Source organism: Rissa tridactyla, chromosome 17, assembly GCF_028500815.1.
Source record: "Rissa tridactyla isolate bRisTri1 chromosome 17, bRisTri1.patW.cur.20221130, whole genome shotgun sequence".
NCBI classification, from domain to species: domain Eukaryota; kingdom Metazoa; phylum Chordata; class Aves; order Charadriiformes; family Laridae; genus Rissa; species Rissa tridactyla.
In genome coordinates, this window is record NC_071482.1 from 2920923 (window position 1) to 3063867 (window position 142945).

General features: G+C 50.0%; 1 protein-coding gene across 1 annotated transcript; it reads right to left on the reverse strand.

Annotated features, from left to right (window-relative positions):
* Positions 1–32051: 32051 nt before the first annotated feature.
* Positions 32052–101051, reverse strand: LOC128918636 (nectin-1-like). Its single transcript, XM_054223084.1, has 6 exons — positions 100900–101051; positions 53554–53904; positions 52566–52868; positions 52022–52139; positions 48342–48493; positions 32052–38547 (listed from the first exon to the last, which is right to left on the reverse strand). The coding sequence occupies exons 1-6, from the start codon at positions 100979–100981 to the stop codon at positions 38006–38008; spliced, it is 1548 nt and encodes a 515-aa protein (XP_054079059.1). The 5' UTR covers positions 100982–101051; the 3' UTR covers positions 32052–38005.
* Between the last annotated feature and the right edge of the window lie 41894 nt (positions 101052–142945).

A 142945-nucleotide genomic window follows, 5' to 3' on the forward strand; every position in this document is an offset into this window, starting at 1 on the left:
TCAGGTAATCACTCGCATTCGATATCTCTGAGTGACACTTTCCAAAGTTCTGTAAGTAGAGACAAAAGTCAATGGGTGAAAACTCTGGGATCATTGGCCATAAAACATACAACTCTTCAGATCCTTACTGAGACACACATATAACAAGTAGGATGGAAAATCAAATAGTTCTGCTTACTGCTTCAGAAAAATAGAAACCCAGGGGATAAATCCTCACATTTCAAAAGTTTTGTCTCAGTTCCCAAAATATCAATATTGCTGATGAATAGGTTTAGATTTTGCATGATTTGCCCCTTGTCTGTAAATGCTCTGCCTCTCTGGATAAAATAAAGTTGTCCAAGAAAGGACAGTTTATTTTCAATCATCCTAACTCTTCCACACCTGAGTTTTGAAAAAGCAGTGTTTGTATGCGTCATTAATCTAATCCCAGCTCATGCTCTTTTATTTAAAGGGCATGTGTGTCTGACCAGGGACTTTGGAGGCAAAACAGGATATTGTGTCTAGTGTTTACCCAGTAGATAGGAGTGCATGTGCTAAGCTTTACCTGTGTGAGCAGTTCCACTGAAAGCCTTGGGGACAGTTTTCTAAGTCAAATCAACTACAGAGATTATAAAGCACTCGCAAGATCGAGACCGTTCTCTGGTCCCACGATCTTCCCTCTGCTGGAACGTATTCTTATGGATGCTTTGCAAAATCTGATTCTTCCTCTTTAAGTGCCAAATGAAATGAAAACCCCTCGGAGTCCAAAGTGCTTTGATTTCTATTGAGATAACTTTGCAGAGGTGTGGCAAGCACTACTGAAGAAACACTGCTTGTTCGAGTGCAAAAATCGCAGAAACCCTTTTTCTCCAAGAAAACTCCATGCAAACAGCAGCAACAGGAAGACAGAGGCCCCCCTGCACTCCTGGTGTGCCTGGGGGACGCCTGTATAAGCTCCCGGGAGCGCAGAGCTTTCCCACAGCCCAGGAATCTGGCTCCCCAGAGGGTGGCAGCAGATGGGAAGCATTCCTCCCTGCTCACAGACCCATTCCTCCGGTTTGAAGCCCTGCAAGATGACCCAAGCAGGAGGGACATCTAGCGAGGACAATGCTTTTAGTCTTTAAAATCAACGCACATTCATGGGCTCTCACCAAGGGCTAATCTCTTCTCTAAGAGAGAGCAAATGCACTGGCAACCACCTTTTATGCCTGTGGTTTGAACTGGGGCTGGTTGAAGCAAGTAGCTTGCCCTTGAGTCTTTCCTTGTTCTCTTTCAAAATACCAGATACACTCAGTTTAGTGGAAAGGACAAGGATTTGACCCTTGGGAGAAAACGCCTGAAGAAACAGAACAATCTACTCTGCTCATCTGCTGCCAGTTCCAGGATACTTATTTCACCAGGACGCTTAAAAGATTTTATAGAAAACAAAGTGTTGATGATAATTTATTAATGGTTCAGACTGCTAGAAAAGGCAAGAAGCAAGTTGAAGGGCTGCACAGTGTTATGGCAATTTCAGAAACCGCCTCACTAAGAGCAATAAAGGCCACTAGAGGCCGGAAAGTTTGAGCACCGGGAAAGCAGCAGCAATGCCAAGGTCAATCTGATTTTCACTTCCCTTTTCTTGGCAAAACTGTATACCCTACCACTTAAGCTTTTAAAAGTCCGTGATCTTGACCTGGCCAGGTATCTCCAGGCCCCTTCTACTTAGAATTGCTGCGTTGGTACCTGAAATTCGGGTGGGCCATTCCCACAGCTACCTCATGAGGTTTTTGTCCACTTCTGGTTTTTAATTGCAAAATGAAAGAGTGGAGACGTGCTGTGCAGCATTAGAGCATTTATCTGGAGGAACTCAAGCCAGGGAACATGAGGAAGTTTCAGTAACTCTATCTTAACCCCTACAGTCTCTTCCTACCTGCTTTAGGCAGCCCTAACTTACAGCTCTCCCATTCCCAGGTGGGAGCTATATTTACACAGAAAGTTTATGCCTGTACAGAATTCAAGGCTCAGATTTACACTGTACCACACACAACCCTGTGGCTGGAAAACTGGGCAGGCTGTAGCAACACACATTTCAAGTCTGGAGACAGTTATCTTCATACAGATTCTATAGCGTAAACAGAGATCCATACCATAAGGGAGGCGGGGAACAAAGAACAGCTGTTTGCTATTCTTCTGATTGCACCAGCTGATAAAAAGGGATAAAGAAGGGCTAACAGCTAGGGAGAGTTAGTCAGCACGGAATGTTCAAAGGTCTTCTTGCTGTGTAATCTACTCTCAAGAAATCTCAAACACAACAGAACTCCTTTCCATACCTGCAAAGGGTAAAAAAGTATTAGCCATGCTTGCCTACTGCTTTTTAGAGGTAAGTCATTAACTGATAGCTCAATTTTCTGGATAAAGCTAACCTGAAAGGGAAGTTGGCTCAATGATTGAAATTTAGTAGCAAGCAAGAGGGCCTCTTAGCAAGGCTAGCGATTTATTATCAATTAAATTGGAGTGTAGGTGTTTATGCTTTTTGAGCATGCAACAGAAAAGCATAGGACTTCATACTAATATGTGCACTAGAAAGGTCTAATAGGAAGGAGATTCTCAGTTAACATAAGTAGACATCTTGTGTAAATTGAACTGGTTGTTAGCATCCAATACTGAAAGAAGCAGAAGGGGTCATGAGATACTATTTTATGGGCTACCTCTTGACAGTATACAGGGTCAGCAAAGTATATTTCTTTCTGTTGATCTATAACTTAATCTGGGCATGAAACAAGCATCCATGAAGTGGGGCTTGAGAAACTAAGTGCAATGTTGTCAGCACTTCCATTTGGCTAGGTGCGTATGAACAAGCTCTTTTCTTTCTGGCTAGTGTTTTGTGCTCACTCTTCACAGGTGGGAGTGGGGCCAGAGCAGGGCAGCTGGAGAATGGCAGCATCAGGCACAAAGGAAGAGACTTTCCTGTCTCCTTTCACCTTTGTGAAGCCAGGAGTCACATTGCTCTGGCTTTGTTCCCTGATCTTATTTCTAACTAGTGAAAGGGAAGAGAACAAAATCAGCCTGATGTTTTTTAACATATTAAGCAGCCAGTGCCCTTTGACTTCCTTCCCCAGTCCCACTGTGACTTTTCCCAAGTCTAATTTATCTTTAACAAAGTTTGAAATTAAATTAGGGATAATGAACTAATTAAATTGAACTGGCACACAATTCTGCCACCTTCCCCCACCTCACTTCTCCCACTTGCCTGTGTTTCCAGCATGACTCCATACAATTCTTCATTATCTGGGTTACATCCTCCCCTCTCAGTTTTATTTTCAAGAGTTTGATTAAAGGGGATGTCAGCAATCTATCCATTTCAGACAGTCTAGAAGATTACCTTTAAACAGTCTTTACTTGATTGTGTTAGAGAGTTTTCATTTCTGCCATGCCTTACTCTCAACTCTTCTCCATCCCCTATACACCTGTCTCCAGCTTCTCTTCTATTTGCAGATCATCTCTTTGGTAAAACTAGGTGTGCTGCAGACAGCTTTCCCTCTGATCTGACCATGTTCTGCACTTGTAATCATCTTGAAATAATGAGTTCTTACTGGTCTAAAAGTGAAAAACTCCTTTTCAGGGTCCTGAGGATTTCTCTGCTATATTTTCCTCTGGAAAATATGAAGACTCTCTTACATGTGAGAATTGGACTGATACCGCTATAGAGGACTGTGGTTTCTGCTATTGCTCAAAAGCCCAAGAGCCAGTTAATAACCTCTCATGCAGTTTAAACTTGTCTTTAGTCTTGCAGCATGGCTCACAAACAGAAGTAGGCTGGCTTTCTCTGCTTCGCCAAACTCAAGGAAAACACAGTGCACATACATGCATTTATCAGATGTGTTAGCCTGCTGCCTGGCTGGGAAAAGTCCCTGCTGTTCAAAACTGTTCATACTTTGGGCTGCCACTACTCTGACCCTCTCCATCAGTTGGTTTTGAATTTTGGAATGCAGTACAAGCAGATGGACGGAAAGAAGCAGTTTTGTTGAGTGACAGCAACGGAGGACTGTTGTCATCCTGGTGACCAGTCAGTGGAGAGGATGTAGGTGTTGGAAGATAGAAAATATAATGGGAACCAAAAATAAGAATATTTTGTTGTAGTGTTGGGAGCTTCACATTGTCTACTCCCTATTTCTAAACTCCCTGCTCAGCACTTTTGAGCTTCCTAGTATGGGTGCAACTTTAGGTATCTCCTGGCATGCTCCTGCTTCTCTGTTTGACACCTTATCTATGAGGGAGTTCCTGGAATAATCACTGTCCTGAGTAAAGAAGAAACATTAGTGTATCAGGGATGGGTGGGAACCAGTGGTTGTGAGCTTGCTCTTAGGAGTGGTGGATTCTTGTGAGGACAAAACTGAGGGCAGGTGGGACAGAGGGGCTCACCCCTGGGTTCAGAAAAAGAAAAGGTTGAGTGTAAGGAAGGCTGAAATTCCCAAAATACAGTGCAAGGACCTGTGATGAGGGATGCACCCACAGCCACATGCAAGTATTACTTATGCAGAAAACTTGCTTATAAAGTTGCATTCCTTCTTAGAGCATGCTTTTAACTTTTTGTCTTGCTGTCTATAGTACATACCTGTTCTGCGTTCCTATAGCATCTTAGACTATCAATAATCTTAAACATTTCTCTCCTTGCTGTCCTCATTTACAAATGGGAAACTAATAAGGAGCCACCTTAGTTCTTTGCTTTATTTCTCCTGAAAATTGGAAATGGAGCTATTGACCTGGGGGGATATTCAGGCAACCTTGGCGTTGATAGAAGGGAAATGTGGCAACTGGGAACTGAGTCAAGGCTGCTATGTTTGATGGTTCTCCAATATCCCCAGCTCAGTCTGCACCAAATCTGTAACTGGTACAGGTTTAATACTTTTACAGGGACATTCAGAAAGCAGAGCTAGGAATCTGAACCCTGGTCACTAGTTTACTGGGATCTTGGTGCAAGTTTCATGGTTTTGAGCTATTCTTGCTGTAACAGGGAAAAGAAATTCCCAAACAAAACTGAGCAGGAGTGTGGGGAGGTGCAGGGGGAGGAAATAATTTAAAAAGCATAAAAAAAACCCCAAATGCCCTGATCTGTGGTGTGCCTTAGCAGGGCGATTTTGTGGCAGTGAGATTACACCTTCAAAGCACCATATGACTGGCTTTATTTTTACTTCAGAGGAACTGGGAGAATTTCCAAACTTGGATTTGGAGGATTACTGTCCTTTGCTGACAATAAAATCCCCCACTCCAGGGAGGACAAGACAAGACCTCCCAAGATGGATTAGGGAGCACTTGCCTTGTTTGTAACAGTGGGAGTGGTCCTCCAGTCCAGCCCAAGAAACTGTTGGGAATTGGAGGTGAAGGCATAAGGGAGCGTGGCTGTTTTCAACCTCATCTTCCTCTGGGATGGCATTTTTATTCCCCCTCTGTGTGTGCAAGAGGCTGGCAGTGCTGCTGCCTTGTTGGTGACGGGCATGCAGGTGCCTGGGAGCTGATCAGCACCTTTCTCCAGTGACAAACAGACCCCACCACCAAATGGAGAAAAGAAAAACCAAACCAATCCAAAACTTACTGTCCACTCTCGCTCGTTACGTCTACGAAGACCTTGATCCTCATTCTGGGAGCAGGGGTGGGTGAGACACCGCAAAAGAGAGAGGTTACCGTTCTGGTCCGGGCCAGGTCTGCTGCAGACACTTACCTAGGACGGCTTTTGCTACAGCAAGGGAACTACAGGGCTGCTTCCAACACAGGAACACCAGGGACCACAGGGATAAAGGCAAAGAAAACTAACCCATGGCACACATTGCACCCAGGTGTTTCTGCTCCACCTTCACCCACCTGTTAGCACAGATGTTCCTAGTCTACAAGGAGGCACTAATCAACAGGACTGTCCAGTCAGACTTTAAAAATACTGGTTTTTTTCCTGCTTATCCTTCTGCACAGAGCTATTTCCCTCTTTCGCAAGGATCCAATCCCCTTGTCCTTTATCTTCTCCAAAGCACCCCTCTCCATCCTCAATCTACTTTTTCTCTGTGTGCCTCCTGTGATCTACCCTGGGTGACCTGGGAGGGATTCAGTGAGCTGCAAAGCACCTCATCTCTCCCTTCACTTTCTTGTCTCTCCACTCTCCTCTGCACCTCTTCACTGAGTATCCCTGTGGGGCTGTAGCCCCATTAAGCCCACAGCCCCTTCCTCCCATTTAAAAGGCAGCAAAATAAAGGGGAAGGAGCAAGGCAGAAGCTGCAGTCACCACAGCTTGGGGAATACATAAGAGCAAGGGAGAGCCATAGCTGAGGAGGGGGCTGCCAATGGCACTTCCTTGGCCAACAGCTCTTTGCATCACCCTGAAAATCTCCCATGGAGTGGGGAAGGGGAGTTGCCTCCCTTTCAGATAGGAACCTGGTGACTTTAATACCTGATAAAAGGGTTTGATTATAGGGCAAGAGAATGTAAAAAGAGCTGAAGACACCTTTTTCCACTGGAAACACCATTCTGTTTCAAAGGTAGTTAGAGATGGTCCAGAACAACCATTTGTAGGTTTAAATGCAAGCTGAGTCCTAATCCGTCTGCCACAGGACCTGAGCTTGAAGGAGCTTGGTGACACTTAAACTAAGTGGTCAGCTAAACATGAGAACAGGGAAACAGTCAGGTCTCTTCTCTGATTTTGAGAAGGAGAGAACCAAAGAAAATAATCTTTCTCCCTCTCAAACATCCGAACATGCTGTCTGCACCAGTCTCACGCAACACAAGCTCTTTTATTTTTGCATATGCAGTCCCTCTCTGTCTGTCTCTTATTCACTGACTCTTTCAGATGCAGGAACCTTTATGCGTGTTCCCATATTCTCTCACGTACTCTCCCACCTTGTTCTTTCACACATGCACATATGCTCCATTTTATCTATAGTTGCTTCCATGTGTACAAACTCCCTTCCTCCCGCCCCTTTCAGTCAGTCCCCTCTTCTTTCCCTCCCCATCTTGTACCAACTAGCTTGGAAAGGCCCCCTTAACATTTCCACAAGGTTTTTGGCTACAGTTTCTGCACATCCTAATGTTGCGGCTGAGCCTTACAAACCAAATCCCCCACCAAAAGCTGTACCCTTCAAACCCACCTCATTTCTGCCTGTGTCTCCAGCCACACTGACTGCAGGGGGGGCAGACCCCAGTTCCAAAACAAAGCCATTAACCTTCTCCCCCTCCCACATGCCTCGTCTCGCTGTAGAAAGCAAAGGAAAACACTGCAAAGAGCATGCACAGAAGGCAAGACAAGGCAAAGGCATTCCTGTCAGCACCCCCAGAAATAAAGGTAGCAAAGAGAGCAGCCATCGTGGGCAGCATGCAGGAGGTGGAGGGAGTGGGGAGGAGGACAGACTGGATGCATGGGGGCCACTCCACAGGAAAGGGGGGAGATGCAGGGGGGGAGCACTGACTTTGGAGGGGTGCAGTGAGGAAGGCAGAGTGCGATTGTGTACCTTGAGGCCAGAATCTGAGGGGAAAGGGCCTAGAGTGACATGCGCTAGCGTAAGTTGGGCTGGATGGTTGCATACTCGACTAGGTCTCCGCCAGCATGGATGGAGGTCCGAGGACTGGGTGACGAGGCCAGAGCGGAAGTGTCCAGCTCTGCATAGTGGACATCACAGTCCTTGTTGCCAGAGTTCTGGAGAGAAGAGAGCAGCAAGGCGGTGGGGACACAGGAGGAGAGGAATTGGGGTTGAAGTGGGGAGGCGGGGGAGTGAGAACACAGGAACCGTGCAGAAAGTGGGGAGTGAGTGAATGAGATAGGAGAGGGAGTGTGTGAAGGGCGGAGGGAGAAAGAAGAAAAGGGTGAGGGGGGAGGAAGAAAAAACAGTTAAAAAGAGGGAGGTAGGGAGGTAATGAACCATCAGTCAGGTAAAAAAACCCAAATCAAAGCAAAGATCCCCATGGCACTCCTTCCCAAATCTGCCACTGAGCTGAGCAACCCAGCCCAGGTTGGCAGCACTCCCAGCAACTGCCCCATCTGCCCCTTTTACTGGGGCTGCTCCCACCAGCATCTCGCTGCTGTGATCTTCCCATCTACCCTTCTGGGATCAGCGTTTTCCTTAGTTGGGGGTAGTTCAGTGAATTCAAACCTGATCGGATACCTGAACTGTCAGTTTTGACCCAGGAATTTGAGGTTCGTCGCAGCACACTGGAGGCAAATGCAGTGTTGGAGACATGAGTGAAAATCATGGAGAAGGCTTGAATTTTGGGTGTTGGGAAGGAGGTACTTGGAAGGAGTGGCTTCATAGCCATAGCTCCAAGGGCAGGTTTGCAGCAGGGACATTGCCATAGGGAAATGACACTGCTTAGCCAATACTGTTGTTTTGCCCTAGCATGGGGGCTGGAGAGTTCTGCGTTTTAACACGAGGCTTTACTGCACAGTATGCTATCGCAGATTAACTATGCAGCATAATTTTGTCATTGTAATAATGCCTAATAGATGCTAAAAGCATTTTTCTTTGGCATGAAAACATTTGTAGGTATTCCCTTACTAAGCGGGCTTATCAGCAAGAACTGCATGAATGTAATATTATCCAATTTGTCTGATCATTCCTACCCAGACATCTTTCATGCTTTGCAAATAATAATGGTCAGAGAACCCTGGAATGCAGGATGGCCTGGAAACTGCATTGCTCAGTGGGGAGCTCTGGTGTCAGTAGCCGAGGTGTGAGGGGGTACCCTGGCTACTTGCCCTGTGGAGTTTCTTTAATAGTCGCTTTTGGTCCTGGTTTCTGTGCCAGCATTAGCCAAGCATCTGCTAAGCCTCTCTGAGAGGAGACAGTTGTCTCTTCCAAATGAAATAGCTTTCCAATTTCTCTATCCCCTTTCCAAAATGGCTGCATCACATGGCAATTATGCAAAAGGTGTTTAATTTGAAAATTCTTCTCCTTGTTTGGAAGTGTCCTCAGCCACGTACCAGCTGTGTCAGAGCCGTTTTCAGAAGTTTATAGCTCTGAAATGAGCTGGTTTAGTGCGTGTTGCTGGAAGGGGTTATTCAGTGAGTGATTATCTCTGACTGCTGTGCTGATCTGTGTCAGGGTTTGGCTCCATGCTGGTGTCTCCCCACCACAGGGATGAGGGGAAAGGGGAACACGGCTGCAGTGGCATTTCCAGTGTCTGGTTCCCTTGTGGTGTTCAGGAAAGCTGGATGCTGGAGGACCAGGATGCTTGAGGTAGCCCTCTGGTCACCTCCCCAAGGGCAGGACAGATGGTAGCAGCAAGCTCTTGGCGTGAAAGCTGTGTATCCTATGGCCTCTCTGCTTTGTGTCTGGACCCAGACTGATGTCTATAAACATTTAAGAAAATTAGTAATGCCAAATGCAGTCTGAACCCAAAACCTATGCCCTGCAGAACTCTTTCCCCCTGAATTTTGTATCTCAGTACCTCCTCTAGTTCTAGAGAAAGGGGGACAAAGTCTTTACCTCCTCATTCCTGTCCTGTCTACTTTGCCTCACTCCTCTAAAATAGTGCTACCTTCCCACTGGAGGTGTTTTCTCCATGGAGTTCCCCTGCTTTCTGCCACTCTTGGGCTTGCTCCTGCTCCCTGCTGCTTGTTTGGAGCAAAATTTATTACAATATCAATAATGTGACTTGTATACAAGGTCGAGCACCACCACATGCAAGTGCTCTGTGTAAATCAACAGCATCAGCACCCTGGTAATTGCCCTATAAACTGAAAGGAGTTATTTTGCCATCTGCAGCAATGAAACTTTCCCCTCTACCTGTGCAAATGGGTATTGCTGACACATACACTAATCATACTTCTGCTCCTACATGCGCTCATACCTCCACCTCTCTTGCTTATATTCCCTCTCACGCAGAAACACACAGCGTCTACGTGACATGTAGGCACTGCCCTGTGCACACAGAGCACACCTCTGCTTTTACCCACACACCTTACTCTGCACGCTGACACGCATGGGTACCAGCACTCAGACATCCATAGCCTTTGTAGCTGTTATCTGAAACACACACTCACCTTTCCATCCCATTCACTCCTGCTTAGATAGCCTCACATAAACCAAAGCTTTTGCCTCACAAGAGCTCAGAGACAAATGCTGCAGGCAACCCCATCATGCCCATGCCCACTTTTGTACCCTAAATTGTCCACTGCACTGTCCTCGCGTATTTCCGTGCTGTCAGCTTCATGTTATCTTTCCCACAGTTTGCAACACATAAACATACATATTAATTTGTAGCCTGACACAGGGCCCACCCCTGCTCTCTTCGGCAGGTATCCTGTTCCTGCAGACGTGTCCCAGCCTCTCCCCTTCACCTGGTCCCCTGCCAGCACACATCCGCACACACATACCTGCACTCCCTCTTTGTGGATTCCTCCTCCACCTGCCTCTTCTATTTTCTCCTGGCACCTCTCCTATTTCCCCCTCCCTTGCTCTTTGCCATCACTAATCATTTTCTGACTCCCATTCTAGTGCTGTGAAATTGTCAACCCCAGGCAGTGGCTTTCATGCTGCCTGGTGATTAATCTAGTTTATCACAAATTACGAGGTTTTGCACAATTCATTTAAAGCTGAATGCACCTGCTCCATTTTCCTGTAGTATCCACTCCCTTCAACTCTCATCTTCTTCACTACCCTCCCAAGCCAAATCTGGTGAAGTGCAAGCAGAACAAGAATATCCTGCCTTTCTCTGGTGCCTTCCCCTCTAAAGGATCCCAGAGCCACATCTAGAGCAGAGCAGCTGCCTACTGTGTCTGACCACAGCGGGAGAGGAGCCGTATCACAGTGAGGTTGGCAGAGAGTGAAGCTGAAGGAAGTGTGCTTCCCTCTTCGTCCTCCAACTGAGCCATCTCTCAGGTGAAGGACTGTGGAGGTCTAGCTTGCCTTGGTCAGTCCCTTAGCGTGCTGCTGGAGTGTGGTTACTGGGCCTGAGCTGAGCATGCTGGTTTTGGTAACAACTGCTATCCCTGCTGCTGTTCCCTGGAGGTCTCCATGGGAGTGCTATCCCAGTCAGACACTCCTCAGCATCTCCATCTCAGGGAAGTGTTGTGTGTGACATGAACAGGAGGCCCCTGCAATGCTTTAGGGGTGAAAAAAGTAAGTGACACCTCTGTGTGGCCCTGCAGGGAGGAGGGCAAGAGCTGGCTCCTTTGCGAAGTGTGGCTGGGCAACGTGATGCACACCTGGTCCTGGCTGTGGCAGCACATACTGCCTGTGTTATCTGGGAAGAATCCAGCAAAACCAGCACTCCTTGGCAGCAAAGTGACACCTTCCTTCCACTTGCCAGTCACAAACTTGAATAGCCTGCTGCATGCCCAAAGGATACAGCGATTTAGCAAGAAATGGGAGCAAGCCTCATCTGGTTCCTGGGGCAAAGAGCCAAAGCATGATGCGTGTGCGTGATGGGAGAGCCTGATACCATTTACAGGGACTGCCAGCCAAGCTGACCAGAGGACAGGTCCAATTCCCAGCTGTGCTAGACTTGTGCCAAGAGCGGGCAGAGCTGTGGCAGCAGTGGTTGAGTCACCCAGACACCGCGTCCCTACTGCAAAGGGAGTTTCTTCATGGGCCAAATGAGGGCTCCACAGTCCATCACCTCTTGGCTAAAACCGCAGGTAAGGAGCAGCAAGTGCCAAGCGTGGGACATAGAAATGCATCTTCTCAGACCAGGATTGAGAGCAGCAAACTCGGTTCCCATGGTTACAGAGCAGCTACCCATCAGGCCTCATCTCACATCACTAACTCTGCCACTTAATTAACTGACTGCTCGTTATTTCCCAAAATGAGCTCCTCCATCCTCCTGCTGCCTGAAATTCGGCTCTCAGATGCTTTCCACAGAGCAGCCCGTCTGGCTCTAGCGTCCTGTGCTTCATTTAAAACTCAGCTACCTCTCAGCAAGGATTTATAAGTGCTGGAGACAAGCCCCAGGACTGAGGGAGGGCTCCAAAGGGAAGTTTTTCTTTAGGGACATCAGCCACGTTTAGCTAGGACGAAGTAAATAGAATCACATCAACACAGCTCAGCACAAAACTATGTCTTTTTATTTCCAATGCCCTTGGCATCTGTCTCACTGCAAACTTCTGCTAGCTAAAGGTCACTGGGCCCTGTCCTATTATCTGCACAGGAATACACATTAAAGGGTCACACCAGGATGAACTGTAGGGAGGGTTATAATTAGTTATGTTCATAAAATATTAGTCTAGTATGAGCTGATATTTATACTGCTTTCTCAAACAAATGGGTTCACATTGCTGAGATCTAGAAGCACCAGGCTTGGTGTGTAGTGCTCTGCACCACTCCTCGTGGAGGAAGAGTTTAAGAGAGACCTGCGGCATTTACATGGGGATCCTGTGTCTCCCGTGGAAGACTGGGGGGTAGCAGCCCCATGCCATGGGGTGAGGGAGGGAAAGGATATTGTCCAAAGCCTGGGAGGAGGAAGGTTTTCTGTTTTCTTGTTAAGAGAGGACTCTAATCCTATCTGTTTTCTTTTTCCTATGCCTTTACCCTTTAAATCTAACATTTCCTTCTTCAGCCTCAGTCCTTGAAAACCAGCCTTTCCCGCATGGCTGCTAACATCTCTCCCTGAGCCTTAATCTCTCTGCTGCTGCTGCCTTGCATTAGCATCTCCCTATCTGAGGCTGAACAAATCCACACAAAAAAAGGGGGTTTAAAGAACTTGTTGTCAATTGAGAGTCAAACACTGGCGTGCTCTGCCCTGCAGATAATTGCTTTGTGAAGCTCTCACTGCGGTGCACGTTGCTTTTCGAGAGCTGCTTCATCCAGCTGCAAGCTCTAACAGGGGCTCAACTGCAGGAGGTGAAGAGTGACCAGGGTGGGATAGCTGGCTTTTAGGCTTAGCTGCCATATGTAGGTAAAGATGAGACTACCACAGGTTGTGATAGTCCTCTGATGAAGATTTGGAATAATCAGGGCGTGTTACTGAGGAATGACCCATAAAGGCACAGCTCTAGGACCTATGGAAGCCAAGGGCAAAGGAGGCAAGTGCTGAATTAGGGCCAGTGCTATTTGAGAGCTGAGCTGAGATCAGAGTGTGGAGGTTGCCTTCCTCCAGGAGAGGATGCTCGTGGACTGTGAAGGCTGCTTGTTCACCCCTGTGCATGGTGGTGTCTTTGTTTTTTAGGGTGATAGATCCTGTGTGAAAAGCAGTGAGGCTGGGGGTGAGGATGAGGGCAGGCAGCACTATTAGCCTCCTGATCTCCTTACCAGTTTGTCAGTGTAGGGAGAGGGCTCAGTGGCTGCCATGTCATAGTATGGAGTCTGCAAAGGGAATTTCTGGATTTCCTCCTCATGTTTCATGTTGTCTAGGTGAACAACCTGTAGTAGAGGAGAGAGAAGAGGGATGAGGAGAGCAAGTACTATCCTTCTGTTACAGCTTAGGGCAACATTTGCTTCGGGTCACACCACCACAAGGCATCACCATGAAGGGCAGTGCATCTTATCTTCTCCCTTGCTCCTACCATGTTATTTGTCTCCTGTACTCTTTCTTTCATTCTCACACCCCTCGCTACCACTCATGACATTCAAAATGGTGGGGGATGCTCAAAAGTCCTCACACCTAAGAGCCCATTTAAACACCATTTCATCTAGCATTCAATCCCCACTAAAGGGAGTAAGCAGAATCCAAATTACAGCTTTCAATTAGTGCCAATATTTAGGAATTCTTGGCAGACAAGTCCTTACTTGCTGTCTCAAACTTAGGCCATGCACTAGTTCGTTCTTGCAAACCTGGTTTTCCAAAATTTAGGCACTGCAGACAGTGCTTGGAATCAGTTTTCCTTGCCAGAGGAAGGAACTTGCATCTGGGCTGGGCAGGCTTACCTGGATGTCTTCTGCAGTCAGGTGGCTTTTCATCTCCTGTTTCCTCTTTGGTGGAGGGTCAGGTTTGTGGGATGGAGGCAAGTCAATTCTGCAGACAAAGAAGTGGTTGCTGATTAGAGAGCAAGCAAATGGTGTCTGCTTGCTTTGTTGTGCCATAACTAGCCGGATCCTGCATGCATCAAAGATTTGATTGTGTTTGTCACCGAACTGCCAATATAATCATATAGATTATTCTTAGCACCCCCCCCATGCCCTCTTTCTCACCCCAATTAGAATCGTTAATAGAAATAAACTCTCCTCCTAGCATTCTGTTCCTAATTCCAAGAAAATCCCCATGTCAGATTGCAGATCCTGAGGGTGCAGCTGGGATACCTGTCTTGCAGCATTATTTTTGGAATGACTCCAGATCATCCCGTGGGAGGTGGCTCATTTTATGGCTGTAGGGTGCCAGAAAGCGTCTGGCAGTGGTCACTGCAAGTCAACAAGGTAATGTCACCCCTAGTTCAGGAGCCTATCTGGAACTGTAGCCCCTGCCACAGCCTTCCCAGTAGGAGTTTGAATCTTCCTCATAGACATGCTGTGCCATGCAGGGACATTTATCCCTGACCCCAGTCAGGGGATCAGCTTTTGCCCTAGAGCATAAGGATTGGCAGCCATAATAATCCTAGCCTAGAGACTGTCTCTGCACATTCTGTTCATATGCACAGATGTGTCTAATCCTTTTACAAAACTTATTAAAACTCTGATCCACTAATTAGCTGGCTCCCCCTCCCTTCTCTCTGTACAAACTTCACCAGGTCTTCTGATAGAGATGGGTGACTTTCCTTGGCAGTCCAATGGATTCCAGCGTGGGACCAGAGTGTACGGGAGAGGTGGAGGGTAAAATGGGTCCCCAGTCCTCTGCAAAGCATTGGCTTTATGGCTCTAAATAAAAGAAATGCTGTTTACTTTTAGAGGCTTTGGAGGGTACTCCAAAATAGAGGCAGCACCTCTGCAGACTAGGGTACCATTATGTTTCTATTCTCAGCTAAAGTGGCTCTTCCCTGTGCCTTCTGGAGGACCATTGTGGGAAGTGGATTGTCTGAATGCATCTCTATCACAGGGCCAGTGGTGTTGATGCAATTTTGCCTTGTGGTGCTATTTTTTTTTTGTGTGTCTGCCTTTCTGTCTCTCCTCCTGCTTTCCCGGTTCTCTTCCCTCCCTCTCCCATTATCCTCCAATGCCCTCTCTCAAATGGGATTAAATGGAGCACAAAACGTGGCCAAGATGTAACAACAATTGAGGTGGGGCGTTGTGGAACATAAAAGCAACTTCTAGCCTTTGGGCTTTCCATGCCTCCCCAATGAGGTCGGAAGGAAGGCAGGGGTGCTCTTGAGCAAAGACAGTGACGAGATAGAGCTTTTCAGGAGGAGGCCAGGGTAAATATTTCTGAAGAGAGCTCTCTTCATGCTGTATACGCTGAGCTCCACACCACCCAGTTCCCTGCCTGGGATCTGTGCTGCACAGTGTAGGGCAGAGCAAAGCAAGTACCTGTCCAAGAGGAGCCTCTGTGGCATCCCTACTCTCATATTGCCAGAGTTTATGTCTTCAGGCTGGCACCATATGTACAAAACTGGAATGCCGAGTGGATGTGAATCCTTTCTGGACTCTTTGGGATACATTCAGAGGTGTTTGGGGTCTATCAAGAGACCGCTCTCTGATGACAGAATGGGATACAGTTTAATTCAGGAGCCTGAAACCATTTCTCTGAAAAAGGAAGAATAAGATCCTCTCCTACCACTGGAGGTGAGAGTGGCACTGAGCAGCTGCACTGTGTCCAAGGATATACTACAGCAAAAGCATCATCTGGGTGAACATCGTTGTGCTTCAGTTTCCACTTAAGGCTTGTGATAAGAGTTCAAAAATAGGAGAGAGCAGGAGAGAAAGCACTAGGGGACCCCAAGGAAGGGAAGAGAGTCAGAGGAGTGAGCCAGAGGGTGGCAGGCAGGAAAAACAGTTTGCCACCAGGCTTTTCTTGTGTGCAGGTAGTGGAAGGGCCAGTGGTGCTGTCTGTCTGCTGCCCCATCCAATAGCACCTGTACCATCAGTGTGCTGTACTTTTGCGAGCATGGGGCTACTTACAGGTCATTGTCCGTTTCAGTGCGGTTCTTTTGTTGCCGCCTGTAGACAATAATTACAGTGACAGCCACACCGATGATAAGAGCTGCTGCGATGACTCCTCCCACGATCCCAATAATGCCTCCTGGGGCACCCTGAGGTAGCGGTTTATCTGCAACACACAGGGAAGCACAGGAGAGAGGGTTAGAGCATCAGAGAATGCTGTGCCAGCAGCTTCACGGGGGGAGACAGGTCATACTGAAACATAGTAGTCAGAGCTCAAAAGGAACAGAAATCTTTGGCTAAAATTGCAGCCCACTGTGTCTCCAAGAGCTAACCACTTCCTTACTCTATTCTGCAATTTCAACTTAAATCAGGCAGTTATTCCTGGATCCAATTTTGTGTCATTGTTCTGTCCTCAAAGGAAGAAGGGTTTAGGGAATAAAGGTGAATCCAAGCAGCCATCCCATGTGGTGCAGGTGGACTTATGTACCTTCTACTTGATATTATTTAACGATCCTGAAAGCCTTCTGCAGGCTTTGTCAGTGTCTTCACCAAATTCTTGGCGCTCTTGAAATGAAGGAGAGCTTTGCTATTAATGTAGACCTTAGAAGAGGAACAATGCTCAATTTATTGAGGTGAAGCAGGGGTACGTGCACCCCTAAACCTTACAAAAAGATGTCCTGAATGTAGGGTTTAGGGGCGAGGGGGAAATATATTGTATCTTGCATTACATCTCCTGTTTGCCTCATGGCTGGAGAGCTCTGTGACTTGGGCCAGCTCCTTGGTGACTAACGTGGACCTCATTCAAAGGAAACCTATCCCATGGGCCTGATGGGAAAGCGCTTTGAAATGTACGATAAAAGGATTTAATTTGCTCTACCTTCCAACCTAATTAAACTTGAAAACTAGCTAATTGGTACTTTGTACTTACAGCTCTGGCAGTGATGAAAGAAGGAGATAATTGGAATGGAGGAAGAAGGAGGAGAAAGAGAAGGAAAAGAAATTCAGGGGAGGGGAGCGAGACAGGGATGAGGGAACAAGGTGCATTGTTGAACTTGTCTGTCACACCTGATTTTTGTACTTTTCTTAATGCACTGGCTGCTCTTAGAGACTAGATTGGACTTTAGACTTAGAGACTAGACTAGACTTGACTATTTGGACCTTACTGTGCAACAGTTATGGCTTTGGGTATCATAGTGCTGGCCAGCATCTCCACTAAACTACCCATTCCCAAGACCTCAAAATTATACCCACTTTACACGTGTGCATGGCTGTAAAATGTACGCATGCATTCCCAAACCGCATACAGCAACTTATACAGGACTTTTAAGAGTGAAAATCTGCCACTTACTCCCACCTCACATCCATGGATTCAGCATTTACTTAGCTTGAAGGCTGGGCTCCCTGAAATCCCACATACCAGGTACAATTGCAAAGCTGACTGCCCTGAATCACTGCCAACAGCCTATTCCCAGATCTCACCTCACAGCCAGCCTTCTTCACCTTTCAGATTTGCTGCTGTCATCTAGGAGTGAACTGAGGTGTGTAAACATTTCCCAGGGAAATCCCCTCTCTGGTCAATACCAACAAATTGCACAGCAGAGAACTGGCATGTTTACTGTATCAGTACAAAACACTTGAACTCTCAGCACCATGCTAAGACATTGCTACCAATGAAGAATTTGCCCTGGGAATTGTCTTGACGCTGATCCCCCATCCTTTTCCTGAAGAATTCCGTGCAAACCATCTTTTCTCTTGCCTCACAAGGACACCCCAGAGCCTCCATCGGTCAACATCCCACACCCCGCCTTCCCCTGTTCCTTAATTAAGAGCTCAGAGCTGCGTGGCTTCGAGTGGCAGAATTCTGCAGTCATCAGAACGTGAGGCTCCGTTCTCCACTGTCGTTGGCAGTGGCAGTTACTTTTCTTTCTCTTCCCTTCTCCATAAGCCATGTTATCTTGTAAATAATATTTCTGCCTTGAGACAGTTCACTTACAGCCATGCTCAGGCAGACAGCTGACATGTTGCAATCCAAACCCCCAGCCAGCATTCGAGATTGTGGCAGGGACAGCGACTCTAAAGAATCTTCCAGTCACTTTGGCTGGGGCATTTCTGTGATGAATTGGCCCCTGACGACTCTCTGGATCGCAGGTAGCAAGCAGAGAACATCAGCCTCCTGCTACCGCTGTAAATCAGTAGGTGTGTATACATCTGTGTGGGAAGGGGGTGGAAAGAGAAAGAGCGAAAGGGAAATAAACAAATAAAGCAAGCTAAAGTGAATCTCCAGGATCGTGACCAGGGCTATGTAATAGTGGAAAGGGTCCAGGAAAATTTAAAGAGGGGAAAATGTAACCATCAGTTTGCAGAAGAGGAGGGGTACATATAGGGCACTGGGTAAAGATAGTAAGGGGATGAGGAGAGGGAAAGAATGGAGGAGCACAAGGAGAAATGTTTTGCGGTGTCTATCAGAGTACTTCCTTCTTGCCAAGCTCTCAAGACTATGGTATGAACATCCCAGCGTTGGTACCCATCCCAGCTGCCTAAGCCAGGGCTGTGTGGCAATGCAGTGTTTCCACAGAATGGCAAGTACCAAACAATGACAAAATCCTACGGCAAGAAGCCCCGTCCCTCCATGTGCAGGTCTCTTTCTTGAGGACGTGCTGAGCCATCCTGCAAAAGCATTGGTCACATCTTTGCAGGAGTTCAGCTAGGAAGCTGTGAAAGGCAACAGGGGTAATTGCTGACAATAAGAGGAAACACCATGAGACAAGGAAGATAAATGAGAGAGGAAGGTTCTGAGAGAGCAAGAAAGTGCAGAGGAGAGGAGAAGAAAATGGGAAGAGGTAGAGAGAGACCTTCCTTTCTGCTGACTCTTCACTCTTCTCCCCCCCCCCCTTTTTTTTTCCTCCTTTTTTAAACCTTCTTTTGTCTGAGCCCTCAGCTGTTTATTTCCTCAATCTTCCCTTCCTGGGGAAGAGCTATGGCTAGTACTGTTTGCAGGGCTCACCTGCTACCCAACCTATTTCCTTCCCTCCTCTGTGTGCATTGCCTCTTTAACAGGTAAAGTCCAAGGCACCAACAGGGCTTTTCTGGAGGGCAGGATGGCTGCAAGAGGAGGTGTTGTAAGTCAAACAGGAGGGCACCGGGAAAGCCTCAGGAGATAAGAACTGGCAGATGAGGATTCAGTTACACTGACAGGGCTTCTGGGCTGCCCTGAGAAGATGTTTGCAAGGCTTGTGAACCAGGATCAGAATAAATTGGCAGGACAGCTCAGGGGCTTCCAGACTGGAGTGGGAAAAGGCTTTGCCAATTAAGAATGCAAAACCCCTTGCTCTGTGTCACGCTTGAATAATTTAAAACTCTCAAAAAGTTTGTGTGAAGCAGTTGGCAGTGAGGCAGGTACCAGAGAACCCAAAGGGGCTGAACGAACAGCTCGGCCTTATCTGGATGTCTAAGGGCTGCTGGGAACTCTTCATTCCTGCTGGAAATGGAATTAATTCACAGTATTACAATTAAGGAGAAAAGAAGGACACCCCACCCCCAGTCTCTTTCAGAGCAGTTTTTTTCATTACATTGTTCTCCCACGGCTCTTCTAGAGATGGAAGCAGACAGAGTCAGAAAAGTGGTTATCTAGCCATAAAGCATCCTTCCCAGTCACCTACTGGCGTGTGTCTCCGGGTTTCCAAAAGTAACCGGTAAGAGATGAAGATCTTTATACCAACTATATCAATTAAAACATTTTGTGAGGTGCTGATACTAGTGCATTCAGCAGTCCCAATGCTCAGTTAAATCACATCCAGCAGTCCAATGCTGTCAGTTGTTCACATCTCCCAAACAAGCGAAGAATGTCCATCCTGGAGAGGTGCATCAGCCACAGTCACAGTGCACAACTGATGCGTATTTTTGCACCACCGGCTATGAAAAAAACCCTTGTCCAAACAGGCGCAGGGCTGATGGCTCCATCTGTAGGGACAGAGCAGTGGTCAGATGTGCTGCAGCCAGCCGTGGGAGCATTTCAAAGTGGAGAGACCAATGGACAGAGCTGTCCGCACGTGCTGTGCCCATGGGCTGAAACAGTGCAGCTGCAGAGTGCAATAGGAAATAATAATAGAGGAACAATGAAGGCTTTGGAGAATGAGCTTGCAGGAGAGCAAGAGAGATGTTCCCAAAGGGATCTTGAAGTGAGGCAAAGATGGATAAACTGGAAAGCCTCCAGAGAAGGGTATGCCAGAGGAGAGGAAATGACTCACTTGCTCTTGGTATGGGAGGAGTGATGTGAAGGACTGAGAAAGGAAAGAAGAGACAGTGTCTGTCACACTTCTGGAATTAGGGTCTCTTCCCTTAAAGCTACTTGTGTGGCTGGGACATTTGCATCATGAAGCAGCCTGGTTATTCTTGTGATCAAGACTTGAGAGCAGGATAAGTCGCATCCCCACCAAGGGTATGTGACTTCCTGGGGTTGACTTTTTATGTAAAACTGTGATCAGCCAGACAATTCTGCCCTTGCTGCAGTATATGCCCAGTGACATCCAGCCTGAGCAGGTGGGGAGCAGCAGGTCTGTGGAATGGGGTCCTGCCCAAGTTGCAGAGACAGCTGTGGGGTGGGACAGAGGTGCTGGCAGGCAGGAAGTCTTCATTTGGATGAGAGGGCTGGGTCTCATACCAGTACTGTCTTCTTTTTATCCTGACTGTCTGCCATGTATTCAGCTGCCCTGGGGAGAGCCTGAGCCCCACCTAATTGCTGATGCATCCCCCAGGTAAATCTGGAAGCCGAGTCAGTCTCTGGGCCCAGTTCACTGAAGCTCGGAGCGAAGCTAGTTCGCTCAAAGACAGTTGCACACTCTTCTTCTGTCTTTGCCTTCTAACTTGAGCTTGATCCCTCAGTGCTTTGTAGAAAACCAGCATAACAACATACAACACCTCTGATAAGCCTTTTGCTCAAAGATCTGCCTTCATCTGTAACCAGTTGGAAAGTAGGGTTCCCTTTCCATTTATCACTTCCCGACACAGAACAAATTCCTGTGTATTTCATGGCTGGCTAGCCAAGGCACTCAGCAATGTGCTACCTTGCTGACACATTGCAAATCAATGGGAAGGAATCGTGATTCTTCTCCTTTCCTTACGCTAGGAGCTTTGAAGCTGTTCTAGCTGCCAGCCTTGCTAGAGTTAATGTTAGCTTGGTGCTCAGTTGCATCCCTGCTCACAGGCACATACAGCCTGCGTGTCTAAAGCAGCCTGTCCCGGTAGAGTGCCAGCTCAAAGTAAGCCTGTCTGTGACCTGGATTGCCAACCCTGATCCAGTGGTAGGAGTTAGCACTTGCTGGACTCTTTCTGCCTACTGAACCTTTGAGCAAGACAATGAGATCAGATGATGCATACTTATAATACACCCCACCTGACACATTCCATGGAGCCTGAAACACTGCAAGTTCACAGAGCTAAATTAAACTGAATTGAAAAGCTTGGCAGAACAAATACATCTCCAGTTTGGTTTTAAAGACAGAAGCAGGATTGGCTAATTTGAGATACCCTCCAATAGCATACACGCCTCCCGGCACAAGCTGGTTCAGAGCCTCATGAGGCCTTGTGTTTGCAAAGGGTTAATGAAATGCTGTTCCCAGGAGAGCCAGAGATGTGAGCTGGCAGAGCTGATGGGCCAAAGGGTAGGATAAACACCAGGGCTTGCAAGTCACTGGGGATTTTAAAGGGATCTTAAGTCTGAGGGAGCAGAGGTGGGGTAGGTTTTTCCCGGGGGGGGTTCACTCCACTGTGTATAGTAAGTGAATCCCTTGCAGGGACAGCCAAGCATCCAGAGGATAAAAGGGATTAAGAAGGGAAAGGCACTGCTTGGAAAGCTGGACCAGTGGTGCTGGACCATTAGAGTGCGAGTCTGAAGTGCCATTCTGCCCCCTCAGCTGCAGCATTTTATTCATCTATCAGAGCTAGGTCCGAAACCTTCATGCCCCTTCCTTTTGTCCTGGCCTGGAAAGGCAAGGAGGAGGGGAACACAACATCTCGGTCTCTTCCCACCTAAACCCCACTCAGACAGACCTTGCTCCAGCTCAGATCCTTGCCTGACTGCAGGTGGAGGTGACCAGGCTTTAAGAAACACTTATGAAAGCACTTCACAGTGAGGAGAATCTGTCCCTGTGCGAGCACAAATCAATGTTCAATGGTCAATTTGTGATTTGCAGCACCGCTTAACCTCTGCAGTATCCAGAACCAACTCTGTTATCAAGTGCTGTTCATCTGGTGACATATGGTGAGAGAAAGAGGGAGAGTTAGACTTCAGCATCGGGAAAAGGAGCAATTTGGTTAGCAAAGTGATTTCTGAGAAGAAGGAGTATCTGGGCTTCATTAGGTGACAAAAGCATAGCAAGAGCAGAGCTGATCCAGCAGCCCTCCCCATCCCTGCCTCCCAGAGGGCCCTCCAGCTACAGAAAGAGCCCAGGACCTCTCTTGCTTCTGGTTTTATGTCACCTCAGGAGCTGGAGATGCAGCCAGCCAAACAAAGGTTAAACACCAAAATGAAGGCAGAGCTGCTCTTCTGCCACGCCTCTATGCCCTGATATAAGTCAGAAGGAATTTTAAAAGCCGTCACAGCCTTTCCCACCAGGGCGTTTGTTGATGTAACTCTCATTTACACGATTAGCTGCCACACATGTGAGTGCCAAGCTGTGGCTGCGAGCCTGACGCTGCCGCCGCGCAGGGCTTCAGCCTCATTCCCCTGGAAATCCTCCGCTGCCCAGGCTGGGTGCGCAGGGCCCCGGCGAGGCGGCGGGCTCGCCTCCCACTCGGGGCTGCTCCGCTTGCTGCTGCACCTCCCTGCGTCTGGTCCAAGCAAACAGGCGCTGGGAGCGTCTTGGTTGTATTTTATGTTTTGAGTGCGGCCAAAAGCCAGTGTCGCCAAGGGTGGTTAAACAAACAAATGCTCCTGACTGCTCTCTGCATTTTCCTTCCTCTCCCTCCCATCAAAGAGAAGCCCTCACGACTGCCAAGCCCCTCTATGAGTGACCTGATATATCCCCTCTCTGCTTCCTCTCTGCTGAGGACCAGATGACTGGGTATCCCCTGGGTCCTGAGTGCATTTGGAGCATGGGTATCCCACTGTCTAGGTGCTAATCATAACATCCCTTTAAGATCCCTGCCCACTTTGCTTTCCTCTGTAATTTTCACCAGCCCAGCTGGCACTTTGCAGACCACTTGCCTGTCTCTGATGAGGTTTTGGGAGAGCCTGGCAGTGTGGTGCGCAGATCCAGCTGTCCCTGGGGTGCCTGCTTTGAAGAGGATGCCCAACTGCAAGTGGACACACGGATGTGCTTGATATTAGTGGAGATTTCACGCACGTTCCAGCAAAGGCAGTTGCTCTGCCATTCACCAAGGGTGGAGGCATCTCAGCTCTCTCCAGTAATGACCAGCTTTCTCCCTTTGCTCTCCTGCATGGGAAGCAGCAGAGAGCCATCCTTGGTTAAGCAGCATCTGGTTAAGTAGTTGGTGGCTGCAAAAGCATGTCTGGAATGCAGCTTTAACCCCTGGTGACCTTCCCTTGCAATGCTTTCTAGTGGCCACTAACAAGGATAAGGTTTGGATAACAGGAACAGTGTGTTAACCCCATGGGATCCAGCGGAGATGAGGACTAAGTTCTGCAGAGTAGCTGTTGTAGTGGGACCTTCCCTGCAGATACCTTTTGCTGGGCTGGTTTTTCTTCCGCTCCTGGAGTAAAGTGTAGCAGTTGTTACACAGCACCTGGAAACGTGGTTTGACAGCTTAGGAAGGAAGCCTTTTCTCTGTGTGAGGAGACAGAGCTTAGCAAAGTCATTACTGTGCAACAGAAAGAGCCAGTTGTTGAGAGGATACAGCAGCAAGCAGTTGTTTGCAGCAGTGTCCATCCATAGAAATGGTGTCCCTCTGTATGTGCACACACACTACATCCCTGCACTTTACACTCAGCCAAGAAAAGTCTGCGTTAACTCCAGATTCTGGGATGTCCCTGTCTCTCTGTGTCACTCAGTGGCTCTAGCAAAGAGGGGCCAGACATGACCTTGTTGTCTGTAACCCATCTATCCAAATTCAGCACAAACCTCACCCTGCCCTGTCTCCACACCACTTGGCCAACTCCACAGACGCCCCTGCCTTCCCAGAGCCAGGGGCTTCACAGTTCAATGCAGCTGTATGGAGAGTGCCGCAGCCTGTTTTGGGGAGAAGATGGGCCCTGGAGAAGACCGGAAATGTTATCTGATGTTTCCTCTGCCTCCCAGCCCTTAATTTTAGTTCTGCTTCATTTCCTTGCAGCTCAGCAGAGTAATGAACAATCAAATCTCTTTGGTAATTTATTTCTTCTGCTGTACAGTTTCGAGGAGGTGATGACACTTGAAATTGCCTCTCCTGGAGGGCTGAAGGGGCCAGATTCCGAGCCCCATTACACCAGAGTGTGTCTCTCTTGATCTTAGCAGCCTGCTCTAGCTGCCCAGAGCACAGTGTGGTCCCAAATCCATGTTTAGCTAGAGATACAGCCTTGCTCCCTTGATGAGTCCATTAAGGTCATGCTATTACAGGCAGCCACCAGATGAGTTCTGTCAGATAGAAGGTACAGGGAGTGCAGCTCAGACTCTTATCATTTGTGTTAATAGAGTTAATTTGCTCAACAATCTTCGGCAGCACTCGTAGGAATGTCTCGCTCTGCTTGGCCATGTGCCCTGGGCTGTATTTGTCTCCTGTTGCCTCCGGGGTGCTTACAGCACACGGCAGCTATATCTTGGATGTGCCCAAAGGATGAGATCAGCTCTCTGTTTACATCTATGCAGAGAGACTCCTGCGACTTAGGTGCAGACACAGGGTATGTATGTCAGGGTGAGGAGGAACTGCCCTGTTTCTCTGTCGTCTGGCCAAAAGTGCATGAACGGTTATGCAAATGGAAAGGTGAACAGGGCTATGGTTCTCTTATCTCCCCTGGTAACCTGCACACTGACCTACTCAGGGGCACGCGGCCAGCAGACAGCTGCAGCAGCAAGGAGGGCTCGAGGCTGCTCTGCCTTTTCACATCTCCCCTTCCCTTCTCTCCTCTCCTACAGCTTCCCAAATACCCTGGGGACCCGCTGCAGACCAGACAAAAGAATGACTCTTCAGCCTCCTGGAACACAGAGGGAGCTGCCAGCTGTTATGGAGTGATGTGCGAGAATGAAGCTGTTGGATGCTCATGTGGCTCTGACCTGGACTCTAGTACCGCTGCCTCCTCTCCTGCTTGTCCCACGCATCTTCCTGACAGACAGCGCTGAGGGCGAGATCCGCTTCTCCCAAGCCAGGGAGTCACTGTGCCTGCACTGACTTAGTGAAAGCAGCTGCAGCACATCCCCAGCTGCCCCTATTCAGTCCTGCTCTGGGAGAGGGACAATGATGCAGAAGGCAAGACTTTATGCTCCTGACCCTTTTCCTGATTTCTCACAATGAAAGACTCCTAACACACCTTGCCTCCTAACTTCTCTAACATCTTGCAAGCTCTGCAAGACAATCTCTGCCTTAGCATGTAACCAGCAATATTTAACCATGTAACCTTACTCAGCTGGGTGTTTGTTAGCTTGCACACGGGGAGCTTCCCCCATCTCCAATATAGATCAAACGTAAAAGCTGGAAAGAGAAAGATCAGTCAGTATGAAATAGAAGCTGTGAAGGACAGGTGATTGATACAAAAGCTAGGGTTACCCTGGGGAATACAACAGGAATAAACAAAAGCTCTGCAGTGCTCTATAAGCACTTTAGCAGATGGATATGGTCAAGAGTGCAGTAATGATTCAGAAAAGGCACAAGATTTGAATAACTATTCATGATCTGTCTCTGGAGACCAACAGGCATTTGTTTCTGGCTTCTGAGATGACAAAATGATTTCCGTGTGTTTGAGGTTTACAAGACCGAGGAGCTTGCTGGACACCATCTCCTTGGATGCTCCACTTATTATAAGCAAACAGATAGGTTGAAGGACTTAGCTGAGGAGATCCTTAACTCACTGCTGTTAGTTTTTTACTATTTGTTGAAATAGTTAACAGAAAGTTATATTCTAGCAGACTGGAAGAGGACACAGAGAATGACTTGAATACTGTAGGGTGATTTGCTAGCACCAAAGAAAAAGCTAACACAGGTTCCAGTTAATGAAGAATTAAAAGGCAGGAATATAATTGATGCCAGTCTACGTGGTTCATGGGAAATGGGTCTTGTCAGTCAAACACAGTGTTATTTTTTGCCTACTAAACCAGTCATCTCATCAAAGTAAGTGTAGAGATGGAATAGAAAATAGATTAAGAATGGCTAACTAACAGGTCTCAGAAGGAGTTGTCAAGAGGGAATCACTGTCAGCGGGCACATTTCTACAGAGTCCACAAGGACGGATGGTGGGCCTGGGTGGGCCTGACGCTACTCAGTGCTTTCATAAGACATGTGGAAGCAATGACCACCTCAGCACCTTAGCAACCCCTGGATGACCCAGAGGTCAGTGGCTTTGTAAAGCAGCCCATTAAGAGACTTAGGACATTGTAATTCAGCCATTGAAATGCTCTCTATCCCTGCTGAAGCACCTGTATTTTTGAAAGGAAGAGGACCCAGAAGGCAAGAATGCAGAAGATGCCCGAGTATAGCTTTTCGGTAAGTCTATTGAAGCTGGATTTTAAAGGATGTTCCTTAACACCTCCCTGGCAAGAAAGAAATTGGTGCCAACCTGCAGCAGAGGAACAGGGGAACAAGCAAGGGCTGGGAGTTGAACAGAGTCCCAGAGGCTGCCAGAGCTGATCGGTCACGAGGTCATTCTGCAACCCACGGACAAGCCTTCCCCATCTGTACATCTCTTTCTCCCCACCCTAATCCCCTGCCGTCTGTCAGCCTTTTTGGCTCAGCACTCAGCTGAATGCTGAGAGAGAGGAGGTGACCCCCTCTCTGACACAATTAAGGTTGTGGGCATTAAGGAAAGAGCATGCTAGGGAGGGGAAAGGGGTGTCAGAGCCTGTCTGGAGGGTGCAGAGCTGCCTGTGCACATTACTCCATGCGGGGATGGGCTCCACACATCCTCCTCTTCAGCTCCCCATATTCTGTTACTCAGGTAACACTTTCAAGGCAGGTCCTCCAAGCAAATTTTTAGGTCAGTTATAATTGGGAAACCTTGCATGAAGCTATAAAACATCAGTTAATATGCTGGAACTATCTAGTTAAATGCCAATTACAAAACCCCATAAGCTCCTCAACTCAAATATATTAATAACATAATTAAACATTTATAGCTTATGCAAATTAAAAGTTAAGTTAATCGGACATCAATGAAACCCCAGGAAGTGACCATTTAAGTAACTAATTATGATTCCTTCCTATTATAAAGCCCCCGTGCCATTATTTCTGGACTGCTCTGCAGTGTTTACTGGAGCCATTCAGACTTGGCATTCCCACTCTGATATCTATTCATAATCCCAGACAGCTGCAGCATTCATCTCAGCAGCCGTGGGCCTTGCACAGCTGGCAGCAGCTGGACTGGGTGCCCCTCCTACTTGTTGCTCCTTCTCTTGCCTCTTCCTTGGCTAAGCTACTAGGAAGGACACAGCCAGAATTAAGTCTCCTCCAGCTTCTGCAGGTTCAGGGTGGGCACAGGAAGGGGTGTGCGCCAGACCCACGGAAAGGCACTTGCTGGGGATGGTGACAGCAAGTGTGTTTGTATATATCCCATAGGCATAAATGTGCTCCGATAAGCAAGATAAGGATTTAGCTCTCACAAGTCCACCCCTGAGCCTCCTCCCTGGTTTCCTGCACACCTATGCTGAAGTCATTTCACTTCTCTGCATCACCCCCCCGGTTAAGGGCACTCTTTTGCACAGTGGGGAAACGATGGACCTCGGGGAATGAGTGTTTCACGATGGGATCAGCTCCTTGGGTGAACAAAACTGTGTGCCAGCGGGAAGCTACAGTTCATTATTATTGTAAAGCGGTAATTGAAAGGGCTGGAAGCTGCAGCAGGACAATGAGATGAGGCCAGGAGATGGGAAATGAAGCATTTTTCTCCTTGAGGGATGGAGACATTTTCCCTGGCGAGCAGAGCCTGTGCAGCCAGGGCCATACAGATGGACTCCCTCCCTCCAAGCGACAGGCAATCAGTTAAACCTGACAGGTGTGAAGATGGCAATTTTCTTTTCAAAACTGTGAGATAAACAGGCTGGCAGGAGTTTGAGAGGAACAGAGCGATAAGGGAGAAATGGAAACATTCAGGTACCCTCTCTCCATGGGGGTAGCGGTGGCTCACCAGCAGATGGATGGAGGAAAGAGTTTGCTTTGCAAAGCCCCAGATATACCAGGAACTCAGGTGCTAGGCTAGAAAAAGGCTTGACAACTAGACACTAATGAGAAAGAGAAACCCCTTCCCCTCACGGCTCCTCAAAGGGTGCTCCCTTTGATCTCTTAAGATCTGATCCATATTCACCTCCTGGGATTTAGCCAGCACTGAACTGTTCCTCCTGAGATCACCAGTGAATTACAGGACAGTGTTTTCTGGAAAGGGGCAGAAAAACCATGTAGTACCTCTTTGCACGCAAACCGTTTTCTTCCCCAAATTCCACACAGTTCAGACAAAACCCTCTGCCTGTTTCCTGCGAGGGTCTGGGTTTGGTTCAGCCGTTGTGAAATGTGCAGGTGAGGGAGTGTCCCTAACTCACCTTGTGCTGGGCTTGGTTAGATGAGGCCACAGCATTCACCTCAACTGCTGAGGCTAAGGGAGGAACTCCAATGGCTGCTATCCATAAATTATTACCTTCCGATAACTGAGCCCTTGGAGGGTGATACAGCATTTGTAACCTACATTTTAATCACATACACATTTATCTTGCTGTGCCCCTGCTTTGTCAGCACAGCCATGCCTGACTTCCCGATTTCTGCTAGCTAGTATGTAAAATTCTAGGAGTGCAACACACATCCGGGGTTTATTTTTTACAGGCTGATCCTTGTTCTGCAAATACTGTATAAGAGAGAGCCTGCATCTAAAGATGTCTGGGAAGGCTGTGAAATGCCTTGTTTGGAGTGAACCAGCCCCCCTCGCCTTCTGGCAGGCACCACTGAGGGCATTTGAGGCTCAACAGCACTTCTCGGTGTCACAGGTCCCCCATCTGGAATACATTTGCATAAAGCAATTTCCTCTAACAAATATATTCATACAAATCAAGTTTGCAAATAATCTGAAACCATGAAAAAAATTAATCAAACATATTTGTTACTACAAGTAATTCACACAGCAGTGTTCTAAACTGGCAAGTTTCTCCCAGTTCAATTTTTCCAGCACTAGCTCTAGGAGACTTAGTGGTATGTGTGACCGTGAGTGCTCTGACTTGAACTTGAGCACAGATTACTTTTACCTTGCAATGAATTTTGGATTGAGAGTCACATATTTCTGCACTGATGCTCTGTGACCTGTCCCGTCTCCAGTGTGCCTTGAGCTCCCACCCCTTCATAGTCAGCCTGCCCTGCCTTATTCCTCTGTCTGTTGGAGCCCTTTGGCTCTCGTGCTTCCAGTTTTGAGTCTGCCATGAATGTGGATCCCTGGGACATCCACCTGGTTTTGAGTGTTGTGCAAGGCATTAATCCCAGCATGGGAGGGACATCTCCTTCCCAGGTGCCTGTGCCCAGGGATATCAGGCAGGTTGCCTGGTAATTCCCTGACTACACTGGAGTATATCTCACTCTTGCTCACTGCAAATCCCATCCTTAGGCTGTGTTCATTTGTGGGGGTGGAAATAAGTGTAACTCCATTACAGTCGGAAAAGTTGCATGTGCTCGCACCAACTGGGAACCTGGCTCTGTGTCTTCATCATGGACATTTCAGCCCTGAACTCCACGTACATCTCCCAGTTCCAAGGAGGTAAATCTCATGGCGTTTGCTCTGGTCTAGGCTGGCTCTCTGCTGCTGGACCATGCGCAGCAGTGGGGTACAGCCTAAGAGCAAACATGAGCCTCTTGTTCATCTCCTCCTGCCCTGGTCCAGCTCCTCCTCTGGCTCTCTGCTGGCACCTCTGCTGATCATCAGGACTCTGAAGTTGCTTTTGGGGCCAGCAGCACTCGCCTGCAGAGATGTGGCTTTGAGAAGAGATCCAAGCCACGCTGCCATTTTTCCATGGGCTACATGCATTGCTGGCATTCTCGCCCTCAACGTGTTTCTGTTTTGTTCCAGAGAAACACAATACTTGAGGGCACTGCATGGGAGTCAGCTCCCGCTGTGTTCAGCTCTCTGCAACCTGAGCTGCTGAGAAGAGGCCCCATGTGATGGGTTTTATCCATCATCGCTTAACTGTAAGACATGGCCTGGGAAATCAGCGCAGCATTTCCCAGGGGCTCATCCCAGCAGGACATGGGCAAAGATGTCTTATCCTTCTTTACATCTTAGACCCCCATCCCAGCTCCCCGGTGCTCCCTTTCTTTCTCCCCTTTCTCTCCCCACCCCCAAACTCGGCTGATGTGACTGAGCCAGCTGCTGGGGATCCAGTTCTGTAGGATGCTGCCCCTCCACATCGCTGTCACGGTCTCTTGTAGGGCTACTGGCCTGAACGGCTGAAGCTGAAGCAAAGCTACGCTTCCAACATCTGTCATTATTAAGAGGAGCTGGCAGAAAGGGGAAAATGAGAAGAGTGAAATATATGGACATATAGATACAGCCTGGATAGTGGTCACAGCTCCCTTTGCCATGTTGAAGTCTTGATAACAAAACCGTTACCAGCTTTTCCTCCCTTTACATCTGAGAAAAGCCCCCCTCCAGGCTCTTTAACCCCTTCCAAAGTGAGATGCCCTGCACGCTCCTTTTCTTGCAGAATGACTGAGAACTGGCTCCATTAGTGGCTTGTGGTTTGGAGGGAGCCTGTCTGCCAAGCAGCACACAATGCATTGATCATCAAGCCTGGTATCAAAGAGCCTCCCACTGCTCTGGTGCATGCTCCACGCCTGCTTTGCTGCTGACAGGGAATTAACAGTCTGCACCAAACCTCTCCTTTCCAGCCTAATCCTGAACACTTCCCCCTCCATCCAGCTCATGTCCTCACACTGGAGAACAGTTGAAGTTCAGATTTAGGTCAGGACCCCTCTCGCTCTCACTCTGTGATGAGGAGTGCTGGATTTTAGTTCAGATCTCCATCAGATCACCCACATGCTGAAGTTGGGTGCAAAAATCCCTTCCCAGAGAGTATTCCGGTCTCTAGCCCAGAGTCATGGCAAAGTGCCTGTTGATATCAGTGCAAGGAAGAGCATGCACATTTTCTCTGTTCTCTTTCTTGCCCTGTCTCTCCCTCCCTTGCAAAATCAGAGTTGTCTTGATCTTTGGGAACAAGACTTTCTTTGTAGCTGGAGGAAAGGCAAACTGTTCTTCCCAATGCAGAGAACAGTAATGGAGATGCAGGGATGCAGTTTCACTGATCTTGCCTCCCAATGGACCCTTAGCATCCCTACCGCATTTAGAAGTTTTTGATGCACAATCGTCACGGCAGCCAAGCGTTGCACTATAGGAGCATCCTACTGTGTCAAATCAAAGGTTGGCCCAGCCCAGGCTGGCCCTGACAACAGCTAATTACACATGTCTAGAGAAAATATAAGAAGAGAGCAAGCGTGCATTGACTTTTCCAATAGCCTGTCCCATCTGCTATGGCTAACAGCAACTTAAGAACTTCCTGAGCTAGAGACAGTGTCATAATTTTTAATAGCTTTTGATGGATTTTTCTTCCCTAGGTTTTTCTAGCCAGTTTTTTAGCTCAGGTTAACTTCTGGCATCAGCAGCATTCTTTGACAAGGAATTTCACTGTTTACATCGATAAGGAGAAACACTCCCACCTCCTTTTGTCTATCTTGAATCCGCTGTCCAAGAATTTCACACAATACCACCTATGTCAGCGGCAAAACCAGTCATTCCCTGTCCACCTTCTCCAGGCCACTTGCTGTTTTGCAGATCTCTTAACCCTTAGCCTTCAGCCTTCATCTGCAAGCAACTCCATTACAAAATACTGCATATCATGGGAACAGACCTAGGTCATTGGAAAGCACGTGCCATTCCTGCTACTGTGACTCCCCTTACAGCTACCAGTCACAGGCTGCAGAACGACGCAGTCACAGATGCACAAAAAGAGGGAGAATGTCTCTTTTTTTAAAATTCTTTATTTATAAAAAAGTACATTTTTTTTTCCACAGCTGAGCCACTATTGGTTTTTATACAAGTAAAAGGAGGGGTGATGCAACACCCCACCCACACAAATTATAACCATGAAAATGCCCCCCTGGACCCCAAACAAACAAATTACAAAGGATGGAAAACAAAAAACCAAAAAAATCATAAAAGTCCATTACATTATTATTATTTTTATTTTTTATTTTTTACAAAAGCACTTACAACACAGATTACAAAAAAAAAAAAGTGGGGTTGGGGTTGTTTGTCTGTCTGTAGTCTTTATTCCACAATGATTATTACAGCAAGAGGAAGAAGAAAAAGAGAGATAAAATCACTGGAGTTAAGGAATCACGTTTTAAAAAAAAGAAAGGCAAAAGAAAAGAAAAACCAGATCCTCAGTGAGAGTACCTCCACCAATACCAATTTATGCTAGCGGAGGATCTGACTCCATATGCTTGGTATGTTCACCCCCAGGTAAATAACATATGGAAAATCACACCGGTCTGAAGTACAAACTCACCCCCTCTCTAAGGCTTGGGTTTGCTTCCTTTGCTGGTGGACTGAATCCTCCCCTTCACCCTGCTGCAGAAGGCAGCACCCCCTGCTCCTCACACCCTCCCCTGCCCCAAGGCTTCCCCTGCCTCCCTCAAGAAGTTGCTCAAATTGGCAGCAAATTGCATCAAGTACGAAGGGGAGGGAAAGAGGGGGGTGAAACTGCAGGCGAGAGGAGGGTAAAGTGCTATTGTAAGCCACACAGAATAAAGAAGCGGCATCAGTGCACAGGATGCTGGCAGCATCTCTGCTCCCCACCAGGGACCACTGCCCACAGCCCAGCAGAGCTAACACAGACCCGAAAACTTCAGTGCTACGGCAGGAGTGGTTGTGAGCATGGGAACCTTACAGTGAATTTTAACCTGCTGGCAAAGGGCTCCAACCTGCCCCACTGCTATTCCTCTTAGACCAAAATGGGCCTGGGACCCCCAACCCCAATTTCCATGATACGAAAGCTCTGAGCTTTGTGCAGCCTGCAGGTGTGACACATGGCAATGGGGTCTTCCCCTTGCTCATTGAGCATAACGACTGGTGCCTGAAACTCAAAAATCTGTGTGTGTGTGTGTGTGCTTGTGTGTGGGAAAGAAAAACAGCAAAGGAGAGCAGCAGGCCCCATTCTAATTGCATTCCCTTCTCTAATTGCTTGAAGATCAATCTTTTGAATCTCTCTCTCTCTCTCTAACCCTCCGTGATTTCTGCTGAACAGTTGTGTTTCTTTTTTGACTCAACATCAGGAAAATGGCTCCCTTTGTCCCTTATGTCTTTGCAATCAATTTGGTGCTACCATTTCAGTTTGTTTGATTTTTTTTTTTTACTAAGAAATCTTCAGGATTTTTAAAATTTTTTTCCCCCTGGCTGAATGAAAATGATTTAACAACAGGGGAAAAAAACTCTGGTAATTAAATAAAGGAAAATAACATCACTAGGGTGAATTGCAATGAATAACCCTAGCGATAAGCCCCAGCAGGAAAACAGCTGGGGTGTCTTTGTACATAAACTACAGGCTCGTTTTGTGTTGTGACACAGATGTGTCTGCTTCCGTACCACTCCCTGAATACACACATGGAAGGAGTTGGGGGCTTGGCCCAAATTCACCTGCATTTTCTTTGCTGTGATGGTGGTGAGACCCAGTCTGATGTACCACAGGGCTCAGATTGACCTCCTTCTCATCTATCTGTTCAGCTTTCCAATCCACCCACCTTAATCTTGAGGTACAAGTTTTGCCTCAAGTTGCCATCCAGGATCAGGGTTTGGGAAGGGAAAAGCACCACGCTGATATGTCTCTTCGCTGGCAAGAACCCAGCAAAGGGATCTGGACAATGATCCCTTCAAATAGAGGTACGGCAACCAGCCATGCCTCTGAGGCACTTTGCTGGCACCCAGTCCCCAGGCAGTGCGATGGCGCTCCCCAGGCAGAAAGCCAACTCGGGCATAACTAACACAACACACCAGTTCAGGTCCAGCGTAAAACAGGGCATTTCCTGGAGAGCAGCAGCTCCCCAGCACCTGAGGGACCAATGCCATGCCCACAGCAGGTGCTGGGAACTGAGAGAGGATGGGGATGTGCTCCCCAATGACCAGAGGGGGACCTTCATTCCCCTGCAGCACCTCCCAGGAAGCAGGATGCACATGGTCTTCAATTTGGCATCTCTACTGAGCTCACCCTCGCATTCGGGTAGTGACAGGTATCACTTTCTTCCTGATGCCGGTGGAAAACCTGACCTAATTACCTTCAAGGGTCCCCTCAGAGCAATTGAACCCACAGAAGGGAATGATGCTATTACTGGATCAGAATGGCTCTCAGATGAAACATCAATCTGATTTACCCACCACCACCACCACCACTTCTCTTTTCTTCTACCTTGCTATGGATTAATGGCTAATCACTTGGCTAATTACCACCCCAAGAGCCTCTTGGCCAATTAGCTGACCTTGCAAGGGACAGCAAGAAGTGAATCACTGCACAGAGGTGTCATTTCTCTATGGCTGTGGGGATAATTGCATCAATGGAGTAATGCTGAAGGGGCCAAGAATGACAGGAATGCACTACTGAACCTTGAACTTGCAGGGTATCTCACTGCTGTGCCAGCCAATACCGTCTAAGGATCTTCCACTCCAGACTTGCCAAGGTTCTGGAGGAAAAATAACCATTTGACCCCTCTTCTGAACCACATTGATGAGCTAAGTGGCTGAGCTCTTTCCCAGACTTGAGCTAGTGCAGTACTGGGGAGCAGAAAGTGTGATGTAGCAGAAAGGGAAGGGTATATAGGCTCTGGCTTGGAAATATCACATTGTTCTGCTGCCTCCTTTTCTTTCTGAGTCCCACTGGTTTTTTTTGAGCCCCGATTCAGCCAACTACATGGACACAGTGTGAATGGGCAATGAATAAGCCAAGGTGGCTACATCTCAAAAAATGACACCTCTAAGCACAAGGCTAATAACTACCAAAGCACATTTCTTAGGTTTCCTTGTTCATATCTCCTGCAAGCCATACCTTAACTCAGGAACACTCGCACTGTCCCATTCTTCCCCAGGCCTATCTGCCCCATCTGCAAGGCTTTGTACCTTTGGTCTTTGGGACACAACTTCACTGTGGGCTAGGGCCCCGCAGTGCTGTGGAATCAGTGCAATGTGAATTTGCCGCATCAGATCAGTGGCCCCTGCCTGTGACTGATGCAGAACATGAAAGAATCGCTGCTGGACCCTGCAGATTTTATAAAAGGTTATTTTCTTCCAAATCCATCTCCTCGCAGCATATATCTGTGCTGGGGGAAATTTGCAGAGGAGGGTCTGTGCCACCGATTTCCACTCTGCGCTTGATCGCGGACCACCCAGAGTTTGGTATTGGAGACGTTGTCACAACCCTCTTTAGAGCCTAGTTGTGAAATTCAGATCTAAAGGGTTATTCACTTGAGAGATGGACTTTGTTGAGCTTTATCTCTGAACCACAAACTATGCAGGATGTGCAGCATATCCCATGTTACATTAAAGCAAGCTGTGGCTAAGGTACAGTGCTCAGCAATGCTGCTGTGTCCTGATCCAGATTACAGGGTTCAGACTTTGGGGAATTAAAGCCCTGCCTATGCTGTTATCCCAAGGCACTGGAGGGAAGTCATTCCCTCTGCAGGTTTACAAAATCCTTAATAATCAGCACCTACTAGTAATCAGAGATATAAAGAGATGTTAGAGATTCCATTTTCTTTACTGGGGGGTTGCTTGGTAGCCGGGTGCTCCTGGTGGCAGTGGACGGACACAGGAAAGCTTAGCTGTGTTATTTTAAGGTTCAGGCCGAGAGATCCCGAGGGAATCGGTGTCTGCCCTGTTTCGAGTGGACATAAAGCAGCCTTCCTGTGGCATATGGCTGTTCTGCCAGAAGCCAGGAAGCAGGGAGGGCTGGCAGGAACAGCAGGAAGATTACAGCATAACAATCGCATTTCCCACTCTCCAACACCACTAACGCAGTAAGAGCAAGCTACAAACTGTGGATGGCTCAGGCTGAGCTTCACATTGCCTGGACCAAGCACCACACGCTAAACGAAAGCACTGGAGGCTGCCTGGATCAGAGATCTGACCTTGACTCATCTGCGTGGGTCTGACTCTCCACCTTCCCTTTTGTAGCAGGATAACTGCTGGATGCTATGGAACAAAACCCAGCGGGTAAGGCAGGAGGAGAATTAGTCCTGCTATTTTTAGATGTGCATGATAATACAGCTCAGAAAACTGGGGATTTCTTTTCAAACAAAAGATTTATTTATACATCAAATTAAAAAACAAAAACAAAACCAAAAAACAACCCACAAGAAGAAAAATAAGCCCCAACCCAGTAAATCTAATTTGGATATGGTCAGTGTCAGACAGAAGGCCCTGAAAGTCTGGAATCCCATTCATCCACAGAGCAGAGATAGCAGCAATCCAAGCCTCCCCACCACAACGCAGTGGCTCAAGGGAAGGAGGACGAGATCAATACCCCAGGCTCACTCACTCCTGCCCTGTCTACCAAACCTTTGCTTAGAAGAGGAATGTGAGATTGGAAAAGTGACAATCAATACAGACTAAGCAGTATAGCTAAGTGCTGGGGCTGTTGCTAGGATAGTCAGAAAGAAGTGCCCCCATGCTTTGACCCCCCCAAAAAAAGTGTAAACACATGACAATTACGTTTTAGTGGTATAATAAAACTTAGGGGCCTAATCTTGTACTGCAGCCCTCAAAGACACTGGATGGGAGATCTGCCCTGCCAGGCTCTGCAGACCAGAGCTGAAGGCAGTGAGTTTGTGGGAGAAGCAAAGCAGTATTGGTTGGTCCCCTTCCCCAGGCAATGGCAGCAAGGTGTGTGCACGATACAGTGCGCACAACCGTTGTGCCGGAGTTAACTGCTCTGTGGCTCGTACTAGCAACAACAACAGCTACAAGAACAAAAAGAGCCAGCATTTCTCAGCCATCACAAGGGAAAAAATGTCAGCAATAAATACTCCTTTTCTTTCTTCTAAAAGAACACTCAAACAAAGACAGAAAATGAAAAGCCAGGAAATAATAAATTGTAGGAGGAAAATGGCAGCTCTGTTTCCCTGCCCTGCTATCAGCCCATGCACCTGGGGTTTGTTCTAGGGCTTTTTGTCCCCCCTCTCTCCTCATTTTCCTTTTATTGAGTCATTAAAAACTGGGAGTGGATCTCCCTGGGCGTGCAGTGGGCAATGGGAACGCTATGCTGACCCCACTGAAAAGAAAGCGATTAGGAAAAAAAAATCAGTTCACCTGATAATGGCACCTATGTTTCCACTGCCATAAGCTTTCCTGGCCACCGTCCTAGGACAGCTCGCTTGACCCCCTCCCAAAGTTAAAAATAAAACAAAGAAGACAACATACAAACAAATTCCAGTGTTTCAGGGGTGCGGAAATGGGAGGAGGAACCTCGGGGGAGAAGGGCACTCTGAGACATGAAGACACTAAACAGAGTGTAATATACAGGCTGGGCAACAGTCGTTAAAGCAAATAGTAACACCTAAGCCACCGACCAATACAAACACCACAGAAGGGGACAAAAGTCATCCAGAGAAATTAAAAAGCAAAACCAAAACCAAGAAAATAATTACCCAACCTCCCACCTCCCGTACGCCCCAAAAATGATCTGTAAGCAAAGCTGCCCTCCCTCCCCGCTCGCCCCAGCCCGCCCTTCCTGCCAGTGCTGGAAGCGTCCAAAGTCTCTGCCGAGCGCCCAGGGCTGGCCAGGGGCGTGCGAGCGTGTGCGGGGGGGAGCGTGCGTGCAGTGTGTGTGCGAGCGGCCGCAGCACGCTCGGCTCCACTTGGCTCTGCTCGGCAGGGATGCAGGGGGAGTGGGAGGGCATCACTCGTGTGTTCATGTTTGTGTGTGTATGTGTGTGTGTAGCAATGGGGTGCCGAGCTACACGTACCACTCCTTTTTGGAAATAAAAGATCCGTCGTTCTGTGAGACCATGTTCTCCGCTATGTCGAGCTGCTCGGGGTCATACTGGAAGCCGAGTGTCCTTTCGTCGTAAGGTTCAGGATGCGCCTCCCCCTCGTCTACCGTGAAGTAAGGCCGCTTAGCATCCTCCTCGTATTTGTTGGGGCCACCCAGCTTGCGCTCGCCTCCCGCATCCTCGTCCTCATCTTCGTAGGTGCTGCCGCCCAGCGGGCCTGGCTTCTTCTCGTCGTCCGAGTCGTCGGGATACTGGAGGTTCTGGGCCATGGGGGGGTGATGCTGTGGGATGCCGGCCTTGCTGTAGCCATTGCCGTACACGTGCTTCTTTGTGCTGTAGTCACCCTTGAAGGTGTGACGCCGGCGCCGGAGTACCACAAATAGCACCACGGCCACCACCAGGACCAGCGAGACTCCTCCCACTATGCCCCCAATCACCGGTGTGGGGATGTTCGGCTGCACCATGGATTTGCGATCATCAATTGGAGACGGGGTGTAGGGAAATTCTGGGTAGGAAAAGACAGATGGAAGGGGGAACAGTGTCAAACCATGCGGAAACGCGCCCTCCCTCCATGCTTTCATTGCCATTTTTGGGGGGTGGGGGGTGGGAAGATGAGGGTAAGGAACAGGGAAGGGAAAAACTAGGGAAAGGGGAAAAGGGTGCGTCCTCACAGGGGTCAGCGCACAGGAGCTCTGCCTTAGCAAGGGGAATGCAGCGTGCTGTGCCAAGCTCGCCAAGCCTCATGCAGGAGCCCAGCAGGCTGGAAGCAATGTTTCCCTCCCCACCCCACCTGGTTTCTCCAGATGTGCTCAGACCCTACAAGCCCAGTGCCTTGAATCCAGATGCTTTCTTTTACTGGGTGGCATTTCGGGTCCAGTTTACCAGAGCAGACTGACAGCCCCAGGGTGCTTCTGCCAGAGAGCAAGACCCAAACCCCATCCAACGGTGGGCACCAAGCTGTCGTGACTGCTCCCGTAGATGCCACGCTGGACCCTCCAGCTTTGCATCCCCTCCTCGGCATCCCATCCCAACCAGTCTAGGTCAGGCCAGAAGGCAGTGGCACCTTGTGATGTCCCCTTCCACCCACCCCACAAGTGATCTGCGGCTTCACGGTGCTGCTCGGGATCACTGCTGGCTCCTGAGCCCACTTGCTGACCCGGCCGTGCTCTGCAGCACAGGGACACAGACCTCCCATTGCTTCTTTTTCTTCTGCTGTTACTGTGGCCAGCATAGTGCCACTACTCATGCTAATCTCATTCCTACAGTTACGCTGATCTATTTAAAAAAACAGATAACTCAAAAGAGAAAAAGAAAAGAGATGAGAAAGATGCTCTCTTCTCTTTCATGCAGTTCAACACCTACACTTCGGCACAGATAAAGTTTGATCCAGGACTTAAATCAACCTTCCTAACACTCCCAGGGCACAGTTACAGCTCTTGGCCAAACTCAGCTTTCACAAACTGCCTGTAGAGCATCCGTACCCATGAGGCACTAAGCACCACATGGCTGTCTCAGTCCTTCACCTGCCTCTGCATTTAGACAGCAGGCGCCTGGTTAATGCCGCCTGGCAGCCTTGCCCTCGCACACTGTGCTCAGACCCTTTGCACTGCTTTTTCCACCCCCAAGGCCTGTCTGCCAGCCTGGTCTGTAGTTGCAAGCCACGATTGCTGCTCTGAAGCCTCCTGGACCACTCTTTTTACCTTGGCAGACTGACTAGCAATCTCAGCATGCCCTCCCAGAAGAGCAGCCAGGACAGAGCAGTGGGGAAGGAGGGGCTCACAGGCAGAAAAGGGATATGAGGCAGACTCTGATTCCTGTCCCCTCCTCATGCTGCTGGCAGCCACGTTTCTGGAAGGGGGAAGGAAGGCCTGACCAAGGAGGAGCTGGGCAGGGAGCGGGCTTCCCTGCAGCACAGCTTAGCCCAGCCACTAAGGAAGAAGGGAGAAAAGAGCTTCCCCCGAGCAGAGGCAGTTCCTGAGCAGCTGCAGATTTTGGACAAGGGTACTGAATTCAAGCAATTGCTGGCCTGATCCTCATGGCATAAGCATTTCGCTTGGGCCTAAGAACCGTTTCATTCCTGTTTTTCCTGAGACATCATCCTAACAACAGAATCGTGGTTTCTGCAGTGCTGACTTGCCTTGAGCAAAGCCTCATGAGCCTGAAACCACACACAGAGCAGCACAGTGGGCAGAACGGGCTGGGAGACAGGCAGATGGAGGGGCTCCCTGCTGCAACCAGAATGAGGAGCAAGACGCTGTGCAGGCAGGGGCCAGCATCTCTTTCCAAAGACAGCCTTCAGAGCAGGAGTGAGGGCATGTATTTCAGCATAGGGAGCTGGGGTTGGGTTCTAGAAAGCCAAAACCACATGTTGCATGAACAGAAGGCTTGTCATAGCCATCTGGTTAATGCAAAACCTCTCTGCAGAGACAGCAAGAAATGTCACGTCCATCCCATGGTAGTCCTGGCTGCTGAGGGCTCAGCTTCAACCACACAAGTGCCCACACAGCTCCTGCCACCCCTGCCCATGCCACCTCAGCCCTGCTCCTCGCCATCACAGTCTCTGCAACCATGTGGTGCCCAATTCCCAAAACTGTGCACAAAGCAGGGGTCCACCTGGAGATTAAGCGGGTACAGGGAAAGACCGGCAAGCTGGCTCAGACCCCGGGGGCTCTATCTTTGATTTTCCACCATCTTTGATTTTCCAGCTCTGATCTGAAGCCTCTTCCAACCTTGCTTTTCCCCACAGCAAGGCAGATTTTGTGCGTGGGGCCATGGGTCCCAATCCCACACCCCTAGAAAACCCAGATACAGTGTGCATGTTGGGCACAGGCTCCCTAAAGCCATGCTGATCCCCTCTGCCTCCCAGCTCTGGAAAACAGACAGATCTGAGGGAGGAAGTCTGCACAATTTCAGAGGGAGTTTGGCCCACTTTTCTGCTAAAAGCTTCATTAACAGCCCAGGTTGGATGCATGAAGTGAAAGGGGGAATGTTTTTCTACCTTTCTCATAGATATTTTTTTTTTTCCTGCCCTTTGTGCTGCCCGCCCCTGAGATAGCACTTGCCCACATGCCACCCCCCTGCCACTGCCAACGCCGTGGACACGAGAACTAACACGCCGCTGTGTTGGATTTCACACGTCGTTCGGGGAAGGAACTATTTTCTGCTCAGATCCCATCCCCATCCTCCTCGCAGCGGCCCAGTTCCCATGCCAGAGAAAACAAAACCAAACTGTGGGAAGAGAGGGAGAAGAAAGATGGGAAGATCGCAAGCCAGCAGCCGAAATCATCCCCTCCCTACCCACACAGCTTCCTCCCCTCCTCGTCCGCCCACCGCACTCCCCCGGAGCCTGGAAAGGCGAGGGGCTCTGGGGACGCGGCGGGGGAAGGCGGCTGAGCCGCGGGGGGGCGGGATACGGGTACAAACCGAGGCGTGAGCGGCCCGCGGAGGAGGGGACGGGCTCCGGGAGGGCGCACGCCCGACACCGCCGCTGGATGGCGGTGCAGACCGGCGGAGCCCCTCCCCGTGGCCGCGGGGCCGCAAGTCAGCCGCCAGCCCGGGCTCGGCCGGGAAGGGAGGGGGGGGCCCCGGCCCGGACAAGGCCCTCCTTGGCAAGGCCAGGTGGTGAGCGGGGAGCTCGTCCCGCCTGCGCCCCGGCGGCCTGGCACGCCTGCAGCCCCCTGCCAGCCTGCCTGGCGTCCAACGGCCAGGTTAATGAGTGACCCGCACGGGCCCGGCTCGCCGCGGCTCCGCACGCGCCCGCTGCTGCCAGCCCCACGCGCACAGCGGGGTTTGCCCCTCTGCCCACTGAGGTTCGTGGCCGGGGTGCAAAAGAGAGCAGAACTGCAGCCGGCGGGGAGAGGGGAAAGTGTGGGAAAAGGATCCCCTTTTTGTGTTCGAGGGGCGCGTGAAATTTCTGGAAACTGGTGCGATGCCCGAGCGTGCTGGGGGCCCCGTGTGAAAAATCCATTAGGAAGAGTCTGGAGAGAATTAAAGCCACTGTGAAAAGCGGACTGGAGAAACAGGAGACGGCAGAGTGGAGGGAGGGGGAACAAGCTAGGCTTTAATGCCAGCATAAAAAGCCTCCCCCCCTCCTGCTACCCCCCAGCCCTCATAAAAAGAGGGAGTGCTGTATGAATAGGAATTAAAGCAGCAACACTATCTGCCCGCTGCCGAGCTCTGCCAGCTGTTGCATTCAGCCCAGCTTCCTGTCCCCGTGCCAGGAGCCGGACCTCTGGGGCAGCAGCTGGGTGCGCAGGGAGGCGGGGGGTCGCCCTGGGCTTCGCTCTGGCACCCGGCTGAGCCCACAGGTTCTCTTTGATCCCTCCATGCAAGACGGAGGGCTCCAAGCATCCCCCTGCTCCGGCTCCTGCCTTCTCCCTGCAGCAATAGCAGTGCTGCCACTGCAGAGACAAACCAGGCCTTCCCCACCACAAGAGTGGCTTCAAAAATACACGGTTTAAAAATCTTATCTTTCCTTTAATGGCCAGTTTCCAATAAAAATGAGATGTATGCAAATCATCCTGCCTGTCCATCAATCCCTTATCTAATGCTTTTTGAACCTGCTGGCCAATTTCAGTGGTATCTGACAGAAGAAGAATGAGTCAAAATTATCCCTATCATAAAGCTCTTGCAGAGATCTGGAGTGGGATCCCTGGCAGAGGTGGGAGCTAAACCTCATTAGACATCAGAGAACCCACAGGGACAAGAGGCTGCTCCCAAGGGCAGGAAGGGCCCAGATCAGAAAAAGCTTATTTTTAGACACCAAGTAATTCTTCTATGATATGCAGATCCACAGGAAACCAGCTTTCAAAAGCCCTTCTGCTCACCACACTGCTTAGATATTTTGAAAGACACTACTCGCTGTGGACACATTTTTTCTTGAAGTCACATTTCCATCCTTTTTCCTTCAATCATAACGGCCAAGGAAAAACCCAGCACCAGCCAAGATTCTCGCTGTAGCCATGGGCATTGAGGAGAATGTCAAACTCCATGAGAAATTACCTTTCGGACATGTGTCAGCCCACGCTGCTCCTTGCATGAAGCTCCTCAAGAGGAAGGCCCTGGATTTCCTTATGCCTTGCAAAATCAAACACCTGCTGCAATGGGAAGCAGGGCGGGGGCTTTGGCTGGTCCAGCCAGGGTGAGCAGCAGCTCTGGGGAGGAGCAGGAAACTTAATTCCAATAGGTTCATGGAGCTTCCCAGTTCCCAGATGGCCTTAGCAAATATAGTGATGATCATGTGGGTATTTTTTAGAAGACCAATTAATGATGGCAAACTTTCTGTGCCAGTACAGTCCATGCCAAATTATCCCAGGACTTTGACCCACTGTCTTAACAGACGTGTACATAAGTGAAGACAGGGAGATACCTCTGGACCTGCCTCAGCCCAGACAGGGCTGCGATCTGAGAAGCCTGAAGCACTCCTGTCCTTTTTCCTTCACAACAGCCCTTGCATTTATGCATGCCCATCTCCGTCTTCAAGGGATCCTGCCTCTCCTCTCCCCACCAGGGATCTCTGCTCTCCTCGAGCGGAGCAGGGCAGAGGTGAGAGGAGGCGGGGCGGGGTGGAAAAACCACTGGCAACTAATCCAGAAGTTTAACAGCTGCCACTGGCATTTCAGAGTGTGACGGCTTTTTAGGCCAGATGCCAAACGTGTCTTAGGTTTTAATCTCTCTGTCAGGTCACCTATCGCTTGTCAATCAAGCGCTGCTCCCGCAGGGGCCGTTGGCACAGATGCCATCAGACAGGATGCAGCAGACACTCCTACCCGCCATCCGGAAGATTAGCATCAGACAGACCCCCCAGGCTTGCTCCTCTTCAGCCCCCAGCCCTACATCCTCCCACCTCGCGCAGCCACAAGCACTTGCTGGTGCAGCGGGGCACGGCCCTGGCCGGCAGCGGAGCTTTGGGTGCACCTGCTCCAGGCTTGGGATTTACCGCTTTCTGGAAAGGGCTTTCTCTTGTGCTCTGAGCCCATAGTAAAGGCCTGCTGCCGCATGGCACAGGGCTCCAGTGAGCCCCGCGGGCTGTTTGCAGTGACCTTGCTAGGACGAGATCGCTGGTGCTGTGTAAACAACTCCCTGTCACAAGCCAAGCAAACAGGGGGGCCGTCAGCCTTTCCTCCCCCCCACAGCCTGTAGCACATCCAAGGCCAGGGCTGCAAAGCCACCTACCCATCGGCTGGCATGGCCCTGGGAACAGCACAGAGCCTCCCTGGAATGGCACACAGCCTCCCGTCCTTGCAGGCCCTCCCCGGAGCACCTGCACATCATGTCCTGTCTCCTGGAAATCTGGGGGATGCCAAGGTGGGACTACACCAAGCAAGCAACCAGGGAAGCCTGCAGTATCCTGGAGGAAAAGACCCTCTCCTGGCTTTGGGAAACAGGTGGGAGCCCTGCAGCAGAGAGGCTGGTAGCGGTCACTGCCTCAGCACAGGCTCTGCTCTCTCACTGTGATTCTCCTTTGGGTTTCATGTTTGGCTGGTGCTTGATTGCTTGATGTTTGGTGTTTTAATGACATCTTTCTCCTTGTGCTTCCTCTGGCTGAAGCCAGTACCCAAGTGCATGAATTTCCCTCCACATACACACCCAAATGTATATGTACACACATGCAGAAGAGACAGGGTACGCAGATGCACTGCTGCACACAGGCCCATGCAGCCAAGCACATGCTCATAAATACGTGCATATTCACGCATGCCAATGCAATGACGCTCTTGCATCCTGCACACACACGTGGCTGTGCAGCAGGGCATCCCCATGCAGGCACACAGGTTTGGGAGGCCCATTTGCGCGCCAGGATGCAGATCGGGGCCACGCATATGTGCGTATGTGACCAGCTCTCTGTGCAGGACCACCACACGTGTGTGCAGGCATGCAGGGACACGCGTGCAGTCTATAACCACAGCCTTTTATTATGTCACCCAACCGCCTGTAATAAATAGTTACATGTCACACTACATGGCTTGGCTGCGACTGACAAAGGTCCTGCAAGGCAGGAGAAGCTATTATAGGAACAGATTGCAGGAATAAAATATTAAATTTCCACTTATCAATCTCTTTAATGCGCTATAACTCTAATAGTAGCGTTCAGCCTTCTCTCCCTGAACAAATCGCCCCATGCGGGGGCTGAACTAGCCCCGCACGCCTCCTCTCTGGAGCCGGGTCTGGGAGGAAGGATGCTGGGTGGCAGGAGGGGGAAGGTCTGTACCCGGGGAGACAGGAGGGGGAAAAGCCGCTGCAGGGTTTTCTCTGCATCAGCCTTCCATTTTTTTTCTCCCAAGGTTGGCTGCTCACTAGATTGAGCTCCATTTATTACATGCAGCTCTTGAAAGAGGTTTCGTGGTCCACTGACAATCCCTAAATTGCCTGCAAGACCCAAACAAATGTACCTGTAATAGCTGAGCGAGGACGGCTGAGCCCCCACCAGCACTGGCCTAATCGGTCCTTAGGGAGAGCTGGATAAACATATTCAGATCCCATGAATTATTAAGAGCATTTTTTTTTATGTGGTGGAGGCCTGGCCTACCAGGTTGGCTGCTAATCCCTCCTAACGGGGCAGCTGCTGGTGTGTCCCTCCTTCCCTCTCATTTAACCTCAACCCCACAATTCGGACCTTTGGGAATAGATTGAGATTACAGGCAGCCAGGCAGACATCAACCCAAAGTCACTCCCCAGAAATCCTGCCAGTCCCCAGTTCCCTTGCCAGCACTGCGCTGATTGAGCGTGAGAACGATGCTCTACCAGTCCCCTGAAAAGCCGCCAGGAAAGAAGACCTTTACCAAAGCCCGAGGGGGGGAACCCACAGACCCGAGAGGAGCCCCGAGAGGAGCCCATGCCCGTGCAGGCCGGTTGGTGCAGCCTGCCCAGGCTGCAGTGCTATTGTGGCACCGAGACAGATAAAACGCTGGCAGGTGGCAGCAGGAAATATGAAGAGAGGGCTGGATCTGGTGGTTGGGAACATGCATCTTGACAGCACAAGAGATATGGGCTGGTGGGATAGACAGAATGACAGCAAGCAATGGATGTACAGGCTATAGAAAAATGGAAAATGAGACATGGTGAAGAGAGCCTGTTCCTAAGTCTTCTGCAATACCTATCCCACCTCCTTCTCTGTGACTGGGGATTGAGCTGGAGGCTTTTTCCTCTGATCAGTGTTTCAAATGGGACCCAAGGTGCTGGTTACTGCATGGGATGGTTTGCTATTGCCAACGGGAAGTGAGTCTGCTCAGTTTGTACCAGGCGGTTGCCTGCACCGTCCCAGAAACACGGTGCCTTTGGTGGCAAGTCCCATGAAATGGCCAGCGGCTGAATGGATTTCGGCCGTGACCTTCCCCTGGCTGCGGGTGGTTGGGCAGGGCTGGGCAGGGTGCTGTGCGGCTGTCCTGAACAAAGAGCTTTGTTATTCTGGTGCCTTTCACTGGCAAATGAAAAATCCCCCAGAGAAAAACATGTACCAGGAACAACACAGCAGGCAAGGATCCAGGACAGGAGGTGTGAATTAAAGGCCTGCTACAGTGATAATGATCATAAATAAATACTTGGTAATTAGCATCTAATTAGCACATCCCATCCATTGACCTCCAAGCATTTGGATAGAGGAAGATTAGCTTGGTTTACCCATGTTGCAGAAGAGGGGAACTGAGGTGGTGAAGGTGCCAAATACAACGTTATTTCTAATTTCAGGAGGTCAGCTGCCCTGGCATCTTCATGCTCGCTCAGCACTTACCACCATAGACAGTGGGTGGAGGGGGCTGGAGCTCGGCCCCTCTCAGAAGCCCATTCCATCGCTCTCAGGTTAGACAACTCTTCAAGGATTGGGGTGGCTCAGAGAGGTGGCCTGCTATAAGAACAGCAGGCACTCTGCTTTGCTTTGGGCTAGACAGCAGGAAGGGCTAACAATCTCGGGAACCTGTCCTGCATTTCCCATGCCTCGGGGAGCCCCCAGCACCCCTCACTGCCCATCCAGCTCAGAGGCACTTGCGCTGTCTGTGGCACTTGCAGGACACAGGCTGCTCTCCAGCTCACCTGGCTGCAGTCACAGCCCTGCTCTGCAGAAACAATGCCCCTGGTCCCCAATGTGAGCCCAGCTGGAAAAGTGGCCGTGTGCCGCGGTTTGTGCTGCCTGCCCACCTGGCAATGGTCCCAGCTGGGGCGTAGGGAGAGCACCCGAAGGAGACCAGCGCTGAGCCCCAACAGAGCAGAGCCTCACCAAGTCATCCCAGCTGCCGGGCACATCTCCCAGGCCAGCAGTACTGCTTCATCGGTTGGCCGCTCCCTCCCCTGTCCCCCCAGAACCCGGAGCTCATTGCAGTGTGGCAGTGTTCCAACGCTCTACTGCAAAAGATACTTAGAGCTCTCTCTCCTGAGCCCCACAACTGCTGGTCACTGCCTGTCATTAACCCACGGAGAAAACGAATCATTCCTTTTATCCCTTCCCTGCTCTCAAAGCACCATCAGCCACTTTTCCCCTTTGGTGATACCTTGCAGTACCACTTTGTCTCTCTGAAATCAGGCTATTGCCATATGCTATTTCTTCTGTTTAACCTATTTCTTGACAAGGCTTTCTCTCCCTGACAGTACCTAAGCATATCCATGTCTTTTTCTCACTCCCATGGCTACACTGATTTGCAAGTCATCAAATTCCTTCTGTCCCATACGACATCACATAGCATCATTTCCCATGGTCTGAATCCTGTGATGTTATTCCTTTCTGGAGCCCAGACAGAGCTACTCAAGTACTCACAGCCTCTCGGTAATCTGTGGCAGCCAGGCAAGCAAGTGCACAGACCAACATGGCATTGGAAGGAGCACAAATGACAAACTGTAAGAATTGCCTAACATCAGAAACACCAAACACCATCCTGAACAAATGACTCATCCATCTCATGCTTTACTGCCTCAGTGGCAGTCTGTATCTTCATCCTACTCCTTCTTCTGCCTTCTAACAAGTGTCTCCCTGACACGTCTTCACTTTTAACATGTCCAATGATGTCTCTGAATCCAAAGCAGACAACAAGGGGAAAACAAACTGAACGTTTCTTGGTGTAATAAAGGAAAAGACAAGAAGACAAAAGGAGAAAAAATCCAAGCCAAACGAGTGCAAACCAGTACAAAGCAATGAACTTCACTGCTCCCTTTGCATTGTGAAACTCCTCACCCCTAGAAGAAGACACTGGTGATTAAAGCATATATTAAGGAGATGTAACTGACTGGTAGCTGTCAGCTGCTCACACTCTCCTCTCCCCACCTCCTCTTCCTCCTCCTCCATCATTCACAGCACACCAAGTGTTTTCCTACCTGTGACATTGACTTCCACCAAGCCCGACCGTGTACCGATGGCGTTGGAGGCCTCACAGATGTAGGTGCCAGCCACACTGTAGGAGACAGGCCCTTTAAAGTAGATGGTGTTGTTCTGGATTTCCACGCTCCCTGGCAGAGTCCCGTTTGGCCTAGGGGAAACAAAGATCATGGCTGACCCCCAAGATGATAGTCAGTAGGGTCAAGCAGTATTGCAGAGGTGGCACTGACATGCTGGTTCTGCGCTTGCCCTTGGGCAAGTCCAGAACCCGGTGGTGCTGGCTGGAAAATACCCACTAAAGTAGTCAGCCTTGCAACCAAACCCTCAGAGAGCAGCATTACAGGAAAGAGTCAGTAGAGTGTCTCCAGGGGAAATCCATTGTACAATGAGAATCAGGGTTTTTTCCCTTCTCTGTAATTACAAGGGAGATTGGACATCTTTGGGTCACATACAATCCCTTGGATTCGGCTAATGAGATGTGGAGTACTTTTAGTCTATATTCTCCCCTATCCAGAAAACAGACTCAGAGCCTTCATTTTCCAGCATAATCCCTGAGTAGGTCCAGACTCAGGGTAAGATGGCCAGGCCACCCTTCTGTTTTGGGTGACTCATCTCTAGCAGGCTCATCTTCAGAGTGTTTCTCCACCCCTGACTTTCCATTTGATGGAAAATACAGGAATGGGACACTAACCTGACCCAGCTTTATTCCAGTTTCCTGCCCAGGTAACTCTCCCGGGCAGCCGATCAGCCAGTGTTAATTGCAACTCAAGCTCGAGGAAAGCAGTGTTGATTTAGAGCCCTGCCATCTATGACCTGCCCATGTCAGAATAGTCAGATAAGTGTGAAACTGGAGTAATGCAAAACTGAGTCTACAGATACACAGAATAAATGAACGAGGCAGATAAAAAATAAAAAAATCCTGTGTGTTAGGAAATGACACACATGGCCTGGTTATTCTTAATTACTGAAGCAAAGTGAAGTAATTACTTCTCTTAGGCAATTAAAAATTGTTCAAGTAATTCTTTCCCCTCCTCCCAACAAAAATGTGCACATATTGTCAGCAATTTGTAAGAAACAAAAGGGAATAATGGGGGCATAATTAGGTTTGTAAAAAAGTGCCTAAATGCACACGCACATATTTTGCATGTCTACATATACATATAGCACATATGTACAGCAAACACTTGAGTCTTTCCCAGCTACATCAAGACAATGATCCCAAAGCTGATGGAAGAATAGAAGAGCGTAACATCGGTCTATGGGTGAATTAGGGCCCTGCATCTACAAAGACAAGGGCACATCTAACAACTGTCCTATGGGATGCTAAAGAAGGCTATTGCTTCCTCTAACAGCTCCCCTGACTGTTGCTCATCACCATCCAAATGAGAGGAGAGGAAAGCATGGCTGGTTTCTACATTCCAGGCAGGAGCAAAACAGCACCAGCAGAAATTGCTTCCTGACCCCAGGAAGAAGTAGCACATATGGATAAACCAAAGCTGCTGGTGGCTATTTCTCTGGCTGCCCAGCCAAAGAAATGAGGAATCATTTTGATATTACCAAAGCGCCACTGTGGAAAGGAAGGGGATGCCCATGGATCTTGCTTACATTCCTTACCTCCCTACACACACACACGCGCTGCATGCCTAGGTGGTTGGCTGCAGTACAATTATTTATCAGGTTTTCATCGCATCTGCTTGGTCTGTCTCTTCCTTGCAGGGCCCTGCGCACAGGCAGCCTGGGGCCAAGAATGGGAGACCAGGAGTCTGGGCTGAAAGAGCCAGGGGCAACTCTGTGCCCCAACTTTTTCTTCCCCCTACCTTTCCACCTCTGTTTCCCCCAGTCTCACTTGCTCTTTCTCATTTTCTACTTTCCTCTTCTTCTGCCTCTATTCTCCTTACCTTCAGATGCGTTCCATCTTTCCTTTCCATCCTCTCTCAGGTCAATAATCGTATACTCAGTCCTAACTGACCCACAAAGCGTGCAAAAAGGGAGAGGCTGAGGAATCAGACTGAAGCGCTAGCGGGCTTAGAAACCTGTATTCTTTAACTTTCTGCTTTCTCTCTCTCCATTTTTCTCCCCGCAGTTCCTTCTCAAAGTAAAGTATTGATGCTCCCAGCCTCTTAGCTGTAAGTCAAGAAACTCTTGCAGGCTAAAGACAGACAAATGGACGTACAAACAGCTCTCAGAGAATCCACAGGAAAACATCTCTTTCACGTGTTTAAAAAAAATAAAATCATCAACCACACAAGCACATGGGGACCAACTCAATGCCTGGCCCAAAGATGTGCTGTTCCCAAGAATCGTTTCTGCCAGAGCTGAATTTATTACCAGCGCAGTGTGTAAACCAGATATGCAAATGACACATCACATTCAGACTCAGTCATGCAGTGCCATGCTCAGCCCTGACACCTGCATCCCCTGCCGTGTTTGAGCCTAGATGGTAACTATCCCTCTTTCCTCCCCTAGGCTAGAGAAACCTCACCTGGCTGAGAAGTTTGGCAGCTGGTTACCCCGTGCTTCAGCTCTCTCAGCCTGCCTTCAGCATCACTATCACAGCAGGAGCAGACTGCCCCAACAGAGACCAGGGGTTGCTTGTGGTGCTGGCTGTGTCTGTACACAGCGACAGAGCTCCTGCCACCGAGAGCCCGATGCCCAGGAGCTCAGCAAGCGCTCAGCCTCCAGCCCCGCACGTGAGCAATAGCAGAACAAAGGGATGAAATGACTTGCCCAAAAGCAGAGAGAAAACCTGCCTCCTGTCCCCAGCTCCATCTCACAAGGCTCTCTTCAGCTCAATTCGCCAGCCCTGCTACACACAGATAGTCTAAACTGGCATCTCTTCTGCCTTTGGTGCCACAAGGGGTGCCTTTGCCTGTAATGCTTTCCTGGCAATGTTATGAGGAATGCAGAGAGCCCCCTTGGAGTTTAAGTCGAACTGGCAGAACCAACAGAGGGAGAGAGCTGGGGATGAGAACTAGAAAAAAGGCAAGAAAAACAATCCTCTTCAGACTTTCACTGTGAACAGTTTGATCTGGGAAGCGAAATGAGACAGAATATGCCTAGCTCCTTGCAAAGCCATTTTGAGAGCCTCTTTCCTGATGACAAATGCCAGCTGAAAAGAAGAACGGATGCATTTGATCTTTCTTTTTTAAAGCTACAGGAGTACTTATAGAAATGAAAGAGAAGGAGAGAGAACCACCTCAGGTTGCACCAATTCCCATCTGACTCCCCAGACACCTCTCGCTTACTTTTCAGTCCCTTTAGTGTGTTCAGCCAAAAGCTGAAACCCTGGGGGACAAGGAATTCCTTCTGCTTAATGTCAGTCGTGTGGGGATGAGTGCTCCGAAGGGGAGCTCCTGCTTGCAGCTGGATCTGATTCCAGGGAAAGATTTTTTCACATACGGGTAAATTTTGTGCTGTTTGTGCCCCTTTAAGGAAGGGAAATCCTGGGTTCTTTTCCAACTCTCCTTCCAAAGCATTTAGTGGTGCTGGGCAAACTATCCACCTTGGCATATCTCAGCTGCTTCACATGTCACCAGGACAGAATATTATTCCCGTGCCAGGAAAATAGGAGGTTATCCTGGGTATTAAGGCTGCACTGCGCTGGTACACTGCACTGCCTGCCTCAGAGACAGAGCAGGACATATGTGCTGCTGGGAGCAGAAGCACTGTAGGCACTTACAGCTTCCATTCATAGGTGTGAGCTGGGGGGTTGGCATCAGATTTGCATATCAGCTTCACATCCTTCCGGTTGAGAAACCAGTTGCCATCAAAGCCCTCAATAGTGACTTCTGGCTCATCTGCAGGGGGACAAAAAAGACAGAAAAGCAGGATGGAAAAGGAAAGGCAAGAGTTATGGAAAAGAAGGGGGAGAAAATGAAATAGGAAGAGATGAAACAGGGGGCAGGGGTGGGAGGAGGAGAGAGATTGCAAGGCGGGAAAGGTGGTGGGACAAATTATGTGAGAGGGAGTGAAGGAAGGAGAGAGAGAAGGGGAGGAAAAAAGGGACATGCCAGAGGCAGAAAGAGAAAGAAGGTGTGAAAAAGAGAAAGCATATGATTATTCCAAGGGACCACTCTCCAGAAAAAGAGAGCAGCCCCCCACTTCAACCCCTCCACCAGACCAACACCTTCCCTTCAGAAAAATCCTCTTTTGCCAAACTTTATCACCCACCCCAGGGACTGACCATGGAGCATTGCCCTCCAGTCCTGCCCCTGCTCACTTACACTGCACATTGAGGGTCATGCTGTCGGTGAAGCGGTCCAGCTGGTAATTGACCACGCACATGAGCTGCTGCCGGTGGGCCTCCCGGCTCGGCACCAGCCGGTACCGGCTGATCACTGTGATGGTTCCATTGCTATTCCGGATCTCCTGAAACTCCGCTTCCCCTTTGAGCTTGGTGTCCCAGGTGACAGTGCTGGGGGGCTTCCCATTAGAGGAGGTGCAGGTAGCTACCAAGATCTTTTCTGTCCTGCCAGACTTAGCAATAAGTGGCCGCTTGGTGCCCTCCATCCGATTTGTGGGCTTGGCTGCAAGGAATTGCAAAAAGGAGGAGAAGGAGAAAAAAAGGGGACAAAAGGATGGTTAGAAAAGCAATGCTACCCTCTCTACTACAACCCAAGAGACATCTAGCACCACTGAGCCTATGACAGACCTCATGGTGAATCCAGAGCTGCTGCAAACCCTGGGAAAGAATGGTGGAGGTGCCTTAGATACATAGATACCGGATGGAAAGTCCATCCTTTCCTGCCATAGGTTTTCAGCCCTACATTAGAATGAGAAACCAAAATTGGAGAGCAAATGAATCATGTGGACCTTGGGTGGGGTCTATTCACTCACAACCCTAAGCTCCATGGACAAGCTCTACTTGTGCTTAGGATCACTCTGTTGTCTTTTCTCTCCATTCACTTGACAGCTCATTAAACCTCACCACTCCCTTAGGGAGCAGGTCACTCTTACTGCGCCTGCATTAAGAGGTAGGGGAACTGAGGCCTGGAAAGAGGAAGAGGTGTTCTTGAGATAGCTCCGTGAACCACCTACTCTGGGTTCCCTGCTCTTCACCTCTTTACAGTCAACTTGAAAGATCATTATAGGTAAAATTTACACCCAAGATTGACCTTTGCTCTGAGTTCCCAGGACATGAGTCTCAGGTTCCTCCAGATCTGTTTAACTGGAGGCAATGGTTCACACTACAAAGCTTGTCCGGTATCTTACCCAGCACAGTGAGGTTCAGCTGGCTTTCCCGGTTGCCAGTTGGGAAGGTAGCAAACTCACAGATGTAAACTCCCTCATCCTCCAGCTCTAGCCGAGAGAGCTGAATGGTGCCATCTTTGAAGGAAGGATTCCGGAAAGTCACACGCTCTTTGTAGGGAGAGAGGATGGAGACCCCCATGGCAGGGTTGTAGATGGCCACATTCTGCTTGGAACCGTTGGTGGCTTTCTGCCACGTGACCTGCGTGATCTTCACATTGGGGAGCGGATTGGTGAAGCTGCAGTGCAGGACCACGTCTGTCCCGATAAACCCCGAGACTGTGTCATTGACTAAGACAGTCTGAGCTTGCAGCCCTGCAATAAAATGGAAAAACATGAATATACAGGTACTTCTCAGGCAGAGAAGAAGAGCACAGAAGCAGAGAACAGTCTTGGACACTGGGACCATGAACTCCTTTATTTATTCCACTAGCTTCTTCTTGGCATGGCTGATACAAGAACAGTCTACGGTTACAGGCCCTCAGTACCTTCTGCAACTACCTGCATACACCTGCAGCTCGTACAGCTTTATCCTGGTTCATAAACACCCTCCCTCACACAATTGGTGTTCACATTTCACCACGACGAGCCCCAATGCTCTGCAGCCAACCTAGGGCTCATGATCACCAAAAGGCGCAAGACTGGATCAATAATACTTCCCTTCCTTTTGTCTTCAACTTTGGATGACACTAAATCAGTTATTGTAAATATATAGAGCATGCGTATCTGGAGGTATACGAAAGCACAGATATTTATCAGCACAGCACATCCTAACATATGCTAACACACACTCAGACATCCATTTAATCCTATTGGAAATGCATCAGTAATTAAATGAGCTGCAAAGACAGCCCCAATTTCAGAGTAGCAATAGTTTCCATATAAGAACAGATTTACGGCAGTGCTCATACACCTTGCACGATCTGCCTGCATGAACTAGATCATTTCTGTGGCCTTTTTTTAACCCTGGAAGTGGCTGCATTTAGGAACCTTCCATCTTGATTCTGCAGAGTAAAGATGAAAGGTGCTTGGGAAAAGCAGTGGCTGGTGTTCATGACTGCTATTCTGTCTCCGTTGATTCCTCCCCTGACAGCTGGAGAAAAATGTCTCCCACCAGACTGACCCTGAAATTCATCTTTGGCTGCCACTGTGTCTTCCCCTAATCTGTATGTTTAGAGATAATGCTCTGGTAATTATACAGCCAGTATTTATATGATAAATACAATACAGAAGCAAGGTGGTGAAAACAAGAAAAGCGGGTTCTGCTTACTGCTTCTGGCAGAATCTGAAATTGGATGTATTCTGGGAGACTGAGAGTAAAGGAAAGAAAGCGGTAATAAAAAAAAGAAAGATGTACAGCGACTGAGGAACATGAAAGGGTAATGAAAGAGAGAGAGGCTGGGGAAAGGAAAAAATGCATAGCAAGAGAAACAGGAGCATCTTTTAACTGAGGGGACAAAGCATTTTTGAAATGTCTCCCCTACCCTCTTCTTCCAGGGAACAAACGGGCTCCCTGTGCAAGGCCAAAATGAACTCCTCAGTCTTAGCTCCCCAGACCCCTGGCAGACGTGCCCTGTGACTTCTACACATGAACTTGAGCAAGAGTGGTTCCTTCCTCCTTCTTGCAGTTTCACACACACACACACACACACACACAAGTGCAGACATACAAAAGTCTTCTCACCCACAAATCCCACCTTTACCACCTTCTCAGCACATTCCCGTGTTGCCCCACACTCCATGCCTGCTGTACTCAGCCTAAGACTCTTCTTTCTCCCCTTCTTCCCTCCACACCAAGCCTGTGACCCTGAGGACAAGCCTCAACAATCCGGCCCAGCCATAAGACGCCATCAGCTGACCACAGTCATCAGCAATTAAGACCGAAACTCAGTCTCTAGAGCTTTGTGTGAACTTGCCCCCTTCCCTGAGTCAAACGCTGGTTTGCCCCACACCCTAGCATTGCGGCTGGGTGCTGAGGAATGTTTTTCAGCACTGTTTACGGCCACAGCAGAGCACTGGTGCCCTCATGTGCCTGCATGCATGAAGCCATCGAGTCCTTAGAGGCTGGGTGTCTCTAAGAGTCCTTAGAGAAAGATGTCCAGGCAGTAAGACACAGTGAAACACTTTTCTGACACCAGTCTGGCCTGTGCCCTGTGGGACCCCACTGCCCACAACAGCCTTCCTGATGAAATGACAGCACCCAGTGCCGAGCAGGGCTGGGTCTAGATCATGCCATGCTGGGATTTGAGGAAAGAATGGGTGGATGGGGAGGGAGGAGATGTCTCCAGCATGCTTTGCAGCATACGCTGCTCCTTCTACCCCGGAGGTGAGAGCGCCTCTTGCAGAATCACCCACACCTGGGGAGGTGAGCAACAGCTTTGCCAAGCAGTCTGGTTCTGAAGTCTTTAGAGCCTCGCAAAGCATGTGGGAGCTTGCCGGAGAGCAAAAGCAATCACGTAGCAAAGGCCCTGGGAACAACCTGCCGCCCATCTCACGGCTGCCCGGCTGTAGGTGTGCTCAGCACTCCCTCTTTCTCCCAAGGCTGGAGGAGAGCGGATTCATCAGCACCGGTCCCCACCTCTTTCATGAAGGGCCCGTGCCCCCCGGCAGAGCCTGCCCGGGGCTGGGGCGATGGCACAGCTGGCTCCGCTCCCACACAAGCTCCCTGACCCCCCACAGGCCTCAGCGGTTCCCTTTGAACCAGGCTTTCCATATCCCAATAAAAGAGGTCCCGTTTGCGACAGCAGGAAGTCGTGGCCCAGCACCTCCTCACAGTGCCAGAAAAGAGCGAGATGAGCCGAACCTCAGAAAGGAGAGGACAAAAAGCCGCGGGCTCCTCCTCTGAGTCGCCCTTGCAGGGCAGCCGGGAGGACAACCCAGTCTCTCCCTCGCAGGGCATGCAGATGAACGTGGCACGCAGAAGGTACGCCAGACTGAAGGCCACCACTGCCCAAGGATGGGCACCTAAGACATGCCCCTTAAATAAAGATATTGTCAGCCAACCTGTCAGAGAATGTGGTATATATCCAAGAGAGAGATCAATCCAATCTCTCACTTCATCATTATTATGCCCTTTCTTTACACTGTGATTTCCCTGCAAATTAATGAATGACCCCTTTAAAAATCAAGTGCTTTTTCTTGACCTTGAGTGGTCGCAACAATTCCGAGTTCTACCCTGCCACTTCTACCCTACCCCTACCACAGGATCCATGCATCAGTGCAGACTGTACTTGGATACAAATTGGAGAAAAAGCAGACTTTGGCGCTGACGAACCTGACCCTGAACCAGACCCCAGAGTGGTTCTGCAGAACCCCCCTCTGCCCAGGTGTAAAGAGTCAGACTTTTGGCTAGGGAAAAAGCCGGTGCCAGTTGAGGATTGCTTGCCAACATCAAAACGCTGCCAACACTGGGATTCAGGCCCCTACATGTAGCAGCTTTAACAAAAACACATTCCAAACTTTCTAGAGGCTTCAGGGGAAAAGGGGAAAAAAAACCAGCAGAAGAAATAACAAAACAAAACAAACAAAAAATACCCCCAGAAACCCCAAACACTGTGCGGAAATAGTGTTTCCTTTCCAGGTGACTGAGTAACTCACGGCTCTTTTGCAAGACAGGGTAAACTCTTTATTTCCACTCCTGCAAGCCTCTCATCAAGGAAATAATGCACCCATTGCTCTGCTCCGTACCACGGCAATAACACCCACACCTCAACAGCAATGATGAGGAAGGGGAACAGATGGAGTAAAGGGTTTTGCAAGTTGCTGGATCAGCCTCCCATGCTCCCTGTCCTAAATCAGAAGCCAGAGGGCAAGCTAGCTGCTGTCATGCTCTGGGGAGTGTTTGTTTGCAAGGTGACTGAGCTGGGATGGTGGGTCTTCCCTCACCCCGTTACACACTCAATAATTCATCAGGGCAAATGCATAGATAATTGATGGCGATGAACGTGCAAGGCTGGGAGAGGAGGAGAAAATAAAATCACTAATCAGCCTCTGGAGAGGCTTGAACATATTAAGCAGGATGTGTGTGTGTGCATGTGCAGTGCTGGGGTTCGCCTTGCTTTTTCTTTGCTGAATGATGTGTGTGGTCGGTACAGCAGAGAAAAAGCTTGGGATACATCCTGCTGTTTGCAGTTCCAATGCCAGATCTCCCAATGCCCACCAATCCGCTCTGACACCGCCCAGGGGGCAGCCAGCACACCGAGGAAAGATTAGCTGTATAGGTTGAAGCTTGCCGAGTTGCGTTTTACTCATTAGTTTTTTGGTGTTATTTTTTGTTGAGGACCAAAAGTAGTAAAAAAGGCCCATCTGAGTGCCAAAGACATGTTGGTGCCAAGACCTCATTAGTGGAGACCTCTGAGATCCTAATCCTCCACCTTGGCCTCTGAAGTGGTTTGTGTTGATGCCTTTCCCCACGATCCCAAACCCAGATATTTATTAGGTCATGCAAGGCCTTGGGGGCACTGTGCAGAACTCGTGGTGCCCTGCGGCACAGGCAGTGGGCTGGGAAGGAAGGTCTGGACTCCCTGGTGTGAGGGGCGCTTAACCAAGTGGCAGCTGGTGGCTCTCGAACCTGAAAACCTTCTCTCCTAAAAAGCCGGGAGGTGCTGTTACATTGAGGCTCCCACACTTGCAAATCTGGTTCTTGCTCCCCCATATAGAAAGCTCTGGAAATGATCTCCAGGCACTAGTGAGCTCTGTCACAACAGCAAGCCTCCAATCAATGCCTCTTTGTTAAGAACCATGTGAACTCCACACCGCTTTGCACAACCTTGCCTCTCCTTTCACTCCCTCCTGTTCCCTGATACTCATCTCACCCCAAGGGCATTGAAAGAGCCCTTGGCAGAAGCCTGATGAGCCACCCTTTGGTGTGGCAATATCGTGGCCGATGCAAATGTTAGAGGAATCAGTCCTACTAGTCTTTGCATCACTTAGAACTGAACTGAAGGGTCACAGTAGCCAGACCTTACAAAAGAACAGAACAATTCATCACGATTCAACCTACAAAAGACCCTACACAAAGCACCTGATTTTGAGACAGCCCCTTGCACTGCTCCTTGACTAAGGGCAATGATGTCCTGTACATGGTCCCGTATGCCTCAGAGACACCTCAAACAGATCTCCAAGAACTTTCCATGAGGGGAAAACCAGGATGGAACAGGAGCTCAAAACTTTTCAGCTGGTAGCACTTATGAATTTTTCTCCTGGTTTGTCTGAATTCATCTTTCAAGTCTTCCCTATTTTTAAGTGGAAATCAAGGTCTGAAATGCAACCGTTGTGGGGCAGAACACAACCAGCCTCCAACAGCCCAAAGGAACGCAACAGGTGTGTTAGGAAGGGTGGGAAATGGGAAGGAAGATCATAAATCCCAGCAGGGGAATTTCAGGTGGCAAGAAGCAAAGGTTTGAGCTGGCGCTTGGCCAAGATGTTGGGGTTAGTATCTTTCCTCTTGCCAGAGAGACTTTTTGTATTGATTGCCAGGCATTCAAATCAGTACTCTGCTGCTCTCCCAAAAGAGCACTGTGCCTGCCTAACCCCGCTTAGTGAATGGTTTGCAGCCGACTGCGATGAAGGAGTGGTCTCCAGTGACTCACCAACACCCAACACGCACTTCCTGCAGCAGCAGACTTTCACTGGAGGTCCCTCTGTCATGCACTGATTCAGTTTTGTCCCACTTAAGTGTGGAGCTTGAACACGAAAGGGATTACAAGACAAAGACTGAGTTTCCAACACAAGGGGAGGGGGCCTTAGAAAGAAGATGAGAGAGTAAGAGATGTGGCAGGATTATAGCTCCAGATGACACGGCTGCACATGGAAGTGAAAGGCCTGAGATAACATGGTGATCAGGTGGGGGCACACCAAGAGAAACTGCAGGCCCCAAGCATCCCTTCCCCCACCTGAGAGCGGGGAGCTTTATGGGAGCTGACGGGAAATGGCAACGTGTACAATGGCCTATCTGGCTCTCATCCAAATCCCTCTCAAAAAAGAAAGAACGGGCTTGGCTTTGGCTTGCAAGTGGGAAACACCGGGCCTTTTACTCTAGGTTACTGGTTCATATCCAGAACCAGCACATAGTAGCAACAGCGGAGATGTTATTATCTGAGGACCAGTCAATGGCTAGGACTGAGTGAGGTCTCTAGCCAGCTCTTCATTGGCTGTCTGCTGGGACAGGACAGTGGAGATGCCTTTGGGATAAAGCAGGGTTGCCTTCTGCTGCCTATGCTGTGTTTCCTCTTTGGATAAATAGTGGACAAAGCAGCCTCAGGATCCACTTGAATGAAAGATCTTTCCCAAAGGGATCCATTGGTGCTCTGCTTGTTCTCTGTTAAGGTTTGGGAAGTCTTTTCATTGAGCTACCACTAGGACTGACACAAAGGCCCTAAACAAGACCAAGCCATGTTTTTCCTAGGTGTTCTTCACAGAAATAGATGAAAGAAAAGCAGACGCCAGGGTGTGACTGGCCACACATCAAACGGACAGCAAAATGCAGAGATGAACACCAGACTAGACCATTAGTTCTTGCTGTCCGTGCTTCAACCTTGCAAACAGCCTCAGTTGCGGCCAACCTTCTAGTTCTCTAGGAAAAAGGCTGCAAACCAGAGAACTCAGAAGGGAACAACCATGCCTGCCTTTGCTCACAGCTTTCACTCTCGCTGTACCTTTCCTGGCTTTCACACAGCTGCTTTGCTTCACCCCCCAAGTCAAGGGGAGGGGAACATGCCCCATGGCAAAAGCAGGAAGGCTGGCAGAGCAGGGCTCCTGCTGAAAGAGCTGACGCAGCACTGGGATCCTTCCTGCAATAAAGCAGTGAAACCCCATGCTCAGCAACAAAGCACAAAGGCACCTCAGTGACGGCGGAGGAGCCAGCTCCTGCTGCCCGCCCCGCCCCGCCAGCATGTCGGCTAATCCTTCGGCAAGGGACGCTAGTTCCCACACACCTGAGCAGTGAACCAGACTGCCCCTTGCCTTTCCCTGACGTGCACCAGCACTCAGCACTTGGCCCACTTTCCCACCCACGCAGCCTGTCCCTCCAGGTCTTTTGGACTGGACTTTGCACCAGCTCCTTCCTCAGCTCTTTTCCCACTGTGCACTCTTACTCACACCTGTCCAGCACCGGGGTTCAGAAGACTCTCATCTCCTTTCCCCCGTGGCCTTGTGCAACTTATTACAGATAAGTCACATCTTGCTTCTGCCCCCGCGACCTGTCTCCATAAGCCAGGATTGCCTCTCAAGCTGTCTACAACACTTGTTTCTTTGACTTGCCCTCCCTCCGCTTTAGCTTTACAAATTTTCCCACCCTTCTTGTGTCTCTCCAACATCACCACATCCCAGGCCAGTCACTTGCCTCTTCTCATCCCTACCCACGAGTTCCTCTGGAGGGATACCAGTGAATATGTCCAGGATCATAATTCTGCACTAGGAAAAGCAGGCAGCTGGCCAGGCAAAGACAAGGGTGGACAAAGAACAAAAAATCAAACACCCTTCTCTCAAGAGTCATCCTGTCACCCGCCAGCAAGGAAAATGCCAGAGTCTTCTTGCTTACCAAACCTGACCTGCAAACATGAGGGAAGAGTGAGAAAGGGAACCACTTTCAGAGTCAAGGCTTATTTGGTGGTTGGGTGGGGAAGCGAGGGCAGAAAGAAAAGAGCAGTACAGCTGGAAAATCAAGTGTGGAGGAGGGGAAAGAAGCTGAAGCATTGAGCAGGGGGAAGCTAATTAAGCTGAGACTGTCCTGAGACCTTATCTTGATGGGCTGAGTCCCCAAATGTACATGAGTATTTTTTCTGCCCTGCCTCTCTCTTGGACTTCCGCGTTGCCTTGGACATTGTTCAAGGAGCCCTGGTCCAGGGCTAAACGTTCTCACTATTGGAGCTCTCCAGGTGCTAAGGAGGAGGCGTTTAATGAAGAGCTGTGAAGAGGGGATCAAGATAGTAACCCATGAGAGTCTCATTTCCGAAATGAAGGAACTTGAGACTGAAGAGATTCAAAAAAAACCAAAATAAACTCGACGGCACAGAAAGAGAAAACATCAGATCCTTCCTTCCCTCCCCGGGCTCAGAGCGGGAGCAGGAAACTGGGGAGCTCTCAGGGCTTGGCCGGGTGATGACTCACTCGCCTCCACAATGGGAATGCGACAAAGCCGAAACTCTGCTGACTCAGGCATGACTTCAGCGCCAGGGTTAATAGTTGGCAGACCTAATTTGACTGCCCCCACCAGCCTCGCCACCCCCCCCCCGCCCCCGATTCTCTCTGGCCCCACTCAAATCAAGCCTCTTTTGTCAGAGGGGTAGATGCCAGGTCACAGGATATTACCAAAGGAGACAAAATCTCTGGTCTTCTGTCCAAGTCATGGTGAAAAATGCACCCCTGCCAGACCATGCCAGTACTGGCCAAGCCTGCAGTTTTTGTGAAGATCAGAACTCCTACTTTGCTATAGTTTAAATGCATGCTAACCAGTCACAGCTTTCTGTCTGTGGTCTTACTTTCCTCTTGTCTTTCCTCCCATTATCCTTTTGGTATATAAAGCATTGCTGATGTTTTACCATCTCCTTAAGTTAAGAGAAATGTTTTCTACTGTTGCCAAGTGGGAATGCTATGCTCTGTTCTACTGTAATTTGTTCGAAACAACAAAATTTTTTGTGATGGATGTTCTGGAGGCACATGACCCATCAGAGCTGACAACTAGGAAAAATCTTTGCAAACAACATGAATGCAAACATGGCACCCAACAGATGCAATGGACAGACACCTTTCACCAGCCGACTGCCTGTGATTTCTCTCCTAATTTGTTTTATCCTACCCTAGAGATATTTCTGCAGGAAAGCGGAAGAGACTCAGACCTCCCAACTTTGTCTGGGTTGTTTAAGGATTCCTGCCCATGAAGAATAGGCCATAAAGAACAGTGTGTACGTATAAACCAAAACTCTGTGCCCTGCCTGATTTCCAGCCTGCTGCTGCTCAGCTTTCTTATCATCAAGTCCCTGTGCAGGGAACTAATTTTAAAAATTTCACCTCTTCCCGGATTTACGATCTCCACAGTGCAGAGTGACAGACACCACGCTTCAGTCCTACCTGGGTCCCATCTGTAGGAATAAGTCTGCATATTTATGGAAAGCTTTGCATCTTCAAAAGGCTTTTCAAACACTAACTAATTAATCCTCCAACACCCTGAGAGGCAGGAAAGCATTATTACCGCCCCCACCCCTCTGCTTTCAGGGATGGGGAAATCAGAGGTGCTGAATGACAAAGAGATGTGCCCAAGGCCACCCAGGCAATCATTGGCACTCTCACTTGAATGGGTTGGTTTAGATGTGGGTATCTGCACATTATAGTGACAATTCTCACCTAAGGAAGCAGGTATGGAGGCATCTGTGGTAAGGCCTCACAGCCCCTCCCACCACTCATGCAAATAGAAAAGGTCACCCTCATTTTTATGGCTGAGGAAACAGGGAGATGAAGTGGAAAACCTTGTCTATTGACAGAGCCTGGAAGCAAACCTAAACATTAGCCACGTCAACAGCTAGACTAAAGGTTCCCAAAATGCCGCTCCTGTTTTTCTGAACAATGAGCAAACTGGCTGCAACCAAATCTATCTAATCTTTTGTGTTAAGAACATGCCAGCAATTGTGAGAAACATTGAGGCCGATGGTGAGTGTCCCGTTCAACTTGTGAGCAAAGCCAGCTCCACAATTCCAGCCCCCACTGCCCTGAGGAGCTGACATGCATTCCAGGTTTGCCTCATCTCTCTCCCTTGCCAGATCAGTGGCTGCTGTGATCCTCCTAGCACGGGTTTAGATCTGGCATGACCCGCTACAGCTCAGTGGGAATGCCACCTCAGCAGGGAGAGCAATCTGAACAGGGCAGTTCTGGGGGCACGGGAGTCCCTTTGACTCCAGACCTCACAGCAGCCGGTGGGGTTGAGCGGAAGGCAGCTGGCAGAGAGAATGACTCCATGCTGGATGGAGATGCAGCTCTCCTATCTATTAAGGTCACAGCCTCCATCCAGGCTGTCTCCGGAATGATTGCTGAGCTTCAGGACGGCTGCACAGGTGGGGGCTTAGAGGAGCCTGTTGAGCTTGTAAGAGTCAGGACTGTAAACAAGTGACAAGACCACCCATTAAAGGCAGCCTGTGCTGGCCCCATCATGAGCATCAGAGGCAGGGAGGAAGGCAATGAGTGAGGGCCAGAGCCCAGCGGGGAGGCCTCCCACAGGGGGTCACGCTCCCTGCCCTGTCTGGCGGTGCCTCTGCTTTTCTGGGGATGGTAAGGGAGACCAGCATGGTTACACCCACTCCCAGAAAGGCGAGGGCGGTCAGTGGGGGGTCCCTGCACTGTAAAGACAGATAGTGGTTAGCCCACAGCAGGGGGCAAGTCAGGAGGAGCGGGAGTTCAAAGGGACTTCTGCAGAGAGGAATTTACAAAATAGGGACTGCATCGCATTTCCCTTTGGACACCCCTCAATGGGAGCAAGGCTTGCTCTTTTTGGTGGGGCAAACAGGGGTAACTGGGGACTTAGAGTTATGAGTTGCATATATACAGTGACTGTAGTGCAATGGGGGAGGCAAGCAAGCTTCCAGGAAGAGAAACTAAGGGTTTCTCCATGCCTTATTACCCTGTCCTCAAACAAGGTGGCTTTGTGCTTCCAGGTAGCCCCGGGGAGGAGCTGGGTTGTGACATAACACTCAGGGGAATTCGATGACAAATGTCACTCAGGAGGTGGAAAGACACACTGTGCTGAGTGACTCATTGGGCTTCTTATGCCCAGGTGCAAAGATGTCCCTTCATACACATCCTGGGGGGCATTTCAGCTATGCATCACCCAGAGTCTAATGGATGCATCAGCAAGCATCTACACTGGGTTGCTGCTGTTTGGACTGGTTTGGGGGGCCTCTCAGCATGTTTCACTGTTTTCCCCCTCCTGAGCAGGAAGGCCGGGATATCAACAACTGTGACAGGAGCTGTGGGTAGCTACAAGGCCTGAATCCCTATGGCAGGCTTGAATCACATATTTGCTCTAAACCTAACTGTTCCCAAAGTCTAGATTCATAAGAGACAAGCCAGAATCAAAAAGCACTCAGTTTCCCATAAAGATCTATTAACAGTCGACAGGATAGAGTAAGCCCAGAGTCAACATCCCATTTCCAGCCTCATGCTGGAGAAACCAGGCCGAGACTGAGGGTTAAATAGCTCAGTTGGCCTTAATTGGCATATTTCATTGACTTCCATAGTTATTTCATTGACTTTTGTTGAAACTGCATCAGCACTAGGCTCCCTGTTTTCTTCTTATGGGGGAATAAGCCGTGTTCAAAAGGCTGGCCACATGCACGGGAACAGGAGGCCGCTCAGCAGGGCAGACGTATTTTCCTCTGTGCCACTGGGGAAAGCTCCAGTGAGTCATCCTGGTCTTCAAAGAGCAGGAGGTCAACTGCTCTCTCGGGACTTCTGTGTGCTTCATCCTGGCTGAAACCAGGGACTGACGAAGTTGCCACAAAAATGGAAAGCATGTGAAAAAAAAAACTAGAGCTACTGGAAAATTTTCCAACACAGCATGTTTTTCTGATGGAAAGTGCCATTTAGTCCAAGCCAAAACTATCCACTGGAACGTGCTGATTTTGACAAAATTCAATTAAAATAATAAAAAGCCCTTTGATAAGGTTGAAATGGTCTGTGCTAGCCTTGGAACAGAATGGTTCCTTTTTAGTGGTTTTAGTTTTTCCCATTTTAACAAAAGGGTTTTCTCATTTTAAGCCTTATTAAATTTATTGTAGAACAACAATGGACTCCTTTTGGACTCTCATTTCTTTTAAATGGTATATGGTAAAACACTGACCAGAACGAAATGCTTTGGTTGTGATGCAATGGGACATTTTGGATTAAGCCAGACCAAAGTTTTCTTTTGAAATTTCATTTCCATGGAAATTTTCAAATGCCAGTTTGTTTCAAAGCAGAAGGAAAACTCATTCTGAAACGCCCAACATCCTCACTTGCCATCCCATTCTGCGTTTTAGTCATCTCCACAGCTGACCTTTCCAACAGCTCTCACACCCAAAGAGAAAGCACCTCCCGCCTGCCTGCAAATCTCCCCACCTTCATTTTCCACAGCCCACTCTGAGCCCCAGTCCATCTGGATTCATTCTGCAAGAGTCTCATCCCACCCCGTGCCCAGGCTAGGAGTTCTCTGGGGCCTCGGGCCAAGCCGCACAGCTGTGTGATGCAGCCCGGGATGGGACTGCTCCAGCGCCTGTCCCTCTGGACTCCGTGTCTCTTCCTTCTTCCTGACAGACGGATTTGCTCCCACCCTCCACCTGCCTGGCGTGCCCACCTCCTCCTCCGTCTGCTGTTTGTGTCTTCCCATTTGCTAACAACTACATGGGAGGCTATTTAAGAGAGCTCATGTTCTTTTCAGATTGGGGGGAAAAAAAGGAGGAGAGAGAACACAAACCAGACTATTACATGTTTTAGCAGACAGGGCAATATGGACACAGTTCCTGCAGAACATTGTACATTTTTAAAGACAAACTTTACCCAAAAAATGTCAGCCAGCTCCCCTGGTGGGAGGAAAAATGAAGAAAATAAAGGGTCCTTCAGGTGTCCAGCAGAACTTTTATATTTTCCCCTTGGAAAGCTGAAAACAACTGGGCAAGATCTCTCAGCACCTGGCTGCATAGTCAGGAGCCAGGTCCCAGAACAGCCAAGGACCATCGCACAAGTGATGGAGCGAGGGAAGGAGGGGCTGTGCAGAATGAATCCCTAGGAGACAGGAACACCTCCCCTGGGGTCCCGATGCTCCACAGAAGGACGGGAACAACCTGGCCAGGGCTCCCCTTGGTGCTTCACCACCTCTGGGCATGGCAGCTGGACCTGAATTGCTCACAAGTTGCACAGCAGCTCCAGTGTCACTTGTTTGCCACCCCTGCTCTAGAGCAGCCACTCCTTGAGCTAACAGCTGTTAAGAAACATCTTTACTTGTTGCTTAGGTACCAAGGTGACAGATAGAACACAGCTGGATGCTTGACTACCTAAGAAGATGGATGGAAGGATATAAATAGCTAACAGCAAGAGAAAAGAGGACAAAAAGTCCCATCTCCAATTTTGTAAAAAATGACCAGAATAGTAGTGGAGAAAGACTTCCAGAAATAACCACATGAGTATTAAATGAATGAAAAAAAAAAAAAAGAAACCAGGGAAAAGAGATTAGAGAGAGCTGCTTAATTTGTTTAAACAGTAATTCTCCCATCATGGAAAAAGAGTTAATGTCACCCGGATGCCAGAAACCATTATTGGCGGTGAGGTACCCAGATACTTCAGTATGGGGAGTCATGGAGTAGGCAGTAGAAAAAGAAAGATAAGTATGTAGATAAATGTCATTAACTCCTATTAGTGTGGGGGTTAGAGAGTTCAAAGGGTCAATCTTCAGTTAAGGGTAGAGGTCTCAGGAGCCATGTCTGGCAACAGAGGCTTGTCTGTAGAAACTCTGAGAGGAGGCAAAGGTGGGCAGAAAGAAACACCAGTTTTAAGGCATGTTGTCACCTTGGATGAACATAGAGCAGAGCAGGACATGTCTTCCTGGCACAGCACAGTGCCATGCAGAAATAGATTAACTTGCTCACTAAAAGTAAGCTCAGGCACTGGAAAACGGTATAGCCACTCTGGTAAAGAACTCTACTTGTGCTAAGCAGCCTGGCTGATCTAAGACTCAGACTGGTGCCTTGCCAGTATACCCACAAGCTGGATGAAACGGAAGAATCATTCATTAAATCAAAAGCTAAGTTTCTTCCTAGTTCTGAAAAGGCATCAGACTTGAGAATTTCCTGTTTCTGATGCTGTCACAGCAACAAATCTACAGCAGACATAGGGAATAGGTCTTTGGACTTGGACTCTCAACAGCTCAATAGTGTGTTGAGTAGATCAATCCACGCTGGAATCACTCATGCAAGAATGCAAAGGTGATGGGTTCTGCATCTGAAGTCACCCCGTGCCTAGACCCAGCAAAACACACAGGCAGTAAGATGGAGGAAACAGAGCACCAGAAGATAAGAATGATGTGCCTCAAAGGGAAATGAAGAGACTTAATTTAGGGGAGAGACACACCTTCCTCAGGGGAGATCCCATCAGGAAGAAATAACACCCCTGAAATGGAAAATAACTGCCTCTTTGCAGGGCTGAAGGCAACCTGAAAGGACACCCCAATCTCATCCCCAAGGCTATTTTTAACCCTGTGGGCTATACAAGCTCAACCAGCACTAAGAAAAGGACTGGGATTTTTTTCTGTGGATCTCCTCAAGCAAAGGACTCAGACAGGGAGGCAACAGGAAGCCCAAGAGGAAGAGGAAGTTTACAGTTGTCCTCAGAAAAGTGAATGTGGCCTTTTGTCTCAGAGCATCCATATCCCTTAGGAAAGCGTAACAGCTTATATGCAAGTCTGCACAGGACCCTTTGGGAGTCTGAACCTCAGGCCTGACAACTCACTGGCATAGTGTGAATCTAAAGTAATTGCATTGTTTGCTCTGGGAACACTCCAGATACACTTGGCATAACTGAGAAATAGACTCCAAATTCTTCCATTGTAGGATCTACAAACCCTCTGCTCTTTCACATCCCTACAATCTGTTTTTTTTCCCTTCTCTTTGTTTCCGTTGCCTTGATCCCAGAAAAAGGTATTTGAGTTTCTGCCTTCACTCTCTCACTGTGTAATGAAATCCTTGCATCCTCCAACATGCATTGCAGTTAAGGGGTTCTCTGGAGCAGACAATGAGGTAAGGGTCCCTTGGGCACAAAGACAAGCTATCTGCAGGCAGCTGTTTGGGCTGCAGGGTTAAGCCATTTTAATTACCTGGAAGCAGAGCACCAGCCAAAGAATGGTCAATGCGTAAAGCAAGCCCTGCTGTCCCAGGGGGGCTGGGATGTCTCAGGAAGGCAGCCTGCTGATCTTCTGCTAGATTAAATTCTTCTGTGAGAGCTGGCCTACAGTTTTATGGCAATAGGGATAACTTCTTTCCTGCACCCCAGAGTCTGTTGTTTGGTTTGGGGCAATGCCTGTGATCCCAGAGCAGTGTAACTGCAAACCTCCCATCTGGATTACAACACGCCCTGCAAAATCCCAGAAACCGTGACTTCAGCAGGGTTTGAAGTTGTTGCTTTTCCATTCCTATCGTTGCAGAGAGGCAGATCCCACTTTGTCAGAGCCCTAGAGCTTCAGGAGATCGGTGTGTCTTCCAGGATGTGTCATGCCCAGAAACAGCCACTGCTGGGCCAGAGGCAGTGGACTGAGGGTTTAGCACAGTAATCCCACAAAACTGATGCGCAGCTTGGGGTTTTTTTTCTTTCCAAAGTAAGGACAAATTTATCAGAAAAAAAGAAAAAAAAAGAGCCACATCCTGAACTTTACAACCTGTTTTCTATTTGTTGTTTTCTTTAAGTTCACAGGATTCTGATCACCTCTATGCCTTCTGGCTGCCTCTGCAGTCTCAGTTCAGGTTGGCACCTGCTGTGGAAGTTTTTCCAGAACAGCTGTTCTCATACACACTGTCCTCAAGTAAACTGGTGCCAGGCCAAACACCCTCACCACGGCTCAGCCTAGGACTAAATGGGAACGTGGGACTGAGCTGTGCAAGGGGACTCGCTCTGTCATGATCCCGTCTCACCCACTCAGCAGGCTGCTTGCACCTCTGGGCTCCATCTGCCCATCTGAGTCCATCTGTCCCCATCCTACCTAGCTCCACCCAAGTCCCAATAGTTCCCCATGGCTTCTGGTCCCCTCATGTCCCTGCCAGCTTCCTCACGTGCCCGCAGCATACCCATGTGAAAGAAAGTGGTGTTTGGGTGTGTTTATATGTAGGCAGAGGGAAGGAACAGATCTTTCCCAAGAGACTAAGATGGGAGCCAATGCAGGGATGGCCATTTGCCTGCTAGCTGGGTCGCCCTGGCCCTGTGTGAAGTCACCTGAGGCTATGCCAGTGTTCCCCATCGGGAGCTCAAATAGCCCATACGTGGCATATTGCATGGCAAGCTGTGCTGTGCCTCTACTGAAACTCCTGCACGTGCCAAACTCCCCTCTCTGCTCTTCCCCTGCCTCCTTCCCAAGCACACTGAAGGGCAGTTCAAGCCCTGCAGGTCCAGGGAATTCAGTGATGTTCTCCAGGGTAAACCTGTCCCCTCCCAGCTGGCAATGGCTGTGCTGCACAGACCCCACGTGGAGCTGCTCTGCTGAGGGGAGCGTGCCTTCTTGGCTCCCTGCCTCCTTCCCTTCTCTCCCAGTTTGCAGGTACTAGGAAAGTCACAGCTTGGTCCCATGGGACTCGGGCGCTCCGGTATGCTCCTGCTTCCCTTGCCCTGCCATGTGGGAAGCCGCACCCTGACCCCTTCGAGCTCTGACTTGCTTTTCCAAATTTGACTGGTTATGGGTAGGACATGCTGGGGCCTGCTGCCTCCTCCCTGTCCCTTTGAACACAGACACGTAGGCAGCGAAGCACACTGAATGCAGCTGCACACCGCAGGATCCAGCCCTCAGACTTTCGTGTGGCAAATCCACAAATCCATGAGTCACCTGGATTCAGCAGAGACTGAGCCTGCAAATGTTCCTGTTCTCTTCCCTTTCACGGTGGGACAGACGTGCTTCCGAGACACCATGTCTCCCTCCTCCCGCCCCAATAACTGGCATAAGCTCCTGAGGGGGGACAAATTTCTGCCTGCTGGGCTGTGCTGGGCTTTGGGAGCAGGATCTCAGACCCAGACCTCGGGATGGGTGAAAGGGAAGCATGGTGTCTTGGTAACCTTGTAACCTGGCGTCCCTGCTGTGAGAAAGGGGAAGGAGAGAAAGGACAGGGATGTCTGGTGCCACAGCAGATAACTAGAGCAGGCGGCTCCCTGCAGAGCACGCCGCAAGTCACGGAGGCCTGATGTGCTTCAGGCTCGACTCTGCAGCAGAGGAGCCTGCCTCAGCTGGAGGATTCTCCATGCTCCGCACCAACCCCCTCCCTTTTCCCCTTTCTCAGAGGCCCCCTCTCCTTCTCATCTCCATTATCATCCCATTCCGGCGCTCTCCTCCTCCCACCAGCTCTGCCAGTGCCTCTCCAAGGATAAGGAGAGGAGGGTGAACTGGGTGTGGGAAGGTTCCTGCCCAGCACTGGAGGTGCCGTCTGACAAGCAGGGTACGGAACAGGGTGTGCTGCAGAAAGGACATTTCAGGGAAGAGGAAATACACGCTGTATTACACACACGCATGCTGCCTCTCGGGCCTTGGCACAAATGCTGCTCAAATCCTGCAGCCCAGCTAGAAATGCCCACAAAGGCCATTTTCTCTGCCAAAGAGACAATAGAGATCTAACATAAACAACCCAGTACGGTTAGCACACGGGTAACTAGCCTGCCCCCACCGCTGCTTCTCTTCCCCCTCACTGGAGCTGAGGCTAGCACGACACAATGTGTAATTAGGTTAATGAGCTAAGCATGGATTTTAATTGGGATTCCCTGATTTACTGGTCTATCTTCTCCTTTTGTTTTACTGTCGGCAAAGGTTCCTAAAAGCTGCCCTTGCTAAAGGCTCTGATATCAGAAAGGTCTTACGGATCTTTAATTGTATTTAATCATCAAGGTAATTAATGATCCTTGAGCAAAATGGAGATTGCATCTAGAGTAGTTCCAGTCTTGCCCTTCAGCATCTGTTGTGTCTGGGCAGAGGCATTCTGCAGACATGCAGGAAGGGGGCTGAAACAGAGAAAGACAAAAGGATAGTGGAGAGAGAAGAGGGAAGGAAAGAGAAAGGGTTGGGGAAAAAAAATTAAAATGAAGAAGCAGAATAGAAGAAAGGGAAGTGGAGAAAAGGAAACAATGCTACTCCTTCTCGTCATATGTGAGCACTGCCCTGTCTCATGGCTGATTCATGCGATGGAGGGAAACCAGGTGCCTCAGCCACATGTTCAAGGCTCCCTATGGTGCTCCTCTGCCTTTCTTGCAAGCTATCCATCAAATGTCCAGCTATCTGTGAAACAGCTCGAAGTTGCACAGAGCTCTCCGCGAGTACAGCAACAAGGGGCAGGGTGGCTTCCCCCACTGGAGCCTAGACCCCAAAGGCAGAGATCCAGCTCTGTGTCGGCCCTGGGAACTCAGAGGACCTTCCTGGATGCACATGGCCCTGCCTGAGCTACCAGAGTGGTATGCCACTGCGGTGGCATTCCCCAAGGGGACAGGAGATTACAAGCCATTTAATTCCAGAGCCTGGAATTAGCTCATGGGGGATGGCCGGTCTTCCCTACGCCTCCAAACTGCCCAGCCTCGACAGGCGCTCAGTGCTCAGACTCCGGGAAGTTTACTTCCATAAGACAGAATCACCTGCTTCTGCTGTTCCCCTTTTTCCTTCTTTGCTTCCCTCTGGCACCATTTCACACCCCTGTTTGCAGGAAGACATTTCCAAAGTTCAAACACCCTGAGAAGGAACTGGGGAGAGGGGGAGCAATGGGCAGCAAGTTGCAACACGTCCCCTCTCTCCCAGGCCACAACCGTGCAACTCCCATCCCAGCTGAGGCCTGCAGCCAACCCCTCCGTTTCTCCCAGAGCACAAACAAAGCCTGCCCAACCAGAAACTGGGCTGCCTGCTCCAACTTGCCCCAGAAATGCAGCTTTAGTTAGAAACGTCAGCGGGAAAGCAGAAGGGCCATGGAATCAGTCCCCGTCGCTTGGGACCTATGCAACAAGGCATAAAGGCAGGGATGTGCAAAGCAGGGAGAGGTGTGCATGTCAGAAGGGGGGAAGTCTGTGCTGGTTTGTTGAGGAACGTACTCTGGCTCACAACCCTAATGACAAGGGATGGATGAGTGCGGAAAAACCACTGCCCACCCCTTCTCCAGCCTCAGCAAGGGTGGGCAAGGTAAATGCATCTGCTCTGGTGCGAGAATTGAGGACAGATACAAATACTGCATGTGACCCAGGGGGAAAGATCAGTAGAGCCTGGGGGTGGGATGATATTTTGGACTACATGAGTCCTCCGTAAAGGAAAAATCCAGCTGTCACAGCAGAAGCCACCAAAAAGGTTTCCCCTCTCATTCCTATTCTGTTGGGCTCTCCATGGTTGAGCACAAGTGAAAGGTCCTGGCGTGGTGTTAGAATGAGCCTGCTTTTATACTGTCATTGTAAATTAGCCCTAGCGTGGCTTCAGATGGGACCCAGATAAGCTCTGTGAATTGTGACTTGCAGAGAGAAGCTGTTGGGTTGGGCTTGCATTTCAAACTGAACATAAACTGGGTTCACAGGCTTCCTCAAGCTTGGGGCAGCCTGAAGTCAAGGTTAAGAGCTGGGGGCAGAGCTCCCCTCCAGATATTGAAAGCCCAGTTTTTCCTGGAAACCTGGGGCTCCATTACCATGAGAAAGGGACTGCACAGAGCCAGTCCTGACTGGGAATCTGCCCCTTCCCACTCTGGAACAAGCCTCCTCACCAGGCAGGTTTCAGCTTGCTTGGGCCGTCAGCTTGGCGGCTCTCATTTCTAGTGGTTTTTTCTCCTTTATTGCCTACCTATCTGCCCCAGGGCTTGAGAAAAGGCTGCCTCCTTCTTTGTAGCATTAGCAAACATGCCAATTTTCCCCACTTAGAATATTTCATGCACAGGCCCTTTTCTCCCACGCTCGCTCCCTATCCGCCTTCTCCATCCCACGTTCGGCTATGGCTACCACAGCAGCTTGTCAGGCGTGCGCCTTCAGGTGTCGGCAGGCGCGGGTGGGCAGGTAGTGTGCCTGTTCCCTCTGCTTTACCCCTCCAACCATAGCACAACGGAGCAAATAGGAACACTAGATGTGAGATACGGGGAGAGGCAGAGTGCCAGGAGCTGCATAGGAAGGGGTGTCACCCAGAAACACGGGACAAGGAACAAGCTGGCACAAATGCACAAAGAACAGGATGGAGGAAGTTACAGGCTGGCTTGTGTCTGTCCACAGCGATGGGCCTTGAAAAGCATGGCACTGCGGTGGGGAGAAAGGAGAGGGCTGGACGACGGTGAAAGCGATGTGGCTACACCGGCAGCTCAACACTGGGGTCGGTCGTGCTCACACAAAACTCCCCTCCCTACAGACAGAGCAGGGTCTCGGTTTCCCTACCAAGGCTGATCTCTACAGACCCCGATCCTGGGAACAGTTAAGCTGATTGCAGCAGCAAGGAAGATCTGGATCAATCCTCTCCTCCCTCCCAAGACATAAGATCAGGCTGCCTAATTGTGTCATTTATCCCCCTGTAAACAAAGCAGCCAAAAGAGAAACCCAGCCCATAAATGTGAAACCTTCCTAGAGACACAGCTCAGCACAGAGCAGCCGGGCAGAGCAGGAGGAGAGCAGGGCCGGTGCCTCCTGGCCTGACCTCATTCTCTCAGGAGCTGCCTTGGGCTGGAGCGCAGCGGGAGGCACAGCACCTTCCTCTGCACCAACTGCCCCGCTGGCAGAGCCCCCGCCGTGCCTGCTGTGCCCGTCCTGCCCCACAGGACCCATGCTCTGGTGCAGACCACATGTAGAGAGGACCATCTCCACAGCAGGCACCCCTCAACCGAGCAAGGGGGTGATTTGGCAGATGCGGGGGGACCTGGCCAATGCTGTTACGATCACAGGCGTGTTACAGTGACAGGTAAGCTTCCCCTTTCGCTCTGGGCAGACACAAATAGCACATTGTCCCCGCTGGCACTGTCATCCCTGCACCCCCACAAACCACGAGCTGCCCTCCCCATGGGTGCTCCTCCGGCAGGTCCTGCTCCCGCAGCCTGCTCTGCCCTCCAGCTTCCCAGCCTGGAGAAGGGAAGAGTGAAGCTGGAAGTGACTTCTCCCATAACAACTGTGCCTCGGCCTCTTTCTAGGGTGCCCTCCCATGAGTGCCCTCCTTCTCCTCCTGTCCCTCAAAGGCAGGCCACCCGCAGGGCCCTTCGCCACAGCTCAGGAGGAGAACACAGCATTTCAGCCATTGTGCTTCAAGGCAGGAGCTGATCATGGCTTCCCACGCCTGGGAAACCGCCCCTTCAAGGCATACTACTTACTGTCCATTCTTTTCTATTGCTAATACCAAACACTTTCTCTTGGTTGAAAGGCAGGACCTAGGTGCAAAGCCAGCACCTGCAGAAGCGGGGATCAAATCCTGCTGCCTGCTGGCAACTAGTTATTTTATATCCTGCGAAGGAGAAACTTCAAAAAGCTCCTACAGCTCACACCATCCTCTTGGGATGCTGACTGCTGTGCAGGGTGACTTGGTGAGGAACCCCCACTGACAACCATAACTGTGATCACACACGGGCATTTAAAATTGTCCCGTCGTCACCAGACCACTGCCTCCTGCCAACAGATGTCTGCAATGAAGGAGATGCTGGGTAATGTCAGCATCCACAGGGCCGGCAGATCCTGACACAAAAGCAGGAGATGCCGGGCTCCTCTGTTTGCCATCTTCAAGCTGTGCTGCAGCTTAGCTCTGATGGACCAAGAAGCGGAGCTCCAGCTCCCCTCCAGCTGTTTCTGGGAGCCAGGGCTGGCCTTCCAGCAGCAGGGTCCCGAGCTTCAGCGTGCGCTCAGCCAGGGCTGTACTGCACCAAGGAAAGCCCGGGGCTCTCTCTGGAGCCGCTCAGCATAGCTGTGGTGCCAGGCCCTGCTGGCAGCATCCCTGCCTTCTCCCGGGGGATGGTGTGTGGGGGAGGCAAGCTGTGCTGGAACTGCTTGCCTTGGGGTCCCTGCCAGCACGGTGATTTCCCACTCGCGTGTCAAGGGCAGCCAGCAAAGAGCTGGCTGCGAAGCTCCCCCTCTGTCTCTCAGCTCTGCTTTCCCAGGAGGATGGGGAAGCAGAGAGGCAGGCTCAGAAACATCCACAAATGCACCTGACTTACACTTTCTATCTCCTTCTTTTCCTTTTCTCCCACCCGCCACACTGTCTTTTGCTCTGCCCTTCTGGCACCTCTGCATACAACAGCACTGTCCTTCTCCCTGAAAAAGAGCAACCTGACATATTTAGAGCAGCAAACCTCAGCAACGGCATACAGGGAGCCAGGCACACGGGAAGGGGAGAGCTGAGGAGGCTCACTTGACCCCATCTCACTGCAGAAACTTTTCCCTGCCGACCCCGCCTTGAAACATCTGCACTTAATAAACGTGAATGCAAAGACATCCAGCAACTGGAAGCACCATGACAGTAGTTTCTAGCCTCAACTCAGCAAAAAGCCCACGTTGTCCTTGTTTGCTACTGCCTGACGAGGAAGGATCAGGCACAAGGGTCCCTCCAGTACATAGACAGCTTGTTTGAAAACTGACCTTGATCCACTGCCTTTGTTTTTTACAAAGACATAGAAATAGAGCAAAAGATCTTGGAGGATGCAGAGAAGTCACTGACTGAATACACAGCCTACGAAACCTCACCACGGCATGAAACCTTTGAACCGCTGTTTAAATAGACGTTAAATCGAGTCCCAGGCCTTGATATGCTGAAGGTGATGAAGAATAAAATGAACCAAGAATTTTTCAGTGCACACAAAGAGGACAAATGGCTTTTTCATTGATAATGCCAGGGGCTGAAGCCAGGGGATTCATCAGCATGTTTCGGCATCCTGGGGACTGCAGGATTCTGCCCATACTAGTGTTAAATAACATGTTAACAGGAGCAGAAGTGCAAGGCCTCGCGGCAGCGGAAAGTACCACATAAGCTGTTGCCAGAGGCGCTCAGGACACTTCACCTTTCAGAGTCAACTCATCGTTTAGATGAATGGAGAGTAACTCCTGCAGTGCAGACACCAGTTTGCGGACAGGTTACTTGGCTTGGATTGTCCTCTGCAACACTACTGCTTCTGTCCCAGAGGAAGCACTGTACTGGGCATTACCTGCAGTGGGCACAAGCAGCTGAAAGGGAGGCACTGGCTTAGCTTCTGTCCAGTCATTCCTGCTCTGTCTTATCCTCAGCTTTCTGCGCACACCCGGCCGGAGTGCCAGGATGCTGCCATGCCGGGATGCCGCCATGCCCTGCCTGCCCAGGATGTGTGTTTTGCTTTTCTTTCCCCTCAGGAGGCTCTTCTTAGCCTTGCTGTCACAGTAATGTGACTTTTGGGACCAAGCCACTGGTGTGTGGGAACCAAGCAAGGAGATGAATCTTAGAGAGACAGTAATTAGTTCTATCATATTAATAAATTAATAAATCTCTCATTTATTCTCCAGATTTAATTTCCCATCCATGTGTTTTCTTTTCCTGCCACACAAACACACTATTAAAAAATGTTGGAAGGCACAAGGAGTTATTGAGAGAAGCAGGGAAGGGGAAAAGGAGGCTCCAACAAAGGGGCCATCTTCCGCTCTGTAAAGCTGTTTAGCACCCCCAGAAATTGCCAAGCTACGAAATGGCTCCTAAAGTTGCAGTGGCAGAAAGGTGAGAGGAGCAGAAACTCCGCCTGCACAACAAGCAACCCCCCTCATGGAAAAACACAGCTCGTGCCGCACTGTGCAGACATCTTCATTTTAGCTGTCTGTCTGCACTAACTGCGGAGTCAATGAAGAGAAATTTCTACCGCATAATTTACCTAGTATGCATAAGAAATCTACCTTGGGCTGGATGAATCTTAGTCTGAAAGTGCCTATTTATTTCCTTGGACACGAAGGAGTCTGGATGATTAGCTCCATATTCCCACTGGATGTTCAAAGCAGGGTCTTGCAGGAACCTATCCCCAGTGAAATCAAGCCTTTCTCATTGACCTGGACGAGAGAGAGGGCTCGGCTCATTCAGCGACTTACCCAACAACTGCTCAAAACAATTGTTCAGGAGATCTTGCTCTACGTTTTCTAAAGGGGCTGCCTAGTTGGAGACCCCATTTCATGAGGGTCTGTTCTTTTCAGAAGTGACTTACGAAGCGCTGGCCTCCTTAAACTGGACAGCCCAAATCACACACCACGGGAACATCAGCTGAACCTACCTCCTCTTCCAGAGCCTCCTTGGCAGTACTAGTTCTTGCCCAAATTTCTCAGCAAAGCACTTGTCTTTTTTCTTCTCCCTTTGCAAACTACCCCTCTGTGAAAACTGACGCTGCCTGTGGATCACATTTCTGACTCATCACTTAAAGATGATGCATTTTGGCCCAATGCTCAATCCAGCCTTTGTAAAAGGATGCTTGGCCTCTTGTCTCTCCCAACCCAGGTCCTGCCCTCCTGGAACAGCCAGTCCATGAGAAAGGCAGTGGTAACCCAGATGTGTTTGTTGCAGGGGAGGAGGCACTGACAGTCTGATGCGGCAAGGACTTGTCAATGTTTCCCATCTCAGCAAAGACAGGAGCTCAAGGGGAGCATCCGTTTAGCAGTAATAGGAAGGGGAGGAAACTTAAGATCCTACTATGGGCCATCAGGTCTTTTCCATTAGGAAGGCACACACCGCGTCCTACATCCCCTGAATGACCCTGTACTTCCCTACCTCGCTTGCAATTTCTTGCTGGCAAAAACACAGACAGAAAGATGCAAGGTTTCTTGCCAAAAAATACGTGGTCAGACCAGGAATAAGAGCAGGGACATTACAGGAGTCCTACCTGTAATCAAACTCCCTTGCTCAGAGCATTCCTTTCCTGGGCACCCGAGACACCAGGATGTCCTCCTGCGCGGATGCTAAGCCAAAGTTTTATTTCCTCGTCACTTTGGGGAAGGAGAAAGCAAAAAACCCCAAGGATGGCCGCAACCGGTGGCCATATTCTGGCCACATAAGGCACAAAAGCAACAACAAAAGACGGCGGCCCTTCCCTGCCCCCTCCCCGCTCCCTGCAGATGTCTGCCGTCTAATCCGCCCGGTAGCCAGGCTGCAAAGCCGCCCTCCCCGCCCCGCTCCGCGGTGTCAGCCCGCGGGAGGCCAGGGCGATGCTCCCGCACCAAGGGCGCCGGGGAGCGATGGGAGCGGGGCGGAGGGGCGGCCCCCGGCCCGCCTGAGCACCGGCCCCGGGCGGGCAGGGGGAGGCAGCGCCGGGCGGTCCTACCGCTGCTGCCGCCGCCAGCCGGAACAAAGCCACGGGGCCAGGAATTCCCAGCAGCCAACAGCATTTCTATGCTAACGAGGGCTCCGAATTAGATCCTGCCGCCTGTGGCAAATTGGAGTGAAAATCCAGGCTTGAAAGGATGCAACTTTTATGTCCGATGAGCGTCGCTGGACTCCAACACCAATCCTTCTCCCTCGGTTTATTTTTAATTGACTCCTACTAAGCTAGAGTACGCGTTCATCCGTTCCAAATGGAACAGCTGTTGAAACTGAAAATCAGCATCATAAAGTGCGGACGTATATATTTTGTGGTGTTCGCTTCTTAGCACTCCATTTCCAAACCTCAGCAGCCTGCCCAGAACAAAGGATGCTTTGGCAGAGCATTAACCCCATCCTGCCACCCTTGCATCCCCTTGCGCTTGTGCAGAAAGGGCTGTGGGCTGGATCCTGCACTGAGCATCACCTGCATGCTGACGAATGCGGCAGTGCAAGGTGACAGAATGGAAAAGATCTGATCCACATGACCTTCATAACCTGTAAGAGATCTTACCGGCTCCTCCTTTTACATCTCTCTAGAACCTGAGACTCAGGATCCAGCCATGGAAATATTAATAGGAAAGACCATAAAATCTGTCCTAAACTGTGCAGAATTCCCATGCTTTGTCCAGTTAAAAGGACATGACACCAACTTGCTGGGTCTATAAAGAGTGCTAAGTTTTCTCTTGGCTTCAAATGGACCATTGCATTTTATATGGCCTGAATAACAGGTTAAAGAGATTACAGGCCAATATATGGCACCGGGTGTCTGGCATGATCTGCTTGTCCCAGTCCACTTCTTTTCCAAAGACAGTAGGAAGCAGGTACTTAACACCCTTTGCCAACTGGGAAAACCCAACCTTACGCACCTCTGAACAACTGCCCTGTCCCTGGTAATTGCCCTGCTCCCCATTTTGCCAGCCATTCCCCAGGCACCTCACAAAGGCAGCTACATGTCCGTCAGCCCTGTGCCACAGCCCCAGCAGGGAGTGCTTTGATCAACAGCGTCAGAACCAAGGTCTCTCTATCCTTTGCATAACTGTCCACCGACAGGCCAGCACACAAAACACTGCACCCTCAGAAACAAGACCTGACAAGGCACTGGCCCCTGGAGGTGGACTGCTGGACTCCATGACCTAATACAATCGCTGTTTTTTAGCAGGCATGATGTTCTGATCATCAGGCAGCAGAGCTGACATGCTGGTGCTTGGTCCTTCTCACAAATAAACCACGCCCTCCTACACAATGAAAACACCAGCTGGCTAAGTCTTGGCCATCCCACTGCTTAGTCTCAAAGGATAATAATCCAGAGACCTGGCACTGCACAACACACTGGAGAACCCCATGGATTGCCAAATTCCTACAGCAATCCAAAGTGAACATGGAAATGTTGCAAATGGGAGCAACTGTGATCCAACCCAGGAGCTGCGCTCTGCAAGGTGACAGGATCAATTCAGAAGGGACTGAGTTAACACAGCGCTGTGGGGTCTGGCTGGCTCCGATTACAGGCAGGGTTCACTCGTATCTCCCTGGAAAGAGACCGTGGACGAGAGACTGTGGACGAGAGACCGAGAGACCCGTGGACTTTGATGTGAAGAGCGGGAACAGCAAATTTCAAAGGCTGGTGAGCCAGTGCCTTTCCCAAACAAAAGGACAAAAGGTGCAATAAAAACTCCACAGGGAGCACGAGAGGGAGGATGCTGCAGACCAGCCAGTGAGCATTATCCTGCCTCTGGTTCTCCAGTAGCTTCAGGGCTTGGGACAAGGAGCATTCCTGGATGCACCTTTCTAAATGTTACAGCTGCCACCTTCCAGTTAGCAATCGCCCCCTCAGAAGCCCATGCGCCTCTTCTGTTCTCTGACCTTGGCCTGAAGGAGTCAGAAGAAAAGTGGGGCAATGATCCAGATAGCCTGGCCATGGAGTCCAACTGTGGATACCTGCTGGAAATGTTTCCGTAGGCGGCAAGAACTGCTAACGGGGGAATCAAAGCTCAACCTTTCTCCCTTAGGAGTTTGCAGCAGGGTTTCTACACTAACAGTCGTAAAGGCCCTGGATCTCTAATACCAATAAAGCCAGAGGGAAGACTTCCTAAGAAATCTAAATCCTGCTGCAGGAAGGATATCCCTCTCACCTCCCACATGTATCCTGGGGAGCAGAATCCAACCGTGTGAACAGACCTGGAGGAAAACCCCAACAGGACAACAAGGGGGAGTGGATGCAGATAACACTTTGCTAGCATGTATCAGCACGACTTTTTCCATAAATAATATTTCATACCGGGGACATGCTGGGTGCCAGTCATTTGAGATGCTTTGGCATTTATTAGGGTGGTTTGCTGGGAGCTGAGGTGTTTAGAAAACCTGTCACTGACCAGTGTGCTATAATCTCAAAATAACTGATTAATTAAAAGCTGACCCTGAGCTTTTTTGAAAGTCTGGCCCTATCTGCCTAGCTCTAAAAACAGAAAAAGCAATTTTTATGTTTCGGCAAACAAACCAATCCAGCTTCAGACCTCTGATTAAATATTAACTACTTTGCACAGACCACAAGCAAGATCCACAGCTATTTATTGCTCCAAAGGCAGCTGCTGCAAGAAACAAAACAAAACAAACAAAACCAGCCAGGAATGAACGGTGTCATCCACATCAACAAGTTTCCCATGTGTGCTTGAGTCAGCTTGAAGCCAGGAGGCATTTAAGAGCACGTTTCGCTGGGCTCAGCGCTCAGGGACCCGGCGCTGTGGGTGCATTGCTCTCCCAGGCCCACATGCCTCCCAGCACCTACCGCTCCTCCCTGCACCGCATGAGTGAAGCCCCGGCAGGCCCCATCCATAGGCTAATGACGTCAATGATCTGCACTTTGCATCTCACTACAAAACCGCTGCGATGCCTGCAGAGCTGATATCACTTTGGGAGGGTAAAAAAACCCCCTTTCGTCCCCTCTTCAAAGCCCAGTTTGGGACCAGCAGAGGCACGGCAATGACATTTAGAGACATGGAGGATGTGTGCAAGGGGCACAGAGCCCGTGGTGGGACTGCTGCTCTGAGCTGGTGACAGCCAGCACCGTCAGCCTGCAGCCGCAGAGGTCAATGAGGCTGCCATTGCTGCCCTGTGTGGTGTCAGCCAGCGCACAAGTGTAGCACACCGTTGGGGACCAAGGGCACAACAACGTCCCCATGCCAAAACTGCCCATTTCTCGCAGCCGTATTAAACACCTGATCCCACCGTGACAGAGATTTGTCTGTCTTAAAAAAATGATCGCCCATTTCGCTCATTTCTCTGGACGGTACAGCCTTCACCTCTCCTCGTCCTCCTCCTCCTCCCCCTCCCCCCAGGCAGAAGGGCCGTCGTGTGGGCACAAGGGCTGTTTCCAAACTGTCCAGCATCACCCACCAGCAGTGTGATGGCAGGTCTGCTCACCGCAGCTGCCTCTCCTTAGGGCTCCTCGCATGCCTGGAGTTAAGCAGGTGCGGAAGGAGCGGAGCTGCCCTCCTTGCTGTGCTTGGGCAGGTTATTCGCAGCCCTCCATGGCTTGAGGCCTCGCTGAAGCCAGGCGGAGGTGGGACAGCCTGCAGCGCTGGCTGGGCTTTGTCCCATTAAGTGGCTAGGTAGTGTTAACACCGTTTGCATGCCCCATGCAGGTCTTTGAAGGCTTCTCCCCAGGCTTCCTAGTAACATTTGATGCCCTGGAGCAACAGGACAAAAGGTGATTGTTCCCCATCTTATTTCTAATTATTATTGGAAATAAAAAAGCAGCTGTGCTCCTATTTGGGCCCCAAGCCAGCCCTGGTATCCCCCTCCCTCCGCCTGATTTCACAGACATATGCTCAGGTTTCTCTCGCACAGAGATCAAATAACCCATCACTCAGGGTAAGATATTATCCCCTATTACCAATTCAATGCAAACAGCTCTCTTCTTCCCCAGATTAAAATCCAATTAAAGAACTTTGCTTTTCAAGGGGAGAGGAAACTGAGAGGAGTTTTTTGTGGGGTTTCTGTTGGTCTCTGGCAAGGAGGCAATATCCCCCATAAGTGTTATTAATGAGTTCTTTTCAAATCACATTGATTTTGCTCAGAACCCTTTGGGACTCGTGTCTCCAGAGAAAAAGAAAAATACAGAGAGGACAACAACAAAATCCCAACAACCCACATCCTTAAAAGGAAAAAGAAAGAAATTTTACTTGCCGGCGGATAAATGGTGTTTGCTTAAGTCAGCAATTGGTGTTTTGGGTTTCAAACCTTTCTCAGGGCACGGGAGCCTTACTCTCAAGGTGAAGAGCAAGCTCATAAATCTGGGAGAAGCTTCAAGACCAAAATATGCTGATTCCCCACTGCAGGGAGGGCAGAGCCAACAGGAAAAGGGCATTTGCTCTGCAAACAAGAAGCAGGATGAGCGCTTGTAAATCGCTCGTCACAAGGGAACAGGTGACATTCAGTCCTGCTGCACTCAGATCTGGGATACAAGGGGAAGAGAGAGGTGACTTTAAGCCAGCTCTGCACTCACAAGGGCCACGCGAGCCCCTGGTTTCTCCTCTCAGCTCCCAGAATAGGTCAGTGAAGCTTCAGGTCTGATGCTTTCTGTTTCCCACAGCTCTCACTGGAAAACCAAGGCTTATCTTCAAGGCAGCAGGCTCAGCCCTGGCCCCAAACGCCTCCTATTTGCCTTACTGCCCTGGGAGCAGACATGTCCAGAGACCTGTCCGGTGCAGGGGTAAAGCCAGAGATCGGAACATCTCACAGCTAGGACTGCAGCCAGCACAGCGGGACTCCAGCACAACGGTATACAGTGATAACTCACTTCATCGATTGCCGTTTCCCTAGATTCGGTAGAAACAAACAAAAAGCCTCATCATCGAAAACCCCAGACTGCCTTTCCAGCAAGGATTGCACCCAAAAGGAGCTCTGTGTTTAGGCTTCCCCCCAGCAGTTTTGCTCGCCGCCTGCTGACCCCCCGCCTCTCCCAGGGCCCCCGCTGCTCCTAGCCCATCGCCATCAGTTTGCAACCAGCCTGCAGGAGCTGCCCCGGCTCGGCCTCACAGCTCCCGTCTGCCACGGCCCTGCCGAGCCCTGCCACCGAGAGTGGCCTTCTAGTGTGTCTGCCGCAAGGCGAGGGGTATTGAGTTCTTGACAGAGGGTGTTTAGCACACCCGTCCGCTTCAGTAGGTAAGTAGATGACCTCCTGAGGTCCTTCGCAACCTGAATTATCTTCTGTTTCTATCAGGATGCTAAAATAGCGCAAAAACATGCCTGTCTTTCTGTCAACCTGTCACTTTGCGTTCATTTCATTTTCATCTGTCACACATTAGCCCAGATCTTACTGTCTACAAGCAGACAGTTATTTACTGTTTCCTCTTTTGTTTTCTTTTTTAAAGCCATTTCCACCTGAAATACACCAGCACACAGGCATACATACACAAATAGCAGGGCACCATTTTCACCAGGCTTGCTCTCTATTCCAGGCTTATCCAGTGAGAAAGACTGGGAGTAACTTGGTCTGACAGGGGACTCGGCATGAAAACCGACAGCCAAACTGCCCCAGCCTCCTCCTGCCGGCACAGCTGGGCAGGGCGAGGGGATCTGAGCTCCCTCGCACCGCCTGGGCTCAGCCGCTGCAGAGGCGGAGCGGGAGGCCAGGCCGCGCATACGCTGCCAGCAGCAGATCTCAGCCTGTTTGCCAGTCCACACTTGCCCACCGGCCGACATGTTCCCATGCAACCACAAGTTTTGCATCGGGGCTGAGCGTGAGCACAAACCAAGCCACCCACCAGCAGACGTCCTGAGCGTCCTTGTGCTCACCACCGCACGGGTGACTTCGGCCTGAGCTACTGCAGGACTGAGAGCCGCCAGCCCAGACAGAAAGTGGGGAAGTGGTGGGACCTGGACACAGACACAGTTTGTGGGGGGACTACAACAGCATCTCCCCTGGGCCACTAAGTGTGCTGCAGCAGCACGGAGAACCAGAGAATCATCTAGGTTGGAAGGTGCTAGTGATGGGCACTGGACGGGAACAGCACCAGAGCTGGGGGAGAGGCAGCATGGAAGGCACCGCGGCCCCTCCTTGCATCACCCCATGGGCTCACCGCCCGCCGCCATGCCGGGGGAGGCAGGACACCTCCCAGCACACACCTGCACAGCTGCAACCCGTCCGGCTGCTGCTGCAGACATGCATGGGAGACCCAAACTGGAGGGAAAGGGAGAGACGGGAAGGGAAAGGGGGGTGAGCAGGAGGAGCCTGGGGACAGGACGGCCGTGCGCAGGGAGGAAGGAAGGGACACAGCCTCCGCCAGCAGGATCCCTCCCTCTTCCCTTCATTTCCGCCCAGGGAAAAAAAAAAAAAGGAAGATTTACTCTCTGCCTGCATTTTTTTCCCAGCGTCCCTGGCCGCTGCTGGTGAAACCCCATCTCAAGCCGCCCCGTCACCATGGCAACGGGCCAGGAGGAACAGATGGCCCCAGCCAGCCAAATCCCGATGGGAGGGCAGCGGGATGCGGGGCAGGGCCATGTGCCTGGGGGGACAGAGCAGTCACACCCCTCGCCCTTGTCCTCTGGCCATGGCGAGACATTTGTGGGCTTGGTGGCACCTCAGGGTGGCCTCGCAGGAGGGAGGGACATGGATGCTCCCCTCCTGAGGGCACAAACCCTCTGAGACCCACCATCCCGTGACCTGGTCTTCTCCATCTGCCAGAAAAGCCACATTTTCTCAGACATCTGGAGCATCTGCCTGCCCACCTTCAGCAAATCTCACCCCCTAAGATGGGGATCATACAGCAGGTGGGCACGGGGGCCAGACCTTTTCATCTGTGAAGTGAGTGGGCACAGGGCTCAGCTGTCACAGCCTTGCTGGGTCTCCCAGACAGATTCATCTGAGCAGACTGGGGATGAGGACCAGGGTGGGTGAAGATAAAACTCAGCCACTAATCTCCCTGTGGATTAGCTGTCAAGCCTGCCCACGTGGGGCCACGGTGTGGGGCTTTGGAGCAGACAAACAACATCTAAGCCCTTCTGGAGATACCCACGACTCCTCTGGAGTATTTGAGAGAAGCAGCCAGGCATGCCCCAGGCACCCAGAGAGAAGAGGCTGTTTCTCAGGGGCACAGACCTCTTCTCTCCTCGTCGGATTTGCAGAGCGAGCTGCAAGCCCCATACAGCTTGGTATGGTCAGCCCCATAACTGGTTGCATTTCTGCGGAAAGCAGCAAGTGTGAAACTACACTTCAAAGTCTCCAAAGCTGCCTGGGCCTGCAAAGGGGAAAGACTCTCTATGGGGAAACATAGGCTAAAGACGCCAAAGAACATTGTTGCCAGAAAGAAAACACAAAAGAAGTGGCTTTTCCTTTAGGAACCTGAGCTCCTAGCGCAGGCTGTCTCAATTGCTCAGGCCCATTTTCTCCTGAAAAACCCAAAGCAACACTCGCTCTCCAGAGCCAGTTTTGGAGCTGTTACCACCATTATCACAAGTTCCTTAGCTCCAGACAAGTTCAGTCTCTGTGGATCATGGCTGAGTTTTGCAGCCCTGTCCCCAGATCCACGGGGGCCAGCCAGCAGCTTCTCTTGCCCACGGAGTCCCGGGGAGCTTTCGTTCCCCCAGGGAAGCAGTGTTTTTCAGGGCTCAAGGGCCAGAAGAGGCTGGGGACGCAAAGCAGGTGGTCCCAGGGTGAGACGAGCGTGTCGGCAGGCTGCGTGGAGCACTGCAGGGAGGGGGGAGCTAAACCCGCTCCTGCCTAATTACAATCGCTTCTCCCTGCGCCAACCATTCCTGTGCCAAGCTGCTCCCTTTCCCGTGGCCCTGGCACGCTCACAGAGGTACTGGCCTCGGGGGCCCAGCCCGGCCCAACCGGCTCCCAGCCCACACCCGTGAGAAGAGCCAGGGCCCGTCCTGCCTCTCAGGTGTGGCCCTTCGCCTCCGGGCTCCCGCCCGGCGAGAGCACTGCTGCCAGCTTGGATGCAGCCACTTTCGCCAGTGAGAGAAGGGGAGCAGGAGCTGCCGGGCAGCAACACCCTGCCAGGGAGGTCTGTGCCAGGGCAGCATCTCATGGGAGGATGCAAAGCCTGCTGGTGCGGACGGGGGTGTCCACAGCACCCCTCTTCTGTGCTTCCTCTCCTTCACAGGGGGTTCCCAGGTGTTTTTTCTGCTGGCGTCTGGGTGCAGCCCTTTCTTCCCCAGCCTGACAAGCCCTGGAAACCCACATCTTTTCTCTGCAGAACAGGTTGGGTGCAGGAGCAGCTGTGCCCGCTTCCCACGCGCCAGCACAGCCCAGCCTGGCCCACACCCTCCCCCTGCCCCAATAGCCCATCTTTTTTTTTTCCCCTCTGCTCTCTTTCCCGGATCAAAGCTGCCTCCCCTCCCTGTATTACAAACATTATTCAGCTGCTAGATAAGAAGCTCTCCAGCAGCTCTTTATTATTCCCACTGGAGGCAGAGAGAAGGCAGAGAGAAAGGACTCAGCGTGGCCAGGACAGAGACTAATGTTCCACGAAACACCTTTGGAAGAGAGGCATGTCTTTTTCCCAGAAAGTCTCATGGGAAGCTTCGGTAATAATTAACAATTATCGAACTTTAAACCCTCCATCTCTCTCTCTGTCCTGAGCAGGATTTTGTAATAACTCATGCAGTCTGAAACACTGCCAGCCTGGTTTGCTGGGGCACACTGGGGCAGGAGGGTGCAGACAGACTCCGCGGCGGGCAAGAGGCAGGTGCTGAGCCTGCTGCGTCCTTGCTTTCACACTGAGCTGCAGTGTCCCAGCTCCAAGCTTCCCGGGAGCTTGGATATGGACCTCCTTTCCCTCCTTGCAGCTCCTTTGGTCACAAAAAGAAATGGCCTGTTGTGGTACACATCTTCCTAGGAAGGTTTCCCCCAGGCTTGGAATACCATAGACTCCTGCATATGGCTAAAATTGTAATCTACCCAGGAGATAGACTAGAAAGCTTTTATAGCATAAAGACACTTGTTTAAATCCATCTGCTGTCTCAGGCAACTATAATCAGTACCATGTGATGGCTCACATGTAAAACAAGCTGGATGGCTCAGAGGTCCTGGGTTTGCATTGCTACCTGCCCCCTCTCTTATGGAAGAACCACAGAGTTTTTGAAGCGCTTGTTCATGCAACAGGCAGGGGATTTCTGTTATCTGCATCCTTCAGTGGGGCAACTCAGCTGTTACGAAACCTGCTCACAGACACCTAGGAAATTAGTGGCAAAAGCAAAACATATTGCAGATACCTGAAGACTCGCATTACTGTCCCCAGCGTGAAGCCACCCTTCTCGCCTCAGCATTCACAGCAGATCCACCCAGGACAGGGCGCAAGATGAACCCCTGTCACCTGTGCTGCCCGGCACGTTGTCCAGCAAAGACCCAGGGTGTGGGCGGGAGCTGGGAGCTGCGCTGGGCTGGCAGGGCAAGCAGGGCTACGGGGGGCTGTCCAACCCACACCTCTCATCTACCTGCAACCCCCCAGACAGGGACTGGAAACCAGAAGTGACCCAAATGCAAAACTAATGGAGCGAGAAATCAAGAGACCTTTGAATTAAACCAGGCAGGGAACCAATGGACCATGTCGCCCACTTCCGTGATTTCAACCCACACATCACACACTCAGAGCAGTAAGAAACTGGGTCCGGTGTTTGCACTGACATAATATTTGTACATCAATCTATGCAGAACAATTTCTAGTCTTCCAAAATCGCTGGGCAAGGAGCTGTCGGCTCCTGGATGCTATGAAAAATGACAAAATAAAGGGGAGTCACCTTTCCTTGTGCTTTGCAAATGGTCTCCTGCTTGTATAGAGTAAATGTCGGTGAGATCAGTTGAGCAAGGCACCCTGCAGACACAGGGCAATATGAGCAGAGAACTGAGGGACTGCTACCGGCAGCTTTTGACAAGGAAAGGCACACAGAGGTGAAGTGAGCTAGCCAAGGATATTCCAGGGAGCTTGTGGCAAAGCCAAGAAATAATGCCAGCCCTTCTGAGCTCAGCCTGCCTTTGCCATCACCTCCAGGCCATTCTTTCCCTTTAAGTAAAAGCTGATTCACGCCAGGTAGAAGTCAGTGTGAGGCAGCAGATATTCCCACTTCCAGTGCGGTACTGTAAGGTAGTCCACAGGCACGGCAGCAATTAAACGTCAAGAATACAAAAAAATATATATACCTAAAAAGAATGATTTTAGCCTTTTATTTCCAAAGTGAGTTTAGAGCCAGTGAAAGGTCTTAGATCAATACCAGTAAAACTGCAAATTGGAGTCCTCCCCTTAGCCACAGAAAGGGTACAGCTGAGGCAGCATCTGCACGAACAGCCTGCCCACAGTGTCTGCCAGTGTGCCTCAGCTCTGACCTTGAGGAGTTGCCTTGAAGTGCAAGAGGGAAACTCCCCCTTCCTCCTTCCTCCCCCCTTCCCATGCAGCCCTGGGCTTTTGTTCCCCAGCAGGGAGATCACTGCTGGTTTATTTCACTTGGGTACATTCTGTCTAGGGAAGAAACTGAGTCTTGACAAACTCATTCCGCATGCACACCAAGAAGACCTGCTTCATCATGTGGACAGAAAAAAATCCTAAGGGGTTCAAGGGGATTTTGCAGCACAGATTTTGAGGCAAATCCAGCCCTAGAGAGAGCTTAGCTACCAGGCTGGCTTTGGCATTTCAGATGGTGAGATGCAGTTGCCTGTTCACGTGCTCCATTATAAACAGGCCTTTCTTCTCCTCTCCTGCCCCACAGCTGTACATGTGCTAGGCCCCATGCCCCAGGGACCTTTGAAAACTGCATTATAGGTTCTCCCCATACAAAGTTTGGATCAATACAGCTGTCAGGCTTTGGCCACATTACCCCTGCTAATTGGAATTACAATAGTCAGGCTGCAGCTTTCACTCCATCTCTCTGTTGCTTGTCATAACGTAATCAAAATCTCTCTTGCTCTCTCTTTATCATGGAGCGTGATGGGAGCAGAGGCGCTGGCAACCATGCGGCCTCCAGAGACTCCAGATTCCTCTGGATTCCTGTGGATCAGGCTGGGGCTGGGAAGCTTTGGCACAGGGGTGGGAAAGGAGCTCCTCACTGCCAAAACTCTCCGGCCCGCCTTGGCCAGGCAGGTTAATGGGAGAGCCAGCCTCAGCCCCCCAGCTGGCCAGGGACCTGGTGTCGTGGTCTGGGCACAGCAGGGAGACAGAGGTGGGGACCGAGGGGTGCTGGCGGAACATGTGTTTCGGGAAGGAGGTGCAGAGTCTGGCTAAGACCAGAGGCAGCCACAGCTTGACTGTGGAGCCAGACACTGGCCGGCAGCAGAGCCCAAACCCTCACCTGGCTATGCCGAGGAAGGAGCCTCCCTCCTCAGCCAAGCGGTGCCTGCGCTGACCGAGCATGGGGGCACGGGGAGGGTGCCTCCTCCTCGCTGCCTCCTGCCAGCCCCCGTTCCTGCCTCCCCAGCAGTGCCCAGCCACGGCAGGGGGGTCCCACCAGCTGCCAGAGGCAGAAGTGATGATGGGACAAGCAAAGCAGGAGCTTGGTGTGGACATGGCATGGGGCACTGACCAGGACTCGGGTGGCTGGATGGGAATGAACCAAAGCTTTGTGCTGGGATAGGAAGCTGCCTGCTTCCTGCTCAGCCCTAGCAGAAGCGAAGCTGAGATAGCATCTGAAGGCTTCAGCTAGGTCAGGATCCCTTCCACACTGGGTGCTGTGCAAAAGTCCCTGCCCCAGCAAGCTCCCCGTGACGCTGACTCACCAGCCCCTGCCTGCAGTGCACTCGCTGCTCCTCGCCTGTGTGCACCAGCCCTGCCTGCAAGAGGCCACGCATGTCTCGCTCACGCTGGCTCCAAAGGCTCGGCCAATTTACAGAGCCGGGGTGATACATCGCGGGCAATAGATACAGCAGCTGTGATTTGTTGATCATTATCAAACAGCAGTAATGCGGGGCTGAATTACCCAGACGGGGGAAGGATGGGCAGCCCGGACCTACTCAGCTCCCCAGAGACTGGCCATAAACAAAACTTAAATAATTAGAGTGCTTGGGCGGAGATGCAGCCTCTAAGTATTCTTAGGCTCACGGAAATAAAGGAAATAAATTCTTGGAAGGTGCCAGGCTGGATGGGGCAGAGGGAGGCTCATTTTCCACATCACTTGAGAGCAGCCGTCATAAATCTCACTGAAAGATGCACCTCCCCAGGCTAGAGATATTTTTAAACTCCGTGAGAGAGGGGAGAGAAAAAACACATTTTTAGTATTTACACCACAGGCGAAAAGGGTATTTAAAAATCAGGGTACATTTTTGAAAGTCTGTTCCTGCTATGCCAAGAAAGAAAGAAAGAATTTTCTTTCTATAGTGCGATAGCTGGAAATATTAGCTCCAGAGAATTCATTCCTACCAACATCCTTCTGTTGTAAGCTGAGAACTCAAAATCCCAGGACTGGGGGCTGGTGGGAGTCAGGGGATAAAGGTTCTTTCACTGGCAAATTGGTAGCTCAGTTCCCAACTGAATCAGTAGCAAATGCAAATCAGCTCCTCTGAATCCTGAGCGGTGACTTCTGCGCTGTCCCTGCTTACTTGGTGTCTGGGATAATGTCCCACAGGAGATGAGATGACATGGCTTTACACAGCGGCACCCTCGCGGGAACAGCAGCCTGGTTTGTTGGGCCAGAAGCCCGAGCTTGTAACCAGACGCAGCAGGGAAGGGACACCAGGGCACAGGGACCTGCTCGCAGATGTCAACTGAAGGACGTGGCCCCGGAGTTAGAGCCAGGGCAGAGCCCCACATGGTGCTTTGCCTGCTGGAGCAGCGTGTCCCAGCCATTCTGCGTGGCAAGGCCATCTGAGCTTTGGGGCAGGGAAATCCATGCATCGGCTTCTGCAGGGATCGCCAGGCTTGTTTTCCTTTCTGGTCTTTTATTGTCTTCCAGTTGGTTAGTGCTTCCTTCCCTGCGCAGGGTGGGGAGTTGGGTGGGCTCCTTTTTTGGCAGTCATCTAGGAAATCTTGTCAACAGCTGACTGATCACAGGTCGACTGATCACAGGTTGAATGACGCTGCATGGCAACAATACGTGTAATAACGTGAAAAGTTCTCAGCCTTGCTCTCAGGGCAGGTCCTAGAGGACCCAAAGATAAACTGCCAGAGCACTGCCTTCCTCCGCAACCACTGCAGCTTTCCTCCTGACAAACTCAGTCCTGCTCCTAATTCCCTCAGGGGTCCTCAGGCATGGAGAACATTCCCCCTTTTACAAGCTGCGCTCCGCGGAAGCCTCTCTCCCTCCCACCCCTCCCACCCTTTACCAGGACTGCCGTCATCCTCCCAAAAGGAATCTATTCAGCTTGTATCAAAGGGATACATGAGCACACCCATTAGGCATCAGAGCATCGCAAATCCCCAAACAAGCCGCCTCTAAAGATCACAGCACACTGTAATCACTCCTTCTGCAAGGAGATCCCAATAAGCCCTCTCCAACTTTCCCTGGGTTCTTGCTGAACCCAAGCACATGAGATAGGTTTGGCAAACTCAGCCCCATCACTAGTAAAAGTCTCTTCATAAAACTTGCACACACAGAGCTGCTGGCCTCTCCCTCCATTTGAGAGCACAGCAGATGTTCAGAGGCCGCCCCGGCGCTCCTGCCCTGCAGTAAGGAGGGCATTGCTGCTGCTGCTGCCCTCAAGGTCTGGGTCTCGCATCTCCACCTGCAGCTGGAGGACACCACCTGGGCTGGGCAGCAAGAGGGGCTGCCGCAGATGTCACAAGCAATAGCAGCGGGTCCCCTCCCCTCCCCTCCCTGCTTCCCCGCAGGACAGCACAAACCAGTGCAAGCGCGGGGAGAGGGGAGCGCTGGCAGCAGGTGGACATGCCCGCACAGGGGCAAACACTGGGACAGAAGTGGCACTGGGTAGATGCGTGTCCATTCACGTGTTGGTGCACATGAATGTCTTTCATAACCATGGCCTCGAAGAGAAAAGCAAGAAGCCTTTTCTAAAGCCTTTCGTAAGACATGATGTACTTTACCAATATGACACAACAAGCACAGCACTTGGCTTTGAAGTCAGGACGATAGATGTCCTGTAGATTTGGATCCTGGGCTGGTCTGAGACTGCCCTTTCTTCAGCACCTACCAGCTAGGTCTCAGCCCCTTAGTACACAAAAATGACATCCTTCCTGAGTAAAATATACAGAGCTCTAGTGTGTCCAGCTGTGGGGTGCAATGCACAGACTAGCAGCACAGCACCCAGCACCTCTGCCAAGAGGGGTCCTCCTGTATCCCATGGAAACTGTGGCAGCTGATATAAATTACAGCACGGCGAGGATGCTGCTATGCAACACATCCCTGATCCTTAATGACCATAAATGGGCGCAGCCTTGGCTCTCCCCGCACCCAGAAGATATCCCTTCCCGCAGCCCGGTCCCTCGCCACCAGGACGGTGCAGCAGATGAGGGGAAGAGTGTGAACAGGCCCAGTAACGAACAGCTGGTGCAGTTGTCTTGGCTGTACACCACCAAATCACTAGCCGCTGCCTTCTCTTCCAGCCCTTAAAACAACATCGCTTCTCAAATGACACAGGCCTTGGCTAAGTGAGCAAGGTGACATCGGCAAGAGCAGCAAGGAAACGCTGCGTGCTGAAACCTCTTTGGAACAGGGTTGATCTTTTTCTTGTGCGTACTTACAGCCCCTGAACCAACTTCGATTATCCGTCCTTAACATTTCCTCTAGTTTTGGCACCCCCAGGCTAGGAAAGCCATCGGCACAACTACTGCAATGGGAATGTGACTCTGGCCTTGCCTACAAGGTGTCTCAGTGCTGATTATCTAGCCCAGGAAAAGTCAAAGAGCAAAGCCCATTAGATGCCGCTCCCTAAGAAAAAAGTAGCCCTAGCTTGGTGCAGCTTAATTCTCCAGTGAAACCAGTGTACTCCTGACTGCTGGCTTCGTACGGATGTTTCGTGTGCTGGCAGCAACGCGCACCCTTCTCCTGCCCACCCCAGCATTCACTGTGCTGGGCATATAGCACTCATCAGTCTCTGGAGCAGTGGCCATAGCTCCGGCAGTTAGGAAAGCTGGGGCTGTAGCACACTGAGACACAGGGACAGTCTCTTTATTTCTAGTCCCAGCCCATTGGGAGGGCAAGGAGGTTTTTCCAGGCAAGGGGAACCTCCGTCACAGCCACGGGTTTGGGTGAGGGGTGAGTTATGATTCCATAGTGTGCCGATAACTCATCTGGCCCCGAACTCTGAGCTTGGCTAGCTCACTTGTTTGGGCTGTTCAAGGATGGGGCAGGGTTCATTCCTCCCTTGCTGCTCTCCCCTGCCCTGAGTGCCACAGTGCCTTGCACAGGCCAGCACAGCCAGCGTGCATCAAGCTGCTCTACACAGAAACCTGGTGAAGACAGTGTCGGAAACCCTGGCCGTTCTCCTGAACTACCCAGCTCTCTGTATGTGCCTCCAAGTAAACCCTGTTCATCATATTAAACTCTCCCCTAGGTCTATGATTTCTGCTCATCATGGATGGTTAGTAACCCCTGGCTTTGCTAGGACACTCAGCACAACAGCCTCTAATTATAGGCGTCTGCTTGAGCTCTTTTGAGTCCCACCAGCCTCTGCTACCCATTAGCATTAGACCCTGAGCCCATAGCCAGAACTCTGCCCTCGGGCTGTCTTTCCTAGGGACAGTGAAAATGGTCAGTGAAAAGCTTCCCAAGCAGTCTCCCTCTCAGTCCAGAGGGTATCTTGCCAGGGGACAAGAAATGAAACCTTATTTTGCCAAGAGTGGGATCCTCAGTGCAAAAAGTAGATACCTATAAGGCCAGCTGAAATCCATTCCCCCCTAGATCTGCACGATGTGGCTACAGACCCTGCAGCTCTGCGGCAGCCAGTTCTGATACCATGTCTTTAGCCTCACACAGAGAACAAGGCTGGTTTTGCTCTCAGGTGGCCGCACGGCACTCCACTCCAGCCCCCTCGTCTCCCCCACAGACGGGGCTTTGTGCTGGGAACCGCTCTCGCCTGTCAACAGAGCAGAAACGCTGGATGTTAGCCACTGGCTGTGAGCTGCATGGACCCTCTGTCACTCCTGGCCATGCCTCCGGATGCCTCACTCTAGCATGGGGGGGAGGAATGGATCTTCCATGGGAAAGGGAAAATAGACTCAAGATCAGTCTCATTACGGGGTTTTCCCAGGTAGAGAGAACTGCTGAGAAGAGAGATGGAGGCAGAGTCCTCTTGACTAAACAGGCTTGGGAGCACCCGCTGTCTCATAGCCAGGTGGTCCATCTGGTACCTGCTGCTGCTTCAAGGCAGCGATGTGACGTGCAGGTCCTTCTGTAGCATCCCTGCATGGTCGGGAGCAGATGGAGGCACTTTGCTATTTCCTGCCTTTAGAAAGGCAAATAGGCTGGGATGGGGAACAGAAAACCCCATCCCCATGTTTTCTCTCTTTCAGGGAGGAGAGCCACAGGGATCCTGCCTCTCCTTAAGCTCTTCCCCCCTGCCCACCTGTATGTCAAATGAAGAGGGAAAGCAGTGCTGTACGCCAGTCTGCAACTGGACTGGCTCAGAGCCAGGGAGGGCAGGCTGGAGCAGAGGAAGGGAGAGAGGCAGAGTTGGGTGGATAGTGCTTAGAAAGGCTTTCCTCCTGCATCACACTAAATGATGTCAAAGGAGGATTAAAAAACTCCTGCAGGGACGGCTTTATTTTGGGTGAATGGAGAAGAGATGGTTCATCAAGTTGGGTCAGTTCCTCCTATCTATCCGCAGCACCCCACAGAGATGCTGAAGGGACAAGAGACCGCTGGCCAGATTCCCCCTGGCCCCGGCCACCGCAGACCTGTGCTGTGCAGGGCAAAAGCACCCTCCCTACCCTGGGACGCCCTGTCCTCCTGGCTGGGGGACAGTCTGGGACTGAAGCTCTCTCTCCCCATCTCATGCCCAGTAGCTGCTGCTCATCTGCCTTGGGATTGCTGCAGAGCCGAGAGCTGCCGCAGCTTTTATGATGCCAGCCTGCGTGAACGGCTGCATCAGCCCCAGAGACAGGGAGAAATAGCGAACGGACAGCAAGGTGTTAAAACTCCCCACTCTTCCTTGAGTGCCCACGGAGGCAGGGCCACGCAGAAATGACAGCAAGGGGCATATAAAATAACACAATGCTAGGAAAGGTATCCCATGCGCCTGCAAATTTCACTTCCCATTTCTACGTGTGACAGAGACAAGATTGTAAATGCAGGACTTTAAACCTAGCATGCTGGCATGGTGGACAGACAGAGGGGTATGTGTCTGGCTGCCATGGGCTCTCCCTCGCAGACTGAGAGGAAACTGCCCTTCCTCCCGTGGATAATACTTCTGCATTTGAGCAGCTTGGGCAGGAGTTTCTCTTCTGCTATGGAGCCGAAGGATTCCCCTTGAAAACCCAGCCGGGAGGGTATGTGCATGTGTGCTGGGAAGGTACGTGCATCAATCTAGCCTGGAATAAACCTTCACCAGGAGAAGTGAAAAAAACTGTAAGGCCAGGAGAATATATGTGGCTCAACAGCAGCCAGGAGGAAAGCAAGAGGATGTATCATGAGAGGTTTCATTTCTTAGTTAAACAAATTTTCACCTGAAACAATCATGTGGGTTAGGGAGCCCTCACTGCAGAGCTCTGAATTCTCTGTGCTGGGATGGCTGTGCTCCGGTAATTAACACAATAGGTGTCTCAAATGCAAACTGGGTCCCAGCTCCAGTGGCTGGCGGCACCAACTCACCCTGCATCAGAGCTGCCCTGATTTAATCTGACGTATTTGAAAAAGCAAGAAGATCTCTAGGGGTTGCTCGGATTGGAGTACCTTTGTCCCTCTCTCATTTGTTTCTGCTTTTTGCACCAATATGCCTTGCTGGTCTGTGAAAAGGACGGAGGAAGAGCCATCATGGCCTCCAGCAATGATGTTGCAAGACGCAAACCTTTTCTCAAAGGCCCCGAGGATTGCAGCCATCCACCTGAGGACTTACCAACTCATCCCTGCAGCATTCACAGCAGCCTGACTTCTGCTCTTCTGAAAAATCCTTTTCCCCTGGCGCTGCCCCACCGTCTCCCCCACACGCCTGTCTGCTGGCAGTGCTGCCTAACTCCCCCGGACACTGGCGGTGGGAGAGAGCCTTCCCCTGGCTACTGGTGGCCACTCGCTGCTCTCCCCTGCCTTATGACAGGCTGTCGCTGCTGTCCCCAGCCTTAGCGGCACTAGCAGAGGGCAAGGGGTGCCAGTGGAAACACAGGCCTGGGAAGCAGGTCACGACAACCGGCTCTTCTGGTTCCCTTCGTGATTCAGCTGAGGTGTGAGCGGTGCCCAAAGGATCCTGCTGGTGCCTCCCTGTAAACTTGGCTTTGTGGCTGGTACAGTTGCAGCCCAGAGGAGGGGCGACGCGAGGAGAGATGTGCCAGGCTCCGCCAGCATCGGCATCTCGTCAGCCACCAGTTAATTGTGAGCACTGGCCTTGCGCTAGATGTGTTGCTGGCTGTGGTAATGCCCCTGCTTCTGTACGTCTCTCTGCAGATGGATCCATGTGCACTGGGCTGGGAGCTCTCGCTTGATTAACGCTGCCGGTTCAGAGAGCAAACAGCATTAACCACGGTCGTCCCCTGGCTCTGGCCATGGGGCAGACACCCCCCTGCTTGTGGGCTGAGCTGGCTCTCGGTACAGCCTGTCGCCTCACCCACACTGACACATACATGAGCTCATCAATTCATGCCAGGTTAGAACTCGATGGGTTGGTTCCACCACAACAAGCGAGGTTTAATGGAAAAATATCAGCAAACGACACACTTTTGCTTCCTGAAATAGCCTGGTGGTGTTTCTGAGTTTTGGGAGAAAAAGGTGGGAGAAAGAAAAAATAATAACTAAGAACTCAAACCAAAGGCTGAACACAGCTCTGGCAACTTTTTGCCTTTCGGAAGCCGCTTTGGGATATTAAAGCAACTCTGCAGAGTACAAGATGGACCAGATCCTGCAGTGACACACTGACTATTCCCAGCGCTCCAGAGAGCTCTCGTACCTCCCCCAAAAGCAACCCTCCCTCCAGCTGCAGCCAAGTTTGACCTAAGGCCTCCAGGTCACTACAGCTCAGCCAATGCTGCTTTCAAGCGCCGTGATGGAAAAACCCTGTGTCTAAGCTTCAAACACCTCTCCAGCTCTCCCCTGCTGAGGATCTCAAAGCACTTTGCAATGAAAGACTCACAGGCCCCTCTCAGAGCCCATGAGGTAGCCCAGTGATAGCAGACAGGAATCTGTCCCCAGACAGAGGAGAGCATTTGGAAACAGAGGCCCAGATCTGCAGATGCAGGACCAAGCACAAGATGAATGCCTCTGCTCTGCGTGGTTGCATCTCAAGCTGTACCGAGTTTCATGGCGGGGATAAACAGACAGATTGTTAAGACTTGTAAAGCATAAATTTAACCGCAAGTGTTCCTAACCTCTGAAGATCAGCCGCCTAGGATCTCTCCTTGCCAGTACCCCACAGCTTTTCAATAAGCCCCGTTCATACCAGTATCCTGAATCCCTAACGCCGCAGCCTGAGTTGATTCCTGGTTAATAGTTCCGAACGGACAGGCAGGCAGATTTGCACGGAAGGCTGCAGGAACCCTGAATTGAATCTGTTCTGGATGATTGAGCCGATCACATTAAAGACAATTTGTAAAGCAGATTTTTATAAGGGACCCCTTACAGCTTTTACAGCAGGGAACTTTTATTTCCTTATCAGAAAAAAAGCTAACATCGTCAGAAGGGGGAGGTAGTATACGTGGATGGGAACAAAAATGAAATGGCATTGATCAGATGAGCATGAAAGGTTTTCTAGAAAGCGTAGTGTCTCCTGCCTTCTTCCCATCATTCTTGGGTGCTAGGTGCCAAACCACATTTTCCAACGAAGCCCACAGTTACTAATTCACTTACAATAGAGGATCCTAAGTTCCACTCTCCCATTCTCCTTGATAAGCAAGCCTGTTTGCATTCAAAGCTTACATATGGCTTGTCATACCCTCAGCTGAATTTGGCGAATGCATCCTGAACCTCAGGAACTACCTGCCTCAGTACAGCATTCAGACCTGTGGTTTAGTAAGGACTGTCAGTCTGCTGTGGCTCTGTGCAGCACCGAGCACAGTATTGTGCTGGTCCTTCCCTGCTCTGGGATGCGTCCACAGCACAAATAAGTGCACAAATGAACGAAACAAACAAACAAATAAATACGTAATACAGGATCAGTCATTCCCGCAAATGTGGTGCATCCACCACCAAACTGGTCCAGCCGAGAGTCTCGCCCACACGTAGGCTTCAGGGTATTCGCTGATCACGGACAGGGGTCGGGAAGGATTATCTTCTCAGAGCACTGCAGAGCTGGCTGTACCCTTTCCTTGGCAAGGCACCACTAGATGCACCACTGGCTTATCCTGGCAGAGCTGTCAGCGGGACAGTGCAAGACAAACTATTGGACTACTGCAGAGTGGCAGGAGACAAGATTGCTTGACTGCTGGCAGCAAAGCCTCAAGAACAGCCAAAAATAGAATAAGTGGGGAAAAAAAGTCTCTCTTGGCAGGACAAGGTGAGATGCCAGGCTGCCCCGGGGTCACTGTCTGTGTGTCTCCTTGGGGAAAGCAATTCCTAGAGGGACTGGGGGAGCATAAACCCCTTTTTGTTTACCCAGCATGGTCACCGCAGCATTACTCCACCTCCAGTGCCTTTCGCAGGGGTTGTGGGGAGGGTTTCCTGCATGGGGCTGCCAGGTGGAGGGGTAAGAAGGAGGGAAGACCAGGTGAAGAATGGCATGGAAAGTTCTGAAACTCCTTGTGAGGAGCCAGAGCTCTGCCAGGCACCTGCCTGGAAGCACAGAGGAGCACAGGGAGCCCCAGGCTGTCCCTTCCATCACCTCTTTTTGCAATGCACAGCAGATCCCTTTGTCCTGGGCATACAGAGTATACACAGACCTGGTTCCTCATCCCTCTGTTAACCTTTTCCCTCTCACAGTCTCCCTGGTTTCTTGACCACCACCCCCTCCCATTTAACCTTTGTCCTCTCTCATTTGAGCTGGACCATCCAGTCACTGTGCTCTGTCGATCTCCCATGCCCTGGATGTTACCATCTCTGTCTTTGTTAGCACTGGGGAGCCCTGGGCCCTGGCATTTGCTCGGATGGCCGGTCTTTTGGCCCAGAACCTTGCTAAGTGTGGCCACATCTGAGTCACAGCCCAGCCAGCCTGGCTGCTCTTCTAGGACGCTGCCCCAGCCCAGTGAGAGGAGAAACGGGGGCAATTCCACCCTGCCTTAACTGCAACTTCTCCTCTCCAGCTGCAGACCCCCCTCCTGCAGGCACAGGCTGCCTCTTCTGCCCCTGCAGAAGGCTGGACGCTGGCCCAGGGGTGGCACATGCACCCGCTGCCAGACACTCCAGACCCAGCCACCAGGAGCCTAGCCTCAAAAAGGCAAAAATCGGTTCTATTTGCATTTCCCAGTTCATTCACAAGCGCTGTAAACCCAGACTGCTGGTCCCCCTTCCATGTCTCTGACAGCCGACTCCGGAGAGCCCTCGAGGATGGCATTAACCCATTCTGCATTGGAGCAGAATAAAAGAGTCTCCCGCAGGGCACTTCACAAAGTGGGTCACTCTCCGGCTTCTAAGAGCTGTGCTAGAGCCCAGGGCAGGACCAAGCCCTGGGGTGGGGACACACGGGCTGTTCTGCGACCGCCAGGATAGGTTGGATGAGCTGGGAGAAGTCAATCCAAATCTTTGCCCATCTCCTCCTTTCCAGGGATGGATCAGAACCAAAGGGATGGCTCAGATGCCATCAGACACCCAAGTGCAAAAGCAGTGAAAGGAAGGTCTGAAACCTGGGAGCGGTCCAGCCCCTCCGCAAAAGAGCCCGCGGGAAGTGTGTGTGTGTGTTGAGGGGAGTGGGGATTTCGGGGATGCTGGACGGCTGAAACCTTCCACCTCTCCTTCCGAAACATCTGTGCTCGTTACCCAGCCTTGTAGCTCCCTTTCCCGGGAAGCCTGGCTGCTATGCCTCGCTAGACGTTGCTCGATCCAAAAAGCAAACAAACCGCCTCAGCTCCCAGGACTCCGGAGCCCACTGCCTGCAGCTGCTTCCAAAACAAACGATCGTGTTGTTCCTCTCCCAGCCAGAGATGAAATCGGTCCCGACTCTCTCCCACCCTCAGGCAGATGCTTCCACACCTGCTCCAGACCCGGGCGCGCACCCCAAAACGCCGATCCCGTCCTTCCCCGCCGCTCCGCAGCACTTCCCGCACCCCCTTTCCCCCATCGGCACCCCGCAGCCCTCCCCCGGGGCTGCCCCGACCCCCGCCGCGCCCCGGCAGAGCCCACCGCCTCCTTGGGGGGACCGGCCGGCAGCGGCTCACCTGGTAGGAGCGCGGCCGCCAGGATGCAAACTCCGATAGTCCACCAAGATGCAGGGCAACTTGTCTGCAGCTGTGAAGCCATGAGAGTTCCTTAGAAGAAATGGGCAGGGGTCGGTCTGGCAGCGTCGCTCGGCCCCCCTCCCCACCCTCCCCGCCCCCGCTGATGTTCAGGTCTGCTTAAAAAAAAAAAAAAAAAAAAAATTTAAAAAAATGTAAAGAAAAAACTGTAGGTGCAGGAGGACAAAGAGGCGGTGCGCCCAGCAGGCGAGTCGGCGGGAGGACGGGCGGCCGGAGGAGAGCTTCGCCCATCCGCAGGGGCCCTGAGGCTCGGCGGGGCGCGGGGCCCCTCTCCGCGGGCGCGGAGCGGTCCGGCCGGCTGCGGGAGCGAGCACGTCCGCAGAGCCGGGCGAGTGGGAAGGGGAGGGGAAAAATATAATTTAAAAAAAAAAAAAAAAGAAAGAAAGAAAAAGAAAAGGCGGGGGGGGGAGGAAAAACAAATAAAGCGAAGCGAGGGAGAGCCCTCCGCGGGCTGCTGCCGCCGCTCGCAGCGCGGCGGTCCCGTGGCTCCGGCGGCGGGGCTCGGCAGCCCCCGCCCGCTGCCTGCCCTCCGCTTCCCGGGGCGCCGGCAGCCCGGCGGGGCTCAGGCGGCGGCGGCGGCGAGGGGCCGGCTGCGGCGCTCCATGGCCGGGCGGGGGGCGCGGGGCCGGGCCGGCCGCGGGGCGGGGGGCGCGGGGTGCCCGGGCGGGGAGGCAGGGCCGGCGGCTCGCAGGGACGGGCACAGGCGCGCACACACCGCACACACACACACACGCACACACACGGTCCCGGGCGGGGCGGCGGCGGCGGCGCTCGCCCTCTCCTGCGTGATGTCAGTGCACGGCGGAAGGAGGGCGCAGCGTTAACTCTTTGGTGCCCCGCAGCCCGCCACGCCGCCGCCGCCCCGACACCGCGGGGATCGGCGCTGCCCGCCGCCGGGCCGGCGGGGCGCCCCAGCCTCGCCTCCCCTCCGGCGGGCTGCGGGCGGCAGCTGGCTTTTGTTCGGCGGACTTGCCGCGGCTCATCTGGGAGCCCGGGGCGCCTGGCTGTAGGTCTCCTAAGGTGCCCTTCGGCTGCACCCAGGTTCGGTGGACTTGAGGCTTGTTTTCTCAGTTCCCCTGCGGACGGTGGACGGCCCGGGCCATGGCTGCAGCCCACCTATCTTTATATGATACAACATGTAAAAACACCTTACATAAACCGCCTGTGAAATAGACATAGCTGTCATATGGAATCTAGATTTACGCTCATGAATGCTTTTGCACGTTGATCCTGAGTAATATACAGCGTTTTCATGGGGCCTGATGAAAGAAGGAGCTTGTTCTGGACACATTCTGTGTGCCCTGATAAGCGAGGGGATTCAGAATCAGCACAAGGGCTGATGCACTGGAGGAGGGAGGCACTGGTTTGCTGCGCTTTGTAACAGCCCTTATTATGTGGACACAGACACAGCCTTTGTGGATCTTTTGCTAAGGAGGTATTTAGCCTGCTAATGCCAGCTCCTGAGCTGCCCTGGCCTCAACAAGGATGCCGAACCCCAAACAAAGATGTGAACAACAATGACAACAACCAACAACAAAGTCATGTTGATTTCAAGCTCCATTAGAACAACACAGGAACAAATCAATGCCTGGCAAGCAGAAAAGGACAGAATCAGTGGGGAAGGATACCACACATCGTGGAGAAAGGAAGGGGGGGGCAGCCAGCAGCTATAAAAAGATACCTCTAAGGACCCCTTCAGCAGTCTCCTCCTTCTTTTAATTCCTTTAGAAGTTAATTCCTGTTCGAGGGAAGGATGGGCAGCTCTGTAACAAAGCGGATTAGCCAGATACAAGGTTTGTTCCAAAATAACAAAAGTTATTACGTAGTAATGAGGTTTAGTTAATAGATTCATAGACTTTAAGACCACTGGGATTCTGATGGACAGCCTGCTTGTGGAGTGGAGGCTGCTGAACTTGCCCCCATGGTTTCTGTCTGTAAAGCTGCAGGCCGGAGTTTAGGAGCGCAACCCCCTGTCCTTGTGTACAGGCAAGCTATGGAGAGCCCCCGGCATCCTGGCACCAGTTCTCTCAGTGCTTGGTTTTCCTGTCCTTGGAGTGTTTATCTGGCTAGTTTCACCTTTAATCCATAAAATCTCATTATTTCTTTTCCCGTCTCCATTAAAGAGGTAACTACAATGAGACATTACTCCCCTGGGCAGGTCTCTCGAAGTTGCGATAGTCTCCCACATTACACAATGTTCCAACTTACATTTTTCCCAGTGTGATACTCTCCCGTCTCCCTTTTAATGTATTGCCACTGGCACCTGAGCTAGCCTCTGCTGAGGTACGTGGGGCAAGCCAAACCTCAGCACTAGCGTTTTAAGCTTTCTGCAAACCCAAGCAAGGACATCTTGCGTCAGTTACCCTTGTTTCACACGTTCAGAGTTTCCTTCACAGGCCCGGCAACTCGAGGTTTTCCTGTGTGAAAGGAAAGGGAATAGCCAAAGCTGTGATTATGCAGTACAGCAGGCGGGTCTGTTCTCACCCTTGGCAGCCCTTTGGTGCGCTGCTTGGCCGCGGGTAGCAGTGACGGTTTGGCAAACACTGAAATTGCCCAAGCCATTCACTGAGAGGGCTAGGAAGGGGAACGCTGTTCCTGGGGGCTTGCAGGTGGCACAGAACAGACGTGGCAAATACATGAAGTTCCTCCCCCCAGTTTGTTGCAAACTCAAATCTGAAATCAATCACAGAAAGGAAAACTTGAGATTGATCATAACTTGATCTAAGCAGAGTGACATTTCAGTGCTACATCTGGGGCATGATTAAGATTTCCTTTCAAGAATATGGGGAGATTTGATAGAGCCTTAGGCATTGGCATCCCAAATCACAGCCCTCAAACATTTGAGACAAAAATGTAAATCCATTAGCAGCAGCAGCAGTAGGCCATTAGCCCTGGTGCATCAGGCCTAACTTATTGAGCCAGAATGTATTATTTTCATGATCCTGCACAAAGCAAAACCCATCACATTTGGCACAGTTCTGGCTGTTAACTTCTAAGATTTATTACACAGTGCCATGGGGCCCCTGCTCTGCAGCTTTTTGTGAGTCCAAAATTTCCGTGAAGCCCAAGGGGACTTCTGCATGAGCAGGAAAGGCAGGAGTAGAATACTTTGGTTTGGCAGTTTTTGTTATTTCTAGGGGAGGAAGATCATAATATGTAACATATTTAATTGCGTTATACTTATTTTTTTGATTTGAGGAGGTCTCTGTGTGCATGTCCTCTGAGGGGCTGATAGGGCTGCTTTCTGCATTGCTCTACCAGCTGGTTTAGCCGATTGTTTCCTTGTTTCTAACCCTCGCAGCAGTAGGTTTCTCAAGCGCATCCCAGCCAGAGATGTGGGAGCAGGAGCCCAAACTATATACCACAGTGCCTGCAATAATAGGGCAGGGGTTTCAAAGGTTGCCCGTCCTTTCCACCCCTAGTACACGAACACATGGACCACGCCGAGGCTCAGAAATCCCTTTCATAAATCTATAAACATATTCCACTGGAATCAAAGACAGATAAAAACAAGCCACATGGTGTTTCAGGTAGTCCGAAGGACTGGGCTGTGAGGCATCCCCCCTTCCCCAAGGAAAATCATTCCTAACACTGTACAGAAGTGGTATTTATCCCTTCCCGATTTTGAGGGATGGTAGAAGTCTCATTTTAGATAGCAACTAGACATCAGAGCAGAGATCCAAAAGTTATACAAGCCCCTTCCTCTGCACCCCTGTGAAATCTGTTTTAGGCACAGATACTAGAAATGGTGTAGTAACTTGGCTGACACTTACATAAGTTGTCATGCTAATATAGTTCTTGAAAATTGCAATTAAAGCATGAAACAACATTTGGCTGAAAAAAAATAAAGGCTTGCTTGTAGTTGAGCACTGTTTTGTCTGCCCAGCATTTTGGCTGTTCAGCCAGCAGAAGAGTTTTCTGCTGATGCTGACATGTGAGGTAACGTCTCTGCAGCAACCTGCTGTAATAGGATGTTTCATGTGCGCCTCCCCAAATCCTTCCCACCAGCTAACGTGGTTGAGCATGGTCCTTTGGCAATGTGCAGGACATGGGATGGGTTTGGTAAGGGTTCTGCAATGGTATAACTCCTTTGGACGGGGTCTTCCCTGGCAAGCTGATGCACGTCCTTCCCCGGGGCTGGAGGGTTGCTGGGCTGGAGTCGGGGCAAAATGGTTCCACCAAATCTTTGTAAAGGCAGCTCCTATCTGCTTGGGGATGAGCACAGCACATGCTCAGGAACAATGGGGCTGGGCTGATGGATAGCCCTCTGGGGACCACTGCATTTCCATCCTTGGGGCTGCTGCCTGCCACGGAGGAGAATTGTCACCCAGGAATTCCCCCACACTGGTGAACTCCAGTTCCTCCAGGGATGTCTGGGGCTGTGCCTCTGCTCCCCTTCCCGAGCTGTGGCCGCTTTCCAGTAGCTCCCTGCACACACACGGTCTGGCAAGGCCCTGCGACTGGCAAGGCTCAGTGGGAATGGACAGCTTATATTATTTTTTACAATTATAATTATCAGAGGGGACTGGAAGAAGGGAAGAGGAGGGGGGAGGAATTGCTCTTTACAACATTCCTCAGTGGGTTTTTTCAGCTGCTTTTGTTTGATGAAGAGCCCACAGCAGAGGCCTGTCATTCTGAGCTGGGAGCGCATTTGACACTCCTGTCTCCGCCGTGTACCTGGTGTGTATTTGCTGCAGTGCTGATTACATTAACTCCTGTGTTTATAAACATTTTGAATCAGTGGAGAAGGCTGTGCTGAACAGAATTTTAAAGCCGGCATCGGTTTTATTTTTGCCTTTTCATCTGTAAACACACATAATGTGTCTGCAGTGCAGTCAACAATGAGGGATCAGAGGTGCAAAGGGCTTCCTGAGCTGATTCTCTGCTTGGCTTCACTTCTGAGCTCTCCTACATGCTTACATGAACACACATAGGTACACACACATACACACTGTACAGACAGCAGACACTGCTTCAGATCTGAAAGCACCATCCTTTTAAAAGGCAATTTGGTGCGGATAGTCACTCCTGTCCTGCTGTTCTCTGGATAGGGCCAGCAGTTGGAGAAGAAATTAAATCTGAACTGGTGAGAAAACTGCCTCCCAGTTAATGGAAGCTGAAGCAAGCTGTAAGCAGTCTGCAAGCAGCAGTGGGTTTTTTCTGTCCCCCTCTGTTGAAGGGTTTGTAATAGCCTTGCCGGAATGCTATCTGAGCGCCTTAACCCTCTCAATCCCCACAGCACCCCCTTGTGAGGCAGAAATTAAACCATAATCCTCATTATGCATGGAGAAAAGAAGCCAGGGAGATTAGGAATCACGGCCTTGCAGAATGCAGTATGAATTCTGCTACAGGCTTTCAGTAGAAAGTGGCTGGAAGTGCAAGGCTGGTGTGCTTGGGAGGACCCACATTTTGTAAATGCCCAATGCTGGTCTGAGTGCCTTTCAATCCAGCCAGCCACAAATCGGGGGTGAATTTGGGCTGGAGCGCACTTGCATGGGTGAGACTGCTGCAAGCAGCGTTCATGTCTAGCTCAAACCACTGCACCACGTGGCTCTTTGGTCCGCTCTTTTCTTCTTGGCTTTCTGTGCCAACTCACAGCTTCCACTCCAGCCATCGACAGTGATGCTGGGAGATGTTTTTAATGTTGGGTCCTCTCTGAGCTAGGCAGAAGAAGGAATGGAGGCTCCATCTGTTGATAGGTTAGGAAAAGGGCCCTGAACTTTTTGAGTGCTCTTAGGTGTCTCCTGGGTTGAAGTTGCGGGAAGAGGGGTCAGCTCTCCCTGTGCAGGCGGTGCCGGAGCAGAAGCAGGGGGTGCGGCTGATCGCACCCCTCCCGCGACAGGCACCACCGGGGCAGGAGGCGCATTTCTGGTGGAGCAGCCGGGCCGAACACCTTGCAAGGGCACAGGCAGGCGAAACGGGCTGGTGGCCCGGTGCAGTTCCCCAGGGGAGCCCGAGAGCCGGCCCCGCGCACCGCGGCACCGAGCGCAACTGCCGAGCACCATCTAGTGTCAGCGGGGCCGGCTCCGCCGCCTCTGCCCCACCGCGCGGGCAGCGGGGGCCCGGCCCCGCCGCGGGGAAGGCTGCGAGCCCCCACGGAGCCCGCCCCGCTCCCCAGCCCAGGAGGGGTCTGAGGGCTGTGCCGGCCTCTTCCACCTCTGCGAAGAACAATGGCTTCGGCAAAGATGCTTAAACGCCGGGTAGCAGGAGCTCTCGTCTTCCCTGGCGGAGCTGACATCGGAGAAGGAATTAAAAGGTCTGTCTTACGCGCAGAGAAGCATGCGGGCTTGCGCTTGGGGTTGTGCGTGTGCGCGCACACGCACAGAGGGCCAGCGCTGGGCAGCAGATTAAACATAGCATTCACAGAGAAGCAACGGCATCGAGAAGGAAAACACAGAGGAGGAATATAAAATGAAATCAGCAGAAATATTTCAGAGGGCATGTGTTCCTGGCATGGCTAATGAAGTCCAGCAAGGGGAATTCACTCTCTTCGCTTCAAGACTTGTCTCTCAGCTCCAACATCCGAACCGTTACACTCTCCGGCACTGGCACAGCTCATTCAGAGCGCGCACAAGCCTCAACGGTTATTGTATTAGAAAATAGCATGCATTATTGAGCAGCACTGTAGCGCTGCCTTCCTGAGTGCCTTGGCAGTGCCCATGCATGGCAAGGAAGGCAGGACACAGAATCCCAAACCAATACCCAGAATAGCCGCCTGACTGAAGGCTTTAGAGGCTGCTGTGCAGTCAGCCATGAGGGAAAAGCCACAGAGAGATTTTTTCTGAACTGGAAATTCACTGACACGCTCTGCTTCGGATTTGAATCAGTATCAGAACTCGATGTAAATTTACAAGTGGAAATAAGCCCTTTGCTTTTAGTAGTTGGACAAATAGGCTTCTTTTCTTGCATAAGCTCTTCTGGGACCTGATCTCTGGATAACAGGGCGAGAAGTCAAGAGGTTTGCAGGCCTGTCTCATTTGCGGGCTGTCAAGTCAATAGCACAGGAGTGTAAATTTGACGCTATGGCAGTAGAGCTGCTGCCGTGAACAGGGAGCAATGCCCCTGTAGCCACCACAGTGACTCTGGACGACACTGTCACCCTGCTGGCGTCCCCGGAGTTGGACCAGATCAGCTCCCCCCTGTCAAGGTGTTCCTCTGGAGCGACTCCAATGCATTAACTTTAGCAAATCTGCAGTAAATCCAGCCCAGGCATGGGAAATTGTGGTGTAAATCTGGAGTGTGTTGAGCTGTGATGCTGCTGTGAATATGGGGCAGCCCCCTTCCTGTCCGAGCTGGTGTGGCTGGACACAGACGGCAGCCCGAGAGCCCTTCCCGGCTGGCACAGCTACGCAGGTGCGAGCTTTGTTAAAATCCGCATCCAGGTGGGGAAAGGTTTCTGCTGCACAAGCAGCTTCCCCTTTCAATCCTTGCCATTTGCTTCTGAGGCACATCCTCCAAAGACTGTCCTCTCTCTCTCCCCATCTTCCAGCCAGGCCGTTAATTTCCGTCTGTCACAAACGAGCTGTTTCTCTGCGAGCAGGGCCCTCTGCCCCCCTCCGCCAGGCAAGGCAGGCATCAGCCTTGTCAGCATCAGAATCAGCCACAGGAATCAACACATCCCGGTGATGCTGATTTATCGCCCTCTAGGTTGTCAGCATAAATACTTGATAAATACAGATATGAATAATACAGCCTGAGTTTACCTTGTCGGCATTAATGAATCTTCTGTTGGTGAGCAGGGGGAGACTATTACCAGGCTGTGCGTGCGGTGGAGGTCTCTGGTGCCTGCTCCTCCATCCCAGGGAAGGCAAGGGTTTTAATCCAAACAACACTTTTGTGAACCTAGAGTAACCCCCCTTATGGCCTGTCCTGTAAATGCCAACTGGGCCTGTCCGATGTCTATTCGGAGGAATTTTGCTGCAGTCTGAGGAGTGAGCGATGTGAATTTGGAGGGACTCCAAGGGAAATGTTTCTGTCAGCCCAGAATAACTGCAGAGGGACCAGTGAAATGATGTTACTGTTCTCTCTCAGAGGACAGACCTCTCCTCGTGGGCCAGTTCCCTCCTCCTGTCTCATTGTGGGAGCAATTGTTCTCCATCCATGAGCTTCTGCTTTCTTCTGCAGATGCTGGAGGGAGGAGGTCACCTTCCTATCTGAGCTCCTAGGAGATCATGAGACCTTTCCAAAGACACTGGATAGGGAGGCTTTGGCTTTGCCTATCTCCCTGGGAGAGCTGTTGGTCTGTCACTGAGGACAAGCATTTGTCCCCATGGCAAGTCTACCCAAACTTTAATTCAACCAGCCAAAGAGCCAGGCTCTGCCTGCTAATTACTACTTGCTGTTTGGTTGGGGGTTTTTTTGTGATGGAAAGAGATACGAGGAAAAATTTGGTAGATCTATGGTACTTTACAGCCTTCCCATGAGGAGAAAGGATTCACCCATGCCTGGGACTTGGGGGAGCCAGGTTTATTTGCTCTATGTCCTAGTGTTTGGGGATAATGTGACTCTACTTCAAAATGCTGTGAGACCCTTCCATGCTGGGCACCCGATAAGAGTTGTAGACTGACTTAACGAGTCATCTCTTTACAAGCGGGGAGAAAAATGTCACATTAAATTCTTGTTTGCATATTTTTTGAATGTGTAGCTTGAGTTCTTGACATAAATGAGCTTACAATGGAAACTGTCTGCAGGGCTGAATTTTCTGTGGCCATGTTTTTGGTGGAGATTTCGTGGTGTTTCTGGGTTCCAAACACCCTCTCATGGAATGACAGCTAAGCCAGCATCTACATGGAGTTTCATGGTAGTAAAATTCAGCATGTCTTCTAGAGATTTGTGGCAAGAATACAGAAATCTTTTAGCAGCAGAAATAGATTCCTGAGTTCAGCTGTGTTTCTGACATGTATTTTCCCATGTAATCTTCTGTCTGGTGTTCAAAGCCAGATAGGGCCTAGTTATGGTATTTTTTTGCCCTGATATAAACAATTGGGATGAGAATTCACTTCGGAGCAGAGCTACCAATGCCTGTCTATGATATCTATTCTGCTAGTGTATCTGAGCATCCGGATCTGGGTCTGAGTCTTCATTGTTTCATGCCTCAGTTTACCACCAGACAATGTATCACAGCTAACAGGAAAGCTTGGGGGCCAAAAGCCTTCAGTGGCTGGAACATGCTTAGCCAGAGCATGGATAAATTAATAGATGGTTCCCATCTGGAGCATTATGGGAAATTGGACCTCTTTAGAGGTGACGTGTTGTGAGATGGATAATAGCAGGGACAAGCTGTTAAGGGCTTTCTGTCCTTCTGTGGGCAGCAAAGGTTTCTTTTATCTTTTAAGATAACCTGAGAGGAGTAGGACTATGGGCTCACTCCATTTGTCAAGTGATTTTTTTTAATGTATTTAAATACTTTTACAGTGTCTGTTAATGAAACTTCAGTGACCCTGGGGCTCCTGAGGGAATCCATCTGCATCTAAGTGATGGAAAATGAACTCGTTAATGGCTGGGCCCTGCTCAGTCAATATAGGAAATCGATCCCTAGTGATGAAGGGCTGTATGGGAAGGGGCTTGGCTAAGTGGGTTTTATCCTCAGGATAAGTAGGGATGGGTGGGTGGGTGGGTGGGCAGTGCAGAGCAGTGACTGATGAAGAGGATCGGACGGTGGCTGGGAAAATGCCTCGGTTTTACTGCTAACAGCAGAGATTTAGAAGGGCTTGCCAAACTGAGGTACTTGTGCCTGAAGGACACGTGGAAAGCCTGTGTAAGAACTGATTGGAATCTCTCTACTTCTCTTTTCCATGCTTGTACACCACCTAGCACCATGGGGGGTCTTCCTTCCCTTCCTTCCCAGTTTCCCTCTGGGAAGGGAGAGATGTCTCTCCAAAACCACCCATCCCTGCTCCCATCAAACCTAATTTCCTCCTGTCACAAATGATTCAGCATGGGGAGGGAGACTAGAGCTCCTGGAAGCGCTCACACTATGGATCATAACAGAGGATAAAGGCTGGCACTAACAGAAAGCCATCGGAAAGTCACGCACCAGGTGGCTGGGTCCTCTGGGAAGTGCTGTGGAGCAGCTTGGAACATCTGTCCTGCATCTAACAGGAGTCATTTTGGGGAAGGGCTTGTCCTGATCTTGCCTTCACTTGGGCTAGCAAACTCCCATAAACTCTATTTCCGGTGACTTTGGGGCACTTGCCTCTCTGCCCTTTGCTAAGCCTCTTCACCTCCAGCTCATTCCTACTCTGCAAGAGGGGCACAGGTTCCCCGCCTCGTGCTGAGCAGGGGCTCGCAATTCCAAGGGTACTTGGGGTGGCAGAGTTACATCACTGGGGGGAAGATGTAAAGGGCAGAAGATCACACCTGGCTATTTGGCAATCCGCTGCAGGAAATGGGAATTCTCTCTGTGGCTGTGGAGACCCACTGCTCCTGCTTGAGGGGAAAGGTATGAAGATGGGGAGGAGGATGACAAATTAGAAGAGGGAAGAAGAGAACAGGAAGCATATTTTTCTGCATTTGGGGATGTTGTGCATGCAATCCTCCTGTACACACCATCTGTGCATGGGTAAAACTGTGTTGGGTCTTTTTAAGAGTTCTGATCCACTCTTTCATCTCTCACGCAGGGCAAAACACGTACCACAGAGCTGGGAACAGGGCCTCAGACAGAGTAAATTGGTCATGTTCTGCTGGTATCCACAGGGTGATGCTGATTTTCATTACAGAGGCGGATGGCCCAGCGAGATCAGAACAGCAGGGCTGACTATGCTTTTACTCAGGCTCCCTTTACACCCCCCTCCTCTGCTTCGAGGGGATCGCCCTGATTTAAAGCAGCTGAACCTTCAGGGAGCATATGAAACAGGCAAGTTTGGAAATGTGAGCAAAACCTTTGTGGCTCTGAAGGAGCTTTGGACGTCTGCAAAATGCTTTGAGATCTGCAGCAGCCAGTTGCCAAAGATGAGCAGTTTTATTATGATGTGATTGGTGCGGTGCCCTTCAATGACTCGCACATCCCGTGGGTCAGATCCTCAGCTGATAAAAGCTGGGAGAACTGAACTGATTTATGTCCACCGAAGATCAGCTGCAGCAAGCCCAAGTTATACCATTTGATGAAGAGTCCGCTCTCTCTCTTCTCTCTCCACTTGCCTTTAGTCACTAAAATCTCCTTCATTAACAAACTCTGCCTAATCACCGCTCCTGGGCAGCAGAGCACTTTGCCCAGTGGGGCTCTGCATGAAGCTTCTGCCCAAGGATTGTTCCAGCGAGTGTAATGCACACTTTAATGACTTTGCTTCTCCTTAGCCAGTTGTTGGAGGATATGGAGCAGTGATTCTGCAAAGCTCGCTGTGCCGGGAGTCTCTCATGGGTGGCTGGGTGTTAGCTGGGAATCTGCTCATGTCCTGAACAACGAAACATTTTCCTTCTCTAAACAGGGAACTGTCTTTTAGCTAAAGGCATTTTTGCAGAGTCAGAAAGTGAAGGCTAGAGGTACGCTGCAGGTGATACTTCAGGTTTTAGGCATGTCATGGAAAGTGTTTAGAGATCTTTAAGGATTTAATTTTTGTGCCAGGATTTGGCTGGAAATTTTTGCCAAAAAAAAAAAAAAAAAAAAAAGCTTCCAGAAAATACAGTTTCCTGATCTGGAAGTGATTAGATTTTGGCTACGCCATTAGGAACGGGAAGGATGGCTATTGAAAAGAGCAGGTCCAGACCTGGAAGCATGATTGGGATATGTGCTTAGCAGTGGCAGCGGATGCTTTCCGCCCCATGGGCTGTGCTTGCAGCCCCGCTCTGTCGGCAGCGCTGACGGAGACCAGCACCCAGCCCCACGATGCGACGTGAAGAGTATAATTTAAGCTGTTCTATTCCTGTCCTGGCATGGAGCCATTTGTTTGAGACGTAAGAGTCTCCCCCACACAACCCCTTGCAGCAGCGTTTTTTCCATGGGGAGCCAGGCGCTCCACTGAGGTGCTGGGGGAGCAGCAAAGCTGCGAGGAGCAGCCCAGCCAGCATTATCCTGTGGGCGGCTTGTTTTTCATCCTTCCCACCCTCTCAGTGATGATGAGGCTTATTTTTCTCCCCTTCCATGTGTAGAAATAGCTTGCATTTGTCATAAATCACCTCGGCTACAGATGGTGAGTCACTGGTTGATCAAAGGCAAGACCCTTTTCTAGGTCTGAGGGGAAGACCAGATACTTCAATAAATCATTAGCAGTAAAGAGTTTCCCTTGGGTTTAACGAGAAAACCTCACCACCGCCCACCTTTGTCCCCCATGCCCCCTGGCTTGTGTAGTGTAAATTGGAAATTTTAGTGACATGAATGGGGATACCTGATTTAGGATCCCTGTTACAGCTGTTCCTGGGCGTGGGGCAGTACTTTTCTGACCTAATCAACAAGTCTGGACAGCAGCAAGGGAAAAAGTGCTATAGCTGAGGGGGACAGATGTGAGTGAGCGCGTGTGCTAGGAGCAGGGAATGAGAAAGGACGCAGAGCATTGGCATGTGCCATTCACCAGCAGGCAACGAGATAAGAAATAGAGAGTCCAATGGGCCCAGCATCAGCCGGGCTTGAGCTTGATGTGAGCCAGCGTAGCAGTGACAGGAGCTGCGATGCGGGGTGAGATGAACCATGGGCCCGTGCCATAGCTGTGTCGGTACCCAAGATACCACACTGTGTACTTGGGTGGGGTGGCACTGACCAGGACCGCTTGCTCCAACGAGACGAGGAGCAGTAATACGGCCGGGAGGAGAGGAGGAGAGCCTGAACCCAAGGCACGCATCTGCCAGTGTCATGACTGCAGTGTGCTGCTCAGGAGAGCCCACTGGGTCACACGGGAGCAGAGGATGGCACAGGAGCTGTCAAGGGAAAAGGGAAAGACCCGGAATTGTTCTTGTACACTATGCGCTCCTTTCCTTCCCGCACCTTTTGCGTGTCTCAAGCCAGCCTCTCTGGGAAAAAAGGGATCAATGGCTCTTGAGTCAGAGACTCTGCTGAAAGCTGAGCAGATGAAGGGTTTGCCATCTGTGAACAAGTTGTTCTGATTGAATTAGGGAACATTTAACATTTACAGATAATTAGAAACAGCCACCCATTACAAAGGGAGCAAGCGGCAGCAGAAAGAAGGGAAGCTTTTGAAAGGCGATTGGAAGCTCCTTGACACATCAGCCAGGGGAGCTTTTCAGACACAACTTCTGAGCATTTCCAAATGCTTTGTGCTCGTTACATCCCCAGATCTTGTGAGCCAAGTACCTATCTCCATCTCTCTCTTCTGGCCTCTCCATTATTTTTTAACGGCCTTTTTCTCCCGGCCAGCGCTCAGCCGGCTGCCTTTCTGGGAGATTTTAACAGAGTGTCCCCTTTGGTCCCATACTGGGCTGTCAGCTGTGAAGCAAAAGGGAAGGAAATTTGCTTTTCTTCTCCATGATTATCACAATCTCCTTGGCCTGGAGCTGGGTGGTGCAGCCCTGGGCGGGGGCCAGCTCTGAATGCAGAAGCTCCTATGCTATCCTGACCTCTACAGGGTAGACCTGGACATAAAGCTGGCTAATATTTTTTTAAAACTAACTTTATTACATAAAAAGATAAATACCCTTGGAATAGAAAAATAAAAACTTTTGGTTATGGATTTCAAAAAGTAAATAAAATATGTAAAATGCTCTCTTTTCCACTCTAAGATAGCTTCCCTTTTACAAATTTGTCTTTTTTTTCTTGTGTTTCCTTAATATGTTTTTACATCAACAGTATTTAAAAAAGCACGTTTCTTGTACTTTTCTTTTGAGAGAAAAAGAAGATAGTGGAAATTTAAAATTTCTCAAAACACAAAAAGAGATGATTTCTTTCCCGAATTTCCTGTGAAAGATAACTGGCATTTCTCAAGCAGCTAGAGCAGTGATTGCGCTTACATCAGTGATGGTAATTGCATTGCATCTGCTGCAGACAGTTACCCAAGAGGTGAAATCATAAAGCTGCAGCTGCCCTTTTGCTGGAAGAAGCCTCAGCGATGGCTCTTGGGCAGCGGCTCTGCGGCTTGCCCTCTGCTCCCAGCACCCAGGGTGATTCCAGGAGCAGGGGCAGCTGCATCACTGCCCGTCCCGCTGGGATGGCTGCACCCTGCAGCTCCCGCTCCCAGGCTGGCACCGCCTCAGCGCTCCCCGTGGGGGAAGAGAACCCAACTGGGGAAGAAAGAGGCACGTGTCTTTGTGTGAAGGTGGCTGTCCCCTCTTTCCAGAAGGGCTGCCACCTTCCTGAGCCTGCTGTCCCCTCCAGGGGTGTCCAGGACTCAGAGCAACGGGGTTTATGGTAAATGTCAGGGGAACCACTGAGGGCTGCTGCGACTGTGGTTCATGTTCTGGAGCGTTAATGGAGTGAGGCTAGAATCATCTCTCCTGCTGATACAGAGGGATGTGGTCCCATCAGGACCAGAACAGGTCCCCAGGCCTGCACAGCCCAGGGCAAGAGGAAGGTGAGAAGTGCAGAGTTAAAAGCAGACTGGAGGGGCGAGGGAGGGATGAGCTCGGGGATGTCTTCAGGAGGTCAGCTCAGCTCTGGTGAGTTCAGGACACACTCATTTGAGAGGGGGATAACAAAATAGTGACATAGCCTTTGCAGGGCATCCTCGGCTCTTGAGCTGCATAAATGTTTTGTCTTTGTAGGATAGATTTTGGGTGACCAGTCTTGCCACAAGGAAGGGCTTATTCAGTGGTTGCACAGCAATTTTTGCTCTTGGCTGGCACAGGAACAGCATCTTTTTGTTGTCCATGCCCCCATGGTAGGGAAGGCCTTTCTAAGCAGCTCTAATGGAGGTACCTACTTAGAGGTCATGTCCTGAGGGGAAGACTTTTCAAAACTTGTCTAAAACCAGCTGCAATGAAAACTGGAGAAGAACTTATGATACACAGAGATAATATTCAGGTTCCCTACACTTTTTAGAAGGAAATAAATGGAAAATGGAGATTTTTTGTTCCACAGATACAAAACTATCAGAAATCCTGCCTGGGATAATGAAGTGAGAAACAGACACAGGTTTCTGCAGAGCTTGCACCCCAGCCTTGTCGCCCTTGTTTACCAGGGCTGTCCCCAGCAGGCAACGTGTAGGACCCTGGCAGACATCTAGTGGCATTTTACTGTAACTACAAGCACACACGCCTAAGAAAGGGCAGCCCGGGGAAGTGGTGGGGCACGGTGGTAAGAAGGTGGTTCTGCTCTCCAAATAAATAACAGGCTTTGGTCATGGGGAACCATGAACTGGCATCCGTCTTCTGGAAGAAGAAAAGGAGAGATCTGTGATCTAGCAACGTTATTTCTTGGAAAGTCAGACCCAATGCAAAGCAATCGCCGCAGACGGCTCACCCTACACAACCCCGTCCCACTGCCACTAATATCTCTGCCGCTGTTGGTGGGGAAGGAGAGGGTATGGAGGGCAGCCCCCTGCCATTAGAGTCAGTGCACGCAGGGGGGATCTGCACGTGCCCACATCTTGGCTGGGAGCATGAGAAAATGCCTTGAAGGGGGTGTCAGACACAGTTACAGTGAAACATGGTATTTATAACAAAGTGTGGGGGAAGATGTCACATCACATTACACTGATGCTCCAGCACCAGAGACACAGGGACAATGCTGCAGAGTGGGATGTGTGAGGGCCAGCAGGCAGTAAGATGAGTTTGCTCTGCAAATATTGATTCTTCTCCGGAGTCCTGGCAGCGTGGCACACCGAAGCAGGGTTTTCCTGGAGGCAGGGGGAGGGCAAGGCTCTTATGGCTGCTGGCATCAGCTGGTGGCTCTCACATTCCTGTGCCTGGCCCTGCTCTGCTTTCCGTGAGACAGTAGAGTTAGGGTGTATGGTGGTAAAATGGGGGAAATAAAACCCAGATATCTCCAATGTCCTTAAACACTGCTCTGTTTTTTCTTTTCTGGATGGACATATCCCACTTGCTTTTACATCAGCACAAGGACATTGGCCAAGGAACTTAACCTTGCTGATAGACCTTTCCGTACCAAGCTAAGATTAAATGCCGTAGTCTTTTGAATAGCCAGTTCTTTAGAAAAAGCTAAGCTGTGTCACTGCAAGTATCTGGGATTGCACAACTCCCTCCCTAAAAGATGAGTCTCTGAAAGCACCAAGCTCTTTCTAGTTGCAGCAATGAGTGGGCCAAGATGTAGAAAGCTGAGGCCAAGGAGCAGGTCTCAGAGCTGCAGTTTCCCCGTGCAGCAGGAGGAGGCCCGCACCTCCATGCCGAAATACCCTCACACTTTGTAACGAGAGCAGCGGGAGCTCCTACACGTACACAAGCATATTTCTGTGCATTCAGCTCCCGCCCCTTCCCCCTGCCCTGGCAATGGTACAGTAAAACAGGGATGCAATGTAGCACAGCAATTGCAGTCTTCACTGGCCTCTTGGGGCTAATTGCCTGGGAATAACTTTTGTCAGCTGCCATCTCTCCCTCACTGCAAACATGCGAGCATCTCTTGAGAGAGCAGCTGGCACACGGGCAGGCAGAACTGGAGCCTGCTGCTTCTCCCCCTCTCTCTGGTGAAGCTACTTGGTGCAGTTCTGGGGGCAGGTAAACCCTCTCCCCGCAGTGGTGAGCGGAGCCTGGTCCCCACATATCCAGGCTCAGGGGAGCACGCAGGTGGGTTTGCACACCCTGCAGCGGGCTGGGAGCCTTCCTTCCCTCTCTGCTCTGCCCTGTCCTCCTTTGTGGTCCAGTTCAGCTTCTGCCCACCCTGTGCTAGCCCTGCTTTTCTCCCCCCATGCAGACAGCCCTGCCGTTTCCTTTTTGGGGATTCAGCTGCTCAGTGCCTGCAGGGATTGATGTTCTTTCCTAGGGTGGTTTGAGGCCAGTCTGAGCATTGCAGCTCCGTCCAGAAGTGGAGACCTCATCACTACTGGCATGTCAGTGCCAGCTTTTATTCTCATGGGAGCGCCACGCTGACTGCTCTCACTTGAGTGCAAGCGTGGGTATGGGTGACCTTGGCCCCTTTGCCTGCCCTTATGAGGCTGCTTCCAAGTGCCTGCATGCTGGAGACGCAGTGCCTGAGTGGAAATGGCAGCAGCGGCTGCAGACAGGGAGGCAGGCTCTCCTGCAGCTGCTTCTGGGGGAGTGTTCCCTGGGAAAGGCACTGCCTCCTGCCCCCTTTGCAAAGCAGACTTGCACGTGTCTGCTATGGGAGAAAGCAACTATTAATTGTCCCAGGGAAATGAACACTCTTGACCTCAGCCCTAGACCAAGGCAGCCCTGAGCTCCCGCAGGCTCCGCTCACCAGCACTGTGTGTGGCGATAATCAGCAGGTGGATGTGAGATGCCCTCATTAGGCTACCGCTCAGGCCTGGGCTCACTGAGGCATGAAAACCTGCACAGGAGGAAAGAGCCAGGAGAAAGGAGGGGCAAGAGCACAGGCAACACACAACCCCAGCAGGGCAAAGCCCTGGAGCATCTTAACAGGTATGGTCCTTCGTTAGTGCTGCTGTCAGGGCTGTTGGTAGATCTTGGCTGCAGACCTGGAAGCATGCAGGTTGCTAAGCGAGAGCCGTTAAATAGGTTGCAGACTGTGTCTTTGTGGGGTAGGGGTGTGCTGGGTGGGTATGTTTTGTACTATATGCATCTATGTGGTCTGTATAATGCCACCACCCATGATTTTATTTCATGCAGCTGTGTTGCATACCTACTGTGGCACAGGCCAGCACAGGTACTGTGACTGATGCTCGAGTGCGACTATATGGGGAAATACATTTGCACAGAGTACGCCTTTTCTGTGCTGTGTTTGCAGGGGAATTGGAGAGGGACACAACGAGTACAGAAAACATCAGGGTCCCTGCACACCTCCTCCATGTGTGGGGGATACATGTAAGCATTCTGCCTTGGACATATTTATGCCCATGCCTGAATGCAGACGTCACGTCCACGTGGTATGATGGGCTGAGGAGGGATGGCATGTGTGTGGCTGTAAGGCATTATGTCTCTCTGCATCCTGGTCGGCAGACGTGTTTTTCTGCAGATCTCTAATATGTCACGTGTGAGTCAGTGTTTGCATGAAAACGAAGCATTTGGTTAGGATGTCCCTGACTGTGTGTGTGGGTTACCCTGCTGCGTGTGCCTAACACGTGTTTGTTTTGTAAGGCACGTTCTGCAGTGTGTGTGTTCCCGTGTGTCTGTTCGCTGCCGGCCCAGCCCTGCCCGAGGTCCCGCCGGCTGTGTGCCCACAGCAGTGGCACAATGCCATGATGCAGCCAGCCCTCTGATGTGGCTACTGTTCCTCTCACTGCACAGGCAGTTTAACGGAGGTCGTCCTTCTCCAGCTAGAGCTGGTGACTAAGGCAGCCTGGCATTTACCCAGGATTTATTTGGACACTCTAGAGCCAGATGCACACATTTTTTTTCTTTGTTTTTTTGTCTGACTTCATGCCATTTTGGTGATTGCTTATAACCCCAGTGCACAGAAGGGAGCGTTCCTCTCTGCTTTCAGGGGAAGGAGAATCGTGCAGCATCCAGCAGATGCAGAAAGACCAAAAGGGAAGCAAGCAAAACAAAAAAAAAAAAAAAAGAAAAAAAAGCCTCATGCATTATCTGTCCTGAAAATGGTATGTCCTTTGTATAATTCCCTTTGACTTTTTAGGGAAAGATTTATTCTCTCCTGACTCGTGACAGCAGTTTGCAGTGTTCCTGTAAGTTTGGACCAGCCCAAATTAACTGTGCATCCTCAGTGGCTGATTAGCTCTATTTGCTGTGTTTTTATTGACCTATGCAAGAGAAAAACTAGGTCAAGCCAGGCTGATGAGGCTAGATCTGGCTCTGTAATATAAATCAGTACAAACGAGGCCATCCATTCACGGAGCCATCAAATCACGCTCTGGGGTGGGTCGCCTCCAAAGTGTCCAGGGGACATAATTAGGAACTTTCCCAAGCTGTCAATCAGAAGTGAAGCGTGGTTTGGAGGTAGAGGGCGGGTGGATTTTTTTAGAAGCTGCTCTTTGTTTCTGTGGTGAGGGGCATTTTATCAGCAAGTGGATGAAGCGCAGGCAGCGAGATGGCTGCAAATAGAAACGGCCCCTGCCTGTCTGTGACTCCTGCACGAAGTCTCTCCACAGAGAAGGGGTGGAGGCAGCTAATAGAAGCCTGCAGGGCTGAGATGAGTTTTTTCTACAGAAGCAGGAGGGGAGGAACAGAAACTTTTACCCAGCTTCCTTGCTAGCAGACCTTACTGATGGCTTTTGCCATGCGCAGCCAAGGGCGATGCAGCCAGCCTCCAGTATGGAGAGACCGTTGAGACTGCCTGCTCCTGGCAGTCCTGAATCTCCTCTGACGTTGCCTCTCCTGGTTTGGTTGGATCAGAGTAGGAATCAGCCCGTGACGCAATCTGCTGCTGCTGAGTTAGTCACCCTGCTCTGGGGAGAAAGGAGGCGGCAAAGTCTGTGACGTGCTGATTTCAGATGCATTAAAACCCCCCTCCATCACCCTGGAAAAGCTCTTTGCAGGGAGACTTAGGTGTCTGGTGCTGGAAGTTTCCAGGACAGGAAGCGGGGAGCAGCCTCAGCTGGTCTCATCTTTGGTGTGTGATGTGCTGGGAGTGAGATGTCACCCAGCATTAGCTTCACTTTCGGTGGGGCGGAGGCAGCCAGCAGCCACGCTGTGACAGCTCAAGGGCTCACAAAGCCACCCTGCCAAGGGGGGGTGGAGGCAAGGGAGCAGAGGGGGCCAAATCCCAAATAGGTTGTGCTGGTACAGCAGGGGACTCAAAGAGGGGGTACTGGGAAGGGGGCGGAGGAGGCTGGAGCGCTGTAGGCGCAGAGGGCATGGCAGGCTCTCCCTGCTCATCATGATTACCCGCGGGGCTGTCAGCAAGCTGCTCTTGGATTGGCCTCTGCTTTGCGGAGCAGCAGCCTGTGCGGGAGGGAAGCTCAGGTCGGTGTCACGTTGGGGTGCCAAGAGCCACACATGTGATGGCAGCGGGTGGCGAGGGGGAAGCGTCCCTGAAGAAGGTCACCGGGGTGTGAAAGCCAGTTGGGATCTGCTTTTGAAGAAGCAAGGGGTTTGGTCAGAGTGAATTCAGCCGTGATAACAAATCAGGATGTTTTCAGTGCACAGGGGGAGGCAGAGCTCTCAGCATCTTCCAGAGTCTTTGGGGATCTTGTACAGACGTCAGGCCACAAATGCCTCATTCTTCACCCCCGAGGACAGCTGCAGTCCCTTCCCACTTAGTGGGATCCAAAGGGACTTTATGTGTTGCAATATGCGAGGCAGGAGTACCTTCAGTGGGAGTCTCAGGATGCTGCTGGAGGCAGAAACTCATCTGTTATGAACAGGAACAATCCACTATCTTTTGTACAGCTATGCATACAGCTCTGTACCACAGGTGTCAAATGTGCAGTAAATGCTGTTCCTCTGGGGAAACCTTGGTCAATAAAACAAGAGGAATATCAGCTTTCATGGAGAGAAATAGAGCTGATGAGACCCAGCTCTTAAAAGCCTGCTGGAGATGCAAGGTATCCTCCACTGAACCCAAAGGACCATTCAGCTGAGTCAGCTTCCAAGGAGACACTTCCCATCTCCTTCTGTGAGGTGCTGCCTTTGCTGGGCGAAGCCAGTGGCTGATGGGGATGCCGGGTGCTCTCGCAGGGTAGGAGCCGGCACAGGCATCTCTGGGTGTGCGGCTTCCAGACCTGCCTCTCCTGGCTGAGCTCAGCAGCAGCCCGGTGTGAGCGATGGCCCCGGCTGCATTTACATTCCCTTTGCATGCTGCTGTTGCCTTCCCTTCTTTATGGCTGTGATTTACTGACGTCACAGGCGCAGCATCACGGAATTGAATTTACGGGAGGCTGAATTTATGATTAGAGAAATGAACCCTTCACCACTTCATGCCGCCTCCCCCCTTCTGTACACACACACAGGCACACGCTTGCACCTTGCTCTGCTCCGCAGCTCCACAGTACAGTGACAGAGGGGGAAGAGAGGCCATGGACAACCCTAGTCTATGGAGCATATCTGCTCTCCTGGCTGCAGACAGAAATGAAGGCATCAGTGAAAGGGTTCAACAGGGGCCTGGACATCCAAAGCTCCTGGGCTCTGCCTGTGGATCTGCAAGCTGGCACTACAGCCACTCTTGTAAGCTGGGCTCCTGGGTTTTGCACGCGTGTCTGAGAGGAGCAGTGGGTTGCAGCCCATGAGGCAGGGCTCCTGACTGCTTTGTTTCACGTGAACAGTCCTCCTAACAGTGATGTGTTCCTACTTTTGGGGGATTTCCAAAGCTTTCCCAGCAGGCATTTCTCAGCCTCGCCATCTCCTGTCCCTCCCCTCCAAATTTTGCCCTCTCTCCAGCCGAACTTCTGGATAAACTGCAAGATCGGTAAGGCAAACAAAGAAGGCAGGGGATTAGAAATGAGAGAGAGTTTACAGGTCATAAGCCAAACTCATAATAGGATGCAGCTCCGTTGCAGCTTGAAGCATGGCTTAGTTTGTGTTTGGGTGTGTTGGAATGACTCCATCCTCGAGAGCTAATTTAGGACGTCCTCTGCTCTCTGCCTGCGAGCGGAGGAAACTGCTTCTGTATGGAAGGCACTTGTCTGTGACAGATCTCTTGTAAACAGCACGATAGCTTGATGTCAGACACGCTGAAGACATCTTTATCAGGTACTTTGCCAAAGCCCCCAGGGGGAAGCTGTAGGACAGACCTTGGTCAGCAGAGATTTTTCAGGCACAGACTGGCTGAGATTCAGAGCCGGGCTGCACGGAGCACTCACTAACCCAAAGGCTTGGGTGGACCGCTAGCTATTAATAAAAAAGGAGGTCTGTGTTATACCACGCCGCATCACAGACCCAGCTGTCTCTCAGCAGAGGAGCTTTGCGGAGATATTCTAGGCAAAGGCACTAAAGAAAAGATTATATCAAAAATGGAGCAGGTTAGAGGAGCAGGATGGATAGAGGATTTCCTGCTCTGGGGGAAGGTCAAATCCTTTTTTTCCAAAATGAAAATCCTGGTGGTTTTCATCAATCATTGAAACCCATTTTTGTCTGGTCTTAATCATAACGATTCATGCAGGCCTTTTTATATTTTTTTCCTACTTCTGTATATCTATTAACTACCTTTACAATGAAATGTCCCTTCATGCCAACAGTCCCCAAAATCTTGGTTTAAAAACTGGAGGAAAACATTGCTATGTTTCTTTTTCCCTGGGATTGTTTTTAAGTAAGGGGAATCACTCTTGCATTTTCATGAACAATTTTGGGTTTTGTTGTTTGTAGGAAGCTGAAAGCACAACAGTTTTAGTGGGCATCAGCGTTCTCTGGTGATGTGCTTGTTTCTTTCCAGCCTCTAAAAACTGACATGCCTGTGCCTGCTACCAGTCCATCCATTCATTCACCCATCTATCCATTCCCATCTTTCCCCGCACACTGGAGTACCCTCTGGCTACACTGAAATGTACCGAGCTGCAGAAATCCTGCTTGAGGTGGAGAAATTGCAGAAGCAGAAGGAGCCTTTACAGCAAAGAGTCTATTTATTGATATTTTATTATGCTGTTTAGCAGGACCCTGGTGCCTGTAATAAAGCATTAAGGAAGTGTAGCAGCACATTCTCATTGATCCCATGCAGGACTGTGATATTAGCATGAGGGCCAGTGACAAAGAAAAGAAATAATTTTGTTCCCCTCCCCTGCGCTGAATTGCTGATGGCAAAATGCCCTGTAAGCCTGAAGATTAGTTAGTTGTACTGTGACCCCCAGCTGAATGATCACAAACCACATGCAAGAAGGGAAAGGCAAGCTTTTTTTTTGATCTGTAGAAGTACACAGTGAGGGATCTGGAGAAATCTGTGATGACTCAGGAGAGCTGAGATCTATCAAGCCTGGTATTTCATGCCTGAAGATGGAAATCGTCTGGGCTGGTCCTGAAGAGCAGCCAGGGAAGGGGATGACCTGAAAGTGTTTCTGTGCGACAGAAGTATTTGCAGTTTTGTCTGCTCTAGGTTTTCTAGTTGCAGGACATAGCATCTAGTCTGGATTGCAGCACAGGCAAGAAACCCCTTCAGCTCTCACGTCTGTGATCTCTTGGCTGGTAGGTTTCCCTCTGCCCCTCATGGTGACTCCACAGCCACATACAGTATCATCAGAGAGGGAGAGATGCGAGCCCATCAGTAACACACCACACCGGAGGTGCTATACGCAGCCCTAACAGCAGACATCCTCTACATACAACAGTTTATACCATAAATAAAAACCAGGTGAGAACAGTTGCAAAATGGTGAAACAGTGCCCAGTGTGCCAGCGACAGAACAGATGCAAATTCTGCCTGGTCTCTAAACAAGCCAGAGACCCCAAACGCTGCCCACCGAGCAAGGGAAGACCCCTTGCATCTTTCTCTCTGGTCCTTACCAGGTGTTTAGTGGCAAGGCCATGGCCAGGCTGGGGCAGCCTCCTGCCCCTGGCCCCCCAGAGAGCCCCATGCCCTGTTGCCTGCCCTGTGCCTGGGCAGGCTGCATGCCTCAGCGCCACGCAAGCAGAGCAGCTGTACCGTCAGTGCCAGGAGCTGGGAGCCTCTCCTCGGGGGTCTTCGACACTCCCCGTGCTGCTAGGACCCCAGGGCCGGCAGGGTCGTGCTTCTGCTTTCTCCTTTATTCCTCCAGAGAGGTCTCTCGGCAGGGCGCACAAGCACTGCTCCTGGGTGAATGGCAGCTCCTGCGCCCCGTTCTCCATCTGTGCAGCCCTTGCCCCGGAGGGGGTGGCTCTGCATCAGCCTGCTCCAGATTAACATGTGCAAACATTACATTAGCCAAATGGCCTTTCCAGAGGGAGGAGGTGCCTGGATGTTTGAAGAGGGATTTAGCTCTATTATCACCTGGGCAGCTGGTGTTCTGCACCCAGGCTGGCTAAATATTTATAGTTGGGCAGAGCGGCTGGGGAATACGGCACATGGAGTGCCCTCTCCCCAGCCAGACCCAAGTGAAGAGTTTCAGCTGCACTCACACCGCTGTCTGCTGCTCCATGGGGCCGTGACCCCTGAGATCTGCTTTCTTTCTAACCCTGCTCCTCTACCAAATTCCTACCTGCGCTCTTCATCTTCTTTCTCTCCTCCCTGTCAAAATTAGGGTAATAACAATGGTAGCCCTTAGGATCACTGGAAGGGGATGAATCATTAGCTCCAGTAATGTTCCCAGGGGCCTAAACCTCTCATTTTGTGCATTGTGGGGTTCCCATCAGCATGAACGTGCTTCCTCCTATTTTAGCAATCTCCGTGCTCCCCCACTGTGACTGTGGGGACAATTAGTAGCTGTAATCTTCTGAGCGTTGTGTAAGGAGGGGAAGAATCCGGTAATACCTGGCTGGGATTTTGTGTGGATTAATTAGCTACCGTTTGCACAGCTCTTTGAAGCTTCAGACCTATTCAAGTGCTAAGTATTATTATTAAATAGTGATCCATTTGTTCTGATCATTGGCTATGGCCTCTCTGTAGCCTCTCTGGGGTCATTTTCTACAGCATCATATATTTGTCTTTGCTATTCCAAATATATATCTATTACGAGGATGCGGCAGCAAAAGAGTCCATCTGCAGTTTTGGTTTAAGTGTGATTTTGGCAATCGTACTTGTGATGGCTGGGCTATAACTGCACTTAGCAGTAACAAGTGTATTAAAACCTGTACTTTCTGGTTCTGGGTCACCTGCTCCTGGGCAGGAGTACCAGGTGAGCTAAACACAAAACTTTCATCAGTGGGCTGTGTCCTTCGCAGTGGCAATACAATGCCTAGAACCCCCTTTCTAGTTTGGCAATGGGAATTTTATCTGGCACCACAACTGGGAAAGAAATGTGTTATCTCAGAGCTTGATGAAAGCTCTAATGCATCCAACCTCACATTTGAGACGTGTCCAGCTGGTTGCCGTGTTTCTACTGAGCTGTGGTACCTCATGAAGTGATAGGGATTGGAGTCCTGCTCTGAATCCCTTTTCTGCGCCTGTAGAGATATGGCTGTTGTTGGTGCTTGGCACCAGAGGACATCTCTGGGATCAGGACCTACTCATGCTGCAAGAACGTTGCTGCTGTGCCGTCCTACTCCTCCTGGGCCGTGTTGTAAGAGATACCTCACTCCCAGCTGAGCTCCAAAGGGCAGGTTTAGTGCTGTCAGTCATTTTCCAGCTCGCATCCTTCCTGGGTCTGTTGGATTGCCTGTTTCCAGCACCATTGCCTTTACGTGGGCTGGGCTGGCCTGTCACCTTGCTGACCAGCTATGCTGGGCGCCAGGGACACCAACCAGGGGACAGGCAGCTGCACGACGCCGCCGCTAGCCCGAGCGTGACCCGTCTCTCTCGGAGCGCTGTGACAAGTGGCACATGCCAGCAGCTGGCCTCCCAGGCGTGTGACCCTTGTGTGCAGAGCAGTGCCCATGGCTCGACAGACCCCTGGGGAAAGCGGGAGCCTCCCTGCTTCTCACACAGGTCTCGCACAGTGTGACTCTGCCGGGGTGAGCCGTAGCAGGGCCAGGTCTGTGCAGCTCCCCGCCAGCCGAGCCCAGCTGTTGAAACCAGCTGGGGGTTGTGTGCATCTGTGAGTTTACTCCTGGTACTTACCAATAGGAAGAGATCGGAGCCTCTGGCACTGACATATATATGTGGGTGCATATTTCTATCTGGAATTGAGGTTTTATTCTTGTAAACATTGTATTTATTATTTAAAAAAACCCATACAGGCTGCTGAATTCATATTGCACAAAAAAGCCATAAACCTCACACTAAAGAGCCAGAAAAATGCTATGAGGACAACAAAGCAGGCATATATCACTGTATTTGGCCAATCTTAAACCCAGTCACGGCATTGCAAATAAAATACACAGTGCTCCTTTCACCACAAATGTATTCTCAATCAGGAAAAAAAAATATATAATTCGTGATCTGATACACTCTAAATCAAGATGTGCCGTGTTCAGGAAACAAAAAGATAAAAAATCTGGTCAATTTCTAAATCATTCATGTCTCCAAATGGTATTTCTTCAAGTGATGTTTAAGGGACAAGCTTTGGGAAAAACAAAGACTGTTAAGTGGGATAAGTAATTCGGAATGCCTGAAACTCCGAGACTGAACCCCAGCTTTCTTAAATTCAAGTATCACACCAATGAAGGTAGTCAATATTGCTCATTGCTTTTGAACAGTTTTAAGCTGTTCCCCCCACATAAAATTTTATCTTTATGGGATGATTTAACTCTTGCTCTGCCTGATGCAGGCTGAACATTTCAAGGGTGTGTAGAAGCCAAGAATTTCATGCCTGAGGTCCTGACTTCTGGGATATCCGTCCTTTTACACCTTATTATTCCAAGTTAGTATAATGATTGGGCTGTAGTTTACAATTTGGAGCAGAGAAGAGGTTTCCTGACAAAATTATCATTTCGCAACAAAAAGAAGGTTTATCCTAAACATCAAAACTTAATCTAACAATGATGCCTCCTTTCTCATATATGCAATCCACCTCATTTTTTTAATCTGCTGGCTTTAAACTGTTCTGCAAGACTAGGCAGTACTTGGGCTATTTATAAAGGCTCTATCAAAGTGATTAGGGAAAGCAAAGCCCACTGTCACCAGGCTTAAATTAGCTAGGCTGTGTCCACACTTCTACTGGTAAATTTGTAGGGGTCTGCAAATGGAAGATGAAAGCTATGTAGACACTAAAGTCACTACAGCAGAGGCTGCTTCTCATAGAGCTCTGGACAGCATGCAGAATAACAGAGACCTGGCTGGCTTGGGGAATTCAAGCCCTATCTTAATATATAGACAAGCATCGTGATAGAACCTGGACCTCCTTGTCAGGCCCTCCAAATGGTGCTGCAATGCAGAACTATTTTGTGCTTGAATGTATCTGATACTGTTTCAGAGCTTTTTAAGTCTAGCTTAACTTGATCTTGATCCCTTAATTGTATCATTTGGATAATTTCCAAACCAGTTCTCTAAAATATCTGACTCCTTAGTCTGAAGAGATCTGTTATCCAACTTTTGATCCATTTTCCTGATAAGGCTTATCATGGGGCTTTTAGTGTGATACTACTTTCTCTTGATGCTGAAGGGCCAGATTTACAAGCAAGAGAGTCTGTGCGCTTGGGTGATGGCCACTTCAAATTACATTCGTGTGTTGGTCCACGGTGAGCGTTGTGAACACTATACTGATATTTTTATGGCTCTGCCAGTGTGGTGGATCTGACTCAGGATGCGGCTGCTCTGTATAATATTGGGTTTCTTTGCCAAAATTGCAACCCAGCCCTCATTGTGCGGGGTGCTGTACAGGCACCCGGAGGCGCCTTGGGGAACCTCAGAGGAGGAGGGAGGCAAAAGACGTGCAGAAAGGGGTGTTATTCCCCCTGTTGTACAGCTGGGGGCTCTGAGGCACAGCAGGATGAACTTCTCTGCCCACAGTCCTGCTGTCCAGTGCTTTACTCCTTTTCCAGGCCTGGAGCCCTGCAGGGCCCCGTGGGTTTTCCTTGTCCCAGTCAGATAAGCATTTAGGTCTTCAGCAGGCGTAAACGTGCACAGCACCAACGGGCAATGCTTGCTCGCACCCACTGTCTCTGGGGTCCTTCGGCCTTTGGTGCTTAGCATGGATTAGTGTTCATCTGTTAACACGTATGGCAACTTTTCCTTCACAGGTTCATCTATGCTTCTGCTTGCAGGGTCATTCATTAAACACACAGATGGAAACAGGACTGCATCTCCTCTCCTCAGTCTTGGAGACCCTGCCTGCACGCATGTGGTTTCAATAGAAATACGGAGTGCCAGGAAGCTCTTTTCTTATTTGAGGAGAAGGTGTAAACCTTTGCAGGATAAACATACCTCCATCAGTAAGGGAGAATGACTTCACTTCTGGCTCACAATCATTGCTTATGTGAGCTTTAATCATTCTGCTCTTTGTACTAAGCGAAGCCCTTATGATCAATCAGAACTTTGAAGTTTTGTTATAAAAATGTAAATGAAATGCATTTCTAAATGAAGCTTTTCTTCTGCTTTGCGCGCCTCTCCATTCTTCCACAGGCACTCACAGAGAGCACAACGGCGCTGATAACAGCACGATCGCTTCGCTGGGCCATTTCAGCACCGAGGTGCACGTTTGCCTCCTTCCTCCCACTCTCTTCACCGCTTCCACTCTTCCACTTATAAAAAAAGAAAAGAAGAAAGGAGCAGAGCTGCCCCCTGTGCACTTCCAGACATTCTGATCCGATTGGGAGACAAAATGTTCTTCTGATTACAAGTCTAAAAATAAAGATGGGGCTTGTAAGGAAAATATTGTGCTGCTGGTTGCTTCTTTTTAAAAAGTTAAGCCTGACTCCCGAGGGAAGCTAGGTGTATGCAACCTGCTGTCTGTCCCTGTGTGTGTCTGGTACCTCCACTAATAACTTCTGCTGTCATTGGCCCCTTTCCTCTGACTCTTACAAAAAGAGAGATGTCTCTGAGGTACGAAGTTCCCATAAGTTTCAGAAAATCCTGTCTGTCCAAGCACGCTGGCTTTGTGCCAGTACCTGACACGTAGCGAAATAAATCAGTGTCTCAAACTGGTTCTTCCTAAGCCTGGCCCTGGTGATGTGCAGCTATCAGCCATCTGGCCACAGTCCTCAGAGAAGCACTTCCCAAGGGGTTTGGCCAGGATCTGATCACAGAAAGGAAGAGTACTGGTGGGTCCGTGATGGCTAGGTGGAAGGTGGAGAAGAAAACTCCAGTGCTTAATTTCAAGCTGTTTCATCAAATTCCACTTTCATTGCCACTCTTAGCAACTTCCTGGGAAGCAGAGCCAGCCAAGTCTGGCAGACGTCTGGGAAAAAGCTCTATCATGCCCTAAACACTTGTTCCTGGGCATGTGGGTGGATTTTTTGTTTCCAGTATTTTTCTGCACACAGAGTTTTGCTGGTGATTTGGTGAAACCTCTCAGTGTCTGTAAGCCCCTGCCATTCACCTCTGCGGAGCAAGGGAAAGCTCACGGGGACACCTGCAAGGCTGCGGAAAGGCCAGTCATGGGAGCAAGGGTCACATAGCTGGGATGTGCCCAGCTGGCATTGGAGCCAAGTTTCCTTTCCTTTCCTGAAGGCTTGGGAGAAGCCTACAGAAAGAAACATCATTCTAGCAGCAGGTGGATGAAGATGTCCTTACTCTCTGCAGTCCCCTGGGGACGTAGGGACCGGGGGACAGATGGGAGGAAATGGTGCTCAACAGTGGGAGGAATCCCTCCTGATAACTGCTGTTGTGAGGCGACACAAGCACACTCATGCACAAGCCTGAAGAGCTGACTCCATCTATCTTCGCCTGCAAGCCACGCCAGCCACGAGCGCTCACCTGCTCACGTACGCTCTCACACAGTGGCGATGCGAGGCAGTCCGTTCCTTTTTGTCATTCCCTTTCCAACGGCCCTCTCTCAAGCCAAGCCAGGGTCCCTTCAAAAAGCCAAGAGTGATTGCAGTCATTGCGGGAACCCAGAGGCAAGGGGAAGGGCAATGCCAATTTCTTTTCTCCAGCTTTCCCTTGCTCTAGCATTTTTCCAAGGAGCTAATGTGATTTTGAGCAGCCACTTGGCTCCGTGAATGGCTGGAGCCCAGAGCAAGATCCAGCCTTTTCGTAATGCGCACGGCGTCCCTCTCCTATCGCCGAGGGTGGCAGGCTGCCTCACCTATCTGCAAGACACTTAGGGAGACTAATTGAGCACATAAAAGTGCTGACGGGGCAAACCTCTGTCCCTTCACTTGTAATTGGTATTGACGTGGTACTCCCCGGGCCTGGGGTGCTCCAGAGCCAAACACAGGTTACAGGGTTTCAATCTGGGAAACCTGCTTAGTAAAGACTTTCTTGAATATAAGGGGCGATAGCACTTTTTATAGAAATGCATATGGATATTTGTTACATGTTCTATTTATTCTTTACTACAGTCAAACTCGGCAGCATTTTTCAGCCCAGCTCCCTCTACCTCTTTCTCTCTCTCAGTGTCTATCTGCCAGTCCTGTTCTTAATCAGTTTGAACTATTGGCTGATTTCAGCAGATCCCCGGTGAAGTTCTGATGGGTTTTGCTATCTGGGAGAATGAGACTGAAATTACTTCCCCAGCTGAAAGAAAAGCCGCCATGTGAGCACAGCAGCAGTAATAGACACCAGAGAATCCACACAGGCCAGGGGCATGCTGATTGCTCAGCCCTGAGAGAAGCGACTAGAGACTCATTTGTTACAGGACATGTGTGTGGCACTGAGCCTCAGAAAACAGACGAAGCTTTGGTAGCTGCACAGCTCACAAGAGTACTTAGTTTTTGCCAGCTGGATATCTTAAATCTGGGGTCATGTTTTTAAATCTTTAGAGGGCCCAGCACCATTTTGAAAATGGTATGTAGACCGGCTCTGAAGTCACTGGCCACTTGGAAAAAAATCTAGTTTGATCCTGTATTCCAAATCCAGCAGTGCCTGTTATTCCTGAGCAAGGAGCTTGGTCTCTTCTGAGCATTTCCCTGGGACTGGCAGGACAGAAGATATGCCAGGAGACGTGTTGCCACATCCCACATCAGTTTAGATCTGTGCTGACTTTCCAGCTGCGGTCCACGGATTCCAGACAACCCACTGTTTCTGATTGTTCGGGGGAAACAAGCTCATCAACAGAAGACTTAAATTTGCTATACAAGGATTTGGAATTCCAGGATAAAATTCTAAGGATTCAGCAAATGCGGGGGGGGGGAAGTGCTCTTCCAGGCTGATCCATTTGGTTATCTAGGTCAGACAATAAGTTTTAGAGTGGGTTGGGTTGTGATTTCATTTTGGATCCAGTGTAGATCTGTTGATTCTAATGTCCACAGATAATACACTCCAGGCTGGAGAGCCAGTCTCTAGATGCTAGTTGGTAGACTGTACAAATTGATAGCACAGCATCCTTTCCCTGAAAGAGTATTTTACTGAGTATTAGATTTATGCCATTTACTACCTTATAGATTAAACAGTCACTACGTTCTAAACTGGTGATGTACTTAGAATGGGGAATGGACTGGTTTAGTGGTTGCTGAATTTGATTGCTTAGAGGGCAGTTTACTTCTAGATTGGAGAGACTGTGTTCTAAATTATAGAGCTACTGCTTTTATAAATTAAGCAGGGTATGGATTAAGCAGGTGAGGGGGCTGTCTGTGTTGACTAGTGACTTCACATCTTTCAGGATGAGTGGCTGAGGTCAATTCAAGTTCATTACACTGCAAGGAGTTTATGATTTCTTTGTTATGGAGGTTCAATATGAATCGATTTTAAAATAAACTTTTTTCGACCAATTTAATAAATTCATTTTATTGTTCAGGCTTTGATGTTATTTTCCATGTGCTCAGCATAAAGCATTTCCCTTGCTACCCCTATCACTCTGAATGTTAGTTAGACCTTGCGGCTCTTCTTCCCTTCTCTCCAAAGCCTGATCAAAAGACGGGCACGAACAGAAGCTCATTTGAGGCTTGGGTCTAGATGCCAATTTTGCAGCTGTAGTTCAGGAATTCAGTCGGTACAACACAGTGTGAGAGACACATTTTGCTCAAGCCAATATTTTCCTAGATATTTTTGTTGGAATTAAGGAATTTCAAGTCTTTTCAATAAGTATTAATAGATGGAAAATGTCAAACGCACGATCATCTTTTGCATCGGGGTGCAATTTTGACAATAGTTGCAGTTATTCCCTAGGGATGTCTGAGAATCAGCTTGGCACAGGGCGATCTTTTCCACTCCTCCAAGCAAGGAATAAGAGCAAGCAAACCTTATCTGCTTTGCAAACCTAAATGCATTATTAAATAAGTCCTTGCATTGGGGAACCTATGGACTCCTAGTTCCAAAGCATGAGTATTTGCATAGCTTCTTCAGTGCTGCAGCTTTTCCGTCAGTAGAAACAGTGCCAGGAACAGTTTCTCCCCCCAGCCCTAAGATGCGGAATCTGTCAGAACTCCACTGTCACACGCTGTCTTGTCTCCTGTAAATGGAGTGAAACTGGACAGGGATTTCAGGAGTTCTGTAGGATAAACAGCAAACCAGCAGAAACACAGACAGCACAATTGTTTCATGGAGAATCAGCTGAAAGTGATATGAGCGGTCCTAAGCCTCACGTGGGCACGCAGCTGATTCACTTAATTGGGACAATAAAGTTTTCTCCTCAGAGTGCTCCTTGGGAAAATATTTTCTCCTGTATTCATGTATCAGTTTCTTCAGTCTATTAAAAATCACCTAAGATACTACCTGCTGTCTGAGACCTATGCATGGCATTGGAGTGAGCCGTTATGATTGTAAATAAACCATGTTCTAGGCATTCTTTACCCATCTGTTTCTGTTAGGGCCATGATGCCTCAGCCAGCACCAGCACCTGGGGGCCTTTGAGGGAAGAGTATTTATTGAGCAGCAAAGCCCCCTCCCAGGCTTTTGTATTTGCAAATGGGGTGCTGCTTCCTGTTTGTTGTTCCTCTTGAGCTGGAACTTTTAGCTGGTCTTTCGTTTTGTGGTTACACGTCGCTGTGGCTGTAGATGCAAGGTGGTTTTTCTTATCTGCTCTACTATGTCTCCCTCGGTCTAGGAGCTGCATTGATAAGGTAGGAAAACTTTCTGTTACTTCTGTTTTTCCATCTGGTAAGCCTTCCTCCAGCCTGGAGTGCCAGGGGAGGTAGTGAAAAAATGCAGCAGATCTGTCAGAGAGATAAGTGCGTTTTAAAGAGCACTGATATCTGTCAATGAGACAGCAGCTGCACAGCAATTCATTTCCATCTCTGCCTCCTCATCTGCCCCAGAAATGTCGACACAGCACTTTTCTCTCTCGGGTTGTTTCTTGAGTTTTTTTACTGCTTTCAGTGTATCTAGAGGCTGTATCGAGGAAAGGACAAAGAGAACTAGAGAAAGCCCTGCTGCCCGTGCAGCCCAGCCCCAAACCCCTCCCTGGACTCTCCTCAGTGTGCAGTGGTGGATGGAGGGAAGTTTACCAAGGCTGTGGCTCGGGAGGGCTTGTGTTCCTATAAAGAGTACTAAGGGGAACAGCTAAAAATTCATCCAAAAATGCCCATCTGTTGGCTCTGCGTTTCCAGCTTGTCCCTCTGTTCCTCCCTCTCTGCCCCTCCATAAGGTCAGTGGGGGCGCGGGGCCCTGAGGGTGCCTGGGGATAAGTGCCCTGTGGGGGTGTGGGGGGGCTACAGGCACCAGCCAGGCTGCTCGTAGGGAAGGGCTGCATGAGGTGGGGAATAAGTCAGTGGCTTTCCTTGGATGCAAAATGCAGAAGGGGAGCTCTGCTCTTTGCTGAGACCACCAGACGTACCTCTGAGCCACTCTACAGAACCCTATTGCAGTCATAATGCTTTACCCAAATCCCAGTGTCTTGCTTTTTTGCACTGGCTGGCCTCTAAGCTTGATATCCATTAGCACCTCATGCCCCCTGAGCTACCCAGCTCCCTTCATGCTTGTGTGGAGCACTGGCAGAGGAACTTAGGCAGTGGCCCTAGTGCCCTGGGAAATGCCACATCCTACTCTGAGGCCAGGATGGTTTTCCTAAAAACAGGAACTTTGTTTTCATGTCAGGCCATTTGTGATCCCATTCTGTAAAAGGGTAAAGGGTAGTAAAGGGACCCCTGGCTTTGATAGGCAAGTGTGAGCTGTCAGGCAGCCCTTTGCATCTCTAGATACTTGCCTTTGAGTGGATACAGCTTGGCCTCTGTAAGGCTTGGTGTTTCTGCCTGCTTGGTCTTCGGCTGCCACAGACTCCTCTTCACATCTGCTCCCTTGGGCTGCAGAGAAAGGCTGTGGCATTTCATAGCTCTGGGCACCCTGGGTTATGCTGATTGAAGAGAGACTGGTAAAAGTTATTTACAAACTCTTTACAAAGCAAGAGGGAGAAACTGCAGCACACATAAGTAATGCAGGCAATGGTGATGAAAAGCAGCAGGCTGAATACCTACTTTGAAGCGGCACGCCTTCCTGAGCTACCTACCCTTTTCCACTGCTGCTTGTTGCCGAGTTCATTGTTTCACGTCTTTGCTAAAGAAGATTTAAAATGCATTTTTTGCTGGCCCTGGTCAGGTGTGTGTGGGAAATAACTTCTGAATATATATCTGTCTATCAGAGATTCACTTGGTGTCTCTGCACTCATTTGAAAGGTTTTTCTTTAAGCACCTGTCCTTTAGTCTGTGTGGCTGTGTGCAGTCGTCACCCTGCTGCTGCTCTCTGCAGCGCGCACAGCATCTATCGTGTGACAGAGGAAGTTACGGGAACGCTTTGTTACCTGTTCCCCATCATTTGCAGTGCACGGGAATAGCGGTGATGCTGATGAATATGCTTAAGGGTTTAAGTGTAAGCGGTGTCAGTTTACCCAGGTGTTCTGCTGGGATGATTAAAAATATGTTTGTTGCTTTAAGTTAGGAATATGTTGCTTGTAATGACTTCTAGTGTTTCTGCTGGGGGAGGGGGGATATTAGAGGGCCGAGTGATTACCTGGTGTAAGTCGGGATAGCTTCTCTGGAATTGAATTATGCACGTTTGGGCTTCAAAGTCTATTGTTTCAGTGGTGGAACTAGGCTGATTTATGCCAGCTGAAGATCTGTTTCTAAAACTGTTTAAAGCTTAGCATTCCTCTCTCTGCATCCCTGTGAGATAAGGATTTACTGCAGCTGTTTGAAAAATGCAAATTTTTTCTGGAAATATGTTTTTTCATAAAAATGCTTCTTCGGTGAGTGAAAATATTTCATGAGCATCTTTAAGGCTTTGATGGAAGATAGACTCCCAGAAAGCAAAACATTTTGAGCTTTCCTTTTTAGAAAACTGGGTTTGCTCATGGTCTCAATTATTTACATTTTCTTTATGATAAAAACTGTGATAAATGAAAACAGGCGAGTTTCTCATGCACATAGAAAGTGGTATTTTGGGGGAGCCTCTTTTCAGTGAAAGAATTGCATTGTATTATAGTGTTCCAGCCAGCCCTGTAAAGTGACAAGCTTAAGCTTAAAATAAGAAAATCCTGGGTTTGGTTTTTATTTGTCAGGTTTCTTTTTTCTTTTTATCAGCTTCTGCAAAGCAGTCCATGCTTCCCCTTCTAGTTAAAAAGCAGAATCAATACCCATGAAGGGTCAACCAGCTTACAATTCATTACATGTATGCATTTCTAACTGACAATGCAATTTGTGTTTCTCATTTTTCATGTCAACTGTTTCTTGGAAAAACAATAAAAGAAAGAAAGAAAAGCAGGAAAAGACAAAGAGACAGGGAGATTTACCCAAGTCATCAAGTGAAATGGGAGCTGACAGGTTCTCTAATGTTACATGCCCAGAACAAAAAGGATTCCTTGCTCTGCTCCTCTGTAAATGTTTGAGAATCCTTTGTGTGTAACTCTGCTATTCACTGGGAACCTCAGCCCCAGGATTCCCCAGTAATTCCTTTAGAAATGTGCCTGAGATGCTCCTTGCCCTTGCAAGAATTATTCAGCATATCAAAGGCAAGCAGCAACGAATTGTTTGGATCTCTTCCCTTCTTAGTCACTGAATGTGCCCAGGTTTTCCCAGGGACATCAATTCTTTTTTTGCCTCAGCTTCTTTCCTTGTTGCATGGCAAGGACAGTGGCAACTCTGGGGCAATGGTCAAGATTCAAAACTTCAGGAAAAATCCCTGTTGGGGAGAAACGCCTCCGCTGATCAAAGTAGGCTAAAAATCTACCACGCTAATGAAGTTTTAATCTAATTCAAAATTTTCCCAAGATCAGATATGCTTGCCAAGTGCATTTGAAGGTCTCAACCATCTCCACTCATGCATGTATAGTTAGGAGCTGTAAATTCAGGGGCAAAACCTTGGTTTGGGCTTCACACTTCATTCAGCAGATGGAGATGCTTTTCCTGGTGATGAGATTGCAGAGACCTGGAAGCTCAAGCAACCAGGGGTGGAGAGGAACACAATGACTGACAAAGATCCTCCTTAGACTTTTCTACCCCATCCCCTTGAGACATGCGTACACTGCCAGCCTAGATAACCTCCAGCATTTTCTTGTCCCCAGGAGGTAATCCATCACTCCCAGAACAGCCTTGACTTTTTGCTAGAAAGCAAGCTGAAGCCTCTTTTCTTCCCTGTCTTTCTGTTAGTTCCCCCTCCATCTCCTGTGTGGCAATATTCCCCCCAGTCCTCACATGGTGCAGTGCATCTGGAGAATCATACTGCGTGTCAGCGCCGTCTGGGGGCTCCGAGCCTGCCTGTCATGGGGGAAAGGAGGCAAGAAATAAGTTCCAGTCCCCAGCAGTGGCTTGCTGGGGGCGTGGGGGTTGGAGGGAAGCATTGCTCCTAAGAACTGATTACTCTTCATTTCTGCCCTGAAAGTAAGAGCTCATTCAAAGAAAATCCTTCTTAACTCTTGTAACCCAAATGCAAAGTAGAATTGCTGGGCTGAGCAGGTTTTAAGGCAATGCTGAACTGGGGTATTGTCTGCTGCTTTGGAGAGGAATGGAGAATGGGAGATGTTTGGCAGTGCTAATTGATGGAGGAGGCTTTGCATCATCTGGGTGGGGGAGGGGAGACAAAAAGTGAATTAATTTGTCTGTATCTGCGTACTAAATGAATCCCCTCTTCAGGGCTTCTCATGCTGATCTGCAGGGAGTAGGGAAAATCTGCACCATCAGTCTTTCTACTTTTCTGTCATCTTTAACTTCTGGATTGCTGCTTTTGGCCTCTTTCGGATTATAGAGAGAGGACACCAGGTGGGATGTACAGGTTTTCCCAGGGACACTGAGAAACTCCTCTGGAGTCTGGTGACTCTTGCTTGTGTGCTTGAGGACTGATTGACTGCTAGCAATGAGGACAGGAAGGAACAGGCTCCATCCTGAACAGGAGCTACTAGAAGTTTTTTCTCTGTAACACAAGGCACAGCCCTGCCGTAGGATCCTATACTGAATTTCATGTAATATGTTCCTTGGAACATGGATAAACCCCTCAATTTCGCTTTCGGGGCTCATTCTTTGCAATGCATTCAACTCTTGGCACTTCTGCATATGCAAGAGAAGTATAGCCATAGAAAGATGGGGCTGGTAGGACTCAGAGGTCATCTAAACCATCCCCTTCTCCTGACTATATCACACCAACCCTCACAGATGTCTTTAAAATCCTCCTCTGACAAGGATTCAATGCACTGACTAGTTTGTTCCATGCTTATTTATTCTCAGCATTAAAAAGTTTATCCTAACAAGAAAACTAAATGTACCTTTTTCTATTTCCTCTCCTGTAGATTCACCCTGTTTTCCCCTGTCCTGTCTCTGGTGGCCTGAAGGGTAATTGCTCACCTCTCTTTTCAGAACAACCTTTTACATATCAGAAGTCTGTTATATCCCCACTTCAGAAAACTCTTATCTGGGCTGAGCAAGCCTATTTCATTTGACCTTTCTGAGGCTTGTATTTTCGAAGCCTCCCATCAGTCTCCTGGGTGAGCTTGATGTGTGAGTTGATATGGAGCCTGATGTGAGCTTTTGCCTACTAGAATTTGACTAAGCAATTTATATCCCCTGGGGCAGGATGGTAAAAATTGCAAGTATTTACAGCCCTGTGCTAGAAGTCATGATAGCCCGTTCCTCTGTCACTGAGCCACAAAACCCAACTGCTCTGCAGAGCGGCTTGCTTCAGCAGAGGAACAGACTAGCCAGTGCAGGCAGCCTTTTCCCCATCTGGCTTTTGACACAAAATGTGTTTCCCGGTTGGACTCAAGCTGTAGGGGTGGGATCTGTTCAGGCAGCCTGGCCAGTTCATGGCCCTCTGTTGAAGCTGGCACCTGCAGGACCAATGCAATTTAGTCTCTTTGCCAGTCAAAGCTTGATTGAAGGCCATGGAAATCGGTTAGTATACCTTGTCCCAAGAAGCACTGGGTCAGGTCTCCCTTTCCTCAAGTCTTTCTCCAGTAAGATATAATCCCCATCACTGCTGACAGCTACAGCTTTCCATATTAGCTGAAAAAAAATATGCAGAAACAAACCACTCGTGCATCTCTTTCTCTTAGACTAGCATGACTTTCCTGTCATGTTTTCCATGTTTTCTCCTAGTACTTGATGTTTGCAAGCCTCTCTGCTTTAAGCCATGTCGGCTACAGACCCAGAACACGCAATAGCTACAATTTTCTTTCACTCTCTCCTCTCTCTCCCTCTCCTCAGCTTGAGTGTTTAATTTGCTCCAGACTCTGCTTGAGCAATTTTTGGAGAGTACAGTTTATATTTGTGTATGCAAATAAGCTGAGCAAATATGCTAAGGAGCTCCAAAGATAGATCAGTACACTTAAAGCACATGCCAGCCCACAGTAAAATCATCCCAGGTCATTCTGGTCTCAATTAACCCTTCTGCCTTCTTCAGTTTAGAGTCTGTTTGGCAAGGAGAGTACTGGGAGATACTCTCCCACCTCCCGTATTGCTGTAAACAGATGATCGCTGCTGGCGTCAGCAGTGCTGTTCTGCACCATGACCCAGGCAGTAGGGCACAGCGCTTTGCCCACGGTTGCGTGTAGTTATGCATTCAAATATTAGTTGTCTTTCACATTCTTTTTATTGTTGAACAAGCAGTTCCAGGAGCTGCGAAAGTACTACAGCCAGCTTTCCTTCAGACTTGTGATTTACATTGAGGTCTCTGGTGTCTGATAAAATGTGCACTTCTGAAGCTTTGTGCATGGTTGGAGAGTTCATAAAAACACTCTTCCCTGGTAGAGTGTAGAGCATCTGCCTGATCTCTGGCAGCTAAGAACATAGTTGCCTTTTCTTTAGGGACAGGGAATGTGTTTGGCCTTGCTCCTCTAATTTCTGCTGGTGTTTATAAAGCTTCCAAAAAATTAACTTCCCTTAAACTGGTAGATCTGTCAAATTGGTTGAAATTGGTTCAAGCATCTCCTGAAGAACACTAGCTTTCCTAATCTGGTTTTCCTCCCTATAGAAGGGGAAATGAGAGATCACTGGCATTCGCTGGGCTTGCCTGTGCTGAGAGGTTGACTGGAATAGCTATTGCAGAATAAGCTGTTCAACCGGAAGCCTTCCAGAATAGTTGCCGGCATGGACACGCTCTTCTGGAAATAAGTGACTTTACTGTAGTATAATTACTTCACTTTTGAAGGATGCTAATTACTTTGGAGTGTTTTTTATTCTGGAATAAAAACCTGCTGTCATAATGTCCTTTGGGAGGCATGATGGAATAGTTTCTCCAGCAGTCACTACTCCAGGCATTTTCCTCTTGTAGATGAGGGAAATGGTCTGAAAAGACAGCTGACTATTCTGGTGCTGAACCTGCGCAAGATTTGAGGAAAAAGGATCTAAGCAGTTTTCTGTGATGCTTATAATGCAGGGTTTATTTAACCTTAGTACATGTGGAAGACGATACCGCTTTTCATTACCATTTTTTTAGCTTAAAGAAATGAGGTTTACATAATCAGTGTCTGTATACATGCTTCCCATAACTTCTGCAGCATTAGCTCATTTCAGCCACATTTAGCAGAGGACAGGAGGTTTCGAATGTTATTCTACAAGTTCTGGGGCTCAGCAAGAGAGATCCTGTGGCATCCGCACTGCAGGAGATGCTGCAGTGTACAGCTGTCCTGATAAAACGTCCAAGAACCCGCATACCCAAATGGGCAAACCTTTTTCCCATGAGAAGGAAAGCTCTGCACTGGAGGCTAACACCTTCCCAAATGGCAAAGCCCATCAACACCAGATCCACAGACCTGATTTCTTGTGTTCATAAAGACTTTTATTCTTGGTGTTAGGTGGTTTCAATGTTCAGCTGCTCCCTAAGGTTCACAAACTGTTCCCTGTAATACTGAATTGTAGCCTGATCTGGGGAGGAAGAGGTGTTGCCCGTTTTCTAGTCTCTATTCATTCTAATTTGCTGTCCCAGCCTGACTCAAAACCCAGGCTCACTCGAGAGAGCCAGACCGTTTTCCTTGCAGTTCTCCCACTTTGGATTGTTTTCTTGTATATCTGCAAAAGGGGAACTCCACAGCAAACCTCCCTAAATGGAGTCAGATGGCATCTCAGGGTGGGGTAGTGGCTTTGCAAATGTATTGCTGTGCTTGCAGCCAAAAGCAATCTCACTAGAAGGCCTTGCCTTGCTAGACAGTGCAATCTAAATCCTTCCCCCTCAGGTCTGCACAGCTGCAGTGTAAAATGAAAGGTGGGGGAAGTCCTTGTTTGCAGGGCCCTGCTTCCTGTTGCCAAAACAAACATTTTGGTTGAGATTAATTATGCCTACACCACTGCACCGAGAAAGGCAGCACTTATGACTAACTAAATCTGATCTGTTCATCTGTGTCTTAGTGAAGAGAAAGAGGAACAGATGAGGTGGGTTCTCTGCCTGATATTAGGAGACCACTTTGGGATATAGATGGGACACATTCTTCTTTAGAAGTATCTGCTTCTCTTGCTTAACTGTCTGAGGAGTCAGTCTGGAGAACATGCTCAAATGATGACCTCGTGGTCAGTGTCTACATTCAGGCAAATAGATCCCTCTTTCTCTCTGCTGCCTGTTCAACCACACTAGGTCCCCATGGGGCGAGGTGATTTCAACAAGGAGTAACAACCATCAAAACGCAATTTATCTGGGGTAGATGGAGCTGGTAATCAATTGAAAAAAAGTGAAATGCTCCAGGGAAACCCAGGGCTGGGAGGAGAGGTTAGTAGAACATTAAAAAAAAAATAAAAAAATAAAAAATTGGGAAAGACAGCTCAAAATTACCTCTCTAGGTAGATGCCTGTAACTGCATCTGCTGAGGGGGAGTATGGTCTCCAGACGGAGCCCTCAAATGGGACAGGCTGGAGGCTGATACGTTGCTGGATTTTGAACACTCTGGGGCTTCCTAGTGAGTTATCTCTGAGCAGAATATAGATCCTTATGCAGGGACTCTGCAGAATAATGTAATGGGGTGAGAGAGCACTTGATTACCTGGTTCATGGGAAAATAGACCATGCCAGGAGGGTGCCCCAGCCATCTGCCAAGTGATACAGCAGGCAGGATATCATCTGGTAAGCTGCTAGGGCATGGGGGCGAGTTCTCTGCATTGTGTGGTCCCAGAGTGGAGTGGTTTTGGGAAAAGGACCTGCTTTTTCTGTCCCATCGTGCTCCTTTGGATCCTCTGAGCCAGTGATGAAAAATCACCAGAGCTCAGGCAGTGCTGGGAGAGGTTGTGGGTGGCAGGCAGCAACGAAGGCAGGCAAGAGGTCTGCCGTTGTTACCAGGTTCCTGTCCTGGTGAGGGGAGAGCAACCCCTCTGCTCTTGAGTTGTGCTACAGCAGAGCCAAACTCGGTGCAGAGGACCTGACTGCCCAAGGTCCCAGCTAAGTAGCCCTGACTCCAGCAAGGGCAGGTGACCCTGCCAGGCGGGCTATGGGAAAGGGCTGCTTCAGGTTCTCAAAGCGGAGCAGCGTGCGACTCTGCAGAGCCCGCTGCCTTGTCCCCGCTGCGTGGCCTGGTTTCTGCTGGTGAATGGTGACAGGCAAGCGCGTGCTGGAAGGGCTGGCACCTTCCGTGGGCTCTGGGATGTGTTCCCAGATCTGGGCACAGTAGGGATTTTTTGCATGTGTCAACATTAGAAAGCAAAAGCCAGACACAGGGAAATATTGAAGAACCTCTTGCCCAGCCCAGCTCTTTTGTTTTTATTTGTCAACACATACTTTTGTTTCCTGACACAAAGTGGAAACATTTGGTCAGTGTTTTGGCTAGTGTTCTTACTCACACCACTTGCCATGGTCTTCCTGGCTTTTCTCATCTTTTGTGTCTGCAGGCATTGACACCTAATGAAGTTGTAAAATGTTTGTTGCAGCCCTTACTCTGAGTGGGGGGTAACAGGGCTCTACTTACAGGAGCTGTTTTGCTAGCTCAAGCAGCAAAGGTTGCCCTTTGGTAGAGCAAATGTTATAGAAACCTTCTGCAGAGAGTTGTTAAACTTCCGATCATTTAGCTGAGTAAATGAGATGATAGCGCACAGAGTTGAACAGAAGTAAAAAGAATTTGGCTAAGCTTATGCTCAATGGTCCAAGTCTTAGTTTGAGTCTTAATAATT

Bases quoted from the DNA above. Each gene is read 5' to 3' on its own strand.
- LOC128918636 (XM_054223084.1), bottom strand. From the start codon at position 100,981: ATGGCTTCACAGCTGCAGACAAGTTGCCCTGCATCTTGGTGGACTATC. The intron at 52,869-53,553 runs GTAAGATACCGG...AATTCCTTGCAG, and splicing joins GCTGAACCTCACTGTGCTGG to CCAAGCCCACAAATCGGATG. The intron at 48,494-52,021 runs GTAAGTGCCTAC...TGTTTCCCCTAG, and splicing joins CACACCTATGAATGGAAGCT to GCCAAACGGGACTCTGCCAG.